This window comes from Ranitomeya imitator, chromosome 9 (genome assembly GCF_032444005.1).
Source record: "Ranitomeya imitator isolate aRanImi1 chromosome 9, aRanImi1.pri, whole genome shotgun sequence".
NCBI classification, from domain to species: domain Eukaryota; kingdom Metazoa; phylum Chordata; class Amphibia; order Anura; family Dendrobatidae; genus Ranitomeya; species Ranitomeya imitator.
The window spans coordinates 47,983,687-48,125,918 of NC_091290.1; the positions used below are offsets into that span (position 1 = coordinate 47,983,687).

The window sequence follows — 142,232 nt, forward strand, 5'->3', positions numbered from 1 at the left end:
TATGACACATTTGTATATTTATCTTCTTATTTTCATTGCAGAGAAGTTCAGAACTCTAAGGATGACCAGGCTGAAGGCTGTTTCTGTCCTGAAGGAGCCATACTGTTCAACTCTTTCACCGACGTTTGCGTTAAGAGCTGCAGTATGTATCTACATATACAATCACTGAAATGTTTCTTAAAAGTTATTGAGAAAAAAACAGTTTTTAAATAATCCACATCTATTCATTACCACAACTTCTGATGGTATACGTTGTGAGTTAATTAAACTAAAGCTATAAATGCACTTTTTTAGCTCATATTGGGCATATAGGTAGTCATAGAGCACAAAGACTTGGCTAGGAGAGAAAAATATTGAAAAGTACAGTATATCTCAAATGGGAAAAAGGGTAGAGCACTAATTATATTTCCAAAATATTTATTTTTATACCTGACTGCAGAGGTATCAGGAGCCAAACATAATTTTTCATAGCCTTAAAAATGCCTGGTTATAGCTGTAATTTTGTGTTCTGAATGTTATTACATGGAGTCCACCTAAAGCCCAAACTGCACAAACTATTAAAGTATATGCTCACGATAACTGAAAATAATTGTAGCATTTCGCGATAAAATATTTTTGATGACAAAAAATGAATGTGATTTCTCTTTTTCTCTTGCAGCTTGCGCTGGCCCTGATGGAATGCCCACAAATGTGAGTGCCATAGAATCGTTTTATAAACTGAAATGACAAAGAAACTATGTTATAACAAAGACAGCCAAGAAACAGAGGAGCTAAAGCAGAAAGCAAGCCCAGATGGCCTGCCCAGAATAGTCAAAAAGAAGTTGAAATTAAAGGCGAGAGGGAGTCTCATCTTCTTAAATAGGCAAAATTGCAAAGTGCTTGTAAAAACAAATTTGTAATTTACCATTTTTATATTTTCTTAAATTTTCAAGAGCAGAAGGTTATTAAATGTCATCATTTGCCTTTTGTTGGTTAGGCTACTGGCCACTGCTGCTGTCTATCAGTGGTAGTCAGACTTCTAGGCAAGAAGTGCAGTGCTATAGAGTTTGCAAGCTCTGCTCTGAAGCTAGCCGGGTTTTTACAGCTTCAGCGTCCCTCTGCACCTCTGATGCTACAGAGGAAAAAAATGCCTCTGCTTGTCGTTCGGACAAGTGGTGCAACCACGCTGCTGATCTAAACTGTTAATCATCATGAGCACACCTCCTGCCTAAGAAGCAGGAAGCTTGGGAGGCTGGGAAGCTTTGTACTCCTGAAGAACAATAATGGAAAAACACTTTTAAGATATAAAGTTTTACATCACATAAATACAATTCCTGTATTTTCATGTTCACAGCCTGGAGAGACCTGGACGACTAGCCAATGCAAGGAATGCACATGTGAAAAGAACTCTCTTACTGTCCAGTGTCAGCCATTGACATGTCCTCCATTAGAAAAGTTATCTTGTGACAAAGATGGATTTATCACCAAGCAGATACCAAATCCCGAGCAGCCATGTTGCATGATTAATGAATGCAGTAAGCAAAATATTCTTAACATTTTTTGACAGCTGAATGATTTCTTGATATGGAGTTGGACTCAACCTTCTCTCTGTCTGTAGTATGTAATGTCAGCTACTGCCTGGAGAAGGAGAAGAAATGTCCTCTCGGATTTGAGATGGTCACCATTCAGAACAAAGATAATTGCTGCCCATCATATGACTGCGGTAAATGCCATAGATCACTACATAATGTTTTTTCCAGGTTTCTATATCTTATATTATTTTATTGGTGAAGTAGCTCTTTTCTGTATATATTGAAATACCGTATATACTCGAGTATAAGCCGACCCGAGTATAAGCCGAGACCCCCAATTTTGCCACAAAAAAATGGGAAAGCTTATTGAGTTGAATATATAAGCCTAGGGTTGGAAATGCAGCAGCTACTAGTAAATTTCAAAAATAAAAATAGATACAAGTAAAAGTAAAATTAATTGAGATATCAGTAGGTTAAATATTTTTGAATATCCACATTGAATCAGGAGCCCCATATAATGCTCCATACAGTTCATGATGGGCCCCATAAGATGCTCCATATAAAATATGCCCCATATAATGCTCCATACAGTTCATCATGGGCCCCATAGGATGCTCCATATAAAGTACGCCCCATATAATGCTCCATAAAGTTCATGATGGACCCCATAAGATGCTCCATGCAAAAAATATGCCCCATATAATGCTGCACAAAGGTTAATAATTGCCCCATAAGATGCTCCATATTAAAATATGCCTCATATAATGCTGCACAAAGGTTGATGGCCCCCAAAGATGCTCCATACAAAATACGCTCCATATAATGCTCCATAAAGTTCATGATGGGCCCCATAAGATGCTCCATACAAAAAATATGCCCCATACAATGCTGCATAAAAGGTTAATGATGGCACCATAAGATGCCTCATAGAAAAATATGCCCCATATATTGCTCCATAAAGTCTGATGACCTCATAAGATGCTCCATAGAATAATATGCCCATACAATCCTCCATAAAGTTTGATGGCCCCAAAAGATGTTCCATAGAATAATATGCCCCATATGCTGCTCCTGCGATTTAAAAAAAATGACATACTCACCTCTCGTCTCTGGGGGTGAGGTGCCGGTGTCCTGAGCAGGCGGGGACACTGGTGCGCTGTGGGGGCCAGGTGCCAGTGTTGCTGCTGGCTCAGGCCCCCAGCACATGCGATATTCACCAGTCCTTGTTCCACTGCTGTGCGCCTCTGTGTCTTCTGGGTCTTTGCTGTGACTTTTCAGGCAGAGGGTGCGCACTAATCACATCATCGCGCCCTCTGACCTGAACATCATAGCCAGAAGATGCGGAAGACACAGCCCCGTGGTGTAACGGGGACAGGTGAATATCGCACAGCTCACCTTTCCCCGTCATACTCACTCCATCCTGGCATGGTCTCTGCTTCTCAGATGGTTTCTGGTTGCGGCAGCTCTTCCTGTGTTCAGCGGTCACACGGTACCGCTCATAAAAGTAATGAATATGCGCTCCACGCCTATGGGAGTGGAGTCGCATGCATATTCATTACTTTAATGAGCGGTACCATATGATCACTGAACCCAGGAAGAGCTGCCGCTGCCAGAGACCATCTGAGAAGCAGAGAAGTGCAGAGACCACGTCAGGAGGGGGTGAGTATAATGTGACAGCAGCCACTCCTGCCGCTCCCACTCCCCCGATGACCCCCTGGGCAAATGACTCAAGTATAAGCCGAGAGGGGCACTTTCAGCCTTAAAAAATGGGCTGAAAATCTCAGCTTATACTCGACTATATACGGTAAATGTATTGCTTATATTATTCTAATAAACTTTTTTATCTTCTAAAACAGTTTCACCGGATGTCTGTGTGTACCAGAACAAAACGTACAAAGTAAGTGCAAAAATGGAACCTTTCATCTAATACTTGTATAATGAAAGGCAAAGACAAGTGAACAATGATTTTGAAGGTATTCTAATTAATAAATACTCCAAAATGAATATCAACTGTCTTATATGGACTTTATAAGGTTACAAAACATTAAGACACAGCACCTCTCTATTACATAATCTGTGTCTGGTAATGCCACTTGACCCTATTTAGGTAACATTGTGAATACGAGACATAATCCTTTGACAAGAGTGCTGCTATTTTTGCTTATTGCAGACAATGTCAAGAGTCATTTACATTTTACATAGGGCAGCACGATTGCTCAGTGGTTAGCACTGCAGTCTTGCAGCTCTGGAGTCCTGGGTTCAAATCCCACCAAGGACAACATCTGCAAGGAGTTTGTATGTTCTCCCCGAGTTTGCGTGGGTTTCCTCCAGGATCTCTGGATTCCTCCCACATTCCAAAGACATACTGATAGGGATTTAGATTGTGAGCCCCAACGGGGACAGCGATGATAAATGTGTGCAAACTGTAAAGTGCTGCGGAACATGTGAGTTTATATATAAAGATTATTATTACATTTTTGGGGGTAGAATTATTGACACCATTTCGTATTAATTTGACCTAAGTGGGTGCAACACAACTATTCTAACTTTTCTATTTCATTGCATTTTACATTATCCAGATTAATGAAACGCAGATTATTAATAACTGTACAAAGGCTGTATGCCGTGGAAAAAATGTTCTTACCCTTGAGTCAGTGACTTGCCCAGAACAAAAGCCACTGTCCTGTGCTAATGGATTCCCCCCTGTGAAAAAGATAAGTGAAGATGGATGCTGTTCTTATAATGAATGCGAATGTGAGTATGAAAACGCGTTTATTTTCAATTCAAGTAATAATAATGAAAACTAAATTCTTAAGACGCTGTTTACACTAGCAATCTAGGCTCTTTGAAGGGAACCATAATTGCAAAGTTATATCTGCTGTCAAATTCTTTTCTCTAATAACCGAACATCAAAATAGCCAAAGACTCAATGAAAGCCCCAAAATACCTTATTACTCCATGGTGAGAGGAGCTTAAGGTAAATTGGTATTAAGGTTGGGCGTCCAAAGCGAAATAAATTATTTTATGTTTTTTTTTTAAATAAAAATCTGAGACTTTTTTAAGACATAAATGTTCAATGATCTAAATCTGATTTCATTCTTTTCTACTTCCAATAGGTGTGTGTAGCGGATGGGGTGACCCTCATTACATCACCTTTGATGGCACCTATTACACTTTCCTGGACAATTGTACATATGTTCTTGTGCAGCAGATTACTCCCAAATATGACAACTTCCGGGTCCTTGTTGACAACTACTTCTGTGATGCTGAAGATGGCTTGTCCTGTCCACAATCTATCTTGATTTACTACAAATCTTCTGAAATTGTTTTGACGCGTATGATGTACAAAGGAAAAATGCAAAACAGGGTAAGAAAACAAGATGAAAGTCCTGATTCAAACTTTTCTATAAAACCAATTAACAATGCCAACTTCCAAAATCTCCAAGTCCTTATGGCCTTTGAATTATTGTATGTGCTATAAGCTATATATTGGTTTCTTATTCTCTGATGACCATTTTGTCTATTTTGTTTCATTGTGACTACATTGACTGTTATCTAATTTCCACTTAACGATTTCCAACCATTGTCTACAGATTAGATGGAATAATGACTGGGTAACTCCAGGGTTCACCAAGGATGGCATTACTGTATCCAGTGCTGGCATTAACATGAATGTGGAGATCCCAGAAATTGGTGCATTCGTCTCATTCAGTGGAATGATCTTTGTTATTAATCTGCCATTCAGTAAATTTGGTTACAACACTGAAGGACAGTGTGGTATGTGATATTTCAGATATTTTTATGATTTTTTTAGCTTTAGATATATATCTCCAAATAATCAGCAGGCATGAACATCAATATATATTTCACGTTGTGTTCCAACTTAGGTACTTGTTCGAACGACAGCACTGAAGACTGCAGATTGCCAGGTGGTAAGATAGTGGAAGATTGCTCCAACATGGCTAACTACTGGAAGGTCAATGTAACAGGCAAACCATACTGTAATTCACCTCCACAAACTTCACCACCGACTAAACCTCCTCCACCTCCACCATGTCCACCATCAGAAGTTTGTGATATCATCTTAAGCGAGTAAGTTGGAATGTAATTGTTCAATATACTTCATATCATACTGTACATGTATAATAAAAATAATGCTCTTTTTGTCTTTCATCAAACTTTTACTTAGGTATGAGAAATCCAATTTTTTATTACGTAAATGTCAATACTCTTGTCCACAGGTTGAACCTGGTATTACAACGTAAAGAATAAACATAACTTTTATTTTTATTTCATAAATTAAGAGTACCCATGAATCTAACCATTCTTGTGATATATCTCATCAGAGAATTTTGCTTCTTTCACCTCACGGGACTGATCTTTCACTCTTAGTTCATGGATAATTCCTGTATTCAGTAAAGACAAATTTTCATGCTAATGAGACAGGAGATGACAGTTGCCGCTCATAACATTCTATGGAGAGTGAGAGGGAAGAAAAGGGAGGAGTTAAAGGCAGAAGTAGAAATTCTGCTGCAAATTCTCCTGACAGTTGCACTTTAAGCAAAATGGCTTAGCAGCATTGCTAGTGTACATAATGGTTTATAAACTATAATACATTTGGTCAAAGAGAAGGTGGGGACGGGTTGATAACAGATTGGCTGCTGTGCTGTCCCGGACAAACGACAGCGGAGTTCAGGCTGGAGCAGATTCCAGTGGTAGATACAGACGCGGATGGAGTGTTGAAGTATGAACTGATCCAGGTCAACATGACGGAAGGGTTGGACTAGTACAACGACATCATGGCTGGGCAGACCACACTGATATCTATGACAAGACAGCTTCAGAGGTCAAGAAAGATTGGGTCTATGACTGTGAGTGTTTGGCAGGAGGCAGAATTTACCGCAACAACAGCAGCAGCAGGAAAATTCACATTTATGACTATCCATAGGGTTTTGGCCATGCCAAGCATGCATCAACCATGGAATTAATAAAACTGACATATCCATACTATGAAGTGACCTGGTCAGATGAAGGATACTAAATCTAGGAGCACATAGCGACTTGTCACTGATCACACATGTACTGAGGAGCTGTTTCCACAACTTTTGCTAACAAGGGGGCAGTGATGTATTAAATAACTAGGCAGAAGGATAAAGTAATTGTCCTCAAGGGACTGTAACGAGGTCCAGTGTGAGGATCACATGTACCAGTGTACTGGCTGGAGATGTCATTTATTAGAAAATATGTCACACCAAGCTTGTACTTTTCTTTTATTGCTTCACTGACTGCAGCTGACATAGGGTTGTAACCACCCCTCATACCAGTAATGACTGTCGCCTTGTGGGCATTGCATAGAGTCCCTTGTTCCTGGTAGCTCCATGTCTGATTTTTGCCATTTTTGGATAAATACTACAATACTGGTATCAATATACATACAATAATATATGTATTTTCTTCTATTTTTAAAGGGTCTTTGCTGATTGTCAAAAAATTATTGATCCAAATCATTACTATGAAGCCTGTGCCTTTGATGCCTGTCGTATGCGCAATAACTCTGAGCAAATAGTGTGTTCCAGTTTGGAAGTTTATGCCTCTTTGTGCAATGCCAATGGAATTTGTGTAGACTGGAGAAACAAGACTAAAGGACATTGTCGTAAGTGTTTTTTCAGTTTTTGTATGATTTGCAACCACAGGGGAAGATCTATAAAAATCAGTTTAAAGGAAAACATTTTTAGTATTGCCCTACCGATGAGATTGTAGCTTTATTTGTTTTTCCCTTATTATAGTGTCTTATCACCTGAATTGGTTTCGATCACCAAATTCATGAGTTTTTCTTTGTACTGGTCTATACTGTATCTCCTTTATTGTGTTTTTGCTTACTTATAATACTGATAGCATTGGTAATTGGTAATGCCAGTTGTTGTACATTGTAAAGATTATAATCTAATTTGCTCATTTTTTTCTGAAATGTAGCATACAGTTGCCCGGCTGGAAAGGTGTACAACCCTTGTGGGCCAATGCATGTCCAGACCTGCGACAACAAGTAAGAATTCTTTAAAGTAAAAAATCTTCATATATTATTTCTGCAAATATTAAATGAAAACTGATTCATTTTATCTTTAAATGAGTTAAGATTTTAGGGTTTCACCCATCATTTACCATCATCTGAGTACATACGTGAGTCATTGAGGGCAATCCCCTGGTTGAAAAACTCCCTCTATTAAAGACATGGTTTGGGCCTTTAAAATTGATGGCCTATTATTTGGATATGTCATCAATGTCTCAATGATGCTGGTGCCTATATTTTTACCCAGTACTCACACCGATTTGCTATTCCCAGTGTCGGCGGCGGCTACATCAACCGCATAATAGTCGCAGCTGGGTACTGTTAATTAAACAAGGAACAGATGTGCATTATCTGGTGGTGGCCACTATTCCATCAACGGAGCTGTGCTGAGCAATTCCGGCAGCCACCGACAATGGGAACAACTGATCGGTTTGGGTACCGGGTGTCATATCCCCACCAAGCAGAAATTGATGTCCTATCCTAAGGACAAGCCATTAATGCTCAAGTCCCTTTAACAAAATTTAGCTCCCCCTTGCTTCACAATGTATGACTGGACACATCTTCGCCTAGGAATAACTGTAATAGCTGTGAATGACAAGGCAAGACTCACGGCAATGAATAGATCTCCATGTTTGATTCAATGTGTAAATTATATTATCTTCATAGAACATCCCCTTTAAGACTGAGAGGACTGATTAACAATTAGTAATATATGACACATATGTGCATTTATATTTTTACTGTTATTGCAGAGAAGTTCCGAACTCTATGAATGACCAAACTGAAGGCTGTTTCTGTCCTGAAGGATCCATGCAGATCAACTCTGTCACCGACGTCTGCGTTAACAGCTGCAGTATGTATCTACATATACAATCACTGAAATATTTATAAAAAATTATGGGGGATATTATTTTTAATAATCCACATCTCTTCATTAACACAAATTCTAATGGTATACGTTGTGTGTGAATTAAACTAAGGGTATGTTGTCACGTGGCGTATTTTCTGCGAATTGGACGCTGTGTACAGCCGCAGTGTCCAATCTACAGCGTCCAGATGTTACAGCCTAGTGGAGGAGATTTTATGAAATCTATTCTCCACTATGCGTACAAAGACGCAGGTGGCAGACCTGCGTATACGCGCATGAGGAGCGTCTTTATAGACCGCAGCATGTCTATCTCCGCAAGATAAATAGCACCATTCTATGCATAGGATGCGGTGTTCCGCACGTGTTCAATTAACACATGGGTAATCATCATGCATGCAAAAGCTGGCAGCACTTTGGACGAAGCGGGTGTCCGCTGCGTCCAAAGCGCTCAGAATATGCCACGTGGAAACATACCCTAAAACTATAAATGTACTTTTGTAGCTCACATTGTGGATATAGGTAGTCATAGAGCACAAAGACTTGGCTAGGAGGGTAAAATATTGAAAAGTACAGTGTATCTCAAATGGGAAAAAGGGTAGAGCACTAATTAAATTTCCAAAATATATATTTGTATACCTGACTGCAGAGTTATCAGGCGGCCAAACATAATTCTTCATAATAAATACATTCTTCATGTACATAATAAATGTATTGTATATGTAATTCTAATGAACGTTTCGATCTTCTAAAACAGTTACAACGGAGGTCTGTGTGTACAATGACAACACGTACAAAGTAAGTGCAAAAATCGAAACGTTTAACATCTGAAATGAAAGAATTATGTCATAGTTGGACAAAAAAATTATTCTGTTTTTTTGCTTTTTTTTATAGCTTGGAACTAAAATTCCACAATCCGAAAATGTATGCATGGACTGTTCTTGTACAAATGAGAAAGATCCAGAGACCTCACTATACCTAGTCTCATGTCAACCCAAAGAATGCAAAGTGCAATGTGACCCGGTCAGTACCAAGAATACAAATGTCCTTATCTATTCACAGCTTATTTTACATGGGCATCATATTTAAATGTATTTTATATTTACCCATTATTTTACATCTTTTAGGGAATGGAACTTGTACATTCTGAAGGTGAATGCTGTGGCAAATGCATACCTGATACTTGTGTAATGAAAGGCAAAGACAACTCAACAATCATTTTGAAGGTATTCTAATTCATAAATGCTCCAAAACTAATGTCAGCTGTTTTATATAACTTTATAAGGTTACAAAACATTGAGACACAGCACCTCTCTTCTTCATAATCTGTGTCTGGTAATGTCACTTGACCCTATTTAGGCAAAATTGTGTATACGAAACATAATAAATTGATAAGAGTGATGCTATTTTTGCCTAATTGCGGACAACTTCAAGATTCCTTTACATTTTTGGGGGGTAGAATTATTGCACCATTTTGTATTAATTTGACCTAATTGGATGCAACAGAACTATTCTAATTTTTCTGTTTCATTGTATTTTACATTATCTAGATTAATGAAACACTGACTGTGAATGACTGTACAAAGGCCGTATGCCGTGGAGATAATGTTGTTACCCTTGAGTCAGAGACTTGTCCAGAACAAAAGCCACTGTCCTGTGCTAGTGGATTACCCCCTAAGATAATCGAAGATGGATGCTGTTCATATAACGAATGCGAATGTGAGGTTTACAAAATGCTCATTTTCCATTCAAGTAATAATAATGATAAGAAAAATTCATAAGACGCTGTTTACACTAGCAATCCAGGCTCTTTAAAGGGAACCATAATTGCAATGTTAGATCTGCTTTCAATTTTTTTTTGTAATAACCGAACATCAAAATAGCCAAAGACTCGATGAAAACCCAAAATACCTTATTACTCCCTGGAGAGAGGAGGTAAATTATTATTAATGAGTTTAAGCAGCCAAAGCCAGTTAGATTATGTTATTATTTTTTTAATAAAGATCTGAGATGATTTTATTACACATAAAAGTTCAATAATCTAAATCTGATTTCATTCTTTTCGACTTCCAATAGGTGTGTGTAGCGGATGGGGTGACCCTCATTACATCACCTTTGATGGCACCTATTACACTTTCCTGGACAATTGTACATATGTTCTTGTGCAGCAGATTACTCCCAAATATGACAACTTCCGGGTCCTTGTTGACAACTATTTCTGTGATGCTGAAGATGGCTTGTCCTGTCCACAATCTATCTTAGTTTACTACAAATCTTCTGAAATTGTTTTGACACGTATGATGTACAAAGGAAAAATGCAAAACAGGGTAAGAAAACAAGTTGAAAGTCCTGATTCAAACTTTCCTACAAAACCAATTAAAGGGAACCTGTAACCTGATTTTGACGGGAGCGGTTTTCGGTCATATGGGTGGAGTTTTCGGGTGTTTGATTCACCCTTTCCTTACCCGCTGGCTGCATGTGCATGCGGCCAGCGGGTAAGGAAAGGGTGAATCAAACACCCGAAAACTCCACCCATATGACCGAAACCCGATCCTGCCAAATTTAGGTGACAGGTTCCCTTTAACAATGCCAACTTCCAAAATCTCCAAGTCAATATGTCCTTTGAATTATTGTATGTGCTATAAGCTATATATTGGAGTCTTATTCTCTGATAACGACCATTTTGTTTATTTTGTTATATTGTGACTGCACTGACTGTTATCTAGTTGCCACTTAACATTTTCCAACCATTGTCTACAGATTAGATGGAATAATGACTGGGTAACTCCAGGGTTCACCAAGGATGGCATTACTGTATCTAGTGCTGGCATTAACATGAATGTGGAGATCCCAGAAATTGGTGCATTCATCTCATTCAGTGGAATGATATTTGTTATTAATCTGCCATTCAGTAAATTTGGCTACAACACAGAAGGACAGTGTGGTATGTGATATTTCAGATATTTTTAAGATTTTTTTTTACTTTTAGATATATATCTCCAAAAAACAGCAGGCATGAACATTAACATATATTTCACATTGTGTTCCAACTTAGGTACTTGCTCGAACAACAGCACAGAAGACTGCAGAATGCCAGATGGTAAGATAGTGGAAGATTGCTCCCAGATGGCTAACTACTGGAAGGTCAATGTAACAGGCAAGCCATACTGTAATTCACCTCCAACAACTTCACCACCGATTCAACCTCCTCCACCTCCAACATGTCCACCATCAGAAGTTTGTGATATCATCTTAAGCGAGTAAGTTGGAATGTAATTGTTCAATATATTTCATATCATACTGTGCATGTATAACAAAAATAATGCTCTTTTCTTTATTGCTTCATTGGGGGACACAGGTAACCATGGGTGTATGCTGCTGTCGCTTGGAGGCTGGCACTATGCAAAAATGGAAAATAACTCCTCCTCCGCAGTATACACTCACCGACAGGCACAAACTACCTCAGTTTAAGCTTAGTGTCTGTAGGAGGCAGACCTGGATCTGATCCCAGATCTGTCTTTTCCTTTTCAGGTCACCTGTTATGTTTTATTAATCTTCTTCCTTTGTCTTTCAGGTTCTTCAGCTTCAGGGTAACAGGGTGTAATGTCTCACCCTGTTTTCCCACACTTATGCTACCAAGAGAGCAGTGTGGTTTCACCCACATCTCCCACTCTTGGGCACGCAGGCAGGACTTTATTCCCTGTCACCTTTAGTGGTGTTTCAGGGTGATTACTGGTGGCCAGTCCTTGCTTTTTCCCCTCCTCACCCCTCTCCTTCTTGTAAGGGGTTGATGCCGTCTTCTGCACCGTCCAGAGACGGTGCAGGAAGGAGGATCCCGGTTTCCAGTGACCCTCACCCACCCGAAGCGTTCCTGATGTGATACTCGTCAGTGAAGAGGGATTCGGGACTCACCTTTTACAGGTATGTCCTTTTCTCTGTCCCCGGCAGCTTTCCGTCTGCCTCGTTGTTTACCCGTAACAGAACTGCGCACAAAATATGGCATCTCTGAACGACAGCGGCCATCTTTTCTTCATGCTAGTGCTTCGTTAACGCCCCCCGCATTAAGCTCGTGTAATTATTGCACGCTTTTTTCCCTATCAAGGGGCCTCCTCTTCCTGCCCGGTGCACTTCTCTGGCGGCACAGCCAATAGGAGGGCCTCTACTCCATGATACCGTCAGACATGGCCAATTTTCATACCGGACTAGGACCTTAGTTAATGCCATTTTCCGGTTCTGTCATTGCAGGTGCCAAGGCATCGCATAATTGCATGTCCTCTGTTAATTTAGCCCCCGGCTTTGGGCCTTTTCCCGGACTCTGTGTAGCCATGCCCATTTACCGGGCCCGGCCAATAAGTGATTGCCTTCCACTTAGCCATGTCCCCTTACTGGACTCGCAGCTAATTATGGCACGCCGTACGCTGAGGCCCCGTCTCCTGGTCTAATAAGAGAGTGTGTTTTCTCTATCCTTCTATCCCGAGATGCCCCCCGCAGGGGGACATAGTGTTTCTCTGCCTGCAAAGTGTGTGAAGATTCGAAAGCGTATGAAGAATCGTGCAGTCACCATCATCTAAAGGGCACAACAGGCGTCCATCAGTAACCTGCACTTGATCTGGGGGACACTGCAGCCTGAGCAGTGACAGCGCCGTCTCTGTTATCAGGTAGGACCAGCCCAGACTGGTTAATTTCTCTCTTCACAAGGGCTTAGCTCTCCCTAGCTGTAGCCCTAGTCTATCACTTATGTCTAATCTCAGGGAGGCCCATTCCTGTCCCTATAATCCGTGACGCCTGTGCCATCTTTAAAAGAAAAGTGGCATTCAGAGAAACCCTCTAACGCATGGGATGAGAACACTACCCTCCCTCCGGAGTGGGCTTTTGCCATATCACAGTTGGTTTCAGATCTGACTAAAGTCTCACAGTCCCTGGTCCAGGTCCTGGAGAGACCTCTATGTTTGTTTTCTGCCACCAGTGCTCCGAACACCTCTCACGGTGATTCGCACGCACCTGACTGTGACGTTCACAGGGACAAATCGGGTACAAAGGAAAGGAAGCTGTGGGTTCCTCTTCTTTCTCCTGGATGCATTGCTCATCCCATGCCCCCTCCTCGGAGATGGTTTTTGGGGTCGGATATGGATTCCCAGTTTGAGTCTGAGTTCGATACGGACCAGACCTGAAAGATGCCACATATGCTCAATAGCCTCATCTTGGCAAATTACCAAAATTCTGAACCTAAGCAAGGACGAGGCACCTGCTCAGGAGCACTCCATTGCTTTCTAAGGGGTGAAATGTCCTTCCCAGAGTTTTCCCTAATCTCAGGAAAGTTGTCATGATTATTTCTAAACACTGGGAACACCCTGAAAAGCGCTTCCCAGGTAGGAAGAGGCTACACATCCTCTACTCCTTTAGTCCAGACCTTATTGATAAATGCTATAAAGGCACAGATGATTGGCCTCGGGGAGACCAAAACATCCAACACCGCGGAGACACCATCACGTGTTTCTCAACGCATTGATTCCAGAACACTGCCCCCATCCCTTATGGGAAATATGCAGATGCATGTAAAGAAGCAAGCAGTGAATAGCCAGGCCTTTCCCCGGGAAGGAACAACCACGGGAAGGGCAGCATCCTATGAAGGAAAGCCACCTATGCCAAGCATGGTATCCATCCACAGACAGCTGTTTCGGGGTTTTTGCCCCTCATCAGTGTGGAGTAGGAATCTGGCTATTAGGAGCAGTGCCTAGCTTGGCATAGGTGGCTTTCCTTCATAGGATGCTGCCCTTCCCGTGGTTGTTCCTTCCCGGGGAAAGGCCTGGCTATTCACTGCTTGCGTCGAGAAACACGTGATGGTGTCTCCGCAGCTTCTTTACATGCATCTGCTTATTGATAAATGGGCAGAATCCCTATTGTGGATCCACTGGCTTCTCACCTGTCTTCCAAGACTACCTTGTCTCTACTGATTAGTGCATTGCTTATGGATTCTACAGATAGACAGATTGAATCCTTTGCTAAGTCAGCCTTTGAAGCAGCTGGCACCTCTCTCTGTCCCATATTTGCCTACACCTGGGTGTCAAAATTCAAGTTTTCCGGGGCAAGAATGATTACTCAGGGAATTCTAGTGGCAGCTTCTCCGGATGGGATGCCAGATCTTGCATATCAGATTGCCCATGCCGGTAAATATCTTATGATCTCTCCCTTTTGATGTGGCTGGTTGTTCCGCCACGGCTACCAGCAACATTGTTGCTATACACTCCAAGGCTCTAGACCTTTTGGATCCAAGCTGGATCAAGTAATTTCGGAGTCCAATGGCGGGAAAAGCACCCCGCTTTCCTGGTCCAAGTCTAAATGTCCTTTTAATTGAAAAAGGTTGTTTCAATCTCGAGAGAGATAGCGACTTCCGACTACAAAACAGACTTTTCTTCTCCCCAAGAAGAAGTTTCCTTCTGTTTCGCCCGCTAAGACATACGTCACAGGCACCAGGAGTTCTTCAGGCTGTCCTTTCCCTACCACACACAGGAGTGATCGTACCCTTCCCCAGAAACATTCGGTTTTCAGGGTTCTACTCTATTCTTCTCATAGTCACGAAGTTAGATGGACCGCTCCCTCCGTTTTTGGACCTCGAGCGATTTACCTGTCACGTTCGGTTCTGTCTTTTCAGGACCGAGTCCCTACGTTCGGTTATCACTTCCATGGACTCGGGAGAATTCTTCACATTCCTGTTTGTCAAATACAAAGACCAAAATTGGATATAGTAGAATATGCCATTATTATTTTATAGCAAATAATGGCACAACTGTGCACGTACTTGGAAATATTACCACAAAAGATTAATTAAAATATATATTCCAAGAAAATAGATAAAAATATGTTAGTAGTTCAACGGACAGAAGGTAAAAGTCAAAATTGTATTGTAGAAAATTATACAGTCATTTGAAAAAGGGGTATATAATGGTGCGCACATAATTATATACATGTAAACATACACTGTATATTAAAAATTATGTATGTTAATTGGGTCAATTTTAAATACTATGTGCACACATACACATCTAAAAACAATCCTTTATGTAAAACTTATCTTTGTAAAAATTAAAATATATATACAATTTAAAATTAATGGGATCAATATGTGTACTATAAAACAAGCAATGTGGGCAAACCTAAAGTGCTTATGCAAAAAATTCTAATAAGTATATATATTAGTGTATAAATAATTAATCGTATTATGTGCAAAAAACTAGGGGGAAAACCGTCTAATGTATATACTGTAAATATGTAGGCACACTCACGTGCATCACATCTCCATATTTAAGTGCGCACACCAAAATCTACATACAAAAAGTGAAGGATTGTATATACCTGTATGTCCGATATTCCCAAGTACAGCGCACCCCGATGCACGTTTCGGATATTCCTTCGTCAGGGTATATCCCTTCCCTGCCTGGCCTCTGCTTCCAGTCTAGTCACGTCATGGCAGCAGTCATGGACATCCTTCTCTCCAGGGTTTTTTTTTATATTTCCCTACTTGGACGATCTTCTGATCAAGGAGCCGTCCTGCCGAGACTGCAACCAGAGTCTTCAGTTTACTCTGGATGCTCTGGTCCATCTCGGCTAGATTGTAACAGAGAGAAGTTCTCCCTCACCTTTGCTCTGCATCTGGTGTTTCTATGTATAAGGTTCGACACGACCCAAGCCCATGTTTTGTTTTGTTTTTCCAAAGGAGAGGTTTTTCATCCCTCTGCCTGGTGATCCGTACTCAAAAGCGTCCAGCTTCTCTCCTCCTACGGTCCTGCATGAGAATTCTAGGGGAAAGGGATTGTCGCCATGAAAGCTGTTCCTTTTGCCCAGTTCTATGCCCATCCTCTTCAGCTGGCCATTTGGTCGTCTCCCTGGAAGATCCCGTGCTTCTACCTGTCAGGGTGAGGCAGTCTCTCACCTGGTGATGCTGTCGGCATCAGTCCTATGAAGGAAGTCCTTCCTTCTTCTCTGGTGGCAGGTCATCATCACCTACGCCAGTCTTCTCATTTGAGGAGCCACTTTTTTCTTCGTCACACAGCACAGGGCCACTGGAACACCTAAGAGGCCTCTCTCTCAGTCAATCTCCTGGAGATCAGGGCAATTTTTTCTTTGCTCTCCGCCACTGGCATTCTCTTTCCAAGCCAGTCAGTCTGCATACAGTTGGACAACGCCACGGCCGATGCTTACATAAATAAGCTTCATAGAGGTAACAAGGATTCTGCAATGGGCAGAACGTCACATTTCAATCATGTCAGCCATGCACATTCCGAGGGTAGAAAGTCAGGCAGCCAATTTTCTGAGCCATCAGGGTATCACTTTGGGCGGGTGATTGCTCAGCCCCGCCGTCTTCATCCAGAGAAATGGGGCTCCTCGGATGTAGTCCTCATGGCATCTAAGATAAACCACGAGGTTCCTTGGTTCGTAACCAGGTCCCGGGATCGCTATCCACCTCTTGAGATGCTCTAGTAATATCGTAGTCACAATTCCAACTGCCTTATCTTTTTCCGTCTCTCCCCTTGTCCTAGTGTCATGAAAAGGATAAAGGAAGAAGGGATCCCTATAATCCTGATAGCTCCGGACTGGTCAAGAAGGGCCTGGTGAAAAGGTTCATGGATGCCCCTTGGAAGCTTCCAGGCCATCCAGATTCTCTCTTTCAAGGTTCCCTCTTCCACCAGAGTTCATAGTCTTGGAGTTTAACAGCATGGCCGTTGAGACCATAGTCCTGAGGGAGGCTGTTTTTTTTCCCATCTGGTCATTCAGGCCATTATTAGGGCCAGGAAACCAGCATCCTTGCATATCTACCACAAATACTGAAAGGCCTTCTTCCGGTGGAGTGTGGACAAGGGTTTGGTCCCTATGTCCTTTTTTCTCTTCCATTCTTGGCTTTCTACAAGCGGGTCTTGACTTGGCTCTATCGTTTCTGTCAATTCTTTTCCAACGAAGTCTGGCTTCTCGTTCCCAGGTAAAGGACCTTTCTTCAAGGAGTCGCCCACCTGGTACCACCTTATCATCTTCCTATAGATCCATGGGTTTTTAACCTTGTCTTTCGTGTGCTGCAGCGCGCTCCTCTTGAGCCCATTCAAGACATTACTTTTTTTCTCCTGTCTTGGACAGTTGTCATCTTAGTTAAATTACGTCTTTCAGGAGAGTTTCTGAGGTAGCTGCATTGTCCTGCCGTTCCCCGCTCCTGATTCTGTATCAGGACAAGGTAGTTCTCAGGCCTGCTCCTTCCTTCTACCCAAGGTGGTCTTGTTGCTCATTAATGAAGACATTGTCCTTCCTTCTGTGTCTCTCCAGTCCATCTCCTGAAGAAGTCCCTCTACAAGCTGGATCCTGTCACAGCCAGCCGAGTCTACCTTTCAAGGACTGCTCCCTTTCGTCAATCTGATGCCCTGTTCATCATCTCTGAGGGTGTTCTTAATGGGCTCCTAGCTTCTAAGTTCACTATTGCCATGGAGGCATTCGACGTTCAGGACAAACAGCCTCTTCCGGAGGTGAAGGCGCTTCCGGGAGTGAAGGCTCACTCCGCTCTGCGGTGGGGGCCTCCAGGGCTGTTCGTTACCAGAATTTGGCTTTCCAGATTGTAAGGCCGCAACCTGGTCATCTTTGCGCTCCTTTGCGAGTTTTTACGGGGTTCATACCCATGCCTCGTCTGATGCAGGCCTGGGAAGGAAGGTGCTGCAGGCAGCGGTTTTGCATCGGCTGACCTGAGTCCGTTTATTCCTTGAATCTTCCTGTTTCCCACCTTAGGGACTGTTTTGGGACGTCCCATCATGTTAGGGCTGGCGGAACGCACCGAGTAAATATTGAGATAATATAGGTGTGTTCGCAGCCAGGGGTTCACCGTGCAGAAGTGGAACCTGCTGCTAGCAAATGGCAGCACTATATGGCAGTACAACGCCTAAAAAGACACGGGTTCCGTCACCCGGTCTGTATAGGAGCGAACTCTGTTGCTTCACAGAGTCGCCGTTATTAGGATAACGCTGTGCCCTGTTAACCTCACAGAGGATCACAGCTCACTAACAGAGCAGGTAGCATACAGTGGCCATACAGTCAGCATCAGCACACAAACTCCTCCTCTCCAGAGGTGCCGAAATTCTAGTGGCTATACGCCAGCCCTAAATTCACACACACAAACTCCTCTCCAGAGGTGCCGGAATTTTAGTGGCTATACAGCTAACCCTGAGCACATGCAGACACAGACCACAAGGTAGCTAAGCTCATAAACATAAGTTGATACTAGCGCTTGGCCATGCGGCCATGCAAACCTTTTATAGAGGAAGCTCTCCAGGACCTTCCTAGTGGTCCAATAGGAGCTGCTTCAGGACCTGAGCATGTGACCCCCAACCTCCAATGAGAGGTTGTCCCTTGGGCATGCCCAGTAGAGGAAAATCAGGACTTAGTCCCAGGAGCATCTGCTCACCGCAGAACAGTGCTGGTTACAATGGCTGAGTCTGGAAGATCAGCATTAACCATGTGCACAGTATCTGCCTGAGCCAGACGCTGGGACAAACGTCTCCGCTGAGCAGGCTCCCCTGCGGCCAAAGAAGAATGGGAGACCGCAGAGAAGGTGGTTCGAAATTCCCCCTGTGCAGTGGCGGGAACTCGACAACTAACACATGGTTACCTGTATCCCCCAATGAAGCGATAAAGAAAGAGGGATTTTTGGTTCTCACCATAAAATCTCTTTCTTGGAGCCTTCATTTGGGACACAGCACCCTCCCTAACTGTTTGTACAATTATTTGGTCTATGTGTTTTCATGGTTGGTTTGGTACATATGTCGTATCATTATTTGGTCTATCTGCCTTCATTGTTGGATAGGTACATATGTTCTACCATTATTTGGTCTATGTTCCTTCGTTGTTGGATTGGTACATATGTTGAGTTATTTGGTTGCTTCTCCTACTGCTCTAACACTAACTGGGGTACTTTGTGCCTGTCGGTGGGTGTATACTGTGGAGGAGGAGCTATTTTCCTTGTTTTGCATAGTGTCAGCCTCCTAGCGACAGCAGCACACACTCATGGTTATCTGTGTCCCCAATGAAGGCTCCAAGAAAGAGATTTTACGGTGAGTACCAAAAATCCCTCTTTTGCATTTCTTCAAACTTTTTGGGTAGGTATGAAAAATCCAATTTTTTTTAAAAAATGGCTGAGCTGCATTGCTAGTGTACAAAATGGTTTATATACTATAATACATTTTGTCAAAGAGAAGGTGGGGGCGGGTTCATATTGGATTGGCTGCTGTGCTGTCCTGGACAGACAAAGGCGGAGCGCAGGCTGGAGCAGATTCCAGTGGTAGATATAGATGCAGACAGAGTGTTCAAGTAAGTACTGATCCAGGTCAACATGACGGAAGGGTTGGACTAGTACAAAGACATCACGGCTGGGCAGATCACGCTGCTATCTATGACAAGGCCGTTTCTGAGATTGACAATGGTTGGATCTATGAATCTGAGTGTCTGGCAGGAGGCAGAATTTACCACAACAGCAGCAGCAGGAAAATCCACATTAATGGCTTCTCTTTAGGCTTTGCCAGGGCCAAACATGCATTGACTATGGTATTTATAAAACTGAAATATCCAGACTATGAAGTGATCTGGTCAGATGAAGGATATTAAATCCATTAGCACTCAGCGACTTGTCACTTATCACACATGTACTGAGGAGCTGTTTCGTCAACCCTTGCTAACAAGGGGGCAGCGATGTATTAAATAACCAGCCAGAAGGATAAATTAATTGTCCTTAAGGGACTGTAACCAGGTCAGGTGTGAGGATCACATGTGCCAGTGTATTGGGTGGTGTTGTCATTTATTAGAAAATACGTCACACCAAGGTAATAGTTTTCTTTTATTGCTTCACTGCCTGCAGCTGACACAGGGTTGAAACCACCCCTCACACCAGTAATGACTGTCACCTTGTATGTATTGCATAGAGTCCCTTGTTCCTGGCACCTCCATGTCTGATTTTTGCCATTGTAGATTAAATACTATAATACAGGTATCCAGTAATATACATATAATAATATATGTATTTTCTTCTAATTTTAAAGGGTGTTTGCTGATTGTCACAAAATTATTGATCCAAATCACTACTATGAAGCCTGTGCCTTTGACGCCTGTCGTATGCGCAATAACTCCGAGCAAATAGTGTGTTCAAGTTTGGAAGCTTATGCCTCTTTGTGCATTGCCAATGGAATTTGTTTAGACTGGAGAAGCAAGACTAATGCACATTGTCGTAAGTGTTTTTCAGTTTTTTTTAAATTTTATATGATTTGTAACCACAGGGGAAGATCTATAAAAATCATTTTAAAGGAAAACATTTTTTTTAGTCATTGCAGACCAATGAGTTTGCATTTTTATTTGTTTTTACTGCAGACTGTGAGCCCTCGCGGGCAGGGTCCTCCCTCCTTATGTACTCGTGTGCCTTGTTATCTGCTCATGTTTAATGTATTTGTCTATATTTGCCCCGTATTCACATGTAAAGCGCCATGGAATAAATGGCGCTATAAAAAATGTATAATAATAATAATAATAATTACAGTGCCTTATCAACTGAATTAATTTTGATCCCTAATTTTATTAAAAAAATGTTGTACTGGTATATACTATATCTCCTTTATTGTGTCTTTGCTTACTTACAATACTGATAGCATTTTATATAATTGGCAATGTCGGTTACTGTACGTTGTAAAGATTATAATCTAATTTGCTCTTTTTTTTCCAAAATGTAGCATACGATTGCCCTGCTGGAAAGGTGTACAACCCTTGTGGGCCAATGTATGTCAAGACCTGCGAAAACAAGTAAAAATTCTTCAAAGCAAAAAAACTACATATATTAATTCTGTAAATATGAAATGAAAATGGATTAATTTGATTTGTAAATGAGTTACGATTTTAGGGATTGACCCATCACTTACCGTCTTCTGAGTACATACGTGAGTCATTGAGGGCAATCCCCTGGTTGAAAAACTCCCTCTGTTAAAGAGATGGTTTGGGTCTTTAAAATTGATGGCCTATTATTAGGAAATGTCATCAGTGTCTGATTGATGGGGGTACGACACCCAGTAACCACACTGATTGGCTGTTCCCGATGTAGGGGGCAGCTACATCATCCGCATAGTAATTGCGGCAGGTTTCTGTTAATTAAAAGGGGACAGATGTGCATTTTCTGGCGGATGCCATGATTCCATTAACGGAGCTGTGCTGAGCAATTCCGACAGTCACTGACAATGTGAACAGCTGATCGGTTTGGGTACTGGGTGTCATAACCCCACCAAGCAGAAATTGATGACCTATCCTAAGGACAAGCCATTAATGCTCAAGTCCCTTTAACAAAATTTAGCTCCCCCTTGCTTCACAATGTATGACTGGACACATCTTCTCCTAGCAATAACTATAATAGCTGTGAATGACAAGGCAAGACTCACGGCAATGAATAGATCTCCATGTTTGATTCAAAATGTAAATTATATTATCTTCATGGAACATCCCCTTTAAGACTGAGAGGACTGATTAAGAATTAGTAATATATCACACATAAGTGCATTTATATTCTTACTGTTATTACAGAGAAGTTCAGAACTCTGAGAATGACCAAACTGAAGGCTGTTTCTGTCCTGATGGATCCATGCAGTTCAACTCTGTCACCGACGTCTGCGTTAAGAGCTGCAGTATGTATCTACATATACAATCACTGAAATGCTTGTTAAAAATTATTGGGTAAAAAACAGTTTTTAAATAACCCACATCTATTCATTAACACATATTCTGATGATATACGTTGTGAGTGAATTAAACTAAAACTATAAATGTATTTTTTTAGTTCATATTGGGCATATAGGTAGTCACAGAGCACAAAGACTTGGCTGAGAGAGTAAAATATTGAAAAGTACAGTATATCTCAAATGGGAAAAGGGTAGAGCACTAATTATACTTCCAAAATACATATTTATATACCTGACTGCAGAGTTATCAGGAGCCAAACATAATTCTTCATAGCCTTAAAAATGCCTGGTTATAGCTGTAATTTTGTGTTCTGAATGTTATTACATGGAGTCCACCTAAAGCCCAAACTGCACAAACTGTTAATGTCTATGCTCACGATAAAAACTGAAAATAATTGTAGTATATCGCTAAATACACGCTTAAAGTTTTTTAACAGCTGAATGTAAAAAAATGCCAAAGATCACTACATAATGTTTTTGCCAGGTTTCTATATCTTATACTTTTTAATTGGTGAAGAAGCGCTTTTCTTTATATATTGAAATAAATTAATCGCATATATTATTCTAATAAGCGTTTCAATCTTCTAAAACAGTCCCACCGGAGGTCTGTGTGTACAATGACAACACGTACAAAGTAAGTGCAAAAATCGAATCTTTTAACATCTGAAATGAAAAAACTTTGTCATAGTTGGACAAAAATAAATTATTCTGTTTATTTTTCTTTTTATAGCTTGGAACTAAAATTCCACAATCCGAAAACGTATGCATGGACTGTTCTTGTACAGATGAGAAAGATCCAGAGACCTCACTATACCTAGTCTCATGTCAACCCGTAATATGCAACACGGAATGTGAACCGGTCAGTACCAAGAATACAAATGTCCTTATCTATTCACAGCTTATTTTACATGGGCATCATATTTACATGTATTTTATATTTGAAACTTAATATAAAAGAAACGGAATGGCTACAAGAGCCACAGCCAGCTCACCGACAGACCATCAGAGCGCGAAACTTCGTCCTGACCCAGACGTGCAACAGCAGAAGCAGATTAATGCTAAATATATCTAATAAATAATATTCACAAATTCAGATAAATCCAAAAGTTATTACATCAAAGATTTTATAAATTGCCACTCCAAAAATGTAGTGTATAAAGTCAATTGTTTGGATTGCCAAGTTTCGAAGGTGGGGTGCACCACAAGGAAATTAAAAACGAGAATATCAGAACATCTGAGAGATATTGGCAATTTTAATATCGGTAACAAGAACATGTCAATGGTGGCTAAACACTTTGTTACCTGTCATAGAGGAGATATTTCGGCAATGACAATCCAGGGTATTGAACAGGTAAAGCATTCTAATGGGGGCGGTGATGGGAAAAGACGCCTCCTAACGAGAGAAGCGTTCTGGATTGACAATTTACAAACCAGGTTTCCGTATGGTCTGAATAAGAAAAACGAAATCATGTATCATTATGGTTAAATGTTTTGTTGTGTATATAATGATTTTTATTTTTTTATTTTAATGTATTTTGTCATTAATTATTATCATTGGCGCTGCTGGTTTTCAGGACCTTCAGTAAAATCATGTGACTAGTAGAGTCGTCATGATAGGTTAGTTAATACTATGTATAGAACCTCAGTGCCGTCAGATAGCAAGCCATGATTAAGATGTTCACAGATCGAAACGCGTCGCTCTAATCTGCTGTTTCCATATGTTGGCATCCAGTGCTTGCAAGGATTTTTTTGCTCGATTTAAAATTTATGGATCAATAAAGAGTTATCTAACTTTTAAGGAGCTGGAACAAGTACGTTTTCTCTCATTTTATATTTACTAATTATTTTGCATCTTTTAGGGAATGGAACTCGTACATTCTGAAGGTGAATGCTGCGGCAAATGCATATATGATACTTGTGTAATGAAAGGCAAAGACAACTCAACAATCATTTTGAAGGTATTCTAATTCATAAATGCTCCAAAACTAATGTCAGCTGTCTTATATGGACTTTATAAGGTTACAAAACATTGAGACACAGCACCTCTCTTCTTCATAATCTGTGTCTGGTAATGTCACTTGACCCTATTTAGGCAAAATTGTGAATAAGAAACATAATAAATTGATAAGAGTGATGCTATTCTTGCCTAATTGCAGAAGTCAAGATTCCTTTACATTTTTTGAGGGTAGAATTGTTGACACCATTTTGTATTAATTTGACCTAATTGGATGCAACAGAACTATTCTAATTTTTCTGTTTCATTGTATTTTACATTATCTAGATTAATGAAACACTGACTATGAGTGACTGTACAAAGGCCGTATGCCGTGGAGATAATGTTGTTACACTTGAGTCAGAGACTTGTCCAGAACAAAAGCCACTGTCCTGTGCTAGTGGATTACCCCCTAAGATAATCGAAGATGGATGCTGTTCATATTATGAATGCGAATGTGAGTTTTACAAAATGCTCAATTTCCATTCAAGTAATAATAATGATAAGAAAAATTCATAAGACGCTGTTTATACTAGCAATCTAAGCTCTTTAACCCCTTTATCCCATATGACGTACTATCCCGTCCAGGTGACCTGGGACTTAATTCCCAGTGACGGGATAGTACGTCATAGTGTTTAATGCGACATCGCGACTTAAGTCGCGGTGATCGCATTAAATTTCCGGCGCCATCTTACCTGGAGGAAGATGGCGCCGACATCCCCGGGCATGGCTTCGCCCCCCAGGCCTCTGGATCGCTGTGATTGGCTGTTCAATTCTGAACAGCCAATCACAGCGTTCCTCATTGTTTCAGCCAATCGGAGCGGCTGAAACAATGAGGTCGCAGGCTAGGATCGAGTACCGATGTACTCGATCCTAGGGCCGCTGCCTGGCAACGCCAGGCACCGGCAAAACCCCCCCGGATTGGCGCGATCGCCGATCGTATCGATCGCGCCAATCACAGGGCACAGCGCCGCTGTGCCCTGCTGTACTGGCCTGGATCGGTGCTGCAATAGCACCGATCGTAGGCCAGAGCCTAGTGCAGGCCCAGCAGGGCCTGCAGAGGCTGATTGGCGCGATCGATGCGAACGACGATCGCGCCAATCACCGGGCACAGCGGCGGTGTTACCGCGCTGTGCCCAGCTGTTCCCTGCCCGGCTTTTCCCTGCCCCGTGCCGGCTGTCCCCTGCACCCATACCCTCTGCCCCCTGCTGTAGCGGCCTGGATCGGTGCTGCCATGGCACCGATCACAGGCCAGTGACTAGTGCAGGCCCAGCAGGGCCTGCAGGAGCTGATTGGCGCGATCAACGATCGCGCCAATCACAGGGCACAGCGGCGGTCACGTTGTGACCGCTGTGTGCCCTGCTGGTGACCTGGCAGTGACCTGCCTAAGATCGGAGGGATCCTAGGCAGTTGCCATGGTCACCAAGCCCTGCAGGGATTGGTGGGATCGATGTTATCATTCGATCCCACCAATGACAGCTCACAGCAGCGGTGTGACCGCTCTGTGACCTGTCTGTCACCTGCAGGTGACCTGTGTGACCGCTCTGCAGGGGTCCTCACTCTAGCTGAGGGACTCCTGCTGAGCGGTCACACAGCCAGATCTTGTCTTGCTGGGCCTTGTGGTGCTACAGAAGCCTGTAACACCACAATCCCCTGCGATACAAAAAAGCGGAAGAAAGAAAACCAAAGAAAGAAAACCAAAGAAAGAAGAGAGACTACAAAAGGTAAGTGCTAACAGCCCCTACCCAGTCTCATTTCACCCACCCATCCCCCCTTCCACCCACCCCTCCCCCCCTTCCCCCTCTTCCCCCTCTTCCCCCTCTTCCCCCTCTTCCCCCTCTTCCCCTCTTCCCCCCCTTCCCCCTCTTCTTTACCCCCTCCGTCCCTCTTTGCGCTGCCTCCGTGCGCACGTTTAGCAGCCGCCGAGCGTTGATTGGTGACGCAGTTCACCGATCAACACTCGTGCTCGCTTTTTTTTCAGCAGCCCCCTTTGCCCAATTCCGTACACCCATCCCGCAGCCACCAAACTTTGATAAGTGACGCAGTTCACTTATCAGAGCTTGTGCCTGCCGTTTTCCTTTTTTTTTTCTCTCCCACATCTCCGTGCGCTCACCCCGCGCGCATCTAACCCGTGCTTTCCTTTTTTTTTTCCCCACATCTCCGTGCGCTCACCCCGCCGCGTCTAACCCGTGCTTTCCTTTTTTCTTTTTTTTTCTCCCACATCTCCGTGCGCTCACCCCACCGCGTCTAACCCGTGCTTTCCTTTTTTTTTTTTTTTTTTTTCAACCACATCTCCGTGCGCTCACCCCACCGCGTCTAACCCGTGCTTTCCTTTTTTCTTTTTTTTTTCTCCCACATCTCCGTGCGCTCACCCCACCGCGTCTAACCCGTGCTTTCCTTTTTTCTTTTTTTTTTCTCCCACATCTCCGTGCGCTCACCCCACCGCGTCTAACCCGTGCTTTCCTTTTTTTTTTTCTCCCACATCTCCGTGCGCTCACCCCACCGCGTCTAACCCGTGCTTTCCTTTTTTTCCCCCACATCTCCGTGCGCTCACCCCGCCGCGTCTAACCCGTGCTTTCCTTTTTTTTTTTTTTCTCACATCCCTGTGCACGCACCCAGCAGCCGCTGAACTTTGGTAAGTGACGCGGTTCATTTATCAGAGCTCTCGTGCCTGCGGGTTTTTTTTCACATCCCCGTTCACACACCCAGCAGCCGCCAAACTTTGGTAACTGACGCGGTTCACTTATCAGAGCTAGGGCTTGCTGTTTTATACTTTTCTTTCACAGGTATTTTTTTTCCTTTAGCTTTTTGTTTTCAGAGTAGTTTGCACCAAGCACTATCCCCCAACACTTACACAGTTACCAATAAAGTACACTCAAGCACCACACTTACAAATAAAATGTCCCGCTCGTCCCGTTCGTCCCAACGGCGCTATTCAGTGGAGGAGGCATATGCTTTCCTTGCCTCCGACACTGATAGCGAGGGAGAGGATCCCACTTTTCTTTATTTTTCTGATTCTTCCTCATCCTCTTCCCACTCCTCATCTTCCTCCTCCGGCCCTGCGGAACCGCCACGCAGACGCCGCAGGACAGAAGATGAGGCTAGGCCCACCATTGCTGAAGACGAACCAGCACACCCCACTGCGGATCCCATATGGACCAGGCCCCCCGAAAATTACGAGCCACTGATTCCTGATTTTGTGGCAGAATCAGGAATCAAGTTTGACACCACCGGCCTCACAGAACTAGACTTTTTCAAAGTCTTTTTCTCTGAGGCTTTCGTTAACCTCATGGTGGAGCAAACTAATCTGTATGCTCGGCAATTTTTGGCCCAAAACTCGGGTTCATCATATTCTAACTGGTCTCCTGTAGACGCAGTTGAAATGATGCAGTTTTGGGGCCTGGTCCTCCATATGGGGATTCTGAAAAAGCCTGAACTTCGGCAATATTGGAGTGTGGATATTTTATATAACACTCCAGTATTCAGAATGGTCATGACCCGGACGCGTTTTGAGGCCATCCATAAATTCCTGCATTATTCCGATAATGCACGGTGTCCCGCACGAGATGACCCCAACTTTGACCGTCTGTTCAAAGTTCGGCCGGTCATCGAACACTTCAACAAAAAGTTTGCAGAAGTGTACGTGCCTCAAAGGGACATCTGCGTGGATGAGTCCTTAATTCATTTTAAGGGGCGGCTCGGATTCCGTCAATACCTGCCCAGCAAGAGGGCCAGGTACGGAATCAAACTCTACAAGCTGTGTGAGAGTACCTCAGGGTACACCCACAGCTTTAGAGTCTACGAGGGGAAGGACAGCAGGATTGAACCGCCTGAGTGTCCCCCTGTCCTGGGAGTGAGTGGGAAAATAGTGTGGGATTTGGTGCACCCACTGCTGGATAAAGGTTATCACCTCTATACCGATAACTTTTATTCCAGCATCCCACTCTACAAATCTCTCTTTGCGCGAGGTACCGTAGCCTGCGGTACTGTCCGCAAAAATCAGAGAGGCCTCCCAAAGACGCTACTTGGGCAGATTCTCAGAAAAGGTGAGAGCAAAGCCCAATGTAGCGACCACCTGCTGGTTGTCAAGTACAAGGACAAAAGGGATGTCCTTCTGTTGACCACCATACACGGTGATGGCAGCGCCCTCAGCACTGTTCGGGGTACCTCTGCACAGGTCTTGAAACCGGACTGTGTACTTGGGTACAACAAAAACATGGGGGGCGTTGATCTCTCCGATCAACTCCTCCAACCGTACAGTGCTTTGAGAAAGGCCAGGGTGTGGTACAAAAAGCTGTCCGTGCACATCGTACAAATGGCAATGCTCAACGCTTTCCTGCTGTCACGATGTGCACGCAACACCGATACGTCGTACCTTCATTTCCAAGAGGTAGTGGTTAAGGCCCTGATGTTTGGCACGAGGGAAGGAGCGGGCCCCAGTACTTCTGGAACTGAAGGTGCACGTATCGTACCAGGCCAGCATTTTCCTGGGGTGGTCCCGCCAACTGAAAAAAAAGGTAAGCCGCAAAAAAGGTGCCGAGTGTGCTACAAAAGAGGAATTCGAAGGGACACCATCTATCAATGCGACACCTGCCCCGACAAACCTGGCCTGTGTATGAAGGATTGCTTTAAATTGTACCACACCTCCATGCACTACTAATTTACTTTCCAGGAAATAGAATAATTCCAAAGTTGGCACATCTACGTAGGTTCTCTGGGGGTCTACTTTCCAAAATGTTGTCACTTGTGGGTTTTTTTCCTGTTTAGGCACATCAGGGGCTCTGCAAACGGAACATGACGCCCGCAGACGATTCCATCAAAGTCTGCATTCAAAAACGTCAGTACTTCCCTTTCGAGCCCCAACGTGTGCCCAAACAGTTTTTTCCCACATGTGGGGTACCAGCGTACTCAGGGCAAATTGGACAACAACTTTTGTGGTCCAATTTCTCCTGTTACCCTTGGGAAATTAAAAAATTGGGGACTAAAAGATCATTTTTGTGGGCAAAAAATAGGATTTTTTATTTTCACGCCCGGGCGTTATAAACTTTAGTGAAACACTTGGGGGTTCAAAGTTGTCACCACACATCTAGACAAGTTCCTTAGGGGGTCTAGTTTCCAAATTGGGGTCACTTGTGGGGGGTTTCCACTGTTTAGGCACATCAGGGGCTCGTCAAACGGAACGTGACGGCCGCAGATGATTCCATCAAAGCCTGCATTCCAAAACGTCACTACTTCCCTTCCGAGCCCTGACGTGTGCCCAAACAGTAGTTTTCTCCCACATATGGGGTACCAGCCTACTCAGGACAAATTGGACAACAACTTTTGTGGTCCAATTTCTCCTGTTACCCATGGGAAATTAAAAAATTGGGGACTAAAAGATCATTTTTGTGGGCAAAAAATAGGATTTTTTATTTTCACGCCCGGGCGTTATAAACTTTAGTGAAACACTTGGGGGTTCAAAGTTGTCACCACACATCTAGTCAAGTTCCTTAGGGGGTCTAGTTTCCAAATTGGGGTCACTTGTGGGGGGTTTCCACTGTTTAGGCACATCAGGGGCTCGTCAAACGGAACGTGACGGCCGCAGACGATTCCATCAAAGCCTGCATTCCAAAACGTCACTACTTCCCTTCCGAGCCCTGACGTGTGCCCAAACAGTAGTTTTCTCCCACATATGGGGTACCAGCCTACTCAGGACAAATTGGACAACAACTTTTGTGGTCCAATTTCTCCTGTTACCCATGGGAAATTAAAAAATTGGGGACTAAAAGATCATTTTTGTGGGCAAAAAATAGGATTTTTTATTTTCATGCCCGGGCGGTATAAACTTCTGTGAAGCACTTGGGGGATAAAAGTGCTCACCACACATCTAGATAAGTTCCTTAGGGGGTCTAGTTTCCAAAATGGGGTCACTTGTTGGGGGTTTCCACTGTTTAGGCACATCAGGGGCTCACCAAACGCGACGTGGCGTCCGATCTCAATTCCAGCTAATTTTAGCTTGAAAAAGTCTTATGGCGCTCCTTCCCTTCTGAGCCCTGCCATGCGCCCAAACAGTGGTTCCCCCCCCACATATGGGGTATTGTCTTACTCTGGACAAATTGGACTATAACTTTTATGGTCCAATTTCTTCAGTTACCCTTGTGAAAATAAAAAATTGGGGACTAAACGATCATGTTTGTGGAAAAAATATGTTTTTTTATTTTTACGCACGGGCGGTATAAACTTCTGTGAAGCACTTGAGGGATAAAAGTGCTCACCACACATCTAGATAAGTTCCTTAGGGGGTCTAGTTTCCAAAATGGGGTCACTTGTGGGGGGTTTCCACTGTTTAGGCACATCAGGGGCTCACCAAACGCGACGTGGCGTCCGATCTCAATTCCAGCTAATTTTAGCTTGAAAAAGTCTTATGGCGCTCCTTCCCTTCTGAGCCCTGCCATGCGCCCAAACAGTGGTTCCCCCCCACATATGGGGTATTGTCTTACTCAGGACAAATTGGACTACAACTTTTATGGTCCAATTTCTTCAGTTACCCTTGTGAAAATAAAAAATTGGGGACTAAACTATCATGTTTGTGGAAAAAATACGTTTTTTTATTTTTACGCACGGGCGGTATAAACTTCTGTGAAGCACTTGGGGGATAAAAGTGCTCACCACACATCTAGATAAGTTCCTTAGGGGGTCTAGTTTCCAAAATGGGGTCACTTGTTGGGGGTTTCCACTGTTTAGGCACATCAGGGGCTCACCAAATGCGACGTGGCGTCCGATCTCAATTCCAGCTAATTTTAGCTTGAAAAAGTCTTATGGCGCTCCTTCCCTTCTGAGCCCTGCCATGCGCCCAAACAGTGGTTCCCCCCACATATGGGGTATTGTCTTACTCAGGACAAATTGGACTACAACTTTTATGGTCCAATTTCTTCAGTTACCCTTGTGAAAATAAAAAATTGGGGACTAAACGATCATGTTTGTGGAAAAAATACGTTTTTTTATTTTTACGCACGGGCGGTATAAACTTCTGTGAAGCACTTGGGGGATAAAAGTGCTCACCACACATCTAGATAAGTTCCTTAGGGGGTCTAGTTTCCAAAATGGGGTCACTTGTGGGGGGTTTCCACTGTTTAGGCACATCAGGGGCTCACCAAACGCGACGTGGCGTCCGATCTCAATTCCAGCTAATTTTAGCTTGAAAAAGTCTTATGGCGCTCCTTCCCTTCTGAGCCCTGCCATGTGCCCAAACAGTGGTTCCCCCCCACATATGGGGTATTGTCTTACTCAGGACAAATTGGACTACAACTTTTATGGTCCAATTTCTTCAGTTACCCTTGCGAAAATAAAAAATTGGGGACTAAACTATCATGTTTGTGGAAAAAATACGTTTTTTTATTTTTACGCACGGGCGGTATAAACTTCTGTGAAGCACTTGGGGGATAAAAGTGCTCACCACACATCTAGATAAGTTCCTTAGGGGGTCTAGTTTCCAAAATGGGGTCACTTGTTGGGGGTTTCCACTGTTTAGGCACATCAGGGGCTCACCAAATGCGACGTGGCGTCCGATCTCAATTCCAGCTAATTTTAGCTTGAAAAAGTCTTATGGCGCTCCTTCCCTTCTGAGCCCTGCCATGCGCCCAAACAGTGGTTCCCCCCACATATGGGGTATTGTCTTACTCAGGACAAATTGGACTACAACTTTTATGGTCCAATTTCTTCAGTTACCCTTGTGAAAATAAAAAATTGGGGACTAAACGATCATGTTTGTGGAAAAAATACGTTTTTTTATTTTTACGCACGGGCGGTATAAACTTCTGTGAAGCACTTGGGGGATAAAAGTGCTCACCACACATCTAGATAAGTTCCTTAGGGGGTCTAGTTTCCAAAATGGGGTCACTTGTGGGGGGTTTCCACTGTTTAGGCACATCAGGGGCTCACCAAACGCGACGTGGCGTCCGATCTCAATTCCAGCTAATTTTAGCTTGAAAAAGTCTTATGGCGCTCCTTCCCTTCTGAGCCCTGCCATGCGCCCAAACAGTGGTTCCCCCCCACATATGGGGTATTGTCTTACTCAGGACAAATTGGACTACAACTTTTATGGTCCAATTTCTTCAGTTACCCTTGCGAAAATAAAAAATTGGGGACTAAACGATCATGTTTGTGGAAAAAATACGTTTTTTTTATTTTTACGCACGGGCGGTATAAACTTCTGTGAAGCACTTGGGGGATAAAAGTGCTCACCACACATCTAGATAAGTTCCTTAGGGGGTCTAGTTTCCAAAATGGGGTCACTTGTGGGGGGTTTCCACTGTTTAGGCACATCAGGGGCTCACCAAACGCGACGTGGCGTCCGATCTCAATTCCAACTAATTTTAGCTTGAAAAAGTCAAATGGCGCTCCTTCCCTTCTGAGCTCTGCCATGCGCCCAAACAGTGGTTCCCTCCACATATGGGGTATCAGCGTACTCAGGACAAATTGGACAACAACTTTTGCAGTCTAATTTCTCCTCTTACCTTTGGGAAAATAAAAAAATTGTTGCTAAAAGATCGTTTTCATGACTAAAAAGTTACATTTTCATTTTTTCTTTCAACATTGCTTTAGCTCTCATGAAGCACCAGAAGGGTTAATAAACTTCTTGAATGTGGTTTTGATCAGCTTGAGGGGTGCAGTTTTTAGAATGGTGTCACTTTTGGGTATTTTTTGCTATATAGACCCCTAAATGTGACTTCAAATGTGAGGTGGTCCCTAAAAAAAATGGTTTTGTAAATTTTGTTGTAAAAATGAGAAATTGCTGGTCAACTTTTAACCCTTATAACTCCCTAACAAAAAAAAAAATTGTTTCCAAAATTGTGCTGATGTAAAGTAGACATGTGGGAAATGTTAATTATTAAGTTTTTTGCGTGACATATCTCTGTGATTTAAGGGCATAAAAATTCAAAGTTCGAAAATTGCGAAATTTTCTAAATTTTCGCCAAATTTCCATTTTTTTCACAAATAAACGCAGGTAATATCAAAGAAATTTTAGCACTATCATGAAGTACAATATGTCACGAGAAAACAATGTCAGAATCGCCAAGATCCGTTGAAGCGTTCCAGAGTTATAACCTCATAAAGGGACAGTGGTCAGAATTGTAAAAATTGGCCCGGTCATTAACGTGCAAACCACCCCCGGGGCTTAAGGGGTTAAAGGGAACCATAATTGCAATGTTAGATCTGCTTTCAAATTATTTTTTCTAATAACCGAACATCAAAATAGCCAAAGACTCAATGAAAGCCCAAAAATACCTTATTACTCCCTGGTGAGAGGAGTTTCAGGTAAATTATTATTAATGAGGTTAAGCATCAAAAACCAATTAGATTATTTTATGTTTTTCTTAAAAAATAAAATCTGAGATGTTTTTATTAGACATAAATGTTCAATGATCTAAATCGGATTTCATTCTTTTCTACTTCCAATAGGTGTGTGTAGCGGATGGGGTGACCCTCATTACATCACCTTTGATGGCACCTATTACACTTTCCTGGACAATTGTACATATGTTCTTGTGCAGCAAATTACTCCCAAATATGACAACTTCCGGGTCCTTGTTGACAACTACTTCTGTGATGCTGAAGATGGTTTGTCCTGTCCACAATCTATCTTGGTTTACTACAAATCTTCTGAAATTGTTTTGACGCGTATGATGTACGAAGGAAAAATGCAAAACAGGGTAAGAAAACAATTTGAAAGTCCTGATTCATACTTTCCTACACCACCAATTAACAATGCCAACTTCCAAAATCTCCAAGTCCGTATGGCCTTTGAATTATTGTATGTGCTATAAGCTATATATTGGATTCTTATTCTCTGATGACCATTTTGTCTATTTTGTTTCATTGTGACTACATTGACTGTTATCTATTTGCCACTTAACAATTTCCAACCATTGTCTACAGATTAGATTGAATAATGACTGGGTAACACCAGGGTTCACCAAGGATGGCATTACTGTATCTAGTGCTGGCATTAACATGAATGTGGAGATCCCAGAAATTGGTGCATTCATCTCATTCAGTGGAATGATCTTTGCTATTAATCTGCCATTCAGTAAATTTGGCTACAACACAGAAGGACAGTGTGGTACGTGATATTTCAGATATTTTTACGATTTTTTTAACTTTAGATATATATCTCCAAAAAAACAGCAGGCATTAATATTAACATATATTTCACGCTGTGTTCCAACTTAGGTACTTGCTCGAACAACAGCAATGAAGACTGCAGATTGCCAGGTGGCAAGATAGTAGAAGATTGCTCCCAGATGGCTAACTACTGGAAGGTCAATGTAACAGGCAAGCCATACTGTAATTCACCTCCACCAACTTCACCACCGACTCAACCTCCTCCACCTCCAACATGTCCACCATCAGATGTTTGTGATATCATCTTAAGCGAGTAAGTTGGAATGCAATTGTTCAATATATTTCATATCATACTGTACATGTTTAATAAAAATAATGCTCTCTTTGCATTTCTTCAAACTCTTTAGGTAGGTATGAAAAATCCAATTTTTTTCATAAAATGGCTGAGCTGCTTTGCTAGTGTGCAAAATGGTTTATATGCTATAATAAATTTGGTCAAAGGGAAGGTGGGGGCGGTTTGATAGTGGATTGGCTGCTGTGCTGTCCTGGACAGACGATGGAGGAGCGCAGGCTGGAGCAGATTCCAGTGGTAGATATAGATGCGGATGGAGTGTTCAAGTAAGTACTGATGCAGGTCAACATGACAAAAGGGTTGGACTAGTACAAGGACATCATGGCTGGGGAGATCACGCTGATTTCTATGACAAGGCAGTTTCAGAGATCGATAAATATTGGGTCTATGAACGTGCATGTCTGGAATGAGGCAGAATTTACCACAACAGCAGCAGCAGGAAAATCCACATTTATTGCTATTCATTGAGTTTTGGCCATGACAAACATGCACCGACCACGGAATTAATAAAACTGAAATATCCAGATTATGAAGTGACCTGGTCAGATGAAGGATATTAAATTTATTACCACTCAGCGACTTGTCACTTATCACACATGTACCGTTCCTAAAAAGGGCACAGCGATGTATAAAATAACCAGCCAGAAGGATAAATTAATTGTCCTCAACTGACTGTGACCAGGTCCAGTGTGAAGATCACATGTGCCAGTGTATTGGGTGGTGTTGTCATTTATTAGAAAATACGTCACACCAAGGTAATAGTTTTCTTTTATTGCTTCACTGGCTGCAGCTGACACAGGGTTGGAAACACCCCTCATACCAGTAATGACTGTCGCCTTGTGTGTATTGCATAGAGTCCCTTTTTCCTGGCACCTCCATGTCTGATTTTTGCCATTGCAGATTAAATACTATAATACTGGTATCCAGTAATATACATATAATAATATATGCATTTTCTTCTAATTTTAAAGGGTGTTTGCTGATTGTCAGGAAATTATTGATCCAAATCACTACTATGACGCCTGTGCATTTGATGCCTGTCGTATGCGCAATAACTCTGAGGAAATAGTGTGTTCCAGTTTGGAAGCTTATGCCTCTTTGTGCATTGCCAATGGAATTTGTGTAGACTGGAGAAGCAAGACTAATGGACATTGTCGTAAGTGTTTTTCAGTGTTTTTTTTATTTTATATGATATGCAACCACAGGGGAAGATCTATAAAAATCAGTTTAATTGAAAAGATTTTTAGTGATTGCTCGACCAATAAATTGTAGTTTTATTTGTTTTTCCATTATTATAGTATGTTATCAACTGAATTGGTTTCTTTTGATCACCAATTTCATGAGTTTTTCTTTGCACTGGTATATAGTACATCTCCTTTATTGTGTCTTTGCTTACTTATAATACTTTTAGCATTTCATACAATTGGCAATGTCAGTTGTTGTACATTGTAAAGATTATAATCTAATTTGCTCTTTTTTTTTTCTGAAATGTAGCATACAATTGCCCTGCTGGAAAGGTGTACAACCCTTGTGGACCAATGCATGTCAAAACCTGCGAAAACAAGTAAGAATTATTCAAAGCAAAATAATCTCCATATATTGTTTCTGCAAATATGAAATGAAAACATATTCATTTGATCTGTAAATGAGTTAAGCTTTTAGGGATTGAGCCATCACTCACCGTCTTCTGAGTACATACGTGAGTCATTGAGCGCAATCCCCTGGTTGAAAAACTCCCTCTATTAAAGAGATGGTTTGGGCCTTTAAAATTGATTGCCTATTATTAGGAAATGTTATCAATGTCTGATTGGTGGGGGTACGACACCCAATACCGACACCGATTGGTTGTTCCCCTTGTCAGCGGCAGCTACATCAGCAGCATAGTATTGGCTTCTGGGTACTGTAAATTAAACAGGGGAGAGATGTTCATTTTCCGTTGTTGGCCTCTATTCCGTTAATGGAGCTGTGCTGAGCTCTTCCGGCAGCCACCGACTATGGGAACAGCTGTTCGGTTTGGGTATTGGGTGCCATATCCCCACCAATCAGAAATTGATGACCTATTCTAAGGACAGACCATCGATAAAGGGTTGATTGTGACTTGTAGGATCGCTTCTTCCAACAGGTGGCGCTATAGAGTTAAGTCCTCTTTTTCTCAGAAGAGGCAAATTGCATATTATATTTCCCAGAGGAGCATTGCACGGCGAATAAGCCTCCTTACCTTGACAAGCCAGAGATGGTATGTCACTCTCCATAAGGATAAACGATACCCCTTAGACCCCAGTCCAGAGCCTCTCACCTAGCCAAATTAGTTATCATGCTTCGCATTGACGAGGCCAACAGCCCGAAACACCGTGTCTGCGAATTGAGATATTGATTTGGCTTTTATCCTAAGTCATATTGCACGGCTCGTTAAAGGGTTGATTGTGACTTGTAGGATCGATACTTCCAACAGGTGGCGCTATAGAGTTTAAGTCTTCTTTTTCTCAGAAGAGGCAATTTGCATAAGGACAGACCATTAATGCTAAAGTCCCTTTAACTAAAGTTAGCTCCCTCTGGCTTCACAATGTATGACTGGGCACATCTTCGCCTAGCAATAACTGTAATAGCTGTGAATGACAAGGCAAGACTCACGGCAACAAATAGATCTCCATGTTTGATTCAACGTGTAAATTATATTATCTTTTTGGAAAATCCCCTTTAAGACTGAGAGGGCTGATCAACAATTAGTAATATATCACACATAAGTGCATTTATATTCTTACTGTTATTACAGAGAAGTTCAGAACTCTGAGAATGACCAAACTGAAGGCTGTTTCTGTCCTGATGGATCCATGCAGTTCAACTCTGTCACCGACGTCTGCGTTAAGAGCTGCAGTATGTATCTACATATACAATCATTGAAATGTTTGTTAAAAATTACTGATTAAAAAACAGTTTTTAAATAATCCACATATATTCATTAACACATATTCTGATGATATACGTTGTGAGTGAATTAAACTAAAACTATAAATGCACTTTTTTAGCTCATATTGCGCATATAGGTAGTCATAGACCACAAAGACTTGGCTAGGAGAGTAAAATATTGAAAAGGACAGTATATCTGAAATGGGAAAAAGGGTAAAGCACTAATTATATTTCCAAAATATATATTTATATACCTGACTGCAGAGGTATCAGGAGCCAAATATAATTCTTCATAGCCTTAAAAATTCCTGGTTATAGCTGCAATTTTGTGCTCTGAATGTTATTACATGGAGTCCACCTAAAGCCCAAACTGCACAAACTATTAAAGTAAATGCTCACGATAAAGACTGAAAATAACTGTAGCATTTCGCTACAAATACGCTTTACATTTTTTAACAGCTGAATGTCAAAAAATGCCAAAGATCACTAATGTTTTTGCCAGGTTTCTATATCTTATACTATTTTATTAGTGAAGAAGCGCTTTTCTTTATATATTGAAATAAATGTATTGTATATATTATTCTAATAAACGTTTCAATTTTCTGAAACAGTTCCACCGGAGGTCTGTGTGTACAATGACAACACGTACAAAGTAAGTGCAAAAATCGAAACTTTTAACATCTGAAATGAGAGAATAAAGTCATAGTTGGACAAAAATAAATGATTCTGTTTTGTTTTTCTTTTTATAGCTTGGAACTAAAATTCCACAATCCGAAAATGAATGCATGGACTGTTCTTGTACAGATGAGAAAGATCCAGAGACCTCACTATACCTAGTCTCATGTCAACCCATAATATGCAACACGGAATGTGACCCGGTCAGTACCAAGAATACAAATGTCCTTATCTATTCACAGCTTATTTTACGTGGGCATCATATTTAAATGTATTTTATATTTACCAATTATTTTGCATCTTTTAGGGAATGGAACTTGTACATTCTGAAGGTGAATGCTGTGGCAAATGCATATATGATACTTGTGTAATGAAAGGCAAAGACAACTCAACAATCATTTTGAAGGTATTCTAATTCATAAATGCTCCAAAACTAATGTCAGCTGTTTTATATGGACTTTATAAGGTTACAAAACATTGAGACACAGCACCTCTCTTCTTCATAATCTGTGTCTGGTAATGTCACCTGACTCTATTTAGGTAAAATTGTAAATACGAGATATAATCCATTGATAAGAGTGATGCTATTTTTGCCTAATTGCAGACGTCAAGATTCCTTTACATTTTTTGAGGGTAGAATTGTTGACACCATTTTGTATTAATTTGACCTAATTGGATGCAACAGAACTATTCTAATTTTTCTGTTTCATTGTATTTTACATTATCTAGATTAATGAAACACTGACTGTGAATGACTGTACAAAGGCCGTATGCCGTGGAGATAATGTTGTTACCCTTGAGTCAGAGACTTGTCCAGAACAAAAGCCACTGTCCTGTGCTAGTGGATTACCCCCTAAGATAATCGAAGATGGATGCTGTTCATATTATGAATGCGAATGTGAGTTTTACAAAATGCTCAATTTCCATTCAAGTAATAATAATGATAAGAAAAATTCATAAGACGCTGTTTATACTAGCAGTCTAAGCTCTTTAAAGGGAACCATAATTGCAATGTTAGATCTGCTTTCAAATTATTTTTTCTAATATCCGATCATCAAAATAGCCAAAGACTCAATCAAAGCCCCAAAATACCTTATTACTCCCTGGTGAGAGGAGTTTCAGGTAAATTATTATTAATGAGGTTGAGCATCCAAATATATTAGAATATTTTTTTGTTTTTCCTTAAATAAAGATCTGAGATGTCTTATTAGACATAAATGTTCAATGATCTAAATCTGATTTCATTATTTTCTACTTCCAATAGGTGTGTGTAGCGGATGGGGTGACCCTCATTACATCACCTTTGATGGCACCTATTACACTTTCCTGGACAATTGTACATATGTTCTTGTGCAGCAGATTACTCCCAAATATGACAACTTCCGGGTCCTTGTTGACAACTACTTCTGTGATGCTGAAGATGGCTTGTCCTGTCCACAATCTATCTTGGTTTACTACAAATCTTCTGAAATTGTTTTGACCCATATGATGTACGAAGGAAAAATGCAAAACAGGGTAAGAAAACAAGAAGAAAGTCCTGATTCATACTTTTCTACAAAACAATTAACAATGCCAACTACCAAAATCTCCATGTCCGTATGGCCTTTGAATTATTGTATGTGCTATAAGCTATATTGGTTTCTTATTGTCTGATGATGACCATTTTGTCTATTTTGTTTCATGGTGACTGCATTGACTGTTATCTATTTGCCACTTAACAATTTCCAACCATTGTCTACAGATTAGATGGAATAATGACTGGGTAACTCCAGGGTTCACCAAGGATGGCATTACTGTATCTAGTGCTGGCATTAACATGAATGTGGAGATCCCAGAAATTGGTGCATTCATCTCATTCAGTGGAATGATCTTTGTTATTAATCTGCCATTCAGTAAATTTGGCTACAACACAGAAGGACAGTGTGGTACGTGATATTTCAGATATTTTTACGATTTTTTTAACTTTAGATATATATCTCCAAAAAAACAGCAGGCATTAATATTAACATATATTTCACGTTGTGTTCCAACTTAGGTACTTGCTCGAACAACAGCAATGAAGACTGCAGATTGCCAGGTGGCAAGATAGTAGAAGATTGCTCCCAGATGGCTAACTACTGGAAGGTCAATGTAACAGGCAAGCCATACTGTAATTCACCTCCACCAACTTCACCACCGACTCAACCTCCTCCACCTCCAACATGCCCACCATCAGATGTTTGTGATATCATCTTAAGCGAGTAAGTTGGAATGCAATTGTTCAATATATTTCATATCATACTGTACATGTATAATAAAATAATGCTCTTTTTGCATTTCTTCAAACTTTTTGGGTAGGTATGAAAAATACAATTTTTTTTTCATAAAATGGCTGAGCTGCATTGCTAATGTACAAAATGGTTTATATACACTGTGTTCTAAATTATTATGCAAATTGGATTTAAGTGTCATAAATATTTAATTGTTTTGTTTTTCAAATAAACTCATGGATGGTATTGTGTCTCAGGGCTCAATAGATAACTGAAATCAATCTTAAACACATGTGATAATTAGTTTTCCAGGTGATTCTAATTAAAGGAAAAGTACTTAAAAATCATGTTCCACATTATTAAGCAGGCCACAGGTTTCAAGTAATATGGGAACTAAAAAGGATCTCTCTGCTGCTGAAAAGCGTTAAATAGTGCAATGCCTTGGACAAGGTATGAAAACATTAGATATTCCACGAAAACTTAAGAGTGGTCATCATACTGTAAAGAGATTTGTGACTGAAACAGAGCACAGACAGAGTTCATGCAGATAAAGGCATAATGAGGAAGGTTTCTGCCAGACAAATTCATGGGATTAAGAGAGCAGCTGCCAAAATACCATTACAAAGCAGCAAACAGTTATTTGAAGCTGCTGGTGCCTCTGGAGTCCCTCGAACCTCAAGGTGTAGGATCCTTCAAAGGCTTGCTGTGGTGCATAAACCTAATATTCAGCCACCCTTAAACAGTGTTCACAAGCAGAAACAGTTGCAGTGGACCCAGACATACATGAAGACTAATTTCCAAACAGTCGTGTTTACTGATGAGTGTCAAGCAACCCTGGATGATCCAGATGGATGGAGCAGTGGATGGTTGGTGGATTGCCACCATGTCCCATCAAGGCTGCGACGTCAGCAAGGAGGTGGAGGAGTCACATTTTGGGCTAGAATCACGGGGAAACAGCTGGTAGGACGCTTTAAGGTTCCTGAAGGTGTGAAAATGACCTCTACAAAGTATTTAGAGTTTCTGACTGACAACTTTCTTCCATGGTCTAAAAAGCAGAAACGTGCCTTCAGGAGCAAAATCATCTTCATGCATGGCAGTGCGCCATTTTTTGCTGCAAAGAACACCTCTGAGTCATTGGCTGCTATGGGCATAAAAGGAGATAAACTCATGGCGTGGCCACCATCTTTCCCTGACCTCAACCGTACAGAGAACCTTTGGAGTATCATCAAGCAAAAGATCTATGAGGGTGAGAGGCCGTTCACATCAAAACAGCAGCTCTGGGAGGCTATTCTGACTTCATGCAAAGAAATACGAGCAGAAACTCTCCAAAAACTCACAAGTTCAATGGATGCAAGAATTGTGAAGGTGATATCAAAGAAGGGGTCCTATGTTAACATGTAACTTGGCCTGTTAGGAGGTTTTGGAGTTAAATAGCTGTTTTGTTCAGTGAATGTGACCTCCTAATGCTGCAAATTCCACAAATTAGCATTTTCAGATCTATAAAACATATCAAATGTATAGAAATTCTACTGTGCCTAATAATTTGGAACAGTGCATTTTGAGTTTTTATTTATTTTGGAGATTATACTGTTATCATTGGGAGGTTTCTTCAATAAAATTCAATGTATAATCTAACGGGTGATGACTTTTATTAGACTGACTGTCATTTGCACCGACCATTTAAGAAAATCCGAGAAAAATATAATTTGCATAATAATTTGGAACACAGTGTACTATAATACATACAGTATGGTGGAAGGGAAGGTGGGGGCGGGTTGATAGTGGGTTGGCTGCTGTGCTGTCCTGGACAGATGAAGGTGGAGTGCAGGCTGGAGCTGATTCCAGTGGTAGATATAGATGCGGACTGGTTGTTCAAGTATGTACTGATATAGGTCAACATAAAGGAAGGTTTGGGTCAATGAATGTATGTGTCTGGAAGGAGGCAGAATTTACCACAACAGCAGCAGCAGGAAAATCTACATTTATGGCTACTTATTGGGTTTTGGCCAAAAATGCATCGACCACGGTATTAAAAAAAATGGAAAAATCCATACTATGAAGTGATCTAGTCATATGACGGATACTAAATCCAGGAGCACACAGCGACTTGTCACTTATCACACATGTACTGAGGAGCTGTTTCTACAACCCTTGCTAACAAGGGGGCAGCGATGTATTAAATAACCAGCCAGAAGTACGAATTAATTGTCCCCAAGGGACTGAAACCAGGTCCGGTGTGGGGATCACATGTGCCAGTGAACTGGGTGGTGGTGTCATTTATTAGAAAACTAGATGGTGGCTTGATTCTAACGCATTGGATATTCTAGAATATGTAGCCAGGTAGTATATAACACAGCTACGTAATTTATAGCACAGCCATGCAGTATATATCACAGGCTACGTAGTATATAGCACAGTGACATAGTGTATAACACAACCAACACAGTATATAACACAGCCCACACTGTATATAACACAGCCCACATAGTATATAACACAGCCCACGTAGTATATTGCACAACCATGTAGTATATAACACACCCCACATAGTATATAGCACAGCGACGTACTATAAAACAACAGCCCACGCAGTATATAACACAGGCCATGCAGTACATAACACATCTCACGTAGTATGTAACACAGCCCACAAAATTAGTTACATACTCACCTTCCGGCGGTCCCTGGATCCAGCCCAGGCTTTTTGCGATGCTCCTAGCGACTCTCCGTTCCCAGTAATGCCTTGCGGCAATAACCAGTGATGATGTAGCGGTCTAGCGAGACCGCTATGTCATCATCTAGCGAGACCGCTACATGATCTCGAGTCATTGCTGCAATGCATTCTTGGGACCGGAGGGTCGTGAGGAGCGGCAAAGGCTGCCGTGGACGTCGGAAGGTGACAATATAATGTTTTTTTTATTTTTTTATTATTATTAACATTATATGTTTTTACTATTGATGCTGGATAGGCAGCATCAATAGTAAAAAGTGAAGCGGTGTTTAAATCCCGCCCCAATATCGCTGATTGGTCATGGCACGCCAGGACCGACCAATCAGCGACCCGGGATTTCCGTTACAGACAGAAGTTACAGACAAACAGACGGAAGTAGCCCTTAGACAATTATATATACAGATACGTCACACCAAGCTTGTAGTTTTCTTTTATTGCTTCACTGGCTGCAGCTGACACAGGGTTGAAACCACCCCTCACACCAGTAATGACTGTCACCTTGGGGGTATTGCATAGAATCCCTTGTTCCTTCCACCTCCATGTCTGATTTTTGTCATTGTAGATTAAATACTATAATACTGGTATCCAGTAATATACATATAAAAATATATGCATTTTCTTCTATTTTTAAAGGGTGTTTGCTGATTGTCACGAAATTATTGATAGAAATCACTACCATGAAGCCTGTGCCTTTGATGCCTGTCGTATGCGCAATAACTCTGAGCAAATAGTGTGTTCCAGTTTGGAAGCTTATGCCTCTTTATGCGTTGCCAATGGAATTTGTGTAGACTGGAGAAACAAGACTAATGGACATTGTCGTAAGTGTTTTTCAGTTTTTTTAAATTTTTTTTATATGATATGCAACCACAGGGGAAGATCTATAAAAATCAGTTTAAAAGAAAACATTTTTAGTCATTGCTCGACCAATGGAATTGTATTTTTATTTGTTTCTTCCCTTATTATAGTGTCTTATCAACTGAGTTGGTTTTCGATCACCAATTTCATGAGTTTTTCTTTGTACTGGTATATAGGATATCTCCTTTATTGTGTCTTTGCTTACTTATAATACTTATAGCATTTCATACAATTGGCAATGTCAGTTGTTGTACATTGTTAAAATTATAATCTAATTTGCTCTTTTTTTTCTGAAATGTAGCATACAATTGCCCTGCTGGAAAGGTGTACAACCCTTGTGGGCCAATGCATGTCCAGACCTGCGAAAACAAGTAAGAATTCTTTAAATCAAAATAATATCCCTATATTATTTCTGAAAATATGAAATGAAAACGGATTCATTTGATCTGTAAATTAGTTAAGATTTTAGGGATTGACCCATCACTTCTGAGTACTTATGTGAGTCATTGAGGGCAATCCCCTGGTTGAAAACCTCCCTCTATTAAAAAGATGGTTCAGGCCTTTAAAATTGATTGCCTATTATTAGGATATGTTATCAATTTCTGATTGGTGGGGGTACGACACCCCATACCCACACCGATTGGCTGTTCCCGGTGTCGGCGGCAGCTACACCAACTGCATAGTATTTGCGCACTGTAAATTAAACAGGGGACAGATGTGCTTTATCTGGTGGTGGCCACCATTCCATTAATGGAGCTGTGCTGAGCTCTTCCGGCAGCCACCAACAATGGGAACAGCTGTTCGGCTGGTGTATCGGGTGTCATATCCCCACAAAGCAGAAATTGATGACCTATCCTAAGGACAGACCATTAATGCTCAAGTCCCTTTAACAAAATTTAGCTCCCCCTTGCTTCACAATGTATGACTGGATCTTCGCCTAGCAATAACTGTAATAGCTGTGAATTACAAGGCAAGAGTCACGTCAATGAATAGATCTCTATGTTTGATTCAATGTGTAAATTATATTATCTGATTAATAATTAGTAATATATGACTCATATGTACATTTATATTCTTACTGTTATTGCAGAGAAGTTCAAAACTCTAACAATGACCAAACTGAAGGCTGTTTCTGTCCTGAAGGAGCCATGCTGTTAAACTCTGTCACCGACGTCTGCGTTAAGAGCTGCAGTATGTATCTACATATACAAACACTGAAATATTTATTAAAAATTATTGGGAAAAAAACAGTTTTTAAATAATCCAGATCTATTCATTAACACATAGCGGCAGGCATACCAGGAAGCTGTTTAGGGCCCCCGCTCCCCCAGGGGCCCCCAGCCAGTGGTCTGGCACTGATAGTGGTGCATCATGCAGCTGCTATGGGGCCCAAGAGTTACGGGGCCCGCCTGCTGTCAAAGCCAACTCCTCTGTGCCCCATTCAACTGCTCTAATCAGTGTAGATTGAAAAGGCTCTACAGAAAGCCATGCCCACATGTGACCAGCGCACCACTTTGATTCCGCCCCTTCCTATCTCCATACACATGTGCCTAACTACGCCCTTTGTGTGACATCAGTGGATGGTGCGTGAGGCATGGAATGGTGGTAGTGCTAGAACTGCTGCTGCAGGAGCGGGTGACGGTGTACGCGGTACTGCGCTGGGTGATGCACATGATGCAGGTATTGCCAGGCCATACACGTTATCTGTGGCCTCTTTGTAGTGGGCACAGCAGATATGTGCCTGCTGGAGGGAGTTTTACTTCAGGAGATAGCGCTAACTGTGGCTGTAGACCAGTCTATGGGGCCTGCCCGCTCCTGTGTCTGCGGTACAGGCTGCTGGCACTGTGTATGTGCGACCTTCATGCCAAGTACAGACCCCTCCATGTAATATTCCACCGTCACCTCATATGAGTCTGTTGAGATCTATAGAGCTGCATCTCCTTTGTAACAGTCTATATGGCAGCAAGCTACATTATATTCTATGGGGGGCTGTATTATTCTATGAGGGAGTATTGCATCATACTCTTCGATGGGGCTACATTATATTCTATGGAGAGGTGGGCTGTATTATATTATACGGGGGGCTACATTATATTCTCTGGGGGCTGTATGATATTTATTATATTTTATGAGGGGTGATTGCATCATACTCTATAAGGGGACTATATTATACTATATGAAGGGGCTACATTATATTCTATGTGGGGGCTCTGTTATTTTCTAAGGGGGCTGCATTATACTATATGAGGAGGGCTACATTGTATTTTATGGAGGGGCTACATTATACTATATAAGGGGGCTGCATTATATTTTTAGGGGGGCTGAATTATACTCTATGAGGGGCTACCATATTATCTATGGAGGGGCTGCATTATACTATATGAGGGGGGCTGCATTATATTCTGTGGGGGTTACATTATATTGTATGGTGGGACTGCATTATACTCTGTGGGGTGGCTGCATTATGCTCTATGGGGTGGCTGCATTATACTATATGTAGGCTGCATTTTAGTGTATTGAGGACTGTGAGGAATACATTATACTACATGAAGAACTATGGGGTGCATTATACTAAGGGAAGTGAATTGTACTACATGGATGACTATGGTGGTGCATTATACTATATGGAGCACTATGAGGATTGTACTATACTATATGGAGGACTGAGCAGTGTATTTTAATATATGGAGGACTATGAGGAGTGTTGTTGTGAATTCTGTGGCTGAGTTCACTTCTGTGGTCACAAGTGGTATTGCAGTCTCTGGGCTTCCTCCCTCAGGTGTTTTGGTGAGCTCGTTGGCTGCCTTGCTATTTAGCTCCACCTGAGTCTGTCTTCCTTGCTCCTTGTCAATGTTCCAGTGTTGGATCTGAGCTACTGCATCTTTCCTTGGGCCTGCTGCTCTGCTAGATAAGTGCTTCTAGTTTGTTTTCTGTTTTTTCTGTCCAGCTTGCTATTAACTTTTGCTGGAAGCTCTGAGAAGCAAAGGGGTGCACCGCCGTGCTGTTAGTTCGGCACGGTGGGTCTTTTTGCCCCTTTGCGTGGTTTTCGTTTTAGGGTTTTTTGTAGACTGCATAGTTCTCTTTGCTATCCTCGCTCTGTCTAGAATATCGGGCCTCACTTTGCTGAATCTATTTCATTCCTACGTTTGTCTTTTCATCTTGCTAACAGTCATTATATGTGGGGGGCTGCCTATTCCTTTGGGGTATTTCTCTGAGGTAAGTCAGGCTTGTATTTCTATCTTCAGGCTAGTCAGCTCCTCAGGCAGTGCCGAGTTGCATAGGTAGTTATAGGCGCAATCCACTGCTGCTTATAGTTGTGTGAGGATAGATCAGGTACTGCAGTCTACAGAGATTCCACGTCTCAGAGCTCGTCCTATTGTTTTTGGTTATTGCCAGATCTCTGTATGTGCGCTGATTACTGCACGCTGTGTTGCCTGATTGCCAGCCATAACAGTACAAGGAGCCTCACCAATGATTCCCAATAGAGGGAAAAAAGAAATCCTGACATCATTTTTTTTTCTTAGCTCTGTCTTCAGTCTTTTTTTTCCCCTAGACATTAGAGTGCTTCAGGACACAGCTGTGGACATGGATATTCAGGCTCTGTGCTCCTCAATGGATAATCTCGTTGTAAATGTACAAAAGATTCAAGATACTATTGATCAGAAATCGATGCTAGAACCAAGAATTCCGATTCCTGATTTGTTTTTTGGTGACAGAACTAAATTCCTGAGCTTCAGAAATAATTGTAAGCTATTTTTGGCCTTGAAACCTCATTCTTCTGGTAATCCTATTCAACAGGTTTTGATTATTATTTCTTTTTTGCGCGGCGACCCACAGGACTGGGCGTTTTCTCTTGCACCAGGAGATTCTGCATTGAGTAATGTTGATGCATTTTTCCAGGCGCTGGGATTGCTTTACGATGAGCCTAATTCAGTGGATCAGGCTGAGAAAAATCTGCTGGCTTTATGCCAGGGTCAGGATGATGTAGAAGTATATTGTCAGAAATTTAGAAAGTGGTCAGTACTCACTCAGTGGAATGAATCTGCGCTGGCAGCTTTGTTCAGAAAGGGTCTCTCTGAAGCTCTTAAGGATGTAATGGTGGGATTTCCTATGCCTGCTGGTTTGAATGAGTCTATGTCCTTGGCCATTCAGATCGGTCGTCGCTTGCGTGAGCGTAAATCTGTGCACCATCTGGCGGTATTGTCTGAGAGTAAACCTGGGCCTATGCAGTGCGACAGGACTATGACTAAAGTAGAACGGCAAGAACACAGACGTCTGAACAGACTGTGTTTCTATTGTGGTGATTCTACTCATGCTATTTCTAATTGTCCTAAACGCACTAGGCGGTTCGATAGCTCTGCCGTTATTGGTACTGTACAGTCCAAATTCCTTTTGTCCATTACCTTAATGTGCTCTTTGTCTTCGTATTCTGTCATGGCGTTTGTGGATTCAGGCGCTGCCCTGAATCTGATGGATTTGGATTATGCTAAACGTTGTGGATTTGTATTGGAGCCTTTGCGGTGTCCTATTCCGTTGAGATGAATTGATGCTACACCTTTGGCCAAGAATAAGCCTCAGTACTGGGCCCAGCTGACCATGTGCATGGCTCCTGCACATCAGGAAGTTATTCGCTTTCTGGTACTGCATAATTTGCATGATGTGGTCGTGTTGGGGTTGCCATGGCTACAAACCCATAATCCAGTATTGGATTGGAAACTCTATGTCGGTAACCAGCTGGGGTTGTCAGGGAGTACATGGTGATGTTCTATTTTTGTCTATTTCGTTATCCATTCCTTCTGACATCCCAGAGTTCTTGTCGGACTTTCAGGATGTATTTGAAGAGTCCAAGTCTGATGCCCTACCTCCGCATAGGAATTGTGATTGTGCTATCGATTTGATTCCTGGTAGTAAATTCCCTAAGGGTCGTTTATTTAATTTGTCCGTACCTGAACACACCGCTATGCGCAGTTATGTGAAGGAGTCCCTGGAGAAGGGACATATTCGCCCATCGTCGTCACCATTGGGAGCAGGGTTCTTTTTTGTAGCCAAGAAGGATGGTTCGCTAAGACCGTGTATTGATTACCACCTTCTTAATAAGATCACTGTTAAGTTTCAGTATCCCTTGCCATTGATTTCTGACTTGTTTGCTCGGATTAAGGGGGCTAGTTGGTTTACTAAGATTGATCTTCGTGGTGCGTATAATCTGGTGAGAATCAGGCAGGGAGATGAATGGAAAACGGCATTTAATACGCCCGAGGGTCATTTTGAGTATCTGGTGATGCCGTTCGGACTTGCCAATGCTCCATCTGTTTTTCAGTCTTTTATGCATGACATTTTCCGTGAGTATCTGGATAAATTCTTGATTGTTTACTTGGATGACATTTTGATCTTCTCAGATGATTGGGAGTCTCATGTGAAGCAAGTCAGAATGGTTTTCCAGGTACTGCGTGCTAATTCCTTGTTCGTGAAGGGATCAAAGTGTCTCTTCGGTGTGCAGAAGGTTTCATTTTTGGGGTTCATCTTTTCCCCTTCTACTATCGAGATGGATCCGGTTAAGGTTCAGGCCATCCAGGATTGGACTCAGCCGACATCTCTAAAAAGTCTGCAGAAATTCCTGGGCTTTGCTAATTTTTATCGTCGCTTCATCTGTAATTTTTCTAGCATTGCCAGACCATTGACCGATTTGACCAAGAAGGGTGCTGATTTGGTTAATTGGTCTTCTGCTGCCGTGGAAGCTTTTCAGGAGTTGAAGCGTCGTTTTTGCTGTGCCCCTGTGTTGTGTCAACCTGATGTTTCTCTTCCGTTCCAGGTCGAGGTTGATGCTTCTGAGATTGGTGCAGGGGCGGTTTTGTCACAGAGAGGTTCTGGTTGCTCAGTGTTCAAACCATGTGCTTTCTTTTCCAGGAAATTTTCTGCTGCTGAGCGTAATTATGATGTGGGCAACCGAGAGTTGCTGGCCATGAAGTGGGCATTCGAGGAGTGGCGTCATTGGCTTGAGGGTGCTAAGCATCGCGTGGTGGTTTTGACTGATCATAAGAACCTTACTTATCTTGAGTCTGCCAAGCGCTTGAATCCTAGACAGGCCCGTTGGTCGTTATTTTTTGCTCGTTTTGATTTTGTGATTTCATACCTTCCGGGCTCTAAAAATGTGAAGGCGGATGCTCTGTCTAGGAGTTTTGTGCCCGACTCTCCGGGGTTATCTGAGCCGGCGAGTATCCTCAAGGAAGGAGTCATTGTGTCTGCCATCTCCCCTGATTTGCGGAGAGTGTTGCAGAAATTTCAGGCTAATAAACCTGATCGTTGTCCGGCCGAGAAACTGTTCGTCCCTGATAGGTGGACTAGTAAAGTTATCTCTGAACTTCATTGTTCGGTGCTGGCCGGTCATCCAGGAATCTTTGGTACCAGGGAGTTGGTTGCTAGATCCTTCTGGTGGCCGTCTCTGTCACGGGATGTGCGTGCTTTTGTGCAGTCCTGTGGAATTTGTGCTAGGGCTAAGCCCTGCTGTTCACGTGCCAGTGGGTTGCTTTTGCCCTTGCCGGTCCCGAAGAGGCCTTGGACACATATTTCGATGGATTTCATTTCTGACCTTCCCGTTTCTCAAAACATGTCGGTCATTTGGGTGGTCTGTGATCGCTTTTCTAAAATGGTCCATCTGGTGCCCTTGGTTAAATTGCCTTCCTCCTCTGATTTGGTGCCTTTGTTCTTCCAGCATGTGGTTCGTTTACATGGCATTCCTGAGAATATTGTTTCTGACAGAGGTTCCCAGTTTGTCTCGAGGTTCTGGCGAGCCTTTTGTGGTAGGATGGGCATTGACCTATCTTTCTCCTCGGCCTTCCATCCTCAGACTAATGGCCAGACCGAACGAACCAATCAGACCTTGGAAACATATCTGAGATGTTTTGTTTCCGCTGACCAGGATGATTGGATGTCATTTTTGCCGTTGGCTGAGTTCGCCCTTAATAATCGGGCCAGCTCGGCTACCTTGGTCTCTCCATTTTTCTGCAATTCTGGGTTCCATCCTCGTTTCTCTTCAGGACAGGTTGAGTCTTCGGACTGTCCTGGTGTGGATTCTGTGGTGGACAGGTTGCAGCAGATCTGGACTCAGGTAGTGGACAATTTGACCTTGTCCCAGGAGAAGGCTCAGCTTTTCGCTAATCGCAGACGCCGTGTGGGACCCCGACTTCGTGTTGGGGATCTGGTTTGGTTATCTTCTCGTCATATTCCTATGAAGGTTTCCTCTCCTAAATTTAAACCTCGTTTTATTGGTCCGTATAGGATTTCTGAGATTCTCAATCCGGTGTCTTTTCGTCTGACCCTCCCAGACTCCTTTTCCATACATAATGTATTCCATAGGTCGTTGTTGAGGAGATACGTGGCACCTATGGTTCCATCTGTGGAGCCTCCTGCCCCTGTTTTGGTGGAGGGGGAATTGGAGTATATTGTGGAGAAGATTTTGGATTCTCGTGTCTCTAGACGGAAACTCCAGTATCTGGTCAAATGGAAGGGTTATGCTCAGGAAGATAATTCCTGGGTTTTTGCCTCTGATGTCCATGCCCCAGATCTTGTTCGTGCCTTTCATGTGGCTCATCCTGGTCGGCCTGGGGGTTCTGGTGAGGGTTCGGTGACCCCTCCTCAAGGGGGGGGTACTGTTGTGAATTCTGTGGCTGAGTTCACTTCTGTGGTCACAAGTGGTATTGCAGTCTCTGGGCTTCCTCCCTCAGGTGTTTTGGTGAGCTCGTTGGCTGCCTTGCTATTTAGCTCCACCTGAGTCTGTCTTCCTTGCTCCTTGTCAATGTTCCAGTGTTGGATCTGAGCTACTGCATCTTTCCTTGGGCCTGCTGCTCTGCTAGATAAGTGCTTCTAGTTTGTTTTCTGTTTTTTCTGTCCAGCTTGCTATTAACTTTTGCTGGAAGCTCTGAGAAGCAAAGGGGTGCACCGCCGTGCTGTTAGTTCGGCACGGTGGGTCTTTTTGCCCCTTTGCGTGGTTTTCGTTTTAGGGTTTTTTGTAGACTGCATAGTTCTCTTTGCTATCCTCGCTCTGTCTAGAATATCGGGCCTCACTTTGCTGAATCTATTTCATTCCTACGTTTGTCTTTTCATCTTGCTAACAGTCATTATATGTGGGGGGCTGCCTATTCCTTTGGGGTATTTCTCTGAGGTAAGTCAGGCTTGTATTTCTATCTTCAGGCTAGTCAGCTCCTCAGGCAGTGCCGAGTTGCATAGGTAGTTATAGGCGCAATCCACTGCTGCTTATAGTTGTGTGAGGATAGATCAGGTACTGCAGTCTACAGAGATTCCACGTCTCAGAGCTCGTCCTATTGTTTTTGGTTATTGCCAGATCTCTGTATGTGCGCTGATTACTGCACGCTGTGTTGCCTGATTGCCAGCCATAACAGAGTGTATTGTACTATATGGAAGACTGAGGAGTGTATTATACTATATGGAGGACTATGGAGAGTGTAAAATACTATATGGAGCACTATGAGGAGTGTATTTTAATATACGGACGACTATGAGGAGTGTATTACACTATATGTATGACTATAGGGAGTATATTATACTATATGGAGGACTATGGGGAGTGTATTATACTATATGAAGGACTATAGAGAGTGTATTATACTATGTGGAGGACTATGGGGAGCGTATTATACTATATGGAGGACTATGGGGCACATTATATTATATGGAGGACTATGGGGTGTGCATTTTACAATATGGAGTACTGTGGTGCACATTATAACATGTGGAGGACTATAGGGTGTATTATACTAAACAAGCAAAATTCTGCCTATTCATCGAGTGATTGGATTGTTTATGCCGGAACAAAAATCATTGTCCTCGGCAGCACATCTCCGGTGTAAACTGTAGATGTGCAGCTAATAATATGATACTGTATGGGAATCTATTGGTGATCTATTAGTGATTGTTCTGCCCCCACCATTATTCCTCAGCCAGTGGAAAGAGGCGGGGAAACAAGCGTTGTACGACTTCAATATTGTCGATCACAGTCGTTTAGCGGCCTGAACTCAGCGCATGTAGCTACAACAGAAATGCTTTTGTGTGATGTGCAATATACTACCATTTGGGGCCCTATTTTATACTTTTGCCTAGGGCCTCATTTAGCCTAAAACCGGCCCTGACTACGAATGTACTTTTCTAGCTCATATTGTGCATATAGGTAGTCATAGACCACAAAGACTTGGCTAGGAGAGTAAAATATTGAAAAATACAGTATATCTCAAAAGGGAAAAAGGGTAAAGCACTAATTATATTTCCAAAATATATATTTATATACCTGACTGCAGAGGTATCAGGAGCCAAATATAATTCTTCATAGCCTTAAAAATTCCTGGTTATAGCTGTAATTTTGTGTTCTGAATGTTATTACATGGAGTCCACCTAAAGCCCAAACTGCACAAACTATTAATGTCTATGCTCACGATAAAAACTGAAAATAATTGCAGCATTTCGCTACATATATGCTTAACAATTTAAAAAAAAAAGCCATAGATTACTAATGTTTTGCCAGGTTTCTATATCTTGTACTATTTTATTAGTGAAGAAGCGCTTTTCTTTATATATTGAACTAAATGTATTGTATATAATATTCTAATAAACGTTTCGATTTTCTAAAACAGTTACAACGGAGGTCTGTGTGTACAATGACAACACGTACAAAGTAAGTGCAAAAATCAAAACTTTTAACATCTGAAATGAAAGAATTATGTCATAGTTGGACAAAAATAAATGATTGTGATGATTTTATTTCTTTTTATAGCTTGGAACTAAAATTCCACAATCCGAAAATGAATGCATGGACTGTTCTTGTACAAATGAGAAAGATCCAGAGACCTCACTATACCTAGTCTCATGTCAACCCAAAATATGCAACACGGAATGTGACCCGGTCAGTACCAAGAATACAAATGTCCTTATCTATTCACAGCTTATTTTACGTGGGCATCTTATTTAAATGTATTTTATATTTACCAGTTATTTTGCATCTTTTAGGGAATGGAACTCGTACATTCTGAAGGTGAATGCTGTGGCAAATGCGTACATGATACTTGTGTAATGAAAGGCAAAGACAACTCAACAATCATTTTGAAGGTATTCTAATTCATAAATGCTCCAAAACTAATGTCAGCTGTCTTATATGGACTTTATAAGGTTACAAAACATTGAGACACAGCACCTCTCTTCTTCATAATCTGTGTCTGGTAATGTCACCTGACTCTATTTAGGTAAAATTTTAAATACGAGATATAATCCATTGATAAGAGTGATGCTATTTTTGCCAAATTGCAGACGTCAAGATTCTTTACATTTTTTTGGGGTAGAATTATTGACACCATTTTGTATTAATTTGACCTAATTGGATGCAACAGAACTATTCTAATGTTTCTGTTTCATTGTATTTTACATTATCTAGATTAATGAAACACTGACTATGAATGACTGTACAAAGGCCGTATGCCATGGAGATAATGTTGTTACCCTTGAGTCAGAGACTTGTCCAGAACAAAAGCCACTGTCCTGTGCTAGTGGATTACCCCCTAAGATAATCGAAGATGGATGCTGTTCATATAACGAATGCGAATGTGAGTTTTACAAAATGCTCAATTTCCATTCAAGTAATAATAATGATAAGAAAATTTCATAAGACGCTGTTTACGCTAGCAATTTAGGCTCTTTAAAGGGAACCATAATTGCAATGTTAGATCTGCTTTCAAATTATTTTTTCTAATAACCGAACATCAAAATAGCCAAAGACTCAATGAAAGCCCCAAAATACCTTATTACTCCCTGGTGAGAGGAGTTTCAGGTAAATTATTATTAATGAGGTTGAGCATCCAAACCCAATTAGAATATTTTATGTTTTTCTTTAAATAAAGTTCTGAGATGTTTTATATTAGACATAAATGTTCAATGATCTAAATCTGATTATATTCTTTTCTACTTCCAATAGGTGTGTGTAGCGGATGGGGTGACCCTCATTACATCACCTTTGATGGCACCTATTACACTTTCCTGGACAATTGTACATATGTTCTTGTGCAGCAGATTACTCCCAAATATGACAACTTCCAGGTCCTTGTTGACAACTACTTCTGTGATGCTGAAGATGGTTTGTCCTGTCCACAATCTATCTTAGTTTACTACAAATCTTCTGAAATTGTTTTGACACGTATGATGTACGAAGGAAAAATGCAAAACAGGGTAAGAAAACAAGTCGAAAGTCCTGATTCATACTTTTCTATAAAACCAATTAACAATGCCAACTTCAAAAAACTCCAAGTCCGTATGGCCTTTGAATTATTGTATGTACTATAAGCTATATATTGGAGTCTTATTCTCTGATAACGACCATTTTGTCTATTTTGTTTCATTGTGACTACATTGACTGTTAGCTATTTGCCACTTAACAATTTCCAACCATTGTCTACAGATTAGATGGAATAATGACTGGGTAACTCCAGGGTTCACCAAGGATGGCATTACTGTATCCAGTGCTGGCATTAACATGAATGTGGAGATCCCAGAAATTGGTGCATTTATCTCATTCAGTGGAATGATATTTGTTATTAAACTGCCATTCAGTAAATTTGGTTACAACACAGAAGGACAGTGTGGTACGTGATATTTGAGATACTTATAAGTTTTTTTAGCTTTAGATATCTAAAATAAAATCAGCAGGCATTAACTTTAACATATATTTCACGCTGTGTTCCAACTTAGGTACTTGCTCGAACAACAGCAACGAAGACTGCAGATTGCCAGATGGTAAGATAGTGGAAGATTGCTCCCAGATGGCTAACTACTGGAAGGTCAATGTAACAGGCAAGCCATACTGTAATTCACCTCCACCAACTTCACCACCGACTCAACCTCCTCCACCTCCAACATGCCCACCATCAGATGTTTGTGATATCATCTTAAGCGAGTAAGTTGGAATGCAATTGTTCAATATATTTCATATCATACTGTACATGCATAATAAAAATAATGCTCTTTTTGCGTTTCTTCAAACTTTTCGGGTAGGTATGAAAAATCAAATATTTTTTTTCATAAACATCAATACTCTTGTCCACAGGTATAGCCTCGTATTACAACTTACAGAGTAAACATAATTTTACATTTTATTTGATAAATCAAGAGCACTCATGAATCTAACCATTCTTGTACTTATATCTTATCAGAGCATTTTGCTTCTTTCACCTCATAGGACTAATCTTTCACTCTTAGTTCATGGGTAATTTCTGTATTCAGAAAAGAAAAAGGCAGAAGCAGAAATTCTGCTGCAAGTTCACTTTAAGCAAAATGGCTGAGTTGCAATGCTAGTGTACATAATGGCTTATATACTACTAGATGGTGGTCTGATTCTAACGCATCGGGTATTCTAGAATATGTATGTAGTTTATTTATGAAGATTTTAGAATAATACAATGAATACATAGAATTTGGCTGGCCGGGTGCGACCAATTAGCGAAGCGTGGTTCAAAATCCGTGCCAATTCGCTGCTGGAGTGCGCCTGTCGCTGATTGTTCACGGTCGGCCATGTAGTATATAGCACAGCCACGTAGTATATAGCACAGCCACGTAGTATATAGCAGCCCTCATAGCATATAACATAGCCACGTAGTGTATAACACAGCTCACGTAGTATATAACAGCCCACACAGTATGTAACACAGCCCACGTAGTGTATAACACAGCCCACATAGTGTGTAACACAGCCACATACTATATAACACAGCCTATGTAGTATATTGCACAGCCCACGTAGTATATTGCACAGCCACATAGTATATTGCACAGCCACGTAGTATATTGCACAGCCACGTAGATTATTGCACAGCCCACTCAGTATATTACACAGCCACGTAGTATATTACACAGCCCACATAGTATATAGCACAGCGACGTAGTATATAACAGCCCACGCAGTATATAACACAGCCCATGTAGTGTATAACACAGCCCACATAGTGTATAACACAGCCACATAGTATATAACACAACCCACATAGTATATTGCACAGCCACATAGTATGTAGCACAGCCCACGTAATATATTGAACAGCCCACATAGTATATTGCACAGCCACGTAGTATATTGCACAGCCACGTAGTATATTGCACAGCCATGTAGTGTATTGCACAGCCACGTAATATATTGCACAGCCATGTAGTATATTACACAGCCCATATAGTATATAGAACAGCGACGTAGTATATCACACAGCCCATGCAGTATATAACACAGCCACGTAGTACCACATAGTATATAGCACAGCCAAGTAGTATATACACAGCCACATAGTATATTGCACAGCCACATAATATATTGCACAACCACGTAGTATATTGCACAGCCACGTAGTATACTGCACAGTCCACGTAGTATATTACACAGTCCACATAGTATATAGCACAGCCCACGTAGTATTTAACGCAGCAACGTAGTATATTACACAGCCCACGTAGTATATAGCACAGCTACATAGTATATTACACAGCCGACGCAGTATATAACACAGCCCACGCAGTATATAGCACAGCCCACGCAGTATATTACAGCCACGTAATATATTACACAGCCCACGTAGTATATTGCACAGCCACCATAGTATATAGCACAGCAACGTAGTATATAACACAGCCCATGCAGTATACAACACAGCCCATGTAGTACCAAGTAGTATATAGCACAGCCAAGTAGTATATTGCACAGCCACAAAGTATATTGCACAGCCACATAGTATATAGCACAGCCACGTAGTATATTGCAGCCACGTAGTATATTGCACAGTCCATGTAGTATATTGCACAGCCCACGTAGTATATAGCACAGCCACGTAGTATATTGCAGAACCGATGCAGTATATTGCAGAGCAGATGCAGTATATAACACAGCCCACGCAGTATATAGCACAGGCCATGCAGTATATTACACAGCCACGTAGTATATTACACAGCCCACGTAGTATATAGCACAGCCACATATTATATTGCACAGCCGACGTACTTTATAACACAGCCTGTAAATAACAGGATGTATATAACACTGCCCATGTAGTATATAACACAGCCCACGCAGTATATAACACTGCCCACGTAGTATATAACACAGCCCACACAGTATATAGCAATGTGAGCACCATATCCCTGTTAAAAAAAGAATTAAAATAAAAAATGGTTATATACCCACCCTCCGACGGCCCCCGGATCCATCCCAGGCCTTTCCTGCTCCTTGCGCGCCGCTGCGGTCCAAAGCGGCAATAACATGTGATGATGTAACGGTCTCGCGAGACCGCTACTTCATCTCCGGTCATTGCCGCAATTTATTATTGCGACCGGAGCGGCGCACGAGGAGCTGGAAAGGCTTGGGCTGGATCCGGGGGCCGTCGGAGGGTGAGTATATAACGATTTTTTAATTTTTTTAATTATTTTTAACATTATGTGTTTTTACTATTGATGCTGCATCGGCAGCATCAATAGTAAAAAGTTGGTCACACATAAGGTTAATGGCAGCATTAACGGACTGCCTTACACCGTGTTATGCCACGGTGTAAGGCAGTCCTTTTAACGCTATGTGGGCGCTGACTGGGGGGAGTATGGAGGGGGCACTGACTGCAGGGAGTAGGGAGCGGCCATCTTACTGTACTGTGCCCAGCGCTGATTGGTTGTGGCCAACTGGCTGCGACCAATCAGTGACGCGGGATTTCCATGACAGACAGACAGAAAGACGGAAGTGACCCTTAGACAATTATATAGTAGATAATACATTTGGTCAAAGGGAAGTTGGGGGCGGGTTGATAGCGGGACAGATGATGGCGGAGGGCAGGCTGGAGCAGATTCCAGTGGTAGATGTGGACTGGGTGTTCAAGTATGTACCGATCTGGGTCAATGTGACGGAAGAGTTGGACTAGTACAAGGACATCATGGCTGGGCGGACCACACTGATATCTATGACAAGGCAGTTTTAGAGATTGATAAAAGGTTGGGTGTATGAATGTGAGTGTCTGGCAGGAGGCAGAATTTACAACAACAGCAGGAGCAGGAAAATCCACATTTATGACTACTCATTGGGTTTTGGCCGTGCCAAACATGCATAGACCATGGAATTAATAGAATTGAAATATCCAGGCTATGAAGTGACCTGGTCAGACGAAGGATACTAAATCCAGGAGCACACAGCGACTTGTCACTTATCACACATGTACTGAGGAGCGGTTTCTACAACTCTTGCTCACAAGTGAGCAGTGTTGTATTAAATGACAAGCCAGAAGAATAAATGATTTGTCCCAAGGGGATTGTAACCAGGTCAGGTGTGAGGATCTCTGGTGCCAGTGTACTAGGTGGTAGTGTAATTCATCAGATATACGTCACACCAATCTTGTATTTTTCTTTTATTGCTTCACTGCCTGCAGCCCACACAGGAGTATAACCACCCCTCACACCAGTAATGACTGTCGCCTTGTGTGTATTGCTTAGAGTCCCTTGTTCTTGAAACCTCCATGTCTGATTTTTGCCATTGTGGATTAAATACTATAATACTGGTATCCAGTAATATACATATAATAATATATGTTGTTTCTTCTATTTTTAAAGGGTCTTTGCTGATTGTCACAAAATTATTGATCCAAATCACTACTATGAAGCCTGTGCATTTGATGCATGTCGTATGCGCAATAACTCTGAGGAAATAGTGTGTTCCAGTTTGGAAGCTTATGCCTCTTTGTGCATTGCCAATGGAATTTGTGTAGACTGGAGAAGCAAGACTAATGGACATTGTCGTAAGTGTTTTTCAGTTTTTTTATTTTATATGATTTGCAACCACAGGGGAAGATCTATAAAAATCAGTTTAAAGGAAAATATTTTTAGTCATTGCCCGACCAATAATATTGTCCTTTTATTTGATTTTCCTCATTATTATTGAACTGAATTGGTTTCGAGCGCGAATTTCATGAGTTTTTCTTTGCACTGGTATATACCGTAACTCCTTTATTGTGTCTTTGCTTACTTACAATACTGATAGCATTTTATATAATTGGTAATGTCAGTTGTTGTACGTTGTAAAGATTATATTCTTATTTGCTCTTATTTTTCTGAAATGTAGCATACGATTGCCCTGCTGGAAAGGTGTACAACCCTTGTGGACCAATGCATGTCCAGACCTGCGAAAACAAGTAAGAATTCTTTAAAGCAAAAGAATCTCCATATATTATTTTTGCAAATATGAAATGAAAACTGATTCATTTGATCTGTAAATGAGTTAAGATTTTAGAGATTGACCCATCACTTACCATCTTCTGAGTACATATGTCAGTCATTGAGGGCAATCCCCTGGTTGAACACTTCCCTCTATTAAAAAGATGATTCAGGCCTTTAAAATTGATGGCCTATTTTTAGGATATGTCATCAATGTCTGGGTTACGACACCCATTACCCACACCGATTGGCTGTTCCTTGTGTTGGCGGCAGCTACTTCAACCATATAGTAGTCGCGGCTGGGTACTGCACATTCGCTCCTTAGTTAATTAAACAGGGGACAGATGTGCATTATCCGGCGGTGGCCACTATTCCGCCAACAAAGCTTTGCCGAGCAATTCCCGCAGCCACCGACAATGTGAACAGCTGATAGGTTGGGGTGCCGGGTGTAATACCCCCACAAATCAGAAATTGATGACATATCCTAAGGACATGCCTTAAAGTCCCTTTAACTAAATTTAGCTCCCCCTTGCTTCACAATGTATGATTGGACCAACTTCCCCTAGCAATAACTGCAATAGCTGTGAATTACAATGCAATGAAATTATTTTAATGTTTGATTCAATGTGTAAATTATATTATATTCATGGAACATCCCCTTTAACCCCGTACTGACATCGGACGGGATAGTACATCTGATGTCAGTACTGACTCTTCGATGTGGGCTCCGGCAGTGAGCCCGCATCAAAGCCGGGACATGTCAGCTGTTTTGAACAGTTGACATGTGTCCCCTATAGGTGCAGGTGGAATCGCGATCCATCCACGCCAATTAACTAGTTAAATGCCGCTGTCAAACTCTGACAGCAGCATTTAATGCGCGCTTCCGGCCATCGGGCCGGAAATACGTGCACCGCTGACCCGTGTCACATGATCAGGGGTCATCGGTTCATCAGCATAACAACCAGAGGTCTCCTTGAGACCTCTATGGTTGTTGTTGCCTGATTGCTGTGAATGCCTCTCTGTGGTCGGCGCTCATAACAATTGAGTAATTCTGGTACATAGAGGTGATCTGAGCATCGCCTGTATGTTGCAGAGCCGTTAAAGCTATGGCAGCTTCCAGCCTCCCATGGAGGCTATTGAAGCATGCCAAAAGTTAAAGAAACATGTTTTTAAATATATATATAAAAAATAAAAAACCATAAAAGCTCAAATCACCCCCCTTTCGTCCCATTCAAAATAAAACAATTTAAAAAAATTCAAACATACACATATTTGGTATCGCTTCATTAAGATTCACCCGATCTAGCGATAAAAAAAAAGGATTAACCTGATTGATAAATGGCGTAGTGATAAAAAAAATCGAAACGCCAAAATTAAGTTTTTTTGGTCGCAGCGACATTGCGTTAAAATGCAATAATGGGCGATCAAAAGGACGAATGTGCACAAATATTAAATAATTAAAAACATCAGCTCAGCACGCAAAAAATAAGCTCTCACCCTACCTGAGATCACGAAGAATGGAGATGCTACAAGTCTCGGAAAATTGAGCATTTTTTTAGCAAACTTTGGAAAAAAAATTTTCACCACTTAGATAAAAAAGAACTTAGACATGTTTGGTGTCGATGAACTCATAATGACCTGGAGAATCATAATGGCAGGTCAGTTTTAGCATTTAGTGAACCTAGCAAAAAAGTCAAACAAAAAGTAAGTGTGGAATTGCACATTTTTTGCAATTTCACCACACTCGGAATTTTTACCCCATTCTCGAGTACACGACATGCTTAAACCAATGGTGTCGTTCAAAAGTACAAATTGTCCTGCAAAAAAAATCAGTTCTTGCATAGCCATATTGACGGAAAAAATAAAAAAGTTATGACTCTGGAAAGAAAGGGAGAGAAAAATGAAAACGCAAAGCCGAGAAAGCTCCGGTCATGAAGGGGTTAAGACTGAGAGGACTAATTAACAATTAGTAACATATCACACATATGTACATTTGTATTCTTACTGTCATTGCAGAGAAGTTCAGAACTCTAAGAATGATAAAACTGAAGGCTGTTACTGTCCTGATGGATCCATGCCGTTCAACTCTGTCACCGACGTCTGCGTTAAGGACTGCAGTATGTATCTACATATACAATCACTGAAATGTCTATTAAAAATTATTGGGAAAAAACTATTTTTAATTAATCTAGATCTATTTATTAACACATATTTTGATCTTCTACGTTGTGAGTTAATTAAACTAAAACTATAAATGTACTTTTCTAGCTCATATTGTGCATATAGGTAGTCATAGAGCACAAAGACTTTGCTAGGAGAGTAAAATATTGAAAACTACAGTATATCTCAAATGGCAAAAAGGGTAAAGCACTAATTATATTTCCAAAATACATATTTCTAAACCTGACTGTGGATGTATCAGGCGGCCAAACATAATTCTTCATAGCCTTAAAATGCCTGGTTATAGATGTAAATTTTGTGCTCTTAATGTTATTATGCTACGATAAAAAATGAAAATAATTGTAGTATATCGCTACAAATACGCTTAACATTTTTTAACAGCGGAATGTCAAAAAATTCCATAGATCACTACATAATGGTTTGCCAGGTTTCTATATCTCATACTATTTCATTGGTGAAGAAGCGCTTTTCTTTATATATTGAAATAAATGTATTGTATATATTATTCTAATAAATGTTTCAATCTACTAAAACAGTTCCACCGGAGGTCTGTGTGTACAATGACAACACGTACAAAGTAAGTGCAAAAATCGAAACTTTTAACATCTGAAATGAGAGAATAAAGTCATAGTTGGACAAAAATAAATGATTCTGTTTTATTTTTAAGGCTGGAACTAAAATTCCACAAGCCGAAAATGTATGCACGGACTGTTCTTGTACACATGAGAGAGACCCAGAGACCTTACTATACCAAGTCTCATGTCAACCCATAATATGCAACACGGAATGTGAACCGGTCAGTACCAAGAATACAAATGTCAATTCACAGCTTATTTTATATATTCATCATATTTAAATGTATTTTATATTTACCAATTATTTTGCATCTTTTAGGGAACAGAACTCGTACATTCTGAAGGTGATTGCTGTGGCAAATGTATAGCTTATGCTTGTATAATGAGCGGCAAAGACAACTCAACAATCATTTTGAAGGTATTCTAATGCCATTACTAGAAGCAATTCACTGCATTAAGATTTATTTTTGCATATAAAGAAAACTGTATAGATTCCAAAGTATCGAGCGTCCCTCGTAGTAAATAGTATAACTGAACTATGATGGCACAGGGTCACCCACATAAAACCCATTGCTATCCAAACCAACCAGGATTCCTTGGTGTTAACCCTTAAAACCTTCAGTATTAGACTAGGTGCAGGCAAATGTATTTTCTTTCATCCAATAAAATCTGGTTGATTATGCAAATCACACTCTGATCAAACTCAAATCAGAGTTTGATCAGAGTGTCAGCATAGTGGGATCCAATTCTCTTGGATGAGGAGAAGATGAAGAAAAAAAATCTGGATTTTCTCCATTCTGTCACTCTGTGGAAATTAGACTGCACTCATTTGTCATGCGAGTAAAGTCCGATGTTTTCAGCGGACTCAATGGCTTGTATGGCCGAGTGAGATCCAATATTGGATCAAACTCAGGCATGTAGCGATTTTTTTCCTTGGGTAGGCTTGGTTGTAGGAAGAGTTTTTGCTTGTGCACAGCCCCATAGACTAACACTGAGCCAAGTGCGATATGATGTTTTGTCGGATTACACTCGGATCAAAAATACGTTTGTTGGCACGAGCACTTAGAATTTAGTGACTCATAGTCAAACCAGTTTGTTCTGGATTATGTTTATCATTAATTTATATAATGCATAATGAACATTATTATGATATATGCATAATGCATATATAATATAGAAAGACATACAGAAATTCCATACAATTCATATAGAAGGTTGGCATCGGGGGTTGCCATACAGTCTACACTTCGGACTACAAGACTCTTGTAAAATTCAAAATATCCTGCTATGGCCCCTGGCATGGTTTCCATGTCTTATCCTGATGAGAGCTGAAAAGTCTATAGTTAAAGGAGTTTTCCTGGACTTTAACATTGATTAACTATCTTTAGAACAGATCATCAATGTCTGATCTGTGGGGGTGCAACTCTGCACCCTCGCCGACCATCGGCTTTCTGTGACGGCAGCAGCCGGAACGGTCCTGATATAAGATGAACAACTCTATTGAAGGAATAGTGGATGTGGTCACGTACTACACATCACATCCAATAGATTTGAATAGGGGCCAGATGTGCAGTACATACAGTAGACAGAGCTGTGCAAGTCCATAACTGAGCAGTTCTGCTCACCGCTGGAACAGCTGATCGTCAGGGGAGCTGGGTGACACACCTCCATTGATCATACATTGTTGAGCTATCCTAAGGATAGGCCATCAATATTAACGTTCCGAGCAACCTTGTTAAATCTATAATTGGTATGAAAGCCTTTCAACTTATACGTTGCAATTCTACTTTACATCTTTAGATCTATTGACTGCAGATGGCCACCAGAGAGCAAAAAAAAAACAATTATCTTGAAAGATTTGTTCAAATTAACATATTAATGACTTATCTATGGCATTAGATTAGTGGGGCTCCAGTACCCACACAATCACTTAAATGGGAAATAAACTGCCGTACTTGGTCTTAAGATAGTTTATCCATCAAGTCTCAATGTCTCGTGATCAAGGCGAAGGCCAATAACAAAAACCAAGGCTCAGAATTAGACGCTAAACAATGCATCAAGCTGTGGTTTTCCACTCTGTACACTGCCACTATCTGGCTGCTGCTTGAGCAGCTAGAATTTGAGTGTTGGGGGAGGCAGCTGCTCTGTCCTCCACCGATTTCATATTGATGATATATTCCAGAGGAAAGATATAACTACATTAGTCCTACAGAACCCTTTATTTTTAAATTCTCCATTTTGTGCACACATTTGGATTTGTAAACACTCATATCTGTATAAAATCTCATTTTACTCTGTATCTGCAGCCTGGTGAGACATGGAGCTCCCCTGATAAGCCATGTGAACACAATGAGTGCCACAGCATTGAAGATCAGTATGTGCCTGTTGAAGTCAGAACAGTTTGTGCCATCGAACAGTGTGACCAGGTATGATCAATTTAGTATTAGAACCTCTCTATATCACAATGCCCATGTGCAAACAAGAGAGTAAAGTAGCATGCCAAATTTTTTTTTTAAAGATTGGGATTTAATCACCAAAGCTTCAGAGACTTGCTAAAGTTTGGCGAATAAATCACAACCCAACCTTGAGTTTCAGTGGGCTGCTCTTCTTTCCCTTACATGAATTATTTGGGAGTCTGAGTCAACCCTTGGTAGAATCATAAAATGGTAGAGTTGGAAGGAACCTGCTGGGTCATCTGGTCCAACCCCCTGCTCAAAGCAGGGTTCACTAAATCATGCCAGACAGATGTCTGTTCAGCCTCTGTTTGAAAACTTCCATGGAAGGAAAACTCACCACCTCTCATGGCAGCCTGTTCCACTCATTGATCACCTAACTGTCAAAAAGTTTTTTCTAATATCTGATCTGTGTCTCCTCCCATTCAGTTTCATCCCATTGCTTCCAGTCTGTCCTTGTGCAAATGAGAATAAAGATGATCCTTCCACAATATGACAGCCCTTGAGATATTTGTAGACAGCTATTAAGTCTCCTCTCAGTCTTCTTTTTTGCAAGCTAAACATTCCCAAATCCTGTAACCGTTCCTCATAGGACATGGTTTGCAGACTGGTCACCATTCCGGTCGCTCTTCTCTGCACTTGTTCCAGTTTGTTGATGTCTTTTTTAAAATGTGGTGCCAAAACTGGACACAGTATTCCAGATGAGGTCTGACCAAAGAGGAGTAGAGGGCAATAATGACTTCATGTGATCTAGACTGTATGCTTCTGTTAGTACATCCCAGAATTGCATTTGCCTTTTTTGCTGCTGCATCACACTGTTGACTCATGTTCAGTTTATGATCTATTAGTATACCCAAGTCTTTTTCACATGTGCTGTTGCTTAGCTCTACTCCTCCCATTCTGTATATGCTTTTTCATTTTTATTGCCCAAATGTAGTACTTTGCATTTTCCCTTGTTAAAAACCATTCTGTTAGTTGCTGTCCACTGCTCCAGTTTATTTATATATTTTTGAACCCTCCCTCACTCTTGTCTAGTATTAGCTATCCCTCCTAACTTTGTGTCATCAGCAAATTTAATCAGTGTACCCTCAATTCCTTCATCTAAATCATTGATAAAGATGTTGAACAATACAGGGCCCAGGACAGAACCCTGTGGTACCCCACTTGAGACATTCTTCCAACTGGACGTGCATCTATTTGTGACCACATTTTGGGTCCGATCACTAAGCCACTTATGAATCCACCTAACAGTTGCCTTGTCCATTCCATACTTAGTTATTTTTTCAATAAGAATGGTGTGAGATACTTTGTCAAATGCTTTGCTAAAGTCGAGATATACTATATCTACAGCATTTCCCTGATCCACCCAATCAGTGATTCTGTCATAGAAGGACATTAAGTTAGTCTGACATGACTTATTAGTTACAAACCCATGCTAACTCTGGTTAATCACTTCATTCTTATCCAGGTACTTACATACATGTTTAATAATTTGTTCAAAGATCTTTCCTTGTATGGAAGTCAGACTCTCCGGCCTATAGATCCCTGGGTCCACCTTCTTCTCCTTTTTGAAGATAGGAATAACATTTGCTCTTCTCCAGTCTTCTGGAACTTCTCCTGTTCTCCAAGAATTTTCAAAGATTATGGAGAGTGGTTCAAAAATTTCTTCTGCTATCTCCTTCAGTACTCGGGGGTGTAATTCATATGGACCTGGAGACTTGAATTCATTTATGTTAGCTAAGTGTTTCCTCACTATCTTTCTGTTTATAGGTATCCTGGATTCTTCTATTAATTTAACAGGACTGTGAAGATCAGTTGATGTTACATTTCCTTTGTAAGAGGAAACAGATGCAAAATAGAAATTTAAAAGTTCGGCCTTCTCAACATCCTTTCTTATCATTTAATCATTTTCATCCTGTAAAAATCCTATAGCATCTTTGACTTTTATTTTACATTTGACATATCCCCCCAAATCCTTTTTTATTGCTTTTAATGTCTCTTGCAAGCTTTAATTCATTGTCAGATTTAGGTAATCTGATTTGTGCCCTGCAGGTTCTGCAGACAGCATTATATTCTTCTTTAGATATGCCTTCATCTTTCAATTTGATAAACATTTATTTTTTTTCCTTTTTAGCATGTGTTTAAGTTCCGTGTTCATCCATCCTGGTTTCCTTAAATGCTTTGTATTCTTCCCTCTTTTTGGAATTGTTAACAATTGTGCTTTGAGAATCTAATTTTTCAAGCTTTCCCAACCTTTCTGGACATTTTTGTTCTTAAGGATGTCCAACCATTGGATCCCTCTGATTCTCTTTCTAAGTGCCTTAAAATCTGCTTTTCTGAAATCTAACCTTGAAGTCTGAGTTTTCACAGGTCTTCCTCCTTTAGTTATCCAAAATTCTAAAATAGCACGGTCGATACTGCATAAGGTCCCAGCCACTCTTACCTCTTCAACTATTTCCTCCCTGTTTATAAGGATTAGATCCAAGGTAGCAGATCCCCAACTTTTCTCCCCTACCTTTTGTAAGATAAAGTTGTCAGCAAGAGAGGATAAGAATTTGCTTGACCTGTTAGTTTTGCCTGAGAGAGATTCCCAAGAAATGTCTGGATAGTTGAAACCTCCCATGACCACTATGTCATATTTTTTTAGTAGAGCTGCACCCACCTAGGTAGGACAATATGACCTATTTACTTTAGAAACTAAGCAAATCTTGTTCCCCAGGGCTACGCTTACAAGACAGTTACCGGCGAATGTTGTGGAAAATGTGTAAAGGAAGCCTGTGTGATCCATCTGAGTGACAACACAACCAGAATTATGGAGGTATAGGAAAAAAATAACGACAATAAATGATTTGTTTTGCTCAAAGCATGTTTTAATTGTATGTAAAGATAAAAATGAAACTTAAAAATTAAATTCTGCTCCTGAAACCTTTACTTTGATGTCTCCTTTGCTCATTATCTGTTATGAAAAATGTATTTTGTGTGACCTTCCATAAAAAGAGTGATAAGATCATTTTCAGCTACTGTATTCTACTTAAATACACTAGACACATTGACATTAGTCACCGTTTTGTATGATTCTGTGCAAAATTCTAAGGGTGTTCTACATTAATCACGATATTATTTAACTAATTTTCAGCCTGAAGAAAAGTATGTTCCACCAGAAGACAAGTGCTCCACCTACACCTGTTCCATCACCTACGATGTTGAGAAGACAAGAATTTCGTGTCCACTTCTCGATAGTACCAACTGTATTGAGGTTTGTTCACCTACATAGTCATATTTTATTATGTAATTGAAGTTAATTTTGATTAAAAAGGAAGTAGTGAGTATGCACTAGAAAAAAAGATGTATTCCCTGATTAATCATCTCCGAGGTTTTTTTAGTCACTTCTCTTTTTTGTCTTATTATTTTGCATCTTTTAGGGAACAGAACTCGTACATTCTGAAGATGATTGCTGTGGCAAATGTATACCTTATGCTTGTATAATGAGCGGCAAAGACAACTCAACAATCATTTTGAAGGTATTCTAATGCCATTACTAGGAGCTATTCACTGCGTTAAGATTTATTTTTGCACATAAAGAAAACTGTATAGATCCCTAAGTATTGAGATTCCCTCGTAGTAAATAGCATAACTGTACTTTGATGGCACAGTGTCACCCACATTAAACCCATTGCTGTCAAAACCAACCAGGATTCCTTGGTATTAACCCTAAAAACCTTCAGTATTAGGCTAGGTGCAGACAACTGTATTTTGTCTCATCCAATAAAAACTGGTCAATTAAGCAAATTACACTCTGCTTAAACTCGAATCAGAGTTTAATCAGAGTGTCAGCATAGTGGGATACAATTCTCTTGGATAAGGAGAAGATGGAGAAGAAAAAAACAGCATTTTCTCCATTATGCATTATGTCACTGTGTGGAAATCGGATTGCACTCATTTGTCATGCGAGTGAAGTCCGATGTTATCGGCCGACTCAATGGCTTGTATGGCCGGGTATGATCCGATACTGGATCAAACTTAGACATGCAGCAATTTTTTCCTTGGGTAGGCTTGGTTGGAGGAAGAGTTTTTGCTTGTGCACGGACCCATAGACTAACATTGAGCCGAGTTCGATCTGATGTTTTGTCAGATCACACCTGTTTTAAAAATACATTTGTCGGCACAAGCCCTTACAATTTAGTAACTCATAGTGAAGCCAGTTTATTCTGGATAATGTTTATTACGCATTTATATAATGCATGATGGACGTTATCATAAATGCATAATTTATATTTGATATAGAAAGACATTCAGATATTCCATACAATTCATATAGAAGGTTGGCATCAGGGGTTATCATACTGTCTACACTTTGATCAGCAAGAAACTTGAAAAACGCTAAATATCTTGCATTTGCCCCTGGCATGGTTTCCAGATCTTACCCTGATGAGAGCTGAAAAGCCTACAGTTAAAGGAGTTGTCTTGGACTTTAATATTGATTGACTATCCTTTTAATAGGTCATCAATGTCTGATCTGTGGGGGTGCAACTCTCTGCACCCTCGTCGATCATTGACTCTCGTTGACGGCGGCAGCTGGAACTGACCAAATATGAGATGAACAACTCTATTGAAGGTATAGTGGCTGTGGTCGTGTACTACACATCACATCCAATAGATTTGAATAGGGGGCGGACGTGCAGTACATACAGTAGACAGAGCTGTGCAGATCCATAACTGAGCAGTTCCGGTCACTGCTGGAACAGCTGATCGGCAGGAAAGCTGGGTGACGCACCTCCATTGATCATACATGGATGACCTATGCTAAGGATAGGCCATCAATGTTAAAGTCCTGAGCAACCTCTTTACATCTATAATTGGTATAAAAGCTTTTCAACTTATATGCTGCAATTCTGCTATACATCTTTAAATCTATTGACTGCAGATGGCCACCAGAGCCCAAAAAACAATTATTTTGAAGGATTTGTTCAAGATAACATATTAATGACTTATCTATGATTTGAGATTAGTGGGGCTCCAGTACCCCCAGAATCATTTAAATGGGAAATAAACTGCAGTACTTGGTCTACAGATCGTTTATCCATCAAGTATCAATGTTGCAGGATCGAGTTGAAGGCCAATAAAAAAAAAACTCGGTGTTAGATACTAAACAATGCTTCAAGCTGTGGTTTTCCACTCTGTACACTGCCACTATCTGGCTAGTGCTTGAGCAGCTAGGATTTGAGTGCTGGGGGATTCAGCTGCTCTGTCCTCCACCGATTTCATATTGATGACATATTCCAGAGGAAAAATATAACTATATTAGTCCTAGACAACCCTTTTAATTTTGAATTCTCCATTTTGTGCACACATTTGGTTTTGTAAATTCTTATATCTGTATAATATCTCATTTTACTGTGTATTTACAGCCTGGTGAGACATGGAGCTCCCCTGATAACCCATGTGAACAGAATGAGTGCCACCACATTGAAGATCAGTATGTGCCTGTTGCAGTCAGAACAGTTTGTGCCATCGAACAGTGTGAACAGGTACAATCAATTTAGTATTAGAATCTCTCTAAATCACAATGCCCATGTGCAAACAAGAGAGGAAAGTAGCACGACAATTTTTTTTTTTTAAAGATTGGGATTTAGTCACCAAAGCTTCAGAGAATTGTTAAAGTTTGGAGAATAAATCACAACCCAATCTTGAATTTCAGTGGGTGCTCTTCTTTCCCTTACATAAATTATTTGGGAATCTGAGACAAGTAATGGAAGTTATGCACCTACACAGGTTGAACAAGTTTGTAGTACTTGTCCCTCCTCACTTTCTTTGCAGGAACCCTGACCTATAGACTTTAGAAACTAAGCAAATATCTTTTTCCCCAGGGCTACGCATACAAGACAGTTCCAGGCGAATGTTGTGGAAAATGTGTAAAGGAAGCCTGTGTGATCCATCTGAGTGACAACACAACCAGAATTATGGAGGTATAGTCAAAAATAATAGCAATATATGATTTGTTTTGCTCAAAGCATGTTTTAATTGTATGTAAAGATAAAAATGAAACTTAAAAATTCTATTCTGCTCCTGAAATCTTGATATTGATTTCTCCTGTGCTCATTATCTATTATGAGAAATGCATTTTTGTGACCTTCCATAAAAATTCATAATCTCCTCTTCAGCTTCTGTATTCTACTTAAATACACTAGACATATTGACATTAGTCACCGTTTTGTATCATTTTGTGCACAATTCTAAGGGTGTTCTAAATTAATCATGATATTATTTAACCAATTTTCAGCCTGAAGAAAAGTATGTTCCACCAGAAGACAAGTGCTCCACCTACAAATGTTCCAGCACTTATGATGTTGAGAAGACAACCATTTCGTGCCCACTTCTTGATGGTTCCAACTGTATCGAGGTTTGTTCACCTACAAAGTCACATTTTATTATGTAATTAAAATTAATTTTGATTAAAAAGGAAGCATGGAGTATGCACTAAAAAGATACATTTATTCCCTGATTAATTATCTCAGAGGTTTTTTCAGTCACTTCTCTTTTTTGTCTTATTATTTTGCATCTTTTAGGGAACAGAACTCATACATTCTGAAGATGACTGCTGTGGCAAATGTGTACCTTATGCTTGTATAATGAACGGCAAAGACAACTCAACAATCATTTTGAAGGTATTCTAATGCCATTACTAGGAGCTATTCACTGCATTAAGATTTATTTTTGCATGTAAAGCAAACTGTATAGATCCCTAAGTATTGAGCTTCCCTCGTAGTAAATACCATAACTGTACTTTGATGGCACAGTGTCACCCACATTAAACCCATTGCTATCCAAACCAACCAGGATTGCTTGGTGTTAACCCTTAAAACCTTCAGTATTAGGCTAGGTGCAGACAACTGTATTTTCTCTCATCAAAAAAAATTGGGTCAATTATGCAAATCAGACTCTGATCAAAGTTGAATCAGAGTTTGATCTGAGAGTCAGCATAGTGGGATCCAACTCTCTTGGATGAGGGCAAGATGGAAAAAAATGAAGCAGTATTTTCTCCATTCTGTCACTCTGTGGAAATCGGACTGCACTCATTTGTCATGTGAGTGAAGTCCGATGTTTTCAGCCAACTCAATGGCTTGTATGACCGGGTGTGATCCAATACTGGATCAAACTTAGGCATGCAGTGATTTTTTTCCTTGGGTAGGCTTGGTTTTAGGAAGAGTTTTTGCTTGTGCCCGGCCCCATAGACTAACCCTGAGCCAAGTGCAAGCTGATGTTTTGTCGGATCACACTCGGATCAAAAATACGTTTGTTGGCACGAGCACTTATAATTTAGTAACTCATAGTCAAGCAAGTTTATTCTGGATAATGTTTATTATACATTTATATACAATGCATGATGGACATTATTATCATATATGCATAATTTATATTTGATAGAGAAAGACATACAGAAATTCAATACAATTCATATAGAAGGTTGACCTCAGGGGTTATCATACTATCTACACTTCGGACAACAAGACACTTGTAAAACTCTCTTTAAATATTCTGCATTTGCCCTTTGCATGGTTTCCATGTCATATCCTGATGAGAGCTGAAAAGTCTATAGTTAAAGGAGTTGTCTAGGACTTTAACCCTCCGTCACATACAACTGATCTGACAGGCGCTTCTCTTTTACTTTCATTTCTCCTTCCTCACCAGATTGTGAGGAAACCCCCTCCCTCCAGGTAGTCTCCTGTCTCTTGAAGGTCTGTGAAACCTGATATCACAGTTGGATTTCAGAGCTTCAGGGGAGAGGATATAGCTGCACAGATCTCTCAGGCTCATTGAATGTGAATACGTCACATTCGGTAAGGTTGGTATTTTATGTTTTTATTCATCACAATAGTTTATTTAGCTTGTTTTATGAATGTATAGCACAAAATGTGAGGATATTTCATAGAAATAAGGGAGATTTTATAAAAGAAAGTGTGCTGCTCAGGCATATACAGTAGTTCCCTAACATATTCCTTCTCTTGCTTCAGATTATCTGCTGAAATGGAGAGGAAAATGTACAATTTATCCAAACAACTTGATGTTGAGGAAGTAACAAACATGCTGTTAGATGATAGAGACCTCACACTGAATGAGGATTTAGAAGAGGAAAGTGAGATTGATTCTCATGATGAGGTGGAAGAATGTGTCCTGGATTCTGAAACAGAGCAAGATGGTGACAGTGGTGAGGATGAAGAAGTTGGATCATATTATATTGGAAAAGATAAAAATACTAAATGGAACAAGAAGCCATTCCAGAAAAAACGTAGGGAACCTATAAACATTATTACTCACCTTCCTGCAGTAATAGGAACTGCACGTAATGCAAAAACTGCAGTTGAATGCTGGAACAGTATATTTACAGATGACATTCTGGACTCTATTGTCACATATACCAACCAATATATAGACATTATAAAGGACAAGTACATCTGCAACAGAACCATCAAGCCCACAGATGAAATAGAACTGCGTGCTTTTTTTGGATTACTGTACCTTGCAGGAGCTTATAGGACAAATAGACAAAGTTTGGAGGAACTTTGGGGTAAAAATGGGGATGGAGTTGAAAAATTTAGCCTTGTTATGTCCATAAACAGATTCAAGATTCTAATTCGTTGCCTTCGGTTTGACGACAGAACTACCCGAACCGAACGCAAAACACATGACCGACTTGCTCCAATTCGTGATATATTTCAAAGATTTGTTGTAAACTGTAAACAAAGTTATTACCCTGGAGAGAATCTCACTATTGACGAAATGCTCCCTGGTTTTCGTGGTAGATGTGCCTTTCGTCAATATATTCCATCAAAGCCAAACAAATATGGAATAAAAATTTATGCCCTTGTTGATGCCAGTAAGACCTACACTTACAACCTGGAAGTTTATGCAGGAAAACAACCAGAAGGTCCTTACTGTGTGAGCAACAAACCCATTGATGTTGTAAAAAGACTGGCTGAACCCTTATTTGGATCGGGTCGCAATATTACAGCTGACAATTGGTTTACAAGTTGTGATCTGATTGATTATCTGAAAATTCAGAAGCTGTCATATGTGGGAACTGTAAGAAAAAACAAAAGGGAATTGCCGCCACAGTTTGTAAGTGTGAAAGAGAGACAACAGTACAGCAGTATGTTTGCATTCCATAATGGAAAGGCTTTAGTTTCCTATGTACCACATGCCAAAAAAATCGTACTTCTTCTACCAACACTTCATGATGATTGTTATGAGTGCAATCCAGGGACACTGTGTACCAGCGATCAGAGCACATACAGTGATCTGACAATAACCCAAAAACAATAGAACGAGCTCTGAGACGTGGAATCTCTGTAGACTGCAAACCTGAACCTATCCTAAACACAACTAAAGGTGGCTGTGGATTGCGCCTGACGCTACCTATGCAACTCGGCACAGCCTGAGAAACTGACTAGCCTGAAGATAGAAAAACAAGCCTGGCTTGCCTCAGAGAAATACCCCAAAGGAAAAGGCAGCCCCCCACATATAATGACGGTGAGTAAGATGAAAAGACAAAACGTAGGGATGAAATAGATTCAGCAAAGTGAGGCCCGATATTCTAGATAGAGCGAGGATAGCAAAGAGAACTTTGCAGTCTACAAAAAACCCTAAAGCAAAAACCACGCAAAGGGGGCAAAAAGACCCACCGTGCCGAACTAACGGCACGGCAGTACACCCTTTGCGTCTCAGAGCTTCCAGCAAAACCAAAAGACAAGCTGGACAGAAAAAATAGCAACAAAAAGCAAAGAAGCACTTATCTAAGCAGAGCAGCAGGCCACAGGAAAGATCCAGGAGCTCAGATCCAATACTGGAACATTGACAAGGAGCAAGGAAAACAGAATCAGGTGGAGTTAAATAACGAAGCAGCTAACGAGCTCTGCAGAACACCTGAGGGAGGAAGCTCAGAAGCTGCAGTACCACTTGTGACCACAGGAGTGAATTCAGCCACAGAATTCACAACAGATGATGCTGCCATCGATCCTGGGACTGGGGCAGAAAAAAAAAAACGGAGATAATTACATTTTACAATGCCACCAAAGGGGGTGTGGATACAGCAGATCAGATGTGCTCCACTTTCAACGTCAGCAGAAACATCAAACGCTGGCCAATGGTCATATTTTTTGCTATGTTGAATTTGGGTGGTATAAATTCACAAGTAATTTATCTTGAAAACAAGCTTGAACCACTCCGTAGACGATTGTATCTGAAAAAATTGGCCCATGAACTAGTACTTGGAGAGCTACGCAGGAGAAGCGTGAAAACAATCGGTATCCCCTCTCGCCTTCAAGTTCAGCTCAAAAGGTTCCGCCCAGAAGATGATGGTGAAAAGTCACCATCTGCACCATCTCACAAAAGAAGGAGATGCACCACCTGCCAAACGGAAAGCGGAACCAGAAGGCTTTCAAATTATGAATGTCTCAAATGTCATAAAGCAATTTGCCTGACACATGCAAAAATGGTGTGTAATTCTTGCTATTTGCTCTGCAAGTGTGACTTTTCTGGGGAAACCTCAGCATCTACTTCTGATTGAATATGTTTTTAATAGTACTTAAGGTACCTTAAAATTAAGTTTGTGTTCAAAAATTTTCTTTGTACATTTTTTTGAGAGAGTCGAACTGGGGACTATTTGGCGGGAGTTTTGAAAAGTTTGTATTTCATAGTTATTAGTTTTATGTTAAGTAAATTTTTTTTTGCAACTGATTATGTGTAGTCTCTTTTATTACATCCCCATGAAGGTCACTGATCACTTTTAGAGCACTGAAATTGCAAACATTAGATATTATAGGTATTTTTCCAGCAGGCGCCTGACAGGCACATTGTATGTGAACTCGTTAGTCCGAATATTGTATGTGACGGAGGGTTAACATTGATCAGTGATTGCGCGCTCTTCGGGCACACGCTGTGATTAAGAACGACACAATGGGGTGTAACCACGCAGCAGAATGACCTCGCAAAGGGGTGTACCCACGCACCAGATTGGAGTACATGCAGACTAATAGTTAACATAAATATCTGGTGTACCTCTCCTGCCACTCCTTCCTTGTGTATGAAAAAGCTCGGTAGTTAATACTGTTCGGGTAGAGCTATCCGATAGCTCTCTCCATGAAGAAAGTGAACGAGTAGAGCTATCCCATAGCCCTATTCCGAAAGGAAATGAACGGGTAGAGCTATCCGACAGTGCTATTTCTCAATGTTCCTGGGCGTAAGCTATTTTGCATGATTGAGCGCACTTGGGATCTGTCTCCAAGGCCCTGCCCATGCCCAATGTTTGTTCCGCAGACCACAGCTAGGAGTTAAGGTACCGTCACACTTAGCGATGCTGCAGCGATACTGACAACGATCCGGATCGCTGCAGCGTCGCTGTTTGGTCGCTGGAGAGCTATCACACAGACAGCTCTCCAGCGACCAACGATCCCGAGGTCTCCGGTAACCAGGGTAAACATCGGGTTACTAAGCGCAGGGCCGCGCTTAGTAACCCGATGTTTACCCTGGTTACCATCGCTAAAGTAAAAAAAACAACCACTACATACTTACCTACCGCTGTCTGTCCCCGGCGCTGTGCTTCTCTGCTCTGGCTGTGAGCGCCGGTCAGCCGGAAAGCAGAGCGGTGACGTCACCGCTCTACTTTCCGGCCGCTGTGCTCACAGCCAGAGCAGAGAAGCACAGCGCCGGGGACAGACAGCGGTAGGTAAGTATGTAGTGGTTGTTTTTTTTACTTTAACGATGGTAACCAGGGTAAACATCGGGTTACTAAGTGCGGCCCTGCGCTTAGTAACCCGATCTTTACCCTGGTTACCAGCGAAGACATCGCTGAATCGGCGTCACTTACGCCGATTCAGCGATGTCTGCGGGAGTCCAGCGACGAAACAAAGTTCTGGACTTTCTTCCCCGACCAGCGATATCACAGCAGGGGCCTGATCGCTGCTGCTTGTCACACTGGACGATATCGCTAGCCAGGACGCTGCAACGTCACGGATCGCTAGCGATATCGTCTAGTGTGACGGTACCTTTAGTCCCGCTTTTTTGTACAACATTTTTTGGCTTTTACAATTGTTAAAAAGCTTAATAAAAGACCTCTTTGTGCACACAGTTGACAGTAAACCATTTATCAACGTTAGGAATAAGTTTACCTTGCTTCTGTGTCTCAAATATTTTGACCCTTATTTGTTGGCTTTTCCTTCCCTTGGAGATTGCCACATATAACTGCTCCTGTGAAAACACAGGGAGAGGCAAATAAATTCCTACAATATCCAAGGACTGTCCCTGACATTTATTGATGGTCATTACAAAAGCCAACATGACAGGAAACTGACGCCGTTGCATCTGGACTGACAAGTTTTTATCTTTGGAAATCAGGTCAATTCTTGCAATAAGAACTGACTGACCCTTTGCTTTTCCATTTAAAGCATGAATAACATTTGCTTTTAAGCTTTTCACATAAAGCCTTGTGCCATTATAAAGGCCACACTTTCTGTTAAGATTACGCAGAAGCATAATTACAGCTCCTGGTTTCAGCTTTAGTTCATGAGGAGGCATCCCAGTGGGATTCAAATAGTTAAGAAAATCTACAGGGTAATCTGTGAGAATCACACCCTCCTCTTCCGCAATTGTGTCAACGGAGCGATATGTTGAGTGTTCACATTGAACTTGACTAAGAATTTTGTTTTTCAAGGCGTGAATGTCATCATTCAATGGCATAAGAATTGCTTTATTGGCAATTGCTTCTACCATTACATCGGTAATCTCAATTGAGTCGCTAAAAATAGCAGTAATTAAATCAGCTTCTTCAATAAAAGAATTCGGGATTTCAATTGTGTCTTCTGGTAGACCATATAAATTTGCAACTCTCCATTGCCAAGTTTCAGTGACCATGAGTTATACTCAACTTCGTCCTGAGATGTTCTCATATTCTGTTGTAACTGGAACCGTCAAAATTGATTCCAGGATTTTGAGTATTTAATTGTGGACTGTACAATTTGGGCTCTTATTCCACCTTCCACTATTGGTAGGGTTGACGAAAGTCACCAACGTTTATGAAAACTTTTCCACCAAATGGTCTTTTTTTTCCACATATGTCTTGGAACAAATTATCCACAGCGTTCATATTAAAACAGGGAATCATTGTTAGTTCGTCCCAAATAACGACAGATGACTCCCTAAGCTCCTTTGCTTGAAGTAAGGTTGTTTAATTTTTGACACTGTGGTCTCATTTGTTATAATTCCAAGGCCAAACTTGAAATAGTAGGTGCTGCCTCCCGGCCGTCCAGAAAAAAACAGTGTGAGCTAGTGTCGTCTGGCTGTGAAGCAGCAAATAATTCACGAAGTTGGTAGGGCATTTGGAAAGCGACTGTATCCATTATACCGTCTTCCCACAGGGAATCATCTTTCAAAAGATGAAGATCAATGCACGCATTTCTATACATGTCATGTACGACTCCATTGACCTTAAGTCAGCATAAGACTTTGCTCCTCTTACGTGAAGTAAAAGGAATCTTAGGTAATACAGCTCATCATCTGTTAAAGAGACTGTATACATTCGGGCAATTGTTTTCCCAAATTAAGCCCGTAATTTTTTCCATCCTTCTGGTACAGATTTCTATCACAGATATGGTGTTCAGGGATTTCACTGTACAAATACTGACGGGTGAAAGCGTCAACTCTGTTTCACTCAAAATAAGCCTGCAGAGTAGGGGCTTTTGAGTCCAAAATTTCCATATCCACATTACCATCTTCAAAAAATACTTGCTGCATGTTTTCAAGGTGAACAGCAAGCCTTTTAATGTTATGTGAAGCATCATGCATTTTATTTTTTCTGATTCTCCACATGCCCTCAGGGACGCTTATATACCGAGATTCTAGGTACATGGCTGGGTCTTTCCAGTGTAATGTATCAAACTCGATATTGGCACAGTCATGTCCTTTGCATACATATTTGAAAAGATATTTAACACTTTTTATTGAAGCACATATCTCAACATTGATTGGCTTCCAATGAAAGTGGACGGTAAAATTACTGGTGTCCCAGCTTTTAGCCCTTGGTGTAACACAGCATAATGGATGTGATCCATAACACCGGCATAACTGTCGACGCGTAATGCCTTTTGATTTTGTTTTATATATTCGATCCTGTCGGATTCAATTTTTAAGTAACTGTCAACGATAAATTGTTGCGTCAACTTCCCAGCATTTAAAAGGGGATTGAACTTGTCACGAATGGCAAGCCTGTATGCATAGTACTGCAACAGGGTGATTTTTTTTCTTGTCGATCTTGATACACTGGTATGGATGGTAGATGAATGTCACCAATTCTTTGATGTTGCACACTTAGGGCAATTGGAGTTCTCAAATTTATTGTCCATCCACTGTCCCCATATGGGAATAGAAGTGGATATGTCATTGCATCACCCTTTCTGTGAAGAAAGCTGATTTGAACAGTTTGGTTTTCACTTTTGAGGTGAACTCTGATGTCCCTATTAAATGGGGGTTCACCAATTGCATTTAGATAAACTACAGCTACGTCATTGCACCTTGGTGCATTGTACCGCCTCTGGTCATCATTGTAGTAATTTATAATTGACATTGTTATTTCGATTAGATCACTATTTTCTAATTCAGCAATCCTCTCTTCCTCTATTTCAAATTCCCTCATCATTGTGAAGGCTCTTGCAAGTGGGTTAATTGATTTCATTTTCTCTCCAAGACATGTTAGCAGTGCTGGGAGGCACATTTTATTTGCTTTACTTCTTGTACTTAATGCTTCTTCACTGTCCAAGATATAAATCTGGGCAAAGCTGGGAGTACTATCCACAGAGGAATGCAATGGGACAGTTCTGTGGTAAATTTGTCCATGAATTCGAAAACAGTATGGACCATGCCCAGGAGGTGCCGCTACTTGTGCTCCCATTGGTGCTAAAGCAAGCGAGCTATTGTATTGCCTTATATTAGCCATAAAGTTATTGGAGTGCTGATGCTCTCCTATTATCAACTTGACTAATAGATCATCCATACAAATGGGACGTAATTGGATGTGCCCTCTCTTGCAGGAAGAGAATGTTTTGTTCTGCGCCATTTCGTCTTTGAAATTTTTAGATTGGCAGAATTTACATTGAAATGTCAGTTCACCAGCATAGTGCTCTTCATTACGTGTCTCATCAATTTGACTGAGAAGTCCTCTAGCAGCAAATGTAACTTGCCATAGTCGAGTGGCTCTTGCACGATGGACACATATTCTATCTTGTTCTCTTTTTTGTGAAATATGTGTATCACGTTGTGCACTGCGTGTTGCTCATTGTCGTACAGCATTAGAAGCTCTACGTGATTCAGTTACTTCATTCATTTCTCTTGCTCTGGCCGCCCTCTGTCAGGCTGCATCAGCAGTTCTTAAACAATTTTGTTTGTCTTCTGTTTCATTAAGACGCAGGTTACGCATCCCATCCATATGGGATTTGCTTCTCCACGTGCAGCAGCGCCCTCAATTTGATCCATCTTTGCATTGTTGCCTCACACTGTTGCCTCAGGCTTATGCCTTTACTCGCCAGGGAGAGCTCCTCTCCTTAGATATCCATGGTTATGCCAAGGCAGTTAGATGCTAGTAGTAGTAACTATGGATACCTAAGTTAGTGTTCAGCTGTGGATGACTCATTGTGCACAGATACACGAACACATCCAAATTAGGTATATTGATTAACTATCCTTATAAAAGGTCATCAATGTCTGATCTGTGGTGGTGCAAATCTCTGCACCCTTGTCAATCATTGGCTCTCGTTGACAGCGACAGCTGGAACTGCCCAAATGCGAGATGAACAACTTTATTGAAGGTATAGTGGCTGTGGTCGCATACTACATATCACATCCAATAGATTTAAATAGTGGGCGGATGTGCAGTACATACAGTAGACAGAGCTGTGCAGATCCATAACTGAGCAGTTCTGGTCACCGCTGGAACAGCTGATCGGCAGGGGAGCTGGGTGACACATCTTCATTGATCATACATGGATGACCTATGCTAAGAATAGGCCATCAATGTTAAAGTCCTGAGCAACCTCTTTACATCTATAATTGGCATAAAAGCCTTTCAACTTATATGTTTCAATTCTGATAAACATCTTTAAATTTATTAACTGCAGATGGCCACCAGAGCACAAAAAAGAATTTGTGCTCAGTCCTCCACCGATTTCATATTGATGGCATATTCCAGAGGAAAGATATAATTATATTAGTCCTACACAACCCTTTTAATTTTGAATTCTCCAATTTGCGCACACATTTGGATTTCTAAATTTTTATATCTGTATAATATATCATTTTACTGTGTATTTACAGCCTGGTGAGACATGGAGCTCCCCTGATAAGCCATGTGAACAGAATGAGTGCCACCACATTGAAGATCAGTATGTGCCTGTTGCAGTCAGAACAGTTTGTGCCATCGAACAGTGTGAACAGGTACAATCAATTTAGTATTAGAATCTCTCTAAATCACAATGCCCATGTGCAAACTAGAGAGGAAAGTAGCAGGACAATTTAAAAAAAAAAAGATTAAGATTTAGTCACCGAAGCTTCAGAGACTTGTTAAAGTTTAGCAAATAAATCACAACCCAACCTTGAATTTTAGTGGTGCTCTTCTTTCCCTTACATGAATTATTTGGGAATCTGAGTCAACTCTTGGAAGTTCAGCACCTTCCTAGGTAGAAATAGTTTGTAGTACTTGTCCCTCCTCACTTTCTTTGCAGGAACCCTGACCTATAGTCTTTACAAACTAAGCAAATATCTTGTTCCCCAGGGCTATGCATACAAGACAGTTCCAGGTGAATGTTGTGGAAAATGTGTAAAGGAAGCCTGTGTGATCCGTCTGAGTGACAACACAACCAGAATTATGGAGGTATTGTCAAAATATAACAACAATATATTTGTTTTGCTCAAAGCATGTTTTATTTGCATGCAAAAATAAAAATGAAACTTAAAAATTATATTCAGCTCGTGAAATCTTGATATTTATTTCTCCTGTGCTCATTATCTATTTTGAAAATGCATTTTTTGTGACCGTCCAAAAAAAGTCATAAGCTCCTTTTCAGCTACTGTAATCTACTTAAATACACTGGACATTTTGACATTAGTCGCCGTTTTGTATCATTTTGGGCACAATTCTAAATTAATCATGATATTATTTAACCAATTTTCAGCCTGAAGAAAAGTATGTTCCACCAGAAGACAAGTGCTCCACCTACACCTGTTCCAGCACCTACGATGTTGAGAAGACAAGCATTTCGTGCCCACTTCTTGATGGTTCCAACTGTATCGAGGTTTGTTCACCTACATAGTTACATTTTATTATGTAATTGAAATTATTTTTGATTAAAAAGGAAGTATTGAGTATGCACGAGAAAAAAACATTTATTCCCTAATTAATCATCTCCAAAGTTTTTTCAGTCTCTTCTCTTTTTTGTCTCATTATTTTGCATCTTTTAGGGAACAGAACTCGTACATTCTGAAGATGATTGCTGTGGCAAATGTGTACCTTATGCTTGCATAATGAGCGGCAAAGACAACTCAACAATCATTTTGAAGGTATTCTAATGCCATTACTAGAAGCAATTCACTGCATTAAGATTTATTTTCGACTTTAAAGAAAACTGTATAGATCCCTAATTATTGAGCTTCTCTTGTAGTAAATACCATAACTGTACTTTGGCGACACAGAGTCACCCACATTAAACCCATTGCTAACCAAACCAACCAGGATTGCTTGGTGTTAACCTTTAAAACCTTCAGTATTAGGTTAATTGCAGACAACTGTATTTTCTCAAATCCAATAAAATCGAGACAATTATGCATATCACATTCTGATCAAAATTGAAAAAAGTTTGTTCAGAGTGTCAGCATAGTGGGATCCAATTCTCCTGGATGAGGAGAAGATGGAGAATACAAATCAGCATTTTCTTAATTCTGTCACTCTATGGAAATCGGACTACACTCATGTGTCATGCGAGTGAAGTCCGATGTTTTCAGCCAACTCAATGGCTTGTATGGCCGGGTGTGATCCAATACTGGATCAAACTTAGGCATGCAGCGATTTTTTTCCTTGGGTAGGCTTGGTTGGAGGAAGAGTTTTTGCTTGTGCACGGTCCCATAGACTAACACTGGGCCAAGTATGATCTGATGTTTTGTCGGATCACACTCGGATCAAAAATACATTCATTGGCACGAGCCCTTGTAATTTAGTAACTCATAGTCAAACTAGTTTATTCTAGATAATATTTATCATGCATTTATATTATGCATGATGAACATTATTATCATATATGCTTAATGCATATATGATATAGAAAGTCATACAGAAATTCCATACAATTTATATAGAAGGTTGGCATTAGGGGTAATCATTCTGTCTACAATTTGAACAGCAAGAAACTTGCAAACTCTATTTAAATATTCTGCATTTGCCTCTGGCAAGGTTTCCATGTCTTATCCTGATGAAAGCTGAGAAATCTATAGTTAAAGTAGTTGTCTTGGACATTAACATTGATTTACTATCCTTATAATAGGTTATCAATGTCTTATCAGTAGGGGTGCAAATCTCTGCACCCCCGCCAATCATCGGCTCTCGTTGACAGCGGCAGCTGGAGCTGCCCAGATACGAGGTGAACAACTCTATTGAAGGTATAGTGGCTGTGATCGCGTATTTCACATCCACACCCAATAGATTTGAATAGTGGGTGGATGTGCAGTACATATAGTAGACAGAGCTGTACAGATCCACAACTGAACAGTTTTGGTCACCGCTGGAACAGCTGATCGGCAGGAAAGCTGAGTGACACATTCCATTGATCATACATTGATAAGCTATCCTAAGGAGATGTCGTCAATGTTAAAGTTCCGAACAACCTCTTTAAGTCTATAATTGGTATTAAAGCCTTTCAACTTATACATTGCAATTCTGCTATACATCTTTAAATCTATTGACTGCAAATGGCCACCAGAGTGCAAAAAACAATTATCTAGAAAAATTTGTTCAATTTAACATATTAATAACCCATCTATGTATGAAATTAGTGGGGTTCCAGTACCCACACAATCAGTTAAATTGGAAATAAACTGCAGTACTTGGTCTACAGATCGTTTATCCATCAAGTCTCAATGTCTCGTGATCAAGCTGAAAGCCAACAAAAAAAGGCAAAAAACTTGGTATTATATGCTAAAGAATGCATCAAACTGTGGTTTTCAACTCTGTACACTGCCACTATCTGGCTACTGCTTGAGCAGCTAGAATTTGAGTTCTGGGGGAGTCACCTGCTCAGTTCTCCACCGATTTCATATTGATGACATATTCCAGAGGAAAAATATAAATATATTACTCCTATTTTGAATTCTCCATTTTGTGCACACATTTTGATTTGTAAATTCTTATATCTGTATAATATCTCATTTTACTGTGTATTTACAGCCTGGTGAGACATGGAGCTCCCCTGATAAGCCATGTGAACAGAATGAGTGCCACCACATTGAAGATCAGTATGTGTCTGTTGCAGTCAGAACAGTTTGTTCCATCGAACAGTGTGAACAGGTACAATCAATTTAGTATTAGAATCTCTCTAAATCACAATGCCCATGTGCAAACAAGAGAGGAAAATAGCACGACAATTTTTTTTTTTTTTTTTAAAAAGGTTGGGTTTTAATCACCAAAGCTTCGAAGACTTGTTAAAGTTTGGGGAATAAATCGCAACCCATTTATGAATTTCAGTGGGTGCTCTTCGTTCCCTTACATGAATTATTTGGGAATCTGAGACAACTCTTGGTAGTTCTGCACCCACCTAGGTAGAACAAGCTTGTAGTACTTGTCCCTCCTCACTTTCTTTGCAGGAACCCTGACCTATAGACTTTATGCAAACTAAGAAAATATCTTGTTCCCCAGGGTTACACATACAAGACAGTTTCAGGTGAATGTTGTGGAAAATGTGTAAAGGAAGCCTGTGTGATCCATCTGAGTGACAACACAACCAGAATTATGGAGGTATAGTCAAAAACTAATAGCAATATATGATTTGTTTTGCTCAAAGCATGTTTAATTCTATGTAAAGATAAAAATGAAACTTAAAAATTCTATTCTTCTCCTGAAACCTTGATAATGCTTTCTCTTGTGCTCATTATCTATTAAGAAAAAATGTATTTTGTGTGACCTTCCAAAAATAGCTATAAGCTCCTCTTTAGCTACTGTATTCTACCTAACCCATTACTTGCCAAATTAAAATTTTTACAAGTACGGATTTTTCAGAAAAGGGCATCCCAATATTCAATTAAAAATGACAATGACATGATTTCCTATTTTGAAAACATTCATTTTACAAACACAACACGAAAAATTGGACCTAATTATAAAAATTATAAAATCTTAGTTGCTAGAAGCTAAAGATTAGGTGTCCCAAAAAAAGGACATTGGTAGATAATGGGTTAAATACACTAGACATATTGACATTAGTCGACATTTTGTATCATTTTGTGCACAATTCTAAGGATGTTCTAAATTAATCATCATGATATTATTTAACCAATTTTCAGCCTGAAGAAACGTATGTTCCACCAGAAGACAAGTGCTCCACCTACACCTGTTCAAGCACCTACGATGTTGAGAAGACAACCATTTCGTGCCCACTTCTTGATGGTTCCAACTGTATCGAGGTTTGTTCACCTACATAGTCATATTTTATTAGTAACTAAATAAATTTGGATCAAAAAGGAAGCATGGAGTATGCACTAGAAAAAAAAACATTTATTCCCTTATTTATCATCTGCGAGGTTTTTTTATTCACTTCTCTTTTTTGTCTTATTCTTTTGCATCTTTTAGGGAACAGAACTTGTACATTCTGATGGTGATTGCTGTGGCAAATGTGTACCTTATGCTTGTATAATGAGCGGCAAAGACAACTCAACAATCATTTTGAAGGTATTCTAATGCCATTACTAGAAGCTATTCACTGCGTTAAGATTTATTTTGGCATATAAAAAACTGTACAGATCCCTAAGTATTGAGCTTCCCTCGTTGTAAATAGCATAACTGTACTTCGACGGCACAGGGTCACCCACATAAAACCAAATCCTATCCAAACCAACCAGGATTCCTTGCTGTTATCCCTTAAAAACTTCAGTATTTGGATAGGTGCAGACAACTGTATTTTCCCTAATCCAATAATATCAAGTCAATTAAGCAAATCACAATCTGATCAAACTCGAATCAAAGTTTGTTCAGAGTGTCAACATAGTGGGATCCAAATCTCTTGAATGAGGAGAAGATGGAGAGAACAAATCAACATTTTTCCCATTCTGTCACTCTGTGGAAATCGGACTGCACTCATTTGTCATGCGAGTGAAGTCCGATGTTTGCAGCGGACTAAATGGCTTGTATGGCCCAGTGTGATCCAATATCGGATCAAACTCAGGCATGCAGCGATTTTTTCCTTGGGTAGGCTTGGTTGGAGGAAGAGTTTTTGCTTGTGCCTGGCCCCATAGACTAACACTGAGCCGAGTTCGATCTGATGTTTTGTCTGATAACACTCAGATCAAAAATATGTTCGTTGGCACGAGCCCTTATAATTTAGTAACTCATAGTCAAACCAGTTTATTCTGGATAATGTGGATCATGCATTTATATAATGAATGATGAACATTATTATCATATATGCATAATACATATATGATATAGAAAGACTTACAGAGATTCCATGCATTTCTTATATAATGTTGTCATCAGGGGTTATCAATCATACTAACTACACTTCGCACTGCAAGACACTTGTAAAACTCTCTTTAAATATCCTGCATTTGCCCCTGGCATGGTTTCCATGTCTTATACTGATGAGAGCTGAAAGTCTATAGTTTAAGGAGTTGTCATGGACTTTAACATTGATTAACTATCCTTATAATAGGCCAACGATGTCTGATCTGTAGGGGTGCAACTTTCTGCACCCTCACCGATCATTGGATCTCATTGACGGCGGCAGCTGGAACTGCCTAAATACAAGATGAACAACTCTATTGAAGGTATAGTTCCCATGGTCGCGTACTACACATCCACACCCAATAGATTTGAATAGGGGCGGATGTGCAGTACATACAGTAGACAGAGATGTGCAGATCCATAACTGAGCAGTTTCAGTCACTGCTAGAACAGCTACTTGGCAGGGACTCTGGGTGACACATCTCTATTGGTCAAACATTGATGAGCTATCCTAAAGGTACCTTCACACATAACGATATTGTTAACGATATCGTTGCTATTTGTGACGTAGCAACGATATCGTTAATGAAATCGTTATGTGTGACAGCGACCAACGATCAGGCCCCTGCTGGGAGATCGTTGGTCGCTGAATAAAGTCCAGAACTTTATTTCGTCGCTGGACTCCTGCTGACATCGCTGGATCGGCGTGTGTGACACCGATTCAGCGATGTCTTCACTGGTAACCAGGGTAAACATCGGGTAACTAAGCGCAGGGCCGCGCTTAGTAACCCGATGTTTACCCTGGTTACCATGCTAAAAGTAAAAAAAAACAAACACTAGATACTTACCTACCGCTGTCTGTCCTCCAGCGCTGTGCTCTGCACTCCTCCTGTACTGTCTGTGAGCCGGAAAGCAGAGCGGTGACGTCACCGCTCTGCTTTCCGGCTCACAGACAGTACAGGAGGAGAGCAGAGAAGCAGAGCGCAGCGCTGGAGGACAGACAGCGGTAGGTAAGTATGTAGTGTTTGTTTTTTTTTACTTTTAGCATGGTAACCAGGGTAAACATCGGGTTACTAAGCGCGGCCCTGCGCTTAGTTACCCGATGTTTACCCTGGTTACCGGCATCGTTGGTCGCTGGAGAGCTGTCTGTGTGACAGCTCTCCAGCGACCAAACAGCGACGCTGCAGCGATCCGGATCGTTGTCGGTATCGCTGCAGCGTCGCTTAATGTGAAGGGGCCTTAAGGATAATCCATCAATGTTAAAGTCCTGAGCAACCTCGTTAAGTCTATAATTGGTAAAAAAGCCTTTCAACTTAAACGTTGCAATTCTGCTATACATCTTTAAATCTATTGACTGCAGATGGCCACCAGAGCACAAAAAACACCAATCTTGAAGGATTTGTTCTAGTAAACATATTAAGGACTTATCTATGGAATGAGATTAGTTTGGTTCAGTACCCCTACAATCACTTAAATGGAAAATAAACTAAAGTACTTTGTGTACAGATCGTTTTTCCATCAAGTCTCAATGTCTCAGCATCGAGCCGAAGGCCAAGAAAAAAGCCCCAAAACTCAGTATTAGACGCTAAACAATGCATCAGGCTGTGGTTTTCCAAGCTGGACACTGCTATTATCTGGCTGATGCTTAAGCAGCTAGAATTTGAGTGCTTTGGGAGTCGGCTGCTCAGTCCTCCACCGATTTCATATTGATGACATATTCCAGAGGAAAATGTAAATATATTAGTCCTAGACACCCCTTTTAATTTTGAATTCTCCATTTTTGTGCACACATTTGGACTTGTAAATTCTTATATCTGTATAATATCTCATTTTACTGTGTATTTACAGCCTGGTGAGACATGGAGCTCCCCTGATAAGCCATGTGAACAGAATGAGTGCCACCACATTGATGATCAGTATGTGCCTGTTGCAGTCAGAACAGTTTGTGCCATCGAACAGTGTGAACAGGTACGATCAATTTAGTATTAGAACCTCTTTAAATCACAATGCCCATGTGCAAACAAGAGAGGAAAGTAGCATGACAATTTTGTTTTTAAAAAAGGTTGGGATTTAGCAACCAAAGCTTCAGAGACTTGCTTAAGTTTGGGGAATAAATCACAACCCCACTCTGAAGTTCAGAAGGCTGTTTTTCTTTGCCTGACATGAATAAGTTGGGATTCTGAGTTATCTCTTGGAAGTTCTGCACCCACCTAGGTAGGACAAGCTTGTAGCACTTGTCCCTCGTCACTTTTTTTGCAGGAACCCTGACCTATAAACTTTAGAAAATAAGCAAATATCTTGTTCCCCAGGGCTACGCTTACGAGACAGTTCCAGGCGAATGTTGTGGAAAATGTATAAAGGACGCCTGTGTCATCTATCTGAGTGACAACACAACCAGAATTATGGAGGTATAGTCAAAAAATAATAACAATATATGATTTATTTTTTCTCACAGCATGTTTATTTTTTCTCAAAGCATGTTAAAATTGTATACAAAGATAAAAATGAAACTTAAAAATTATATTCTGCTCCTGAAACCTTGATATTGCTTTCTCCTGTGCTCATTATTTATTATGGAAAATGCATTTTTTGTGACCTTCCAAAAAAAGTCATAAGCTCCTTTTTTAGCTTCTGTATTCTACTTAAATAAACTAGACCTATTAGCATTAGTCACTGTTTTGTGTCATTTTGTGCACAATTGTAAGGATGTTCTAAATTAACCATGATATTATTTAACTAATTTTCAGCCTGAAGAAAAGTATGTTCCACCGGAAGACAAGTGCTCCACCTACACCTGTTCCAGCACTTACGATGTTGAGAAGACAAGCATTTCGTGCCCACTTCTCGATCATTCAAAGTGTATTGAGGTTTGTTCACCTACATAGTCATACTTTATTATGTAATTGAAGTTAATTTTAATTAAAAAGGAAATGTGGAGTATGCACTAGAAAAAAACATTTATTCCCTCATTCATCATCTGCAGGGTTTTTTTTTTTAAATATTTAGAATTGAGAGTCCTCAGTGGTTGATAACTTTGACCAAGGTATATATGAGTTTTTTTGTCACTTTTCTTTTTTGTCTTGTAATATTCACTGACTTTTTTTGCGCCAAGTTCAAAAAAGTTGCACGTGGGTTCATGAAATTAGCGCAAAGTGAAAAAAAGGTCATCTTTCCTTTAACTTTGAGCCAAAAAAGTTGCATCTTTTTCAAAATGTCACAAAAGATGCAGCAATTGAGAAAAAGAGTAAAACTACTCCAGGGAGCGACTAGACCAGTGTTGCCCCAAATTATATGACTTTTTAAAAAAATCACAAAAGATGAATCAGGCAAAAACATATGCAATCACATAAGCAATTAGAAGGAAGAATAAGTCACTCATAAAGCAGATTTCTCTGACAACATACATTGCAAAGTTTCCTATATTTGCTTGTACTATTGACTTACGCCAAGAGTGTTGAAACAATATTAGCATGTACAGTGGGGAAAAAAATATTTAAGAGAAAAATAAATTTTGCCAAATCAGACAAGGTGTTTTTCTGGATTTGTTTTATCATTTTGACTCTCATAGTTGTGGTCTACCTATGATGCCAATTACAGGCCTCTCTCATCTTTGGTGGCTGACTAAATACTTTTTTCCCCACTGTATCTTGGTATCTGTGTCGGGATTTAGAACTCCGTATTGAAAATCAGAGCTTCAACAGAAAAGGAAATGTAATAAGTTATGAAACAACAAATATTGTTGGTCTGAGATGTTAAAAGGTGCATGTTTGTTTTAGGTGTTTCTTCTTTTTTTATAATGAAAAATAAATTCATATTCCTTTTGATCTATGTGTTTGTTGTGCAGGGTACTATCAAATCTGATGGCTGCTGTGAGTCTTGCGAACGTAAGTAATTTCTTACCAGTCCTCCAAGTCTTTAGTTATTTTCCAGTAGTGTATTTGTGCTGAATAAGCATTAAAGTTTAAAGCTTTATAGTAAAGAGCATAAAAGTGACAAAAATGACCTTACAAAAAGAGAATAAGCCCTCCCCTGAGGTACTTCACAGCTTTGTTTGTACACCTAGCATTTTGCACAAATTAGGCACAAACGCTTATATAAATTACTGTAACATTATTTAGAGTACTTTTTTGTGCAACAATAATCACTGCCAAAAGCATAACAATAGGAACCACTGATACTTGCTGATTTATAAAGCAGTTATACTAATGCTTTCAAAGCTGAATACACCTGTAATACTTACATGTGAGTAATCGTATTCACATTCCTATTAAAGCTCTCCTGTCTGGATGTGGGGTTCAGAAACAATCCGAGCGTATCAAGACCAGCTTTTGCGAAACAGACGAGGTAGTGGAGCTGTCCTCCTGTGGTGGAGCCTGCATGACATCTTCTATGTAAGTTGAAAGTGTTGTTAATCCTTCACATCTATAACTTTGTAAGCTAATAGCTTGACAAGGAGACATACAGTATCTGTGTGCAAGGAGACATGCAGTATCTTTGTGCAAAGAGACGTATCTATGTGCAAGGAGACATGTCTGTGTGCAAGGAGACATATCTATGTCCAAAGAGACATCTCTGCATGCAAGTAGATATAACTATGTTCATGGAGAGAAACAATATTTATCTGCAAGGAGAGTTACAGTATTTATGTCCAAGGAGACATATCTATATATAAGGAGACATATCAATGTGCAAGGAGACATATGTATGTGCAAGGAGACATATCTATTTTCAAGGAGAGATATGGTATTTGTCTGCAAGGAGAGTTACAGTATTTATGTTCAAGGCGATATGTGTAGGAGACATATCTATGTACAGGAGACATATCTACAGTATGTGCAAGGAGACATACAGTATCTGTGTGCAGCAAGGAGACATGCAGTATCTTTGTGCAAGGAGACATATCTTTGTGCAAGGAGACATGTCTGTGTGCAAGGATACATATCTATGTGCAAAGAGACACCTCTGCATGCAAGTAGATATAACTATGCTCATGGAGAGAAAAAATATTTATCTGCAAGGAGAGTTACAGTATTTATGTGCAAGGAGACATATCTATATATAAGGAGACATATCAATGTGCAAGGAGACATATGTCTGTGCAAGGAGACATCTATTTTCAAAGAGAGATACGGTATTTATCTGCAAGGAGAGTTACGGTATTTATGTTCAAGGTGATATGTGTAGGAGACATATCTATGTACAGGAGACATATCTGCAGTATGTGCAAGGAGACATACAGTATCTATGTGCAAGATGACATATCTATGTGCAAGGAGTTATACAGTATCTATGTGCAAGGTGACATATCTATTTGCAATGAGACATATTTATGCGCAAGGAGAGTTACAGTATCAATGTGCAAGGAGAGATACCGCATCTATGTACAAGGAGACATTTATGTGGAAGGAAACATACTGCACAGTATCTATATGCAATGAGACTACAGTATCTATGTACGAGGAAAAATATCTATGGGTGTCCTTAGGTTTACTCTAGACAGATGTCTACATGTGATGTTTGAAAATATCTAACATTAATATGGATCCGATACCGATTCCCGATACCACAAAAGTATCGGAACTCGGTATCGGAATTCCGATACCGCAAGTATCGGCCGATACCCGATACTTGCGGTATCGGAATGCTCAACACTAGTTACTAGTTACTAGTGTTGAGCATTCCGATACCGCAAGTATCGGGTATCAGCCGATACTTGCGGTATTGGAATTCCGATACCGAGTTCCGATACTTTTGTGGTATCGGGAATCGGTATCGGATCCATATTAATGTGTAAAATAAAGAATTAAAATAAAAAATATTGATATATTCACCTCTCCGGCGGCCCCTGGACATCACCGTGGGTAACCGGCAGGCTTCTTTGTTTAAAATGAGCGCATTTAGGACCTGAGAATGACGTCGCGGCTTCTGATTGGTCGCGTGCCGCTTATGTGACCACCACGCGACCAATCACAAGCCGCGACGTCATTCTCAGGCCCTAAACTCCTCATTCTAGGAATTTAGGACCTGAGAATGACGTCGCGGCTTCTGATTGGTCACGTGGCGGTCACATGAGCGGCACGCGACCAATCAGAAGCCGCGACGTCATTCTCAGGTCCTAAACGCGCTCATTTTAAACAAAGAAGCCTGCCGGTTACCAGCGGTGATGTCCAGGGGCCGCCGGAGAGGTGAATATATCAATAATTTTTATTTTAATTCTTTATTTTACACATTAATATGGATCCCAGGGCCTGAAGGAGAGTTTCCTCTCCTTCAGACCCTGGGAACCATGAGGATACCTTCCGATGCTTGGTGTCCCATTGACTTGTATTGGTATCGGATATCGGTATCGGCGATATCTGATACTTTTCGGGTATCGGCCGATACTATCCGATACCGATACTTTCAAGTATCGGACGGTATCGCTCAACACTACTAGTTACCATAGATCAGATCATAACTTTGACCTGGACAATCCTGTTAGCATTTCTAAAATGTATCCTCTTTGCACAGATACTCTGCTGAGGCAAACCTGATGGAGCACACGTGCAGCTGTTGTCAGGAAGTGAAGACCAGCAAACGGGAAGTAAACCTGAAATGTCTGGACGGAACCAGCACTGTCTATACCTACATATATGTAGAGGAGTGCGGCTGTACCCACACTGAATGCCAAAGTGATATCCAGACCTCCAGCGCACAGCAACATCAACTGGTCTAGTGTAAAGAGGACCTCCGCCAGGACCTCCAGAGGCATCAAATCACCTAATTGACAGTATCAATCAAGCTAAATTAATTACACTGAATCAGAACTTTAATAAGAACTCTAACAGAATATTGACATATGTGACATCTGAATACTCTGGAAAACTAAACTCTATCAATGGGCTTCTAATGACAAGCTTTGCTTTTTGACTGCCAAGATTTCTTCATCGAAGCCTCCAACCTCTACTTACCTCAATGTATCACAGGGCTTTTTTCAAATGATCTAATTCTTGAGATTAAATAGTTTAAACCTGTAATTTTTCACAATAACGTTATGTAAAACCTATTTCCCATACATTGGAATTGAACTCAATTACACAGGTTATCATATTTTAACTCCTTGATAGTCATTGTAATAAACATTAACGCAGATACTCCCATGCTACATTTAGATTACTTTTAATCTAGAGGACACAATATACCACAATATACGGTATATTGTATAGATGTGTCTCTGAGAAAGATACTAACAGAAGGTTCATCTTCAGGTCCATATTTCATGATAGGAAGGCAAATCTACTGCTGCTCTATGTCATCCTGTTTACAGAATAACTAAATTAATTAAAGTTAGTTCATTAATCTGCAATAAGCTAATAGAAAAATAAATAGTACTGCGATACTGTTTTACTTTTATTGAATGTTTTGATTCATGGATGTCAGATTCCTCTTTTTTTATTTCTAAAGCTAAGATCTTGTATCTACGGTATTTATTGCATCTGGTTGGAGATTTAACACATGTATCTGTTTTGTTTTTTTGCCATTGGTATTAGAGAATTATGAGTTATTGTATTTCCAGAGTATGAAATATGATTTCAATAAAAAATCTTTTAAGCATTTTAGAAAGTTTCTGAGCATGGTTTTATGTTCAGTTCAAGTGCAGAAGGTAAAAAAAAGCAAAAAGAGTTAAATGGATATTAGTATTTGAATGTTTATTGCATTTGCACACTATATTGTCGAAATACTGCACATGGAACCCTTAGGCTCCATATTACCATCACAAAGGCACCCGATAACCCACTATATGACACAATACAGTGACAGCATATTATTCCTTAAAGGTACTGTCTCCTGGGAAGAATATTTTCATTATATTACTTAGAATATGCCATGATATCAGAGCCATTCAGAGGTATAAAATAGGCCCATAGCTATCTAAAATATAGAATAATAACATAGCAACATGGACAAACATGAATAAAATAGTCTTGAATGGGTCTAGGTCTCTTGGTCTTCACGTCTGGCTTTCTAATGAATTCTTAGATATTTAAAAGCACATCCAAATGGATGAGATTCCACATAGAGGGACATTAGTAATGTGTGTTGCCATAAAGGAGGGCATTGGTAATTCAAGGAAAATAGGAGAAATCCCAAAAGATTGGAGAAGGGCAAATGTTGTCCCTATCTTCTAAAAAGGAAAGAAGATGGAGCCAGGAAATTACAGGCCAGTGAACCTTACTTCTATACCAGGAAAGATATTTGAACAAATTATCAAACAACATGTATGCAAGTACTTGGATAAAAATACAGTAATTAGCCCGAGCCAGCATTGGCTTGTAGCAAATAAAGTCATGCCAGACTAACTGGGTGGATCAAGGAAATGCGGTATAGTATATCGCTACTTCAGCAAAGCATTTTATAAAGTATATGATACTATCCTTATTGAAAAAATGACCAAGTATGGAATTGACAAGGCTACAGTTAGGTGAGTAAGGAGGAAATAGCTGAACAAAAGGTAAAAAAAATGAACGAGCATTGATTAGAAGGATAAAAAAAAAAAACTTTATTGAGACAAAATGGTAAAAGGTAGCACTAAAAGCAAGAGAGTGCCTGCACTCATGTATATAGGACAGAAATGCTCAGAGGATATAAAAAAGGGGATAAAAATGTATTGTAATCAAAATACGTTAAGCAAGAAGGATGCTAACAATATATAAGAATATAGTTAAGGTAACCGACCAAATGTAAACGGAGTACTCTAAATATATACATAAATGTATCAAACAGTGTAAAATATATATACATACAAAACACAGTCAGGTACATAGATATAAATGAATAGAAAGTCAGCACTCATCCTTTTTTTTCAAGAAACTTCAGACCATTTTAATTTTCATTATTGGACATTTAGTAAAAACGTGCTAGCAGCGTGGCAGCAGGAGCAGCAATTTTATAAGAAGCGACACGATGGACAATGAACATTTCACGCTAGTTTGCGCTTCTACTGGACCAGAGAATAGTGCAGCAAGAGGCACTCATATGTCAGGCTCTACCATGAGGTAGGAAGCTCATGCTGTATTGGTGACTGGGTAACAATGAGGCTCATTTCCTCCATCCCCTCCCATCAACCACGAACAACAGAGAGGATTATCCTCTTCATCTGACAGTTGCCCACCCATCACCTCTTCCTCTTCAATTTGTTCCTCTGATCTTGCGCTTTTGATAACAGTTTGTCTGTTATCACTAGCCCCCTTTAATTGCAGTAGTTCTCCCTCTCTTGGCTACCACCTGTGTGACAACACACTTGAACTTAGAGACAATGGTATCCCTTCCACTTCCTCCTCTTCTTCTTGGACCACCATCTCCTCCTGCAGGCTATTCAAAGTCTGCTCCAGCATATAGATGACCAGAATAGTGATGCTGATGATGGCGTCGTCAGCGCTTAAAATCTTAGTAGCCATTTCAAAACTGTGCAGAAGGGTGCAAAAGTCCTTAATCTGTGCCCATTCTGTAAACGTGATATGTGCCATGTCCATACTGCATTGGCCCAGGCTATGCAACATGACATACTGTGTCAAGGCTGGTTGCTGCTGCTACAGTCACTGCAACTTCTGCAGAGTAGAATTCCACCATGTTGGCACATAGCATCAACCTGTTAACTGGCATGGACAAAGACCTCGGTATCGATCAAAGTCGATGACCAGAGGGGTGCGAATGGTGGAAATTAGCACACAGCTTACATGCTTTCTGGAGAAGCTCACCCAGGCCAGGATAGTGGTGGATAAAACACTGTACCACCAGGTTGAGGATGTGAGCCATGCAAGACACGTGTGTGAGCTTGCCTTGCCATATAGCCGACACCAGATTCGCACCGCTATATGATACGGCCTTCCATGAATACTGGTTCAGTGGAGATAGCCATTGATCAAACTCAGCCTGGAGAGTTGTCCACAACTCTTCAGTTATATGACTGCGATCTCCAAGGCATATCAATTTTAATACTGCCTGACTGTGGTGAGCCCTGGCTGTGCAGTACGGAGGTGGTGGCAATTCGCTCTGCACTGTTGGAACATGTCTCGTTAAGGCAGAGGTTGAGGGCACAGGTGGAGGCCCTAGAGGAGATAGAGGAGGCAGAAGCAGTGGAGCAAGTGTTAAATGTAAAGGTTTGTCCCGCAAGCCTTGGGGATTCCAAGACTTGTAGAGCAGCGCCTGTCCCCACAGCCACCAGAGTCACCCAGTGCCCAGTCAGCAAGATATAATGCTCTTGGCCATGCTTACTTGTCCAAGTGTCTTGGTAAAATGCACTCTGGCAGTCAGAGATTTAGTCAAGGAACGAGTGATGTCTGCAACATGCTGGTGTAGTGCAGGCACAGCATACTTAGAAAAGTAATGGTGAGTAGGCAATTGGTACTGGGGGATTGCATCGACCATCAGCTTTCGGAAATCAGTCTGCATCTAACCAGGTGGAAAGGCAGAACTTCCGTGGCCAACAGAAAGGAGATGGTGGAATTTAACATCTTAGCTTTGTCATGCGTAGGAGGAAACGATCTTTTACGTGACCACAACTGTGGAACCAGGAGCAGGCTGCAGTGCTGAGAGAGGGCAGAATATGGTGAAACAGACAAACTGCTGCACCATCAGAGAGGTGCAGGCGGAGATGTTACGGTGTATTGAGAAACTTGTGGTGTGCTCATTCTCTGAGATCGGTCAAAAACAGCAGGCATGTCCATTTCCGTTACAGTTGATGGTGAGCCTCATAGTCAGTGTGACTGGAGCAGGTAAAAAAACCGAGGTTTTGTGGTCGAAGACCTGCATCTCAATAGTTGGCATGGTAACAGATGAGGAGGAAGAAGTAGCAGATGCGATTGATGGGATGGTTGATGGCTGTTGAGGTCCACTGGTCCGCATTTTTGTGCAGTGGGATTCCTGCAGTAAAGCATGCTGATTGCACATGTGAAAGTTCATACATGTGGTAGTCAAATTATTGCACTTTTTACCTCGATTCAGTTTTTTTGCAAAGCTGGCAGATCACATGAGTTGACTACCCTTGGCACCACTGTGAGCTGCAGACCCATGGACGCTGCTGGTCACAATCATAGTTGTGGCTAAGAATGCATTGCCTCAGATATCTGAGTCTCATCAGGATCACCTCCCCTCAGGGGTTAACGTCTGATGATGAGGTTCAGGATGCTGTTCGGACCCTACTTTGCCTTGCCCCAGATCCAATCTAAAAAAATTTTGGGCATCAGTGCAGATTTCCTCCTCTTGACTCTGTGAAGCTTTTGAGTACACTTCTGATGACTATGGCATAGAATGTGTGAACAGTGCTTCACACTCACCCATCTGTGGTTCCATACAGTCTGTTGTACTGTACAGTTGGAGAGTTGGGACATGGGGAGAAGCAAGGGGAATTTGGGTGCTGCCTTTGTGGACTGTACTGGGTGTGAGGGTGAGGAGGAGAGGCCACGTGGAGCTGCGCTTGCCATCCACTCGAGTACATGCTCTTTCTGGGCATCATCGACAAGGCGTACAGCTGTTCGTCTGCCAAAAAAAGGTAATGGAGTAGCCTGTCCAGTAACATAAGTTGTGAGTTGTCTTTGCATAGGATGTGATGTTGCTTCGCTAGTGCTTTTACAAACATTACCAACTACCCCACATACACCTTGAACACCAAGCCTAACTCCCATTTCCACCACAGCCTCGCTTTTTCCCAGTGATGTTGCTCAGATAGTGTGGTAGGAGCACAGTATTAGCAACAAAAAATTAGATTTTAAACTCTGCACCTCTGAAAACAGCTGAATTTCAGCAACAGTAAATTCCAAGTTGAAATATGGCGTACTGTATTGTGTTAGTCACAGAAAAAAAAAGTTTGAGTGTGAATGAGGCCTGTATGACAAAGAAGTTATGCTACAAACAATTTGAAAGTCAGGTCCCCTACTGTATGACACTAGGAACAGAAGATTTTTTTGTGGCCTATGGATGAGGCCTCTATAACACACTAAATGATACAAACTATTTGAAAGTCAGGTTCCTTACTGTATGACGTTAAGAACAGAATAATGTTTTGTGGCATATGGATCAACCTCTGTAACACATTGAATGTTAGGAAATTAACCTGGATGTAAACCATAAAATTATTTTGTCTACCGCCAGATTATTGACACATCTGTTTGAATGGGTGGTAAAGTGGTCTGCATGCATGCATGTGACAGTGACCATGATGTATGATCAATACATTTGTCAATATCTAGGAATCATGTTACTTATTTTGAAAAAAGATGAGCAGATTGTTAGGAATTCTCTGAATCTTGCAAATTTAAACAGTATGAGATTCAATTTGGGCATATTCCTAAGAAAATGACTTCTGCCATTTTCCCCATTTCATAAGTTTCTATCAATCAGAAAATGCTCACAAGATCTAAAGCACAATTAGGAAGGCTTTGCTATACTGTCTTGCAGCTATCACAACAAATGATATAGCACGGCCAAACAGGATTGACTATCATAGCCTTTACAAAAGCAAAGGCAGGAAATGCAGTAGCCATTTTGGGATGATACTGGAAATGAGAAAATGTCACAGCTTACAGTTTAGACATAGACATAGAGAGAAGAAGCCACAAAAAGTGGAATAATGCTACATATAGTTTGTGACTGTACAAAAGTGATGAACCATTGCCATATATTTACCCATATCCATACAATTTAAGATATATTTGGCATTATTAAGGCTCTGTTTGTGTTGAAGAGCTTGAAATGGGTTGTATACAGTCCTAGGAAACTTCAGAGAGTTATACATGACCGTGAATCAAAGTTCTACAAATCATTCTTTTTAATTCACCAATGCTTCTGATTTAGCATCTGAAAGGATTTACTGTAGTTTCAAATACATCCAATCCTTCCATCTTTGTCCTATTTGACCTTTTTTTATTAAAAAAGGCTATCCGGTAATTTCCTTTCATTTCATCAAGGCAATAAAAGTTATAGCGACTGTGTCACTTGCAGTTATTCAGTCTGTACTAATAGGAAGGAATTATTGAGCCGATAAGAGAAATAAATCTGGCAAAAGCCCTTTATGCAAATGTTGATTGATGATAAGTTAATGGATAAGGTAGGAAATGCCACTGTTAATTTAGCTTGAATCCACACCTCCAGCTTTAATAAAGGTGTAGTCCAAACAAAGTACAGGAAAAAATGTCTAATTGCTTTAGCATTAACTCTTTATTAAACATAAATTGTAGACATATCGCATATGTCCACAATTGAACACATCTACAATGAATGTTCACATGAACCCTGCGTTACAACCCAAAGTTGCATTTACAATTCTCTAGGCTTCTGAACTGAAATTTCTTAGATTATCTTGTACCACTGATGTCTGATGGCTTAATTTTGGGAAATGTATTTGCCCCAAACTGTGCAGTAATATGATGTAAATAAACTAACTGTTCTGATGCATTATAGGATCTTGTCTCAGATGCTTATGATGTAGTTTGTTGACTGCCTCCATTGTCAACCAGTAAAATTGTGAATTCAGCTCTAAACTCTGATGCAGGCTATTAAACCTGTATCAGAAAATGCCATATGTCTACTTAGGTACTCAAGTATTTTTTGGAGCTTAAATATATATTTAGACTTGGTACTTAATGGTGGGTATTAGTGATGAGCGCGTATACTCGATACTCAAGTTTCTCCGTGCAAGATCTGGTAGTCTCCGAGTATTTCATTGTGCTCGGAGATTTAGTTTATGTTAACACAGCTGCATGATTTGCAGCTGCTAGACCGCTTGAATACATGTAGGGATTCCCTAACAAACAGGCAATCCCCACATGTAGTCAAGCTGTCTAGCAGCCACAAATCATGCAGCTGCATCGACATAAACTAAATCTCTGAGCACAATGAAATACTCGGAGACCACCCAAGTGTTACTGAGAAACTCGAGCAACTAGCCCACTCGCTCATCACTAGTGGGTATGCATTTTAAAGAAGCACGTTTATGTGTTATTGTGGCATATATTCAGTTAACGGAACTTTTGTGTAAAATTTCAAATGTAGACTTAACAGTTATAGAGCTATACTGAGAGATCAGTGGTAAACTTTCTGTGACTCATTAGATAACCAGAGGCTTGTATTGGTGCATACAAATGTAGCAACACTAAATGTATCACCTTTCTCTTATTAAGTATTGTACGTTGATTCATTATCATTATTGATAATGTGCTGTCATGAAAAATAAAAATGGATCTCAAAAGGCTCAATAAGGGGAATCATTGCAAAACAAATCTTCTAGGATACCTTTTCATACTTCTTTATTCCGTGCAGTAATGATTTTTTTTAGTTTGAAAGATTGGATAAAAATTTTCTACTCTTATGCAACCATGTCTGTGATAGTACTGTGCCAAAAGCCACTGTGTGTATTCTTTAACCATATCTGTGGAAGTACTGTGCTTTTAAGCCGCTGTGTGTACTTTGCAACTCTGCCTGTGGTGGTACTGTGCCCTATTGTCTGGTTCTTAAATTTTTAATCAGCTTCTGTGGGGAAGAGATGAAAACATGCTCTATAGGTGAAATTTGTTATCAACTTCTGTGGGGGAAATGCAAAAACTTGTTCTGTGTGTTATAATTGTTATCAGCCTCTGTGGAGGAACGGTGCCCAAAAACCTCTATGTACTCTGCAGCCATGTCTGTATGAGTAGTGGGCCTAAAAAATAATTTTACTCCACTGGCTGAGAGTGCCTCCAGTTCCTTCATTTTATGTTCCATTAGGTCCCCTCTTAATCATAACCTCAGTTCAAACAAACAAGAAAATTGATATGGAAAACAATTCCATTATCCCTAGCTGAAGTATTCAGATGTGGTTGCCTTCTTTGAACACTCATTTTTTCATGGGGAAACACTGTGGTCCCCCCAGGACCCAAAGCTAACAGCATAGGGAAATGTCCCTGGGCAAAAGGGCTGTGACTGGAGGTAGCAAGCCTCACAATGGACTGCCAGTTCAATCCAAGATCATACTACCTGCTTTTCATCGGTGGCATTTCTAATGTACAGAACTGGAGCTGAATTTTTGGAGCTGTGGGGGAACTGTGAAAACATGTTCTCTGGGTGAAATTTGGAATATGATTCTGTGGGGATACTCTGCCCCAAGCTCTATGAATGAAAATTGTAATAACATTCTGTGGGTGTACTTTGCCCCATGTTCTATGAGTGAAATTTGTAATAAGTTAATGAAGGGGTTCTCTGCCCCATGCTCTGTGGTTGATATTTTTAGAAGTTTCTGTGGGTGTACCCTGCCCTATGCTTTGTGGGTGAAATTTTTAAGCTGCTTCTGTGGGGGTATCCTGCTCCATGCTCTGTGAGTGAAATTTTTAACAGGACTGCTGGTAGCAAGCCTTACATTAGACCGCCAGCTTGATACAAGATCATACTACCAGTTTTATGTTAGTAGCTGCTTGTATGCTGCTGTAGGTGAAATTTTGACGCTGTAGAGGAAATGTGAAAACACACTCTGTGGGTGAAATTTTTAAAGGGAATCTGTCACCCCCAAAATCGTATATGAGCTAAGGCCACCGGCATCAGGGGCTTATCTACAGCATTCTGTAATGCTGTAGATAAGCCCCCGATGTATCCCTGAAAGATGAGAAAAAGAGGTTAGATTATACTCCCCCAGGGGCGGTCCCGATGCGGTCCAGTCTGACAGGCATCGCGGTCCAGGTCCTCTTGTTTTCTTCCTGTCATGGCTCCTGCACAGGCGCACTTTGTCTGCCCTGTTGAGGGCAGAGCAAAGTATTGCAGTGCGCAGGTGTGGGGAAAGGTCAGGGAGGCCCAGCACCTGCGGACTGCAGTACTTTTCTCTGCCCTCAACAGGGCAGACAAAGTACACCTGCACCGGAGCAGCGGCAGGAAGACAAGAAGTGAACGTCATCGTATGAAGCTAGGAGGCGCTGAACCTGGACCGCGACGCCCATCGGCCCTGAACCGCAGCGGGACCGCCCCTGGGTGAGTATAATCTAACCTATTTTTCTTACCTTTCAAGTTACATCGGGGGCTTATTTACAGCATTACAGAATGCTGTAGATAAGCCCCTGATGCCGACGGCCTTAGCTCATATGCGATTTTTGGGGTGACAGATTCCCTTTAATAATATTATGGGGCAGAACAGTGAACCATGAGCTGTGGGTAAAATGTTTAAGAAGATTCTATGGGGGTACTCTGGCCCATGCGCTTTGTGTGAATTTTTTTTACAAGATTCTGTAGGGGTACTGTGCCCCATGCTCTGTGGGTGAAATTTATAAGCTGCTTCTGTGGGGATATTCTTCCCTATGCTCTGTGGGTGAAATTTTTTATTGGATTGGCGGTAGCAAGCCTCAGTCGCTGTGGGGGCACTGTTAACATTTTTGCTATTCGTATACTTCATATTTTACCATGAATGATTTGGTGACAAATCCCCTTTAAGTCATTTTGCTATCCACATTTGTTTGCTGGGCAATTGTCTTGCTCTTACCCCCATTTTGCTTCCTTTTGCAGCCCCCAACCCTTTCTCTGACCATTTTATGGCCATTTTACCATTCTGAAGTTTGTGTCCTCATTGGCTTGAATGGGATTCAAAGTCAAGTTCGGATCCCAAATTGGACTTTTAAAACGTCTGCCTGAAGTCGGCAAACCCAAGCATCCATGCTTTCACTCATCACCATTATTTATAAGTGCAATTTTTTTTTAAGTGTTCCCATTCTTCATTTATTGATTTATTTATCTGAATGGGAGCAGTCATGCTGATTGGAGCAGCAATGTAGACTAATATGTCATTGTGAGAAATGTACAACTAAACAATATATTTTACCTATCAAGTCCAAAGGTATTTTATATTAACTGGCTGAAAACTACTGATATGATTAGAATGCAACCAAAATAATATTTATTTCAGTTTGGCAGGAAACATTGAAAAAACAATTATTTAAGGGATTGCAAACCTCAAATTAACAGTATTTTTTAGCTTCATACAATGATCAAAAACAGCTACTATAAAATAAGGATGATCAATCTATCCCTAGTTATAAGCAGTTTCTTTGGCCAGCGGAAGTATCACAGCTTTTTACAATGCATAGTGACCATTCTCAGGTACTGTGCCTCATCTAACATATTAGGGCCTCTAAAACCATTCCCAAAAAAGGAACATACTTCATAACTATTTCATTAAATGGGTTTCCTCTTGGCAACAGCATATTTTGATATTTCCCCTATGCAATGCCGATATCGTAGACGGGTCTCTATCTTGCAACCTCCCTTAATAAACCAGAGTAGGGAACCTGTAACGTAGAGTGTGTCTTGCTAGGTATGGGAAATACAAAGCTGGACAACCCAACAGTGAGAAAAATAGATCCTGATAATCAAGAAGTCCTATGACCAGACCAAGACCACCAATTATCAACTAAAAGCAATTATTTCCAGAACATGGGTAATGCTCAAGGGAAATTCTTTTATTGAGGTTGACTAGTTGTAGCTTTTTTTGGCAAATTAACATAAATAGTGATATATAGGGCAGGTGCAGATGACTGTATTATTGGTCTGAATGCGATTCCATAAAACATCGGATTGCAGCCTAATCAATGTTAGTCTATGGGGCCATGCACATGTCCAATTATTACTTCGGGCCGAGCCGGTCTGATGAAAAGATTTCAGAATGTCCAAGTTTGATCTGATATCCATTGAATCCGTGGAGACCATTGTAATGTGCTCGAGAGACATCTGGTTGCAGTCCGATTTACATAGACTTACAGAATGGAAAATGTAAAGAATTTTTTTCTACATCTTCTCATATGAGAGAATCGTATCAAACTGCTATCACACTCTGATCAAACTTGATCAAAGTTTGATCAATATGTCACTTGCATAATCAACCCGATTGTCTTGGATGAGAGAATAAATCTGCCATAATAATATCTGTATCATTTTGAAGGTAGTCATTTTCCATACAAAGGAAATCCCTGGTTATAGCGCAAGAAACAAACTTTTAGCAGTTACCCAAATTGTATTGTTACCATTAAACTATTTAAAAACAAATTAATTTGAAAAAACTCATTGTACTTGGCTTGGCGCTTCCATTTAATAAAGTTCAACTTGTTCCAATGTCTCATTTTGTAAGCGGTGGAATCCCCTTTATTGCTAAGCACATAAAATCTGGATTTTTATAAGTTGTTTGTTCAGTTTTGTGTTTCTTAATCCCTTGTTAAGAAGAAGGCTCCTGCGTAGTTTGTGAATGTGTGAACTTTGTGTATGCAAAAGATTTAGCCGATAGTAAAAGTCAGATACAGGTAGCCAGAAGATAAGTATGACCTTTTTTAAAAGGGGAATAAAACAACCCTTAGTCTACAGGGAAAAATGCTTTATAAAATAACATTATCATAATTTTTCTGTTCAAACAATAGCTGAAAAGTAATAAAATGTCTCTAATTAAACCAGTTGCAGACACAAAGAGTTGCAGAATTGCAGGGTTGACCAGTACATAGCTTAGGCGTTTACTTTATATTTTCAGACTACTTAATAAAAACAGAGAGAAAGGAATTCCAGCAAGGCAGCAGGTATGTGAGAGATAAAATCCATGATTTAATAGGTACTTTAAAACAGTGCCAGTTCCTCCAGAAGCATAACGACTTTCGCGTTTCGGTTTTCAACGAGTAAGGCTTTATAAGCCGAAACGAGTAGGTCATTATGCTACTGGAGGAACTACCACTGTGTTAAAGCACCTAATAAATTGTAGATTTTATCTCTCACATACCTGCTGCCTCGCTGGAATTCATTTCTCTCTGCTTGGCTATTCAGCCCGTTCCAGGGCTGCTCTGCACGAGTCTACAAGCTGGTCTTACTGCAACTTTTATGGTGAGCTGACTTTCCACCTTCCTCCTTAATGTGACTTAATATAAACAGTACAGAAAAATTGTTAAAATGCTACAATTAAAAAAAAGTTGGTGACTTTTCTGCCTTCTGCTCCTCAGCACTTGGTGACCTCACTCTGTAACGTTGCGTGGTCTCCACTTCGTGGCTGAGTTGCTGGGGTTTTGAGGCTGGCCGTCTCCTTAACCCATTCAGACATATTTGGAGATTGGGAGGATTTCCAATGTCTTGGGATCACAGTGCGTGCAGCAGTTAAGCAGAATCTTAGGAGCCCCTTTTTCTGGAACTGAAATGAGCCCAGGAGGATAGATAATAAAGCCACCTGGGGGGAGTTGGCCACCAAATAACCGCTAATGGCTTGATAAGCGGAAAAGACAGAAACCCAAAATAGCTTAATATATTTACAACCCCACTAAATATGTAGCGTGGTACCTCGCACTACTCCACAATGCCAGCATGTGTCGGTGAAGGAGGGAAAAATGGCATGTAAGACATCAGGACAGCGATACCGCCTGGTGAGAATTTTGTAATTCTTTTCCTGTGTGGCACAGGCAATGGAGAATTTATGTGAGTATACGAACGCCTTCCTCCACTCCGCCTCCGATATATCAACTCCCAACTCACCCCTCCACCTCTCCATATTCTTGGGGAACTTGTCTATGGTAGTTTGGTTCAAAAGAGCATATATTAAGGAGACAGCATGTACAGGCAGTGACCCCAACAGCAAAAGCTTTTCAAATGGCATAGGAAGGGAGGAGCATGAGCCTGAAAGAGCTATTTTTTTCACAAATGTTTGGAAGGACAGTTGGCATGGTGAAGGACTAGATTTTTTTACACTGAATGTAACTGAATGGAAAACCTGAATTCAATGATTAAGAGATGTGCCCTAATACTTTTTTCCATAGAGTGTATGTCCCATTTGGGGCAAGGTTTCACAGGAAAGAGTTCATAGATTAAAGTGAGCTTACTTGTGCCCCAAATTTGTCATAATAAATTTTGACTAAGGGCTCGTACAAGTGCCTGTATTTTCGGTGCGAGTGTGATCTGACCAAACATTGGATTGCATTTGGACCAATGTTATTCTATGAGGCCATGCACATTTTATTTTTCCTTGGGCCGAGCCGGTTTGAGGACAAATTCACAGCATGCACTAGTTGGATCCGATTATCAGTTCACACTCTACCATGCAAATCAATGAGTCCATGTAAAATTTCAGACTGCACTCGGATTACACCTTATTCTATGGGGTCGTGCAAATGTCCGATTTTTTCCTCGGACAGAAAAGGAAAAAATGGCAGCATGCATCCAATATTCAGAAAGCACTCGGCCTCGCAAGTCAATGAGTCAGTGGAAAAAATTGAACTGTACTCGGATGACATCAATGATTTATACAAACTGACAGAAAGGAGAAGGATGGATAATTTTTTTTCTCCATATTCTCCTCATCGTAGAGAATTGGATCACACCATGATAGCACTCTGATCAAACTCTGATCAGAGTGTGATTAGTAAAATAGGACATATTTTGTCACATGAGAGATAATACAGAAGTTTGACCGTAGCCTAAAAGTAAGCAAACCAAGTGTGATGTAAAGTTAGGTGAAAGTATCTAAAGATGAGCAAAATGCAACATCCAGGATGAGCCTTGGTGATATATTAGGAGCATTTTCTAGTTTAAGTTTATGCTATGTTATATATTAGACAAGTTTAGTAATACTATCAACATGTTTGAGAAAAAGGGAGAAGACTGAGCCTGTCTGCACACACTTGTATATGTAGGGATTATAGCAGTACGTATCACATTATTTCACACCTGAACATGAAGTTAGAGCAGGGGAAATTGGTGTGTCTTTTGAAATGTTAATCTGTTGTCATGATTGTATTTTACTATTCTAGGTAATTTGTTAAATATTTAGTTAATCCTGGAAAATCGATTTAATACTTCTTTTTATCCCTTGTAATACTTTTTCCGATTTAACAACTAAGCTGCACCTGTGCACTGCCAACAAGGTGTTTGGTAATGTTGTTTCTTTTCCATTTGGAATTTAAAATTGCATAACACAGCTTTATTCAATTTATTTTTAGAACAGAAAATTAAGTTGTGCTAAAGAAATTGAAGTAGTGGTGGTACAAGTAAATACGGAAAGAGAGACATCAGGGAATTCCCAATCATGATTAACCTATTTGGCCAGGTGTAAGTCAAGCAAACTGCTAATTTTCCACTTCCTTCATTTGTAAGAAAGAATTATTATACTTAAAGGGAACCTGTCACCCCCAAAATCGAGGATGAGCTAAATCCACCAGCATCAGGGGCTTATCTACAGCATTCTGGAGTGCTGCAGATAAGCCCCCGTTGTAACCTGAAGGATAAGAAAAAGAGGTTAGATTATACTCACCCAGGGGCTGTCCCGGTCTGATCTGATGGGTGTCACAGTCCGGTCCGGCGCCTCCCATCTTCATCAGATGACGTCCTCTTCTGGTCTTCACACTGCGGCTGCAGCGCAGGCATACTTAGTCTGCCCTGTTGAGAGTAGAGCAAAGTACTGCAGTGCGCAGGCGCCGGGCCTCTCTGACCTTTCCCGGCGCCTGCGGCACTGCAGTACTTTGCTCTGCCCTCAACAGGGCAGACAAAGTACGCCTGCGCCGGAGCCGCAGTGTGAAGACAAGAAGAGGACGTCATTGTAAGAAGATGGAAGGCCCTGGACCGGACCACGACGCCCATCGGATCGGACCGCCCGCCCAGGTGACTATAATCTAACCTCTTTTTCTCATCTTTTAGGATACATCAGAGGCTTATCTACAGCATTACAGAATGCTGTAGATAAACCCCTGATGCCGGTGTGCTTAGCTCATCCTCGATTTTGGGGGTTCCTTTTAAAGGGAAGCTGTCATGCCAAATAACGCTATTAACCTGCCGATATGGGGTTAATCTGCAGGTTAATAACACTCTAACACAATGCGGTTGCCAGCACTGAGAACCCTACTGCCTGGACTAAATTAACTTTATTCCCCCAACAGGTGGCACCAGCACAGTTTCAGTCACCACTCTGTGTCTGGCGAGCAATTGCTCTAACTGCGGTCCTGGCAACTGACAACTGGATCAGCATTAAGACCAGCTGTCAGTCATAGCCAGGGGCGCTGTTACAGCCATCAAGCTCTATACACAGAGCAGTGACTGAACCTGTGCCAGCCCATCCCTATGACTGGAAGCCAAAAGTTGCCAGGAGTAAAAAAGTTATTTTTTTCCCAGTGGCGGGAAAAACAGATCATTTTTAGTCAGCTCTAAAGATGATCGGATAAGGCAAATTTCAAATTCGCCTGTTCACACATTTTTGTTCTGGAAAATTAAATTTGTGGAGAAGGTACTCTGTGAGAGATGCTGAGAGATTTCATTGCGAGTTGCAGTTATCAGAAGGTATTATGAGAATCTAATGGGTGACAGAGAGGTGAGAGCAAAGGTGAGTGTATGGATTTATTTTCTTATCCTTTTGATGGCCCTTTACAGTTTAGAAAAGTGGTGTACAGGAGCACCATCTTGTTGAATCTGCAGGGAAGCAAATAGCAAAAAATATTCTTATTTTGGAGAATGTTGGTGTGGAGACATGAAGGTCAGTGGGTTCTCTTGTTTGCTAGCCTGGCTGTCTTTAGAAAGACTGCATAGATCAGGACTCATCCCTCTGAGCGCTCGTACTCCGTTCCCATGGGTAGAATACAACTCAGGCAACACAGGACGAAGGGAACACAATGTGGATAACCTTGAACTGCCAATAGACAATAACATGTTTTACAGTCCATGCTAGTAAATAAGATTGTCATTTACACAGAGTCTCACCCTTCCACTGGCTCGGCAGGAATTAGAACATCTGCGACTTCAGGGCTTCCAGGGCCAACTACCCCAACCAATAGCTCCCCACTTTTGGTGAGCACCCACAGAGAGGGAGTAGCAGCAAGTCTAGGAAGCTGACAAAGTCTCCATGGGTTCAGTGATGGGCAATGGATCAAATTTGTATTCCTCTGGTTCTTGTGCCTTGGCTGCTGTCCTCTAGATTCTTTCTGTAGAAGGATGGAAGTCTCCTTTTTTTCCTTCAGCTGTCTTTCAGACAATTATCCACAAGTTTTGGGGGAGGTGTTAGGAGGTCATCTCTCATTGTTGGAGTGTTCAATTAACCTGCATATTTTGTCTTTCAATGTTTGCAGAACAACAAACTGCATGAGTTGATACAATAGGTAGTTAGCAGGTATTCCCCAAATTAACAAACATTGATTGTTAAATTCACCTGCACCTTTGTCCTTGAAGGATAACAGAACAATAAGCTGCAAGGACTACAATAAGGTAGTCAGCAACCATTCAACAATTCAAGGAACATCAATTCAACCAAAAAGAGTCAACGTTTAGACTCATATGGACAATAGCTCATGTCCATTGGCCTACTGAATAATATGCCTGGCATAATTAAGAATAAGTGCGTTTTTTTCACAGTGGGGTTTTGTAAAATCGAGTAAAATACATTTAGAATATAAATTGTCTCTCATCCCTAACTGCATGTTTGACTTTTATGTGGTGCTCAGTGGTAAGATATGATTCTGCATTCAATATAAACAATAGCTCTGCACTCAGTATTTATTTTGCTAATAAATAAATACTTTTACTAAAAGCCTGCATTCAGAAGAGATTCATTTGCATCCTATCCTAGACCTTGATCTTTGCCCTAAATATATTGAAAAAAAGGAAATATTTACTACTTAGTCTCAAATAGACAAACACGCATATGTTTGCTTGTAAAGTGAATACACATTTTTTTACAATCATAACAGAATGCTAAAAACATTTTAAATTGAGTTCTCATTTTTTTTACTTGCTCGAAGCACTAATTCAGATCGATAGTGCATTTTTAAAGTTTTGTTTAATTTATTTTTTCAGCACACTTTTTATAATTTTTATTTTTTGCATTTATTTTGCACACAGTGCCCTCCAGAAGACTTTTGTGGAACATTCAAACACATTTATACATTTGTTTTATTGCTGATTTCCCCTGTAACGTAACTGGGGCAAGTAAGTTAGCCCCAGTTGAATGAGAAAATCAGTCTCTTCTCTGCACAACCGATCTGACTGAGTTTCCTTCGGCCTAGGAGCTCATGTTTTCTCCCTGCATCCAGAGATTGAATGCTCTCTGTGTCTGGAGAAGGAAACATGGTTAGTGCTTTCTAATCTGTATATAAGAAGGTAGACATGATAATAAACCATGTCTGTCTTCTCAGGAGGGAGTCTGGCTGTGTCTGACAACTGGCCTCTTGCCCCCTCAGCTACACAACAGCGCTGCAGAATAGAACGGGGTCACCCAGATATATTTAAATATATGGTCTTCTTAAGTAGTTAAGAATGCTTGCTCAAATTTAGTCGCATTAATGCACAATTCATCCTATGTAAACATTGGCCACAACCCCGACCTATTACCTAATTATTGACATTAAAGTTGTGCTGACATGCAATTACCATTGAATTAAGCAGCATATTAGAAATCTGGCTGGAAAAGTAGACAGTTATTTTAAGCTTAAAGGTACCTTCACACTGAGCGACTTAAAGGGACTCTGTCACCTGAATTTGGCGGGACTGGTTTTGGGTCATATGGGCGGAGTTTTCGGGTGTTTGATTCACCCTTTCTTTACCCGCTGGCTGCATGCTGGCTGCAATATTGGATTGAAGTTCATTCTCTGTCCTCCATAGTACACGCCTGCGCAAAGCAATCTTACCTTGTGCAGGCATGTACTACGGAGGACAGAGAATAAACTTCAATCCAATATTGCAGCCAGCATGCAGCCAGCGGGTAAGGAAAGGGTGAATCAAACACCCCAAAACTCCGCCCATATGACCCAAAACCAGTCCTGCCAAATTCAGGTGACAGGTTCCCTTTAAGAACGATAACGATAGCGATCCGTGACGTTGCAGCGTCCTGGATAGCAATATCATTGTGTTTGACACGCAGCAGCGATCAGGATCCTGCTGTGAGATCACTGGTCGGAGCTAGAAGGCCAGAACTTTATTTCGTCGCTGGATCACCCGCTGACATCGCTGAATTGGCATGTGTGACGCCGATCCAGCGATGTATTCACTGGTAACCAGGGTCACCAGGTGAAAAAAAAACACTACATACTTACATTCCAGTGTCTGTCGCGTCCCCCGCCGTCCGCTTCCCTGCACTTCTCCTGCATCCTGTGTCAGTGCCGGCCGGCTGTAAAGCAGAGCACAGCGGTGACATCACCGCTCTGCTTTACGGCCGGCGCTTACACAGGATGCAGGAGGAGTGCAGGGAAGCGGACGCCAGGAGACGTGACAGGCACCGGAATGTGAGTTTGTGTTTTTTTTTTTTTCATTTACAATGGTAACCAGGGTAAACATCGGGTTACTAAGTGTGGCCCTGTGCTTAGTAACCTGATGTTTACCCTAGTTACCCGGGGACTTCGGCATCGTTGGTCGCTGGAGAGCTGTCTGTGTGACAGCTCTCCAGCGACCACACAGCGACGCTGCAGCGATCGGCATTGTTGTCTATATCGCTGCAGCGTTGCTTAATGTGACGGTACCTTTAGTGTAATATATACATCTTCTCAACGCAGATGACCCAAATATCCGCATAGATTAACCGTGCTGTCTAAATATTTTGCAACACTTGAAGGACAACACCTTGATTGGGTTTCCTCATTGCTAAGCTCTTACTGTTAAAAAGTAAAACGAAGAGTCAATGGTTGCTATTTGCTTATTGCTTGTGTGCTTATAAGGAACAATGACAATTGTCAGGAACAGTTATGTCAGCCAGATAACTCTCTGGCATTTCCCACCTAAACTACATGGCCTAGAGCAATAAAAGTCACTGTCAATGCAGGAAAGTCCTGACATTGTTTTGCTTCTTAGTTTGTGTAAGAATAACAGATTATCATCCTTCATTGAATGAATGAAATGCTCCAGGTATTAGTAAAGGGCTCATGTTCCAGTGTTGGCACTGACATCATCTGTAATTTAATTTACAGAAATCATACAAAGCAGATTAATTACGCACCCTACTGACTCCAAAATGACGTCTTTTTTTAAATAAATTACAAAAATTGAAAAACTATAGAGGCTGACAATTATTTTTTATCTGCTAGTAAGTTTAATTGGATAAAATTACTTAACGTAGTTTTTTGGGGATAAAAGTTATCTCAGTGGATATATGGATTATATTAGAAGTAGAGGAGGACGATATTATGTTGAACAGATTTCACTGGGGTAAAGAAGGATCATTGTATGTTCCAAAATGGATCTTTATTGTCCAACACGTTTTGGCACCAGACCAGTGCCTCTCGTAAGGTAAAAATATAATTATTATTTTTTATCTTAAAAAAGGAGCTGAAATGCGTTGGAACAAAAAAAACCACAATTTTTTAATACAAAAGGCTTCTTGTTTAACATAGTGCAACCTATTCAACATGATATCATCCTGTACTATTATTCATCTGGAAGAAGTTTCCCCCTCCAGCCAGGGGGCTGCAGCAGACATCACACATGTCTTCAGGTGTCACGTCCTCACACAATACAATCAGGTGATCGCATTCTCCCATCTTTCATTATCCTCACCAAGCAATACTGCTCTTTCTGTGTGAGCTTTTGTCCCCCAAAACAATTCTTAATTTCATTTTAGCAGCTCAGTCATCAATTTTCACAATCCAAACTGAATACATTATTAAGTACATATGTTAGTCCTGACAAAGCTGGTGTGGTTGAGATTCTGGTTTGGCTATTATCCTAAGTCATGTGACAAGGCTCGATAAAGAGTCAACATTGACTCGTAGGATTGCTACCTTCCAATAGGTGGCACTAGAGTTCTAGTTCTCTTCCTCTCTGAAGAGACAATTTGCATAATTAGCCTATTTCCCAGAGGAGCATTGTGGCTTTAAAGGTACCGTTACACTAAACGACTTACCAACGATCATGACCAGCGATACGACCTGGCCGTGATCGTTGGTAAGTCGTTGTGTGGTCGCTGGGGAGCTGTCACACAGACAGCTCTCTCCAGCGACCAACGATCCAGGGAAAGACTTCAGCATCGTTGAAACTGTCTTCAACGATGCCGAAGTCCCCGGGTAACCAGGGTAAACATCGGGTTACTAAGCGCAGGGCCGCGCTTAGTAACCCGATATTTACCCTGGTTACCATTGTAAAAGTTAAAAAAAACACTACATACTTACATTCCGATGCCTGATCGTTGGTCACTGTCTGTTATGACCTGGTGGTTAGGACAATAGTGGACCTGGTGGTTAAGAGCACACGGAAAGACCTGATAGTTACAATAATACAGGACCAGCTCTGGGACGTGGGAACTCTGCTGACCGCAATCCCTAATCCTATCACACACACTAGAAATAGCCGTGGATTGCTCCTAACGCTCCCTATGCAACTCGCCACAGCCTAAGAAACTAGCTAGCCCTAAAGATAGAAAAATAAAGCCTACCTTGCCTCAGAGAAATTCCCCAAAGGAAAAGGCAGCCCCCCACATATAATGACTGAGTTAAGATGAAAATTACAAACACAGAGATGAAATAGATATAGCAAAGAGAGGCCCGGCTTACTGAACAGACAGAGGATAGGAAAGGTAACTTTGCGGTCAGCACAAAAACTACAAAAAGACCACGCAGAGGGCGCAAAAAGACCCTCCGCACCGACTCACGGTGCGGAGGTGCTCCCTCTGCGTCCCAGAGCTTCCAGCAAGCAAGACAAAAATCAAAATAGCAAGCTGGACAGAAAAATAGCAAACAAGAGAAAAACAAGCAGGAACTTAGCTTCTGCTGGGAAGACAGGTCACAAGAACGATCCAGGAGCGAACTAGACCAATACTGGAACATTGACAGGTGGCATGGAGCAATGATCTAAGTGGAGTTAAATAGAGCAGCCAGCTAACGAATTAACCTCGTCACCTGTGGAAGGAAACTCAGAAGCCGCAGCCCCACTCACAACCACCAGAGGAAGCCCATGGACAGAAGCAGCCGAAGTACCATTCATGACCACAGGAGGGAGCTTGACAACAGAATTCACAACAGTACCCCCCCTTGAGGAGGGGTGACCGAACCCTCACCAGAGCCCCCAGGCCGACCAGGACGAGCCAAATGAAAGGCACGAACCAGATCGGCAGCATGAATATCAGAGGCAAAGACCCAGGAATTATCTTCCTGACCATAACCCTTCCACTTGACCAGGTACTGGAGTTTCCGTCTCGAAATACGAGAATCCAAAATCTTCTCCACCACATACTCCAACTCCCCCTCAACCAACACTGGGGCAAGAGGATCAACGGATGGAACCAGAGGCGCCACGTATCTCCGCAACAACGACCTATGGAATACATTATGGATGGCAAAAGAAGCTGGAAGGGTCAAACGAAATGACACAGGATTGAGAACCTCAGAAATCTTATACGGACCAATGAAACGAGGCTTAAATTAGGAGAGGAAACCTTCATAGGAACATAACGAGACGACAACCAAACCAAATCCCCAACACGAAGTCGGGGACCCACACAGCGCCGGCGGTTAGCGAAACGTTGAGCCTTCTCCTGGGACAATGTCAAATTGTCCACCACATGAGTCCAAATCTGCTGCAACCTATCCACCACAGTATCTACACCAGGACAGTCCGAAGACTCAACCTGCCCTGAAGAGAAACGAGGATGGAAACCAGAATTGCAGAAAAACGGCGAAACCAAAGTAGCTGAGCTGGCCCGATTATTAAGGGTGAACTCAGCCAAAGGCAAAAAGGACACCCAATCATCCTGATCAGCAGAAACAAAGCATCTCAGATATGTTTCCAAAGTCTGATTAGTTTGTTCGGTTTGGCCATTTGTCTGAGGATGGAAAGCCGAGGAAAAAGACAAATCAATGCCCATCCTAGCACAAAAGGATCGCCAAAACCTCGAAACAAACTGGGAACCTCTGTCCGAAACGATGTTCTCCGGAATGCCATGTAAACGAACCACATACTGGAAAAACAATGGCACCAAATCAGAGGAGGAAGGCAATTTAGACAAGGGTACCAAATGGACCATCTTAGAGAAGCGATCACAAACCACCCAAATGACCGACATCTTTTGAGAGACAGGGAGATCCGAAATAAAATCCATAGAAATATGCGTCCAGGGCCTCTTCGGGACCGGCAAGGGCAAAAGCAACCCACTGGCACGGGAACAGCAGGGCTTAGCCCGAGCACAAGTCCCACAGGACTGCACAAAAGCACGCACATCCCGCGACAGAGACGGCCACCAAAAGGATCTAGCCACTAACTCTCTGGTACCAAAGATTCCAGGATGACCAGCCAACACCGAACAATGAACCTCAGAGATAACTCTACTAGTCCATTTATCAGGGACAAACAGTTTCTCCACTGGGCAACGGTCAGGTCTATCAGCCTGAAATTATTGCAGCACCCGCCGCAAATAAGGGGAGATGGCAGACAAAGTTACCCCCTCTTTGAGAATACCCGCCGGCTCAGGAACACCCAGAGATTCGGGCACAAAACTCCTTGACAGGGCATCAGCCTTCACATTCTTAGAGCCCGGAAGGTACGAAACCACAAAATCAAAACGGGAGAAAAATAGCGACCATCGAGCCTGTCTAGGATTCAACCGTTTGGCAGACTCGAGATAAGTCAAATTCTTGTGATCCGTCAAGACCACCACGCGATGCTTGGCTCCTTCAAGCCAATGAAGCCACTCCTCGAATGCCCACTTCATGGCCAACAACTCGAGATTGCCAACATCATAATTGCGCTCAGCAGGCGAAAACTTTCTAGAAAAGAAGGCACATGGTTTCATCACCGAGCCATCAGAACTTCTTTGCGACAAAACAGCCCCTGCTCCAATCTCAGAAGCATCAACCTCGACCTGAAACGGGAGCGAAACATCTGACTGGCACAACACAGGGGCAGAAGAAAAACGACGCTTCAACTCCTGAAAAGCTTCCACAGCCGCAGAAGACCAATTGACCACATCAGCACCCTTCTTTGGTCAAATCAGTCAACGGTTTAGCAACACTAGAAAAATTACTGATGAAGCGACAATAAAAATTAGCAAAGCCCAGGAACTTTTGCAGACTCTTCACAGATGTCGGCTGAGTCCAATCATAAATGGCCTGGACTTTAACAGGGTCCATCTCGATAGTAGAAGGGGAAAAAATGAAACCCAAAAATGAAACCTTCTGAACTCCAAAGAGACACTTTGACCCCTTCACAAACAAAGAATTCGCACGAAGGACCTGGAACACCATTCTGACCTGCTTCACGTGAGACTCCCAATCATCCGAGAAGACCAAAATATCATCCAAATATACAATCAGGAATTTATCCAGGTACTCTCGGAAGATGTCATGCATAAAGGACTGAAATACTGATGGAGCATTGGAAAGCCCGAATGGCATAACCAGGTACTCAAAATGGCCCTCGGGCATATTAAATGCTGTTTTCCATTCATCGCCCTGTTTAATACGCACAAGATTATACACACCACGAAGATCTATCTTGGTGAACCAACTAGCCCCCTTAATCCGAGCAAATAAATCAGACAGCAGCGGCAAAGGGTACTGAAATTTGACTGTGATCTTATTAAGAAGGCGGTAATCAATACAAGGTCTCAAAGAACCATCCTTCTTGGCCACAAAAAAGAACCCTGCTCCCAATGGTGACGACGACGGGCGAATAAAACCCTTCTCCAAGGATTCCTTTACATAACTCCGCATAGCGGCGTGCTCTGGCACAGATAAATTGAACAGTCGGCCCTTAGGAAACTTACTACCAGGAATCAAATTAATAGCACAATCGCAATCCCTATGAGGAGGTAGGGCACTGGATTTGGGCTCATCAAATACATCCCGGTAATCCGACAAAAACTCTGGGACTTCAGAAGGGGTGGATGACGAAATAGACAAAAATGGAACATCACCATGTACCCCCTGACAACCCCAGCTGCACACAGACATAGATTTCCAATCCAATACCGGATTATGGACCTGTTGCCATGGCAACCCCAAAACGACCACATCATGCAGATTATGCAACACCAAAAAGCGAATATCCTCCTGATGTGCAGGAGCCATGCACATGGTCAATTGGGTCCAGTACTGAGGCTTATTCTTGGCCAAAGGCGTAGCATCAATTCCTCTCAATGGAATAGGATACCGCAAGGGCTCCAAGAAAAAACCACAGCGCCTAGCAAACTCCAAGTCCATCAAATTCAGGGCAGCGCCTGAATCCACAAATGCCATAACAGAATAGAATGACAAAGAGCAAATCAGAGTAACGGACAAAAGAAATTTCGACTGTACCGTACCAATGGTGGCAGACCTAGCGAAACGCTTAGTGCGCTTAGGACAATCAGAGATAGCATGAGTGGAATCACCACAGCAAAAACACAGCCCATTCCGACGTCTGTGTTCTTGCCGTTCAGCTCTGGTCAAAGTCCTATCACATTGCATAGGCTCAGGTCTATGCTCAGATAATACCGCCAAATGGTGCACAGCTTTACGCTCACGCAAGCGTTGATCAATCTGAATGGCCAAAGACATAGACTCATTCAGGCAGGCAAGGCATGGGAAATCCCACCATGACATACTTAAGGGCTTCAGAGAGACCCTTTCTGAAAATTGCTGCCAGGGCACATTCATTCCACTGAGTGAGTACAGACCACTTCCTAAACTTCTGACAATATATCTCTACCTCATCCTGACCCTGACACAGAGCCAGCAAGATTTTCTCTGCCTGATCCACTGAATTTGGTTCATCATAAAGCAATCCAAGCGCCAGAAAAAACACATCAACATCACGCAATGCCGGATCTCCTGGCGCAAGGGAAAATGCCCAGTCTTGAGGGTCGCCACGTAACAAAGAAATAATGATTTTCACTTGTTGAACAGGGTCACCTGAGGAGCGAGGTTTCAAAGCAAGAAACAATTTACAATTATTTTTGAAATTCAGAAACTTAGATCTAACCCCAAAAAACAAATCAGGAATTGGAATCCTAGGCTCTGACATCGGATTCTGAACCACAAAATCTTGAATGTTTTGTACCCTTGCAGTGAGATTATCCATCCAAGAGGACAGACCTTGAATGTTCATATCTACACCTGTATCCTGAACCACCCAGAGGTAAAGGGGAAAAGAGAGACAAAACACACTGCAAAGAAAAAAAAAATGGTCTCAGAACTTCTCTTATCCCTCTATTGAGATGCATTAATACTTTGGTCCACATGTACTCTTATGACCTGGTGGTTAGGACAATAGTGGACCTGGTGGTTAAGAGCACACGGAAAGACCTGATAGTTACAATAATACAGGACCAGCTTTGGGACGTGGGAACTCTGCTGACCGCAATCCCTAATCCTATCACACACACTAGAAATAGCCGTGGATTGCTCCTAACGCTCCCTATGCAACTCGTCACAGCCTAAGAAACTAGCTAGCCCTAAAGATAGAAAAATAAAGCCTACCTTGCCTCAGAGAAATTCCCCAAAGGAAAAGGCAGCCCCCCACATATAATGACTGTGAGTTAAGATGAAAATTACAAACACAGAGATGAAATAGATATAGCAAAGAGAGGCCCGACTTACTGAACAGACAGAGGATAGGAAAAGTAACTTTGCGGTCAGCACAAAAACTACAAAAAGACCACGCAGAGGGCGCAAAAAGACCCTCCACGCCGACTCACGGTGCGGAGGCGCTCCCTCTGCGTCCCAGAGCTTCCAGCAAGCAAGACAAAAATCAAAATAGCAAGCTGGACAGAAAAATAGCAAACAAGAGAAAAACAAGCAGGAACTTAGCTTCTGCTGGGAAGACAGGTCACAAGAACGATCCAGGAGCGAACTAGACCAATACTGGAACATTGACAGGTGGCATGTAGCAATGATCTAAGTGGAGTTAAATAGAGCCGCCAGCTAACGAATTAACCTCGTCACCTGTGGAAGGAAATTCAGAAGCCGCAGCCCCACTCACAACCACCAGAGGAAGCCCATGGACAGAAGCAGCCGAAGTACCATTCATGACCACAGGAGGGAGCTTGACAACAGAATTCACAACAGCTGTCACACATAAAGGAGATCGTTAGCGAGATCGTCGCTACATTACAAAAAGCGTGACATTGCAACGATATCGTTAACGATATCATTATGTGTGAAGGTACCTTAAAGGGACTCTGTCACCTGAATTTGGAGGGAACAATCTTCAGCCATAGGGGCGGGGTTTTCAGGTGTTTGATTCACCCTTTCTTTACCCGCTGGCTGCATGCTGGCTGCAATATTGAATTGAAGTTCATTCTCTGTCCTCCGTAGTACATGCCTGGACAAGGCATTCTTGCCTTGCGCAGGCGTGTACTATGGAGGACAGAGAATGAACTTCAATCCAATATTGCAGACAGCATGCAGCCAGCGGGTAAGGAAAGGGTGAATCAAACACCTGAAAACCCCGCCCCTATGGCCGAAGATTGTTCCCTCCAAATTCAGGTGACAGAGTCCCTTAAGTCTTCTCACCTCAGCATGCTTAGCATGTCAATGTCCACAAGGAGAAACAATACTTCTTAGTTATACTCACCTATCGCCTAATTCCACAAAAGCCCTCGTTCTCCTGTAATAAAACTAAAATAAAAAAACAGCAATATACCATACCTCTCTGTCTTTCTGTCTCACATTGTAATCCATGTCTGGGGATAAACAGTTTTCAACCTGGATGGTGCCAATATGCGACCATCCAGGCTGAGAACCACTGGGGAATGAGCTGCTGGGAGCGTAGCATCAGTACCCGGTGGTGACGTCATCGAGGCTAACTCGAGTCACTGAGGCTGTGTTCCCAGCTGGGCTGAACTGCGGTGACCTCGGTGAAATCCTAGCTTCAGAATAATTTGTAAGAACCCCTGGAAGGGACAATCTCTGGTATGGGAGTGTAAGAAACACCAGACTGGCTTCCAGATCAAAATTTCAAGCGTGCAAAAAAAAGATTAAAAAAGAGGTATGGATTCATAACTTAAGTGTTTCGGGTTATCATCCATTATGATGGAAATGCTGTGGGTCAAAAAGCCAATATTCTATGAGTATGAATTTAGATCTCTTATGACATCAATACATTCATCACTGGTACCGGTCTCAAAAAAATGTTAACGATAAAAGGAAACTAAAATGTGTTAAAAATATTACATGAGGACATTAGTCAAAACAACTTGCCAATCACAGTCTTGTATGTTTTGAAACCTTGGAAAGGAGACAGCCATTCTTCTGGGTAAGCATCATTGAATATACGTCAATCTGTATCTAGATTTGCCCAACTGCGCAATGTTTTCTTTGACTTTCTGTCACACACGATCTTACAAATAATAGTTATGGAATTGTTTAATTTTGATGAGACCTATGGTTAACACATCGTTCTGCAGTTTGATTGTTTAAGCAGTCACACTATTTGAGTCAGGCGTAAACCATATTTGTAGAGAGAGTATTAAACAGTTCAGCCTCTTGGGTCAAATTAAGGTGGCACAAAAACAGGTGCCATTGTGCCAAATGATATGACCAAGCAAAAACAAATATATGCGTCATGTTTTTTACACTTCGTAATAAAGTCCTCCATTTTCCATGGTAATCTGCAATAACTTTTTACATTGAGATAGCTTTCTGACAATTAACGTATGTGTGGAGGATGCCAAGCTAAAAGGGTATTCCCATTTTCCAAGATGCTATCCCAATATGTAGTAGGTGTTATAATAATAATAATATTACCAAATACCTCTAATTAAAAATGTAGTATAGCTTTTCTGATTCGCTATGTCTCTTTCCTCATGTGTAGGTATTGCAGGACCTTAGTTATCCATGGCTGACCTCTAGCAGATATCTAACTAACTGTCACTTTCTCAGTGGTCATAACCATGGATACCGAAGATCCTGCACATGAGGAATAGACATAATGAATTAGAAAAACTATACTACATTTCTAATTGGAGGTATTTGCTAATAGTATTACTACTACACCTACTATATATTGCGATAGGATCTTGGAGATTAGAATACCCCTTTAATTGTTCCCACACACATTCAATACACTTTTGGCAATAGTGCTGAAAATACTTTTAGCACACATGGTGTACAAGAACATGGTGAGCGAATCTGGAGACATCTGAATTTTACCGGGAAATTCATTTGGCAGCAAAGTTATTCTCCTCAAAAAGAATGTTCACTATTTTGCTCTGCTGTCTCTCCAGACTTTAGGATAGAATTACATAATATGTAAAAAATACCTACAGTTGAAACCAGAAAATCGGGCCACAATCTAGTTATTAATATTTGCCAAATGCCAGAATATTGAGAGAGAGAGAATGACTTTTTGCTTGAACAATTAGGGGACACTAGGTCGCGTTTGGAGAGATCTTGATAGGCTTAATCGGTGGGAGCACCAAACAAGTAAGACCCTTTTGGAAACTAGACCCCTTACGGAACTTATCCTGATGTGTATTGAGCACCTTGAACCCCCAGGTGCTTCACAGAAGTTTATAACGTTGAGCCGTGAAAATTAAAAAATCACATTTTTCAAAGACAAATAATTTTTAGTTTCAAATTTAGCATTTTCATAAAGGTAACAGGAGAATTTGCTCCATACAATTTGTTGTGCAATTTCTCCTGAGTGCTCCAATACCCAATATGTGGAGGAAAACAACTGTTTGGGCGCATGGCAGGGCTTGGAAGAAAAGGAGCGTCATTTGACTTTTTGAATGCAAAATTTGCTGGAATAATTAGCGGACGCCATATCGCGTTTGCAGAGCCCCTGATGTGCATAAACAGTGGAAATCCCCACAAGTGACACCATTTTGGAAACTAGACCCCTTTGGGAACAAAACTTATCTAGATGTGTATTGAGCACCTTGAAACCCCAGGTGCTTCACATAAGTATATAAAGTTAAGCCGTGAAAATAAAAAAATCTAAATTTTCCTGCAAAAATCTTTTTGGTCTTCAAATTTTGTATTTTCACAAGAGTAACAGGAGAAAATGGACTCCAAAATTTGTTGCCAATTTCTCCTGAGTTCACAGATACCCCATATGTGGTCAAAAACTACTTTTGAGGCACAGTGCAAAGCTTAGAAGGGAAGAAGCGCCATATCACAGTGCAGATTTTGCTGCACTTGTTTGAGGAGGCCATGTCACATTGGCAGAGCCCTTGAGGTACCAGAACAGCAGAACCCCCATAAGTGACCCCATTTTACAAACTAAACCTCTCAATGAATTCACCTAGGGATGCAGTGATTATATTAACAACACAGGTGTGTCACAGACCTTTGTACCATTGGGCAGTGAAGAAAAAATAATTTACAATTTTGTGTGTTGCCCAAAGTTTTACATTTTGGTACTGGGAAATGGGTAAAAATGACAGCAAAAATTGTCCCCCCATTTCTGCTGAACGTGGAAATACGCCATATGTGGATGTACAGTGTTAGGGCTAGCGGAACGCACCAAATAATAAGACAGATAGAGTATGGTGCGTTCGCAGCCCGGGGTCCACCGTGCAGAGATGGAACCTGCTGCCAAGTAATGACGGACTATATGGCGGTACTCATAAGTATACACACGTGGGTTAAACTTCACCCAGCGTGAAGGAAGCGATCCTGTTACGTCACAGGACCGTGGTACCGCACATAGAGCGCGAGCAAGTAGTCAGCGAACTCAACCCCAACTAGGATTGAAGTCCGATTAGACCCTTGCTGGCACAACACCGCAACTGGGTGTGTAAGGAAACTCAATAACAATTTTAAGGCACAAGAGTGCATGCGGTGCCGCACTGACGAACGCCACTAACCACCCAGGCTTGGGTAAGGAAAGCACAGAGGAAGTGCACGGCGCTGTACTGGCGGTCTCAGCAACAGGACGCTGTAATATGTGATTAGTGCTGTAGGCTAAGTCGGGCGCTAGATAGCAACCATACACCTTCCGCGAACAGACATTCAATAGGGTAGGGATATCCAAGGACGACTTGCACTCACAACATACACACATTAACAATTGTACACTAGCGCATGGCCGTGCGGTCATGCGCAGTTTATATAGTTGCAGCACAGGAAGTGGCCACAGAAACTTTGCCCTTCCAAGACCTGCCAAGAGGACCAATGGAATGTGCTGCAGAGCCTGAGCACATGACCCTCGATCTCCAACGGGAGATCTTGCCCTGGGCATGCTCAGTGTGTGCAGACAAGGACTTAGTCCCAGAGAAGTCCGCTCGCTGCTGACCAGCACTGGCTTTAATGGCAGAAGCTGAAGAAGCAGCAGTAACTCTCTGTACAGAGTGAGACTGAGCAAGATGCTGGGACCGACGTCCCTGCTGAGCAGACTCCACTGCGGCTGGATGAGAATGGGAGACCGCAGCGGAGATGGCTCGAGATTCCCCCTGTGCAGAAGCGGGAACTCGAGACCTAACATACAGTACTGATTAGCCATACGGAGAGACTTGGGAGGGATATAGCGCTATTTTACTAGAATAGTTTGCGGATTCCATACAGTGCCCTTAAGTGCAAGAAAAGCAGAATCCCCCGTCAAGTGACCAAATTTTGGAAATTATAATCCCGTAGGAATTTATCTACAGATGTAGTGACAATTTTGACATCAATGGTTTTTTTTACAGAAACAAGCAGCAGTGGATGTTGCTAAGTGAAAATTGCGAACTCATGATGTAGTGACCAGTATGCTGTAGAGACCAGTACCGTATGCCCAGCTCATGCTTCTGGAGACACACACCTGTAAATTAAGTGGGCTTTCATCGCTACAGAAATGCCAAACACGTGGGAGCAAAATGTGGTTTAAGCACACTGTGGCTCAGAAGGAGGGGGGGGGGGGGCATTTGATAGAACCTGAAAATCCACCTCTTCAAGAAATCTTACAGCCTGCAATGACTCCACCTGCCTCATTATAGGGAATCTTCTGCCGGAACCACATATTTCCGAGATTTACACAGAAATCCCAATGTAAGCAGTCAGCATAGTGCGCAGGATAAATGTGCGCTGAGCCATGCTGCGATCTTTGGGAGGCAGAATGACAAAAATCAGCAGCATGTGATTAATATCGGGTTTTTATGTTTGGTTGCTGTCACACACTAAAAGATGCTTTTTAATGCAAAAACTAGTTTTTGCATCGCAATGTTTAGACAGCTATACATTTTCCATATTTCAGACGACAGAGTCATGTGAGGGCTTATTTTTGCTGGATGAGCTGAACTTTTTATTGGTACCATTTTCAAGCACATGACATTTTTTGATCACTTTCTATTCAGATTTTTGGGAGACAGAAAGAACAAAACTCAGCAATTCAGAAATTGCTTTTTGTTTTATTGTACAGTTCCACGTATGGTAAAATTGATAAGGCAGTGTTGTTCTTCGGGTCAGTTCAATTAATGTGAAACTCAATTTATATCTTTTTTAATGTTTTTGCGCTTTTCCACTATAAAACCTATTTTATAGAAAAAATAATTATTTTTGCATCGCTTTATTCTGAGAGCCATAACTTTTTTTAACTTTCTTCTAATGGAGCTCTATGGGGCTTGTTTTTTGCTGGACAAAATGACATTTTCAGCGGTACCATTTCTATTTACATTCATCTTTTTGATCGCGTTTTATTGCTTTGTGTTTGGCGGTATGATGATAAAGCATTTTCTTTTGCCTTTTTTTACGGTGTTCACTGATGGGGTTAACTAATGGGAGTTTTATAGAGGGGGTCGTTATGGACGCGGCATTACCAAATATGTGTACTTTTATTGCTTTTTGTTTTTTTTTACAGAAATAAATGTATATATTGTAAAAATATTAGTTTTTTTTGTTCTTTATTTGGGGATTTTTAAAAAATATATTTTTATACTTTTTAATATTTTGCTTTACTTTTTTACATTGTCACAGGATGGGACATTACTGTATAGCATCAGATTGGTGATCTTGATGTTCTGCAATGCTTCTGCACTGCAGGGCATCAGAGCAGCATCTGACAGGCAGGAAAGGAGGCGTTTCATGTCCTGCTGTCTCCAGGCACTGCGAAGCCACCTTCCCTGAAGGACCCTGCGGCCATTATGAGTTTGCAGATATCAAACATGCATAGGTTCTTTTTCACTTAAGGGGTGAAAAAAATCAAAAGTTTGTTACAAAAAGATGGCGCCATTTTATGATACCCACAGTGTCTTCATTTTTCGGGATCTTGGTCTGGGTGAGGGCTTATTTTTTGCATGCAATGTAGTCTTTTATATTGATACCATTTGGGGATAGATACGATTTTTTGATTGCCCATTATTGAATTTTATTGCAATGTGTATTGCAAAAATGTAATTAATAATAATAATTATTTTATTTATATAGCGCCAACATATTCCGCAGCGCTTTACAAATTATAGAGGGGACTTGTACAGACAATAGACATTACAGCATAACAGAGATCACAGTTCAAAATAGATACCAAGAGGAATGAGGGCCCTGCTCGCAAGGTTACAAACTATGAGGAAAAGGGGAGACACGAGAGGTGGATAGTAACAATTGCTTTCATTGTTCCAGACCGGCCATAGTGTAACGCTCAGGTGTTCATGTAAAGCTGCATAAACAAGTTAACTGCCTAAGTATGTAGCAGTACAGACACAGAGGGCTAATAACTGCATAAAGTGTATGAGAACATGTTGCGAGGAACCTGATTATGTTTTTTTTTTTTGAATGGGCCACACAGGGATAGTTAGGTTAATGTGTTGATGTGGTAGGCCAATCTGAACAAATTAGTTTTTAGGGCACGCTTAAAACTGTGGGGATTGGGGATTAATTGTATTAACCTGGGTACTGCATTCCAAAGAATCGGCGCAGCACGTGTAAAGTCTTGGAGACGGGAATGGGAGGTTCTGATTATTGAGGATGCTAACCGGAGGTCATTAGTGGAGCGGAGGGCACAGGTAGGGTGGTAGACTGAGACCAGGGAGGAGATGTAGGGTGGTGCTGATCCATGGAGTGCTTTGTGGATGAGGGTAGTAGTTTTGTACTGGATTCTTGAGTGGATGGGTAACCAGTGTAATGACTGGCACAAGGTAGAGGCATCGGTGTAATGGTTAGTGAAGAATATGATCCTGGCTGCAGCATTCAGGACAGATTGGAGCGGGGAAAGTTTTGTAAGAGGGAGGCCAATAAGTAGAGAGTTACAATAGTCCAGACGAGAATGAATAAGTGAAACAGTAAGAGTTTTTGCAGAGTCGAAAGTAAGAAAAGGGCGAATTCTAGAAATGTTTTTGAGATGCAGATAAGACGAGCGAGCCAGTGATCGGATGTGGGGGGTGAATGAAAGCATCAAGTATGACCCCAAGGCAGCGGGCATGTTGCTTTGGAGTAATGATGGACCCGCACACGGAGATGGCAATATCAGGCAAAGGTAGGTTAATAGAGGGAGAAAACAAGAGGAGTTCAGTTTTTGACAGGTTCAGTTTCAGATAGAGGGAGGACATGATGTTAGAGACAGCGGTAAGACAATCACTGGTGTTTACTAAAAAGGTCGGCATGATAACAGGAGAAGAAGTGTATAATTGGGTGTCATCAGCATAGAGATGGTACTGGAAACAAAATCTACTGATTGTTTGTCCAATAGGGGCAGTATACAAAGAGAAAAGGAGGGGGCCTAGGACTGATCCTTGAGGAACCCCCACAGTAAGGGGAAGGTGAGAGGAGGAGGAACCAGCAAAAGATACAGTGAAGGATCGGTCAGAGAGATAGGAGGAGAACCAGGAGAGAACAGTGTCCTTGAGGCCGATGGAGCGGAGCATAGTGAGGAGGAGCTGATGATCCACAGTGTCGAATGCTGCGGAGAGATCCAAGAGAATTAGCATGGAGTAGTGACCATTAGATTTAGCTGTTAGTAGGTCATTAGAGACTTTAGTGAGGGCAGTTTCAGTAGATTGTAAAGAGCGGAAACCAGATTGAAGAGGGTCGAGAAGAGAGATATCTGAGAGAAAGCGGATAAGACGGGAGTGGACCAGGCGTTCGAGGAGTTTAGAGATGAAGGGAAGATTAGAGACAGGTCTATAATTAGTGGCACAGTTTTGATCGAGGGATGGTTTTTTAAGTAATGGATGTATGATGGCATGCTTAAATGAGGATGGAAAAATACCGGAAATGAGAGAAAGGTTGAATATTTTTGTTAGGTGAGAGGTGACAGCCGGGGAAAGGGACTGGAGGAGATGTGACGGAATGGGGTCACTGGTGCAAGTGGTTGGGCGAGAAAATTCAAGGAGCCTGATTACTTCTTCTTCTGTAACTGGTTCAAAATCAGAGAGTAAACTAGATGCAGTAGGGGAGGGAGGACAGTGCATGCTATGAAGAGATTGGGAGATGATTTCCCGTCGAATGTGGTCAATTTTTTCTTTGAAGTAATTGGCCAGACCATCAGCGCGGAATTCTGGTGTTTTGAATTTTTTGTCCTTACACTGTTTTCTGATTAGATTAATTCTTTTACATATTTATAAATCTGGCATTTCTGAGCACGGCATTACCAAATATGTGTATTTTTTTTTTAATTGTTTTAGTTTGAATGGGGCAAACGGGGGGGGGGGGTGATTTGAACTTTTATATTTTTTAATTTTATTAATATTTTCAAAACCTTTTTTTTCTACATTTTACTTGCTTCATTAGTATCCATGGGAGGCTAGAAGCTGCAATCTTCTGAGCTTGTGCTACACATTGCAAGGCTGCACCCTTCTGGGTAACAAAAATGCTCATGTGCTATGACAACCACAATGGTCTCCTGTAGGCCTCAGGTTGTCATGCCAACCCATCACCGACCCACAGTCATGTGTTACGGGCGCTGATGGTCAGAGCTAAGAAGTGATTCTGGGGCAGCCATGTTAGATGCTGCTGTCAGAGTTGTGTCTGGTACGGCAGCTTAACCCCTTTCATATAAATGAGCACCCCTTTACTATTTGGAAAGTGTCTAAGCTATGGAGAGAAAAATAGTCTTGCAAAGCAAAAGTCCAGAAAACTTCTTTAAAACTTGTAATATTAGGTAATGTTATTTGAAATAAAGTTTTTTGGACAGACTGAAGAACTAACTGAAGATCTCAAAGACGCTATGCTGGCAGAATTCCTAGCTCAGGTCAATTCCTCTCACACAAACTATTGAACAATAGGACTTTTTACACAAGTGCCATTTTATGGAAAAAAAATATTCTTTCCGGGTTTGGATCCACACCCCTGAAACACACAATGAGCTTATTATTATTATCACTAGTGGAAGGTCAGCTAGACAGTATATACACAAAAAAGAATATGTTCACAGAAAAGGTTGTGAATACATATTTACTTTAGTATGTGAGCATATATAAGTAAGGATTTGTAGATGTATATTTTTGATAGTGATACTCTACATTGCATTGTGATCCAACCCACAAAGTACTCCAAATGATAACATGTATTGTAGGCTCACCAGATTTCCCATCCCGTACAGTCCGAAGAAACACTAATGACTTTCCAAAGTTTAATGTTCTATTTTTTGGCATGCGTGTATTTGGAAACTCATTGGTCTTATTTTCAAGCTTCATAGGTTTCTGCTGATGTGCTAAATTAATTAATCAATATGTTAAATGTTAGTAAAATTGTTGTGCATAAAAATAAAAAAATAATAAATAAAACTCTTGGTTTATAAAATGCACATGATCAGCATTGAGACCCTGAACTTCTCCTGTTTCTTATTCTGGAGCACCATTAATTCACTGCCTAATAAATGTAATTTCAGATATATCAGAATTTTTGGTTTGATGTTTTTCTCTCAATTTTAGTGGGTTTACTGTTATTGCTCCAGAAGAATGAGACAGTGAATTATCCTTGTGCATTTCCTCCGTTATTTCTCCTTGAAAATATTATTATTAATTTTTATTTAAAAAACAGTTGGTGTTATTCCATTTGTCAACAGGATGTGTCACTTTACACTCCTAAATGGCGTGCGCTGATTGGACAGTATCAGATTGTCTAATAGACACGCCCCATTGTCAAAAGGGATGGTAAAAAAAACAGTTGCGAATTTCTGTATTTGCAAGAAAAATATTTAGAATTGAGAGTCCTCAGTGGTTAATACCTTTTAATGGCTAACTGAAAAGATGGTAACAAAATCATCGAAGAGACCTGTGTAGTCTCGAAAGCTTGCATTTTGTTACCATCTTTTCAGTTAGCCATTAAAAGGTATCAACCACTGAGGACTCTCAATTCTAAATATTTTTCTATCTACTGGCTAACACAGTACCAAGATATATTTCTTTCCTGTATTTGCAAGAGGAATTAAGAAGAAGTGTGCATAGAAGAGTTTTGAGAAAAGATGCTCGTGAATTCCTTCCGAATATCCTTGGGGAAAGGTAGAGTTCACTAAAATAGCCATGTCTAGAGAGCTTTGTGAAAACCACATACAACCGATCCACACCAGTGTCACACATAACTTTATTTATGCACAGGCATAGGAATCTGACCAACTACTTGTGCATTTAGGACCATATTTTTACTTCTACATCTAGCATGTACTTTCACATGCTCATTTCAATCCAAATACAATATTTTAAAAATTTTCTATAATTTATTTATTTTTTCTTAAGGCTCGGGTGAGACGGAGGTACATTCTCTGATCCGAGTTTGATCAGAGTGTCAACATTCTGTGATCCGATTCTGTTGGATGTGAGAGTCTGAGGACATCTGAGAAGATAGAGAACAAAATATTTCCATCTTCTCCATTCTGCCAGTGCGTAGAAATTGAACTGCACTCAGATGTCACTCAGTACTGTCCGATGATTTCCACAGACTAATTTACTTGCATGTGGAACACCCGCCTGGGCCTTCGGCTACTCGGTACCTGGTCCGGTCACTATTAAAGGGGTGGTCACGGTGGCTGCTACCCGGTCCGTGGCCCTGGGCGCCCAAGTGAAAGGCAAGGTCTTTAAAGGGAATTTGTGAATAAAGTTTGTGTTCGTGACGCCACCTATGGTATTCGGTCAGAGGGAACTGACCTTGCTTAAAGGGGTCCTATGGTGTGATGTTATGGCAGCTAAGATGGTATAACTTCCCACAGGTGAAGTTGGGACCCCAGGGCTCCCAGTGTGTAGATGGAGATGATGAATGGTGCAGTAAAGAACAAAGGACAAAGGTTTGCAGTCTCTTTACCTGGTTTACTGAAGACTTCAGGAAGCCACAGTCTAGGGCACCAGATCACAGGTACAGGCAGGGTCCGGCCAGCTTGGAAGCGAGTTCAGAGTCCCCTTTACCTGGTAGAGTTAGAAGCCTTCCTACTAGCACGGTGGTGTAGTCCCTTGCTTCCTGTGGCTTATGTCAAGGTCCTCACTGTTCTCTCTGTCCTCCTTAAAGGGTAGGGCAATACCTGCATGACAGCTAACTCTAGCCTTTTTACAGGATCTCTATCACGACCCGGGCTCTATGCGTTACGGTGTCTTCAGGTGTTAGGGCGGACAGGTGACATGCAATCAGCTGTCCTGCCGGTTTCTGCTGTGAGACGTGGAGTACTACACAACCTCCGTCTTCTGCGCTCTGCAAAGAGGCAGCTCAGACACAGCTATTCTCCCCAGTTCTTTTTCTCCTGTGCTCCACTCTCCTGCATGCGCACTACAATGTGTTCTCCTCTCTGTATTCCCTTTCTTCAGGAGCTGCAGCACCCTCTTGGCTACATGGTCCCTTCAGTCCTTCCGACACTCACTGTCTGACTGCTCTTTTCCCTGTCTCTCTGACAGACTGACTGATTTTCCCTCCAGACCAGAATATATATATATATACAGTGGGGCAAAAAAGTATTTAGTCAGTCAGCAATAGTGCAAGTTCCACCACTTAAAAAGATGAGAGGCGTCTGTAATTTACATCATAGGTAGACCTCAACTATGGGAGACAAACTGAGAAAAAAAAATCGAGAAAATCACATAGTCTGTTTTTTTAACAATTTATTTGCATATTATGGTGGAAAATAAGTATTTGGTCAGAAACAAACAATCAAGATTTCTGGCTCTCACAGACCTGTAACTTCTTCTTTAAGAGTCTCCTCTTTCCTCCACTCATTACCTGTAGTAATGGCACCTGTTTAAACTTGTTATCAGTATAAAAAGACACCTGTGCACACCCTCAAACAGTCTGACTCCAAACTCCACTATGGTGAAGACCAAAGAGCTGTCAAAGGACACCAGAAACAAAATTGTAGCCCTGCACCAGGCTGGGAAGACTGAATCTGCAATAGCCAACCAGCTTGGAGTGAAGAAATCAACAGTGGGAGCAATAATTAGAAAATGGAAGACATACAAGACCACTGATAATCTCCCTCGATCTTGGGCTCCACGCAAAATCCCACCCCGTGGGGTCAGAATGATCACAAGAACGGTGAGCAAAAATCCCAGAACCACGCGGGGGGAACTAGTGAATGAACTGCAGAGAGCTGGGGCCAATGTAACAAGGCCTACCATAAGTAACACACTACGCCACCATGGACTCAGATCCTGCAGTGCCAGACGTGTCCCACTGCTTAAGCCAGTACATGTCCGGGCCCGTCTGAAGTTTGCTAGAGAGCTTTTGGATGATCCAGAGGAGTTTTGGGAGAATGTCCTATGGTCTGATGAAACCAAACTGGAACTGTTTGGTAGAAACACAACTTGTCGTGTTTGGAGGAAAAAGAATACTGAGTTGCATCCATCAAACACCATACCTACTGTAAAGCATGGTGGTGGAAACATCATGCTTTGGGGCTGTTTCTCTGCAAAGGGGCCAGGACGACTGATCCGGGTACATGAAAGAATGATTGGGGCCATGTATCGTGAGATTTTGAGTGCAAACCTCCTTCCATCAGCAAGGGCATTGAAGATGAAACGTGGCTGGGTCTTTCAACATGACAATGATCCAAAGCACACCGCCAGGGCAACGAAGGAGTGGCTTCGTAAGAAGCATTTCAAGGTCCTGGAGTGGCCTAGCCAGTCTCCAGATCTCAAGCCTATAGAAAACCTTTGGAGGGAGTTGAAAGTCCGTGTTGCCAAGCGAAAAGCCAAAAACATCACTGCTCTAGAGGAGATCTGCATGGAGGAATGGGCCAACATACCAACAACAGTGTGTGGCAACCTTGTGAAGACTTAGAGAAAACGTTTGACCTCTGTCATTGCCAACAAAGGATATATTACAAAGTATTGAGATGAAATTTTGTTTCTGACCAAATACTTATTTTCCGCCATAATATGCAAATAAATTGTTAAAAAAACAGACAATGTGATTTTCTGGATTTTTTTTTCTCAGTTTGTCTCCCATAGTTGAGGTCTACCTATGATGTAAATTACAGACGCCTCTTTTTAAGTGGTGGAACTTGCACTATTGCTGACTGACTAAATACTTTTTTGCCCCACTGTATATATATATATATATATATATATATATATAGGGAAGCCACCCATAAACTGGATCAAAGCTCCCCCTTCTGGCCTGCAGTGTGAACATGTAATGTTGCATGCTTGTGTTTACCTGATAAAGAAGATCTTCCTTCACTTCCAAGCGTAACATCACTCTCCCCGTGAGGAAGGCAATGCCACTGTTACACTCCCCCATCCCCCCCCCCGTTAAGTCCCGTTCTCCCGGACTGGGAAAAGAAGAACAATAAGAATAGGTTATTAAAGACATACAAAACATTTTTGGGAAATGCATTTCAACAGGTTATGAAAACTTTTGCTTCCCTTTATGGGAGGTAATTAATTTGTAAGCCTTACAAACTTTAATATAAGATATAAAATAACTTTATCAAAAATATGGAACTTTACTATAATATACCATGGAACGACGACTACCCTTATGGGTATACAATCTTTAACACACTCTTTACTGAAATGCCAAAGCATTAACTTTTACTTCCTATCTAGAAAACTCTTGCTTTAATATTTAATACTATCTGCATACTTTATCTATCAAACATATACTATATCAGCTCTCTGCTAAACATTTTCACTATCTTAAAGTGCAACAATATCAACATTGTCCTGAAAGTGCGATTAATATTTAAGTCAATTAATAACATTTTGAACAGCAGCAACATTGCGGAGGACCCATTCATAAACCCCCAACGTAGGTCTTGGGCATGCTGCAAGACTTAACTGGCCTCCTCTTTGGACCTTGTCTTCAGCTACTACAAATGAATTTCTCTTCAGGTCCCTTTAAGACAAATAACTTTAAGGCAAATATTATTAAACAGTTCCTTCAGTGCAAATAATGAACAGTTTCTTCGCTGGTGGTATGTAAAACCAGTAGAAAGCACCTAAAGAGGTGCCAACTATTTACAGGAAAGTTTTTGGATCACGCATTGTTCATGACCTCACTGTCCCTTTAAATTTTCAAACTTTAACAAACAGTCACTTTAACTTTCAAAAACAAAGCTTATTTTTTCCTCCAGGGCAGGTCCTGAGGTCCATGATCTTTTGGCGCGCAAAATTCATGCTACTGTGGATCAAACAACATCAGTCCCATTGCAGATGTTTGAGTGGCCTGTGTTTTCCTGGGGTGTTCTACTATTGTCTCTACAGCTGATGCAGCTTCACGGGTTGAAGCTTCTGTGACTTTGTGCTTGCTGACATTAAACGCATACCAGCCTCTTTCTCCCTTGTGCCCTGTGTAAGACACCTTGTCTCCTGGTTGCAGGTCCGGATAGGGTTGCCCTTCCTGGAGGTGTGACTCCACGTCACGACATGTTCCAAAAAAGTTTTTTTGCTGTCCGGATTCCCTAATAAACCTAATAAAATCCCATCCTTTCCTGATGTCAAAAGAGACTACGGTTCCTAGTCCCCGTGGCCCCTGGTCAGTGAGTCTGCGTTTGCGGACCCTGGCTTTAGTTGCTAAATTGCGTTCTTCCAGCTCCTTTTGCCGGAGTTTGCATTCCTGTCTCTCTGCCTCCAGCTTTAGGAGTTGTTGTTGGCATCTTTCCTCCCTTCTAAGGACCTCTTTCTGGGCTTTTTCCCCCCAGGTCTGTTCTGCACACCCCGTCATGCTCGCCTGTGATGTCGGTACAGGCAGCAGTAGATCAGCTAACTTGCCCCTAATGTCTGTCATCCGGTCCCAGACTAGATGACTTAGCAGCTGGCCAGCATTTGGGGCTGGCGGGGGCTCAAAAGGCCCTAGCAGGGTGTCCTCCCATACCGGGGCAGTGGACGTACCTGTAGTTCCAGTACCGGTCGGATCAGTGGTGGTCTCAGGAGTCGAGGCCACGGGTTGTGACGCCGTCAGACGTCTGGTCACCCGCTCCATCAGACTCTCCTTCTATTTGGTCATAGTCACTAGCTGCAGCATCTGTCGCATTACCTCCTCCACCTCCTGAATAAGCAGCTCTGGGTTTACCGTTGGTAGCAGATCAGGGTTCTCGCTCCCCAAGCCATGGAAGCCTGCTGCTTCCACCCTGCACTCCAGCACCCTGCACCCTCCATCCTCTGCAATGTCCCCCGGGAGCTTCGCTGCCATCCTTGCATCACGGTCTTCCAGCTACCGGTGTCTGCACTCTGCAAGGAGGTAGCTCTGTCGCAGCTATTCTCCCCAGTTCTTTCTCTCCTGTGCTCCACTCTCCTGCATGCTCACTACAATATGTTCTCTGTATTCCCATTCTCCAAGAGCTGCAGAACCCTCTTGGCTGCACGGCCCCTTCAGTCCTTCCGACACTCACTGTCGCACTCCTCTCTTTCCTGTCTCTCTGACAGACTGACTGACTTTCCCTCCAGACCATAATATATATATATATATATATATATATATATATACATATAGAGAAGTCACCCATAAACTGGATCAGAGCTCCCCCTTTCTGGCCTGGAGTGTGAACATGTTGCATGCTTGTGTTTATCTGATATAGAAGATCTTCCATCGCTTCCTAGCGTGATATCACTTTCCCTGTGAGGAAGGCAATGCTACTGTAACAACCAGAAACCAGGGGTGTTATGCATGTCCGAGTGCAATCCAAATAGCATATCAAACTCGGCATACAACAATTTTTTCATCAGACCAAGGAAAAAATCTGACATTTGCACCGCCTCTTAGAATAAGATTGGTAGGAGTGCAACCTGATGTTTTGTTAGATTGCACTCGGATGGAAATGACAGTGGTGTGCACGAGCCCTTATGATAAATACTACTTAACACATGCATCAGAATGGTGTGGACTCCCAGACCTGAACCCCCAGTGATTGCTCAAAAATTTGCTCTGTAATGCACTGCTCAACTGCTGATCTTCTGCCTTAGTTCACAGACTGAGTGCTGTATGGGTGTAATGGGTTTGTCTATGAACCTGTACACAGAGTGGAGAATGGGTTCACATGGCATGATTCACTACAGTATTGTGCCAGAATTCCAGTTTAAGACACTTTAATGAACCACAATATTTTTGCACAACTCGGAAGTTGCCCAAACATATTGCGACATTTGGCATTTACACTCCAGACTCGCCCAGCTATGCCAATATGGGCATAGCATAGACAGGATATTGGCAGGACAGTGTTGCTATGCCCGACTGTCAAACTTATGTAAAGTCATGAAAAGTCACTCACTGTTGTACATTTCACGCGATGGAACATACCAGTTAACAGATGCACCTAATTCATTATGTGGCGCGTACCTCTTAATGAATTAAGTGCATTGCATTCCAATGAGTGCTTTTATTAAGACTGGTGGGCACAATGCCAATGTGAATGAGTTAGCCCCAAAGACTTTCTATTGAACCTCTACATCACTCTGGGCACGCTCAGACAGAAGCTCAATATTTCTGCAGGTTTAGCAAAATACTGCACAGCGTCATTTTGAGCGATGGCTGGAGGTCTCATCCTGGCAGCATGTGTAATAGAAAGTCTATGAGCCCATTCTTTACTCTATATACAGAATGAAAGGCTTTTTATTGAGCCCATTCATTACTCTGTGCATGTAGTCAGGCTGAAGCTCTGTGCTTCTACTTGCTGAGCAGCGTACTGCAAAGCAAGTTTTCAAGTGACCCTTGGGGGACCTAGGACCTGGACACCAGACAATTTGCTGCACCTGTGAGGCAGTATTTAGAAAAAAAAAGATTGGAACTTTTTTGAAAAAATCTGAGTTTTTGACAGATACAACAGCCTCATGATCACATAAAATCACCACTCTGCACATTTTTACATAAGCTGCCATAGACTGATATTGATAGACAGGTCCAAATCTTGCATCAGACTCTAGCTATTCCACTGCTTAAAGAGGTTGCCCAGGTTAGGGGTACAAGTCTGCAGACACTCTGTGTGATTGCAGACTCAAGAATCCACATGGTCTGCACAATGCACGCTCTCAGGATTCTCTGCTGCTGATGCAGGGAGGGGGCAACTGCCTGACTGTGTGCAATATGAATACATGTGGTAACTTGAAGACTAGATGTGTGCAACATTGCTCAATGCAAGTGGATGAAACAAGGCTAGACATGTCTAGTTGGAATGTGGCCAGATGTATGGAGAATCCTGATAGCATGCACTGTGAGAATTCTCAAGTCTGCAGTCACATAGACTGACTTCAGATGTGTACTCAAAGCCTGAAAAATCCCTTTAAAAACAGATTGCTACTTACTCAGCTTACAAATCTATAAATCTATATGGGCTATTAAGCAACACCTTTTTCACTTGAGATGGTGTGCTGCTTCTGATTATTTTCTTCATATAATAAGGACTGGTATGTACCTAGGAGGCTTTGCACCCAAAACCTGTTAGAGGCTTGCTGTTCTTCTTCTCCTTTTCTATCCATCGATCTATTTATATATATCTATCTACCTTTGCTACTATCTATCTAGCTATATATTTATTTATCTATATATCTATCAGAGTTCAGCGAGTACTAAAATGCTGGAATGCTCCTTACTCAAACTGAGCAATTTCTAATGCTCGGATACTCGTTTTGATTAACAAGCATCATAAGAGTCAATGGGAAATCCCAGAATTTTTCCATCAGACTTTACAAGGAGTTCTGGGGTGCAGTGAAAACGTTGAAATGGATGGAAAAAGTGCTGAATGGAAGGAGAACAGCATGGGGAGGACACCTGGAAGAATGTCTGACTCCCAGACAATATCTGCCAAAATGTGATGGAAGATGGACTCAGAGGCACCCTACATTAGGCATAAAAGAGGGCCTCATACACATTCTGTTCAAATTATAATGCAGTGATACTCCTAGACTCATAAAGGATATGCACTAAATGCGAATCCTGACAAAAATGACAAGCACGGTCATCCATACACCCTTGAAAGCATCAACTGTAGTGTCTCATTCAAATATTGTGAACAAAGTGTATTTGTGTTACTCCTACACTCATAAAAGCTCTGCACATAATGCAGAGCCTGCTAATAATTTCAAGCAGAGTCATCTATACACCCTCCAAGGAACCAACTGGAGTACCTTATAAAAAAAACAACAACGTGTAGTTGTGGTACTTCTGAACTCATAATGGTTTTGCACAAATTCAAAGTCAGGAAAAAATTATAAGTAGAGTCATCCAGTCATCCATAGCCCTAGAAGGCAACAACTGGTGGACCTCATTCAAATATTGAATTTTAAAAACACTTTCTGTGCTGTTGCCATATGGTAGTGTGAAATATTAAGGTCTAATCAAGATTTTTCTTATTGTTATCAGAGTGAGCTTGTCAGCAATTTTGGTTGACAGGTGAAAGCGCCTATCTGTTATTACCCCCTTGGTGGCGCTAAAAACCTGCTCAGACAATACTCTAGTGGCATGGCAGAAAAATACCACCAAGGCATAGAGGGAGAGCTCATGCTAGATGTTCAGCTTTCAGACCCAGTAGCCAAAGGTCACATAGGAATTAGGGAGTTCGGTCGGCCAGGTATTGCTTGACCATCTTTAAAAACTTTTCCCTCCTTGTCCTAAATACCCGGTCATCAGGGCCTGGATGCTGGGAGGGTGTCATGGAATTGGCCCAGGCAATTGACAGTGTACCCTTGGCTTTGCTGTGTGTGGTGTTTGTCACCCTTGTCTCCTCTCTTTGGTTGGACAAGGAAGCTTGCCTCCTACTGTTAGAATTGTCAGATGGGAATTATTTCAACATATTTTCCACAATGGACTTCTGGTATAGCACCATTTTAGAAGACCTCTCCACCTCAGGAAGGAGAGATGCAAAGCTCTCTTTGTAGCGTGGGTCTAACAGGGTGAACAACTAGTACTCTTTTTTACCAAGATGAATGTAATGGGAGGGTCACGGGAAAGGCAGAGGAACATAAAGTCTGCCATATGTACCAAGGTCCCTACAGCCAAAGTTCCCTGTCTCCACCATGATGACCACTCTCCATCTCCCTCCTCCATTTCCTCCTCCTCCTTCCCCCCTCAGTTTATCCACATAGGAGAAACGGGATGAAGCTTGTGTGGGTAGTAGCCCCTGTTGCTCCTGTTCCTCCTCCTCCTCAGCCTTCACATCCTCTTTATTACCCAATCTGCACTAATCAGATGAGATGAGGTTGGGCTAAGTAGGATATCCCTGTCTCATGTCTTCCTCTGTCTCCACCTAATGTCACTCACAGTGAAGGGAGACTAAGTGCAACACAAAGGGCTCAGGGAAAGGGAACCAAACACTAGGGAAGGGGGGAGTGGAGACCCCTAGACAGATCTAATGTCACCCTGTCTGCCCTATTGTCAGTATATAGGTTTTGCACCTATAGCTGAGCAGGATACCTAATCAGTTCCTGACCCTGGAGATAAACCATGCACCGGGAAGGACAAGATGAGCGCTAGTCAATCCCCACTACCAATAAAAAAGTTGGGATGCACAAACAAGGAGGAACACTTGACTTGAGTAGACTCAGAGAGAAACACGGACGTCCTCCAAACACCAGAGAGGAAGATAGTTGACTGCTATAGCTCCAAGCTGCAACAGGGAACTGGAAATAGAAATATCAACCTCAGCTCCCAGTAGCAAGCTGGGGGTTTTAAACATCCCGGTCTAGGTGTGTCAACTAGAGCTGGGGGGAGATTTCCACTGGGTCTTAAAGTCAGAAGAACTAAGAAGGAGTCTGCAAAGCCAATCGCTGAGACCTTCGAAAGCTAGATGCAGTGCGACTGTCTGCAGCCTCTGACAAACCCATGACACCTGGTCCGCATGGAAAGCTTCATTTTTAATTGTCAGAAATGACAGTTTAAGTAGGCCCAAAAGCAGGATTGTTACACTGATGATGGTGTCATTGCTGCTCACCATCTTTATGTAGTCTTAGAGAACTACACAAATGTCAGACATCCATGCCCACTCTTCAATTGTTATATTTGGAGGCTGACCAGAATATCAAAGTACTTGTTGGGGCTGGTATTCCACCCTGTTAGGGTTGGCAGAATGCACTGAATATATTTATTAGATGAGATAGGTGCGTTCGTAACCCGGGATCCACCGTGCAGGAAAGAACTTGCTGCTAAGCAAGGCAGCAAAGCAAATTAGTACAAACGAACTCTGTTACTTCACAGAGCCCATAGTAAAGAGAACGCTGTGCCCTGTTTAGCTCACAGGGGACACAGCTACTGTGTAGAGCCGACAATGGTCATGCAGTCCAACCAACAAGCAGCTCCTCTCCGGTGGAGCCGGAATTCTAATGGCTATTAGCCAGCCCTGAATTCAGACATAAACTCCTCGCCGGAGGTGCCAGCATTCTAGGGGCTTATTTCAGCCAGGTCCCTGACTGCATACACAAAACTCCTCATCGGAGGTGTCAGCATTCTAGGGGCTTATTTCAGCCGGGTCCCTGACCAAACACACGACCACACTGGCGCTGAGCTCATACATATTTGATACTAGAGCATGGCCGTGCGGTCATGAGACCCTTTTATAGTTGTAGCACGTACATGACCTTCCCAGAAGGACCAATGGAAGGCTGCCACAGAACTTGATCAGGTACAGGACCTTCCTTGAGGACCAATGGAAGTTGCTGCAGTACCTGAGCATGTGACCCTTGATCTCCACTGAGAGATCTTACCCTGGGCATGCTCAGTGTGTGCAAAGCAGGACTTAGTCCCAGAAAAGCCTGCTTGCCGCAGACCAGTGCAGGGTACAATAGTAGAGCCTGGAGAGGCAGCAGTAACCCTTTTCTCAGAATCAGATTCAGTGAGATGCTGGGACCGACGTCTCCGCTGAGCACGCTCCACTGCGGCCGATGCAGAATGGGAGACTGCAGCAGACATGGTTCGAGATTCCCCCTGTGCAGCGGCGGGAACTCGACTCCTAACACACCTGTCCTATAAAGCTCCCAAAGCCTTCCCAGCATGTGCAGTGTGGATTTTCAGCGGGTGGTGACATCGCACACCATGGCACCTGCATGCACTGCGGCTGCACAGCCAGAGCAGGGCAACTGTAGCTGGCTTGCGGAAATGGGCACTGACACAGCACAGCTTGACCAGAAGCTCTGGTATATTTGGATAGATTTTCAGAAACCGCTGAAGTATCAAGTTGACCACGTGAGCCAGGCATGGTACATGTGTGAGTTTGCCAAGCTTCACAGCCGCCACCAGGTTACACCAGTTATCAAACACGACCATGCCTGGTTGTAGGTTCAGCGGTGAAAGCCACAGATCTGTCTAGGCGGTTATTCTTTTCAATAGCTCTGCCATGGTGGGTGGTTTGTCTCATATACAAATTAGCTTACGCAGAGCCTGTTGCCACCTTGCTGAGGCAGCGCTGCAGAGCTTCCACATTCCAACTGATGTGGCCAACGTGCTGTCAGATAGCACATCGGAGATGGAGGATGAGGAGGAGCAGGAGGTGGTGCAGAAACTGGTGTAGGAGATGGAGGATAGAAATAGGGCTAGCAATTCTCGGAGTCGGTAGCACATATGCCGTGCCATGATGGAACTCGGTCATGGCCTCCACAATGTTCACCCAGTGTGCTGTCAGGGAAATGTAGCATGTTTGGCCACTAGTGATTATCTACATGTTGGTCAGACAGATAATTGAGTGATATCTGAGCATCACTTAGTGCGTTCATTCATCCCTAATATCTATCTTTTGTGCCATTATCATCTAGCTATCTGTTATCTATCTATTTTTCTATTTATCTGTATATTATCCACTTATCTGAGTATTTCAAATATATATTCATCTCTTTTCTATGTATCTATAAATCATTTTTTCTATCTATCTATCGGTCTATCTA

General features: G+C 41.4%; 2 protein-coding genes and 3 pseudogenes across 2 annotated transcripts; all 5 read left to right on the forward strand.

The window, feature by feature from the left end:
* The first annotated feature begins 5,906 nt into the window (after positions 1–5,906).
* LOC138649476 (14 kDa phosphohistidine phosphatase pseudogene) lies at positions 5,907–6,552 on the forward strand (annotated as a pseudogene).
* A 1,568-nt stretch (positions 6,553–8,120) lies between these two features.
* LOC138648606 (intestinal mucin-like protein) lies at positions 8,121–10,836 on the forward strand. The gene is made up of 6 exons (XM_069738393.1): positions 8,121–8,208; positions 9,201–9,241; positions 9,338–9,466; positions 9,571–9,669; positions 9,994–10,162; positions 10,520–10,836. The coding sequence occupies exons 1-6, from the start codon at positions 8,121–8,123 to the stop codon at positions 10,834–10,836; spliced, it is 843 nt and encodes a 280-aa protein (XP_069594494.1).
* Positions 10,837–24,043: 13,207 nt separating this feature from the next.
* On the forward strand, positions 24,044–94,811 carry LOC138649156 (mucin-5B-like). The gene is made up of 53 exons (XM_069739324.1): positions 24,044–24,137; positions 24,461–24,629; positions 33,614–33,864; positions 34,091–34,274; positions 34,385–34,589; positions 35,600–35,784; positions 36,123–36,192; positions 37,402–37,502; positions 38,147–38,187; positions 38,285–38,413; positions 38,518–38,616; positions 38,940–39,108; positions 39,475–39,725; positions 39,952–40,135; positions 40,246–40,450; positions 43,824–44,008; positions 44,347–44,416; positions 45,136–45,236; positions 53,687–53,727; positions 53,827–53,955; positions 54,060–54,158; positions 54,481–54,649; positions 55,018–55,268; positions 55,498–55,681; positions 55,788–55,992; positions 59,664–59,848; positions 60,172–60,241; positions 62,280–62,380; positions 62,981–63,021; positions 63,112–63,240; positions 63,339–63,437; positions 65,326–65,445; positions 68,192–68,290; positions 68,609–68,728; positions 68,895–68,993; positions 70,881–71,000; positions 71,340–71,438; positions 71,753–71,872; positions 72,039–72,137; positions 81,829–81,948; positions 82,286–82,384; positions 82,686–82,805; positions 82,972–83,070; positions 84,947–85,066; positions 85,415–85,513; positions 86,059–86,178; positions 86,345–86,443; positions 89,063–89,182; positions 89,524–89,622; positions 89,962–90,081; positions 91,059–91,098; positions 91,488–91,605; positions 93,725–94,811. Exons 1-53 carry the CDS (start codon positions 24,102–24,104, stop codon positions 93,927–93,929), a joined length of 6,792 nt encoding a protein of 2,263 aa, XP_069595425.1. The 5' UTR covers positions 24,044–24,101; the 3' UTR covers positions 93,930–94,811.
* Positions 34,833–35,188, forward strand: LOC138649478 (14 kDa phosphohistidine phosphatase pseudogene; annotated as a pseudogene).
* LOC138649479 (14 kDa phosphohistidine phosphatase pseudogene) lies at positions 58,883–59,233 on the forward strand (annotated as a pseudogene).
* Positions 94,812–142,232: the final 47,421 nt, after the last annotated feature.

Excerpts from the sequence above, each read along its gene's own strand:
- LOC138649156 (XM_069739324.1), top strand. The coding sequence starts at position 24,102 with ATGAAAGGCAAAGACAACTCAACAATCATTTTGAAG. Across the intron at positions 45,237-53,686 it reads CGTCTGCGTTAAGAGCTGCA|TTACAACGGAGGTCTGTGTG; the intron begins GTATGTATCTAC and ends TTTCTAAAACAG. Across the intron at positions 72,138-81,828 it reads ACTCAACAATCATTTTGAAG|CCTGGTGAGACATGGAGCTC; the intron begins GTATTCTAATGC and ends GTGTATTTACAG.
- LOC138648606 (XM_069738393.1), top strand. The coding sequence starts at position 8,121 with ATGTATGACTGGACACATCTTCGCCTAGGAATAACTGTAATAGCTGTG. Across the intron at positions 9,467-9,570 it reads GCAAAGTGCAATGTGACCCG|GGAATGGAACTTGTACATTC; the intron begins GTCAGTACCAAG and ends TACATCTTTTAG. Across the intron at positions 10,163-10,519 it reads TTCATATAACGAATGCGAAT|GTGTGTGTAGCGGATGGGGT; the intron begins GTGAGGTTTACA and ends GACTTCCAATAG.